The sequence below is a fragment of the Cynocephalus volans genome, chromosome 13, assembly GCF_027409185.1.
Source record: "Cynocephalus volans isolate mCynVol1 chromosome 13, mCynVol1.pri, whole genome shotgun sequence".
NCBI lineage: Eukaryota > Metazoa > Chordata > Mammalia > Dermoptera > Cynocephalidae > Cynocephalus > Cynocephalus volans.
In genome coordinates, this window is record NC_084472.1 from 100,964,170 (window position 1) to 101,108,348 (window position 144,179).

The 144,179-nt window shown below is 42.1% G+C and overlaps 2 pseudogenes; one reads left to right on the forward strand and one right to left on the reverse strand.

Moving 5' to 3' along the window:
* The first annotated feature begins 4,711 nt into the window (after positions 1 to 4,711).
* LOC134361741 (C-myc promoter-binding protein-like) lies at positions 4,712 to 118,890 on the forward strand (annotated as a pseudogene).
* Positions 118,891 to 124,472: 5,582 nt separating this feature from the next.
* On the reverse strand, positions 124,473 to 126,585 carry LOC134362168 (mitogen-activated protein kinase 6-like; annotated as a pseudogene).
* Positions 126,586 to 144,179: the final 17,594 nt, after the last annotated feature.

The following is a 144,179-nucleotide window of genomic DNA, read 5'->3' on the forward strand; positions in this document are numbered from 1 at the left end:
CCACGGAGACCCCAATCCCTCCTGCCTCCAGGTGACTCAGACACCAACCCCACACACATCTTTATCTCGGGTCTCTAATGGTAGTGTCCAAGGGGACTAGGCAGAAGCTGGTCCGAACTAAGGGCACAAAGCCCCTCTTCAGCCCTGGGGCAGCAGGGGGGTCCCAGGGTCCTGAGACCTGGCCTGGGCATGGGGAGGTGAACAAACTGCTACTCAGCCTGGCTGGCTGTCTCTGCTGAGGACAGAGGCACTCTAGGGCAGCTGCTCACCAGGGTCTGGGCGGGAGGCTGCTGACAGGCCGGGCGCTGGATAATGTGGGCTTTCATTCACTCCAGCTGCTCCTCACAGGACTCAGGGGTGCAAAGGGGAGGAAGGAAAAGGGGGGTGTGGAAAGCAGCAGGGCACAGCAGCCCCTGGTCGAAGGCGGTGCTGCTGCCCAGGGCTGGCCTGCCATGAGGGCAGTGTCGGTGAGGAGGTGAGATGGGCTGCGGGACAGTGTGAACTTTTGTTGCAGACTTGCCTAAGTCTGTAATAAGGCTAGTTAAACATTTCCAGTATTTCCAAATACTCTTCATGACTTTTCCCCCCAATGAGCTGCCTGCTAAGAAAGGGTGGACGGACCCAATACCCTCAAATCAGTTCAGATGCAGTTCAGCATTTTTCTCTGCTGCAGAAGAGCCAGGTCATCGCACTTTCTGTGACCTACTGATAAGAGTCCTGAATGGGGACTCAGGAGACCATGGGTCTATTCTCAGCCTTACCACCTTGAACATGACCTCAGAGCAGTTATGTAACTGTTCTGGCCTTCTGTTTCCTCACCTTTCAAGTGGACCTGAGGACAGCTGTCCTACCTACCTCCCAGGGCGGCGGTAAGGATGAAATGAGAACACAGCCATAAACCGTGAGGCCACTAAGTCCTCAAGGCCGGGGGTCGGCAAACTTATATGCAAAGGGTCAGGAAGTAAATATTTTAGGCTTTGTGTATCACCTCAGGTCTCTTTTGCATGTTCTTTTTTTTTTTTTTTTCTGTAACAACACTTGGAAAATGTAAAAATCATTCTCAGCACGTAAGCCACACAAAAACAGACTATAGGCTGGATGTGGTGCATGGGGTGGGCGTTGCCAACCTCTGCTCAAGGCAAACCACAGGTGCAGTCCAGAGAGAGGGTCAGCAGTTGTGATAAATGTAAATCTAAATACATATTAATGAATACATAAAATGTGAATTATGTGTAAATATAAAGAAATATACATATTCATAGTATTTTCTGGCTTGCGGCCCACACTGGTGAAGTTATTTGAGCCCCAGCCTGGATAACTGCATCTCGGTCAGGTGCAGCTAGACTCTTTGTCCAGCTCCTGAACTCTTCCTTGCTTAGGCTCAAGCGTCTGCTCTGAACTGCTCAGTAGTCTTAAAACTAGAGGCCAGCCTTCAGCCTCAACGTCGCTGATCGTCACTCCTGAGAGATTCATTGGGTCCTCATATAAACGAAACCCTGAGCAGACCATCCTGCCTACCCAGCCAGGCTGCCTGGCAGCAGCTCCCTCACTCCCTCCTTCTCAGGGAGAATGGGGTAGAGGGTTTTATTTGGGGGTCACTACTACCCACGTAAGAAGCAATTAATGTTACCTGTGACAATTAGTGCACAGATAATACTTTGTTGACCATGTGTTTGTAAATTGTCATTATTTCTCCCATGATATCCTAATGAGATAAGCGGGCTTTATCACTGTCATTTGCAAAAAGGGGCATTGTGATGAAGAGTATTTAAACAAAGTACTCAAGACAATGAAGTCAACTGCCCTGGTTAGGTGGAGCCGTGGTTTCTGGTTTCTCCTGTCTCCGATGAGGTCCCCTTTTCTCTTCCCCCTTTTCATGGGGCTCTTTCTCCTTTTCATAGCCTCTCTCCTTATTTGAAGATATCGGAAGAGCCACAGGAGGAAACGCTGGATGAGAACAGCAGATAGCAAAGACCATTTATTTCATTCTCTGCTCTTCCAAAATATTTCCAAAAAAAAGGGGGGGGTGTACCTAGAATAGTGAAAGCTGCCACATTTCAGATCTGCTTCTGCAGGAGGCAGCGCTAACGTAATGCATCTTGCTTTTGTTGGCAAGGGTGAAAATACAATGAGATAAACGCAACACTTCAGAATCGAGTCCATGGATAGGGACCACCTCAACTCTTCCCTCAGTGGAGGGAAAGGGGAGAGTAAGAAAGGGTATGAGCTTTTAGAGAGGATGGCTGGTGTTCAGGGCTGAGCTAGGCAGCAGCCTCTGGCTTCGAGTCCTGTCCATCTCCGACAACACCCTACTGTTTCCCAGGTTGTCCGAGCCCTGATGGCCACAGCCCTGCATATCGCATCTCATGTCTGTCATTTCAATTTTTAGATCTCTCACAGCCTTTTCCCACTCCAGATAAGGACCCCTATCATTTCTGATTCAACACGACATTTCCCTCTGGATGAATATTTCAGGTTGTTTGCACGTAAGGCTGAAAGCTCAGGGCTGCTGTTTCAGCACTGCATGGGCAGCTCGGCTCTGCACCGGAAAGCGCCAGCCTTTGCACACGCACCACGCTCACCGCGCCTCACACACGGGCCAAGGAGCTCGTAAACGCCTGGCCCTGGTCACAAGAGGGAAAGCGTAGATGGCTCGGCGTTAGTCCAGCATCCCCGCTGGGCAAAACAACCCAACGTACCCACCAGAAAGACTGTGATCATCTGCGTTATTTTCATTTGTGAAGGGAAATATTTCAGAATTAAAAACCTAGCCAAGAGCAGTGCCTGGCAACTGTTAGGCACACAATAAAGGTTGATTAAGTGAATAAAAACCCCTCGAAGGAGATTTTCGAGGTAAAGCTTCTTAGGAAAGGAATTGGACATGTTAATGAACCTAAAAGACGAATGGCTTATTTGGGAACGTGGCAGGAACATCAATTTCTTAACAAAACTGGAACAGAGAGAGAAGATGGGTGGCCGCGTCTCCCACCCTGGAACTACGGAGATACAGAGATGAGAAAGTCTTACCTTCCAATTTTGGTCTCATTAAATGACATTTATCTGTCATTGTGTTATATTTCAAAACTTTGTTCTTTTACTAGAGTTGGGGTTGACTGATTCCTGATCATGTATGAGAGATGTGTCCTGTTCTCATCACAAAGCCACCATCTGGTGACCCCTGAGACACCTTTCCAATGACCACTAGTCCCGGTCATGGAGTGTGGGTCCTTGTTAGCTGTTGTCCTGACACTGGCCATTCCTGGCCTTGCCCTTAGACTTTGGGGAGGGGCGTGTCCTGCCACCGTGAGGCCGTGGCCCTCGATGCAGGCCCTCCGAGCAAGACAGACTATCAGCGTCACGGGAGCCCTGCACCGGGCAGGGTAAGGTGTGCAGAGCCCCCCTGAGGGATGGCTGATTTTGTGCTTTCTACTTCATACTCTGTTACTCCCACAGGGAAGAGGTACAATTACACTTGGGAGAGAATATAACTTGTCACCATATCTCATGACTCCCACGAATGTCAGGATAAGTTCGAACTTACTGGTGGGGCAATAAGGTCATCCACGACTTGACCACAACCTTCCTTTCAATCCTCATTTTCTGTCACTCTCCCACACACGCCCTTTCTCCTTTTTGTGACTTGGTGAATTCCTACTCATCCTTCAAGACTGAGCTCCCATAGTCCCTGTGAAGCCTTTTCTGACTCTCACAGGCAAAGTTGTTCCTTTTCTCTGATCTCCTGTAAGGCCTTGTGCAAACTTTCATGATGCCACATATAACTCTCCAGGATTTACTTACTTATGTGTTTATCTCCTCCACCAGTCTGTGAGCTCCTGATCTGTAGGGACTGAGACACTTATTGTCACCTGCTGGGACACAGTAGTCTCTAAGAAATGTTTTGAGGATGAATACATGACCTAGAACTAGATCTTGGGGGGCTATGGCAGCCAAGAAAAATGATTCAACGCTATCCTTAGTGATATGTGGGGTATTCAAAATGATCTATTGGGGTACAGGGAAAATATATTAGAACACTTGTTTATTTTTATGTTTGTCAAAAATGAACGATGAAAGTAAGCTTTTCCAATATTTTATATAAACTGATGGTAGCATATGTATTTAATTTATAAATAAATGTGTATAAGAATAATGTGTGCATTAAAAAGCTGTAGGCCACTGTTACTGTTAGTGGGAAGACATTAAAAGATTCTGAACAGGAGAAAAACATGAAAACAAGTGTGTAGGAGAATCAATTGTATAGACTGGAGCGAGGTAGGGCCACTAGCCGATATGCAGAGCTCTAAAGTGGGCCTTCCACAGAGATCAGAGCTGAGACGATTGTAGGGCTGATAGAAATGGAAGAGGGAGAAAGGTCTACTGAAGAACTATTATCATTATTTTCATTATTATCATTTCATCGGCAGAACTGGGTGACATACTGGCTAACTGTAATAAGAAGGGAGAGTCCCAGGGAGACTCTAACATGCAGTCACAAAACAGGAGAGCAAGCTGCTCTCAAGGGCAAGGTAGGACACTTCACCCCAGATTTAGATTTTATAAATAAGACTTTTGAAAAAAGAAGTTTCTCCACTTGTTTGAATGGGCAACAAATAAGAGCCACCCAGCAGGCCTGTTCAGCCCCAGCGGGGGACTTGTCAGTAGACTATTTATAGTCTCAGGTTGTTGCAGCAATATTGGGCAATAGCTATGCATGGCAGGCGGCACGGCCAGCCTGAGCCACTGCCAGGTGAGTTCCTGTTGGCTTAGGAAGCAAGAGAAGGTGGGTTTGTTTGTCAGTTGAGCAACCTGCTGTTGCCCTGCCTATTCCTAACCCTCTCTCTTTAAACATTAACCATTTCTTAAAACATTTTGTGCTTTGTGTCCAAGGCCAAGGGGGCCCCAAGAGAAAGAGGAAGAGAAAAGATGAGGAGGAGGGAGGGGAGTGTTCCCTCCATCAGCAATCTGTTCATTCCACAGACAATTGTCAGGTGTCTACGGTGACCCAGACACCACCCAAGACTCGGGATTCAGAGCTGAGAGAACATGATTCCCACCCTTAGGGACTCACAGTCTAGTAGAAGTGACAGATGTGTGAAGAGAACACAGGGGAAGGGTAAGCCCAGTACTGTCACCCTGCCTTCTGCTAGGCCTCTCTGTTTTCCAGAGAAGGTCTAATGGGGGAGACAGTTTCTCTGATCAGACATCAGAGACCTGAAAGTTTCTAGGGTCTCTGTTTCCAGGGCAGTGGCTCTCAGATTTTAGAGAGCCGAAACTGACCTGGAAGATGTGTTCAAAAGGCAGCTTCCAGCTCAGCAATCTGTGCCGGTGGCTTTGGGTGGGGCTCAGAGCTCAGCCTTGGTCCACCCGGCCCCCCTGAGGGATTTGGAGGGAGGCAGCCCATGGCCACAAGGGGACGCTGCTGTCCCAAAGGGGGCTGGAGAATCCGAGCAGGCAGTCACCTGCGTCCAGAGCTCCCCGCCACCCGGCTGCCATCACTGGAGGAGGGTGGAAGAAAGAGGAAGAAGAAAGGAAAGAGAGCATTAGAGAGGATTAGGGCTGGGAAATGGAAAAAGAGAAAATGTGGGGTGAGCAAAAGAGAAAAGGGATGCCTCTCTAAGGAGGCAAGTGAATATTGCCAGAGGCCCCGGCACTCAGCTGGCTGGTGTCCACGGATTAGCTATGATTTGGGGTCTTTGTGGTAGACTGGATGACTGACCTAGGCAACACATAGCAATGAAGGGAAAGAAAACTTTGCTAGAGCCTTGGGCATCAGCATCACCTGCAGAACCCAGCCTTGTCCCTGTCATGCCCTGTCTTCCTACAGTCCCCCCACTGCAGCCTGTCGCTGATTCTCAAGCAGTGAGACTGGGTGAAGCTGCTGGCGAGGAAACAGGCCGTTTCAGAGCAGGAGCAGCAGCAGCAGCTTGACACCACCTTCAGTGGCTCCCTGGTGCTTGGCAGCCCCGGCCAGCTGCACCTGCCCTCCCGGGCCTCCAGACTAGTCTACTCTGGGTGGCGGTCGGCTGGCTACCCAAGAGGGCTGCAGCGGAGCCACCCCCACCACGACTGAGCTCCGAGGGCCAGCAGCAGCTTCTGCTGTGAGGCCCCGGGTCCTACCCCTCACCCTGATTGTGTCGAGATGGGCTTCTCTCTTCAACTGGACTTAGGCCCACTTCTGAGCCCCCTGGTGTGTTTAGTCTGACCCTAGCACCGTTCGGTTCTTCTTCAGCATCAGGCAGGGTCTCCTGTGTACCCCGGCTCCGTTCCTAAAGTGCACTCCCGCCCCGGCCATGGACGACCCTTCCCTCGTACTTCAAGCACCTGCTATAGTGTTAGCTTCCCTGTGACTTCCTCCTTTCCCTTTTCCCACCTGGAGACCTTATCACATGATGCTGAACTCTTTGTTCAGATGTGCTCCACCCGCTCGAGTACGAGTGCCAGGGATCTAGTCCCCTGGGAGTCACTACAGCATAATGGTTAGGAACTCAGGCCCACCTGAGTCAGGGTCTCAGCACCGCCGCCCATCAACTGTGAGACCTTGGGGTCCTAAATCTCAGTTTCCTTACGTATAAAATGGGCAAACAATCATATTGACTATTCAGGTTAAATGAGCTAATACTTGGCCCCGTGCCTAGAACACTGTAGCCCTCCATAAATGTTTGTTCTCATTATACATATTCATATTTTCACTTTTACTCTAATCCCCATGGATTTAGTATACAGTAGATGCTCAATGCTGTCTATTGAGCTAGCGATTAAGATACATAACTGTACCACTGCGTCTGTCCATTAGTACATTTTAAGGCACGGGCAACTCAGCATATCCCTTCATGCATCAATATTTCACGATGACTCATCTATGCGAGGATTTGTTTGGAGTGAAATTATCTAAACAAGCTCAGGCGGTCTCTTGTCACTCTCTCCTCTCTTGTGTCCGTCGCTTCAGGGTGCTTTCCTCTCTCCTGTTCCCACCCTTGCATCTGCTGTCCTGCTTCTGAAAAAACAAATCAGAAAATGGTTGTTTAAAAGGACCTTAAACTGAGTGTGAGTCCTCTGGAGGGAAGAGCTACAGAATTCTATCAAGTCTATTATAAGTGTTTGAATTCAGCTTCTCGCCTGTTCATTTGCACCTTGTGAAATGAGGTGGGGAGAACTAAATGACTCTGAAGTCCTTTTTAATTGCAATGGTCTATAATCTCCTTTGCCCATCGCTGGACTTTTAGGCTGAGAAAGGTAAAGCAACTTTAGCAGGCAAATATAATTTAATAACTAATTCCGACTCCCTGATAAGGATAATCCCAGAAAGAAAACAGGTGCAGCCTCTCTGCTTGCTGTGTTTGCTGCTTGTCTTTCCTATAGACCTGCTCGGGACTGCTTGCATGGCTGAGCTCCATGTCTAGAAATTTGGTTTATGTCCTTTTGAGTTCAAAAATTCTGAAAAGATAACAAGGGTGGACTGAGCCCAGAAAGAACTAAGCTTTTCTTAGAGATTTTAATCAAATACTAGACGGTTAAATACAAAGAGAAAATTGTAAAAACCTGAACAGAAGTGACTCCTTTTTGTTAAATCTTTGAATTTAAAAACTTATTCTCTCCTGTAACCCAAAACACATAGCCTACAGCTAATTGCCAGAAAACAATGACTCTTGCTGTGACATTGTACACAAATAATTAGAGAAAAATTATTAACTCAGATGGCCATTCTTTACTAGCTTCCTAACCTGATCTTGTTTGAGACTAACAGGAACTGAACTCATGGAGAATGAAGTATGACGCTGGTCAACTCCCACCCAGGAAACTTCTTGACGATTATCTGAAACACTCAAGCATGTCTGTACATCCCTGCCTGGTCACCATGAGTCAATTTTCCACCACAGACCCCTATAAAACCCTTTGGCAAACCAGGGAGAGGTGGAGATGGTCTTCGAGACATGAGTCCACCATTTCCCCAGCTGCCGGCTTCTTGATTAAAGGCCACCTTTCCTTACACCAACTCTTGTCTCTCAGTCATTGCCTATAGAGCATGAACAAGTGGACCTTTGGGGTCTCGGTAACAAAATGTTTTGTAAAAGTAGGTGAAAAATTAATAACAAATTGTTTATTACCCTTCCTTCCCCTCCATGCAAATCTGACTACAAGCTCTTGCCTACCTACGCGCCTGGAGGCTGCAGGTGGGGCAGGTCTGCTCCCCAGCCCCGCCCTGTGCCTGCAACTCCCTGGCAGTGAGGTGGAGCCCCGCCCCCCCAGCAGCTGGGTCCTGGGCAGTTTTTTGTCCTTGCTGTTCCTCTCTCTCTCACCCAGTGTGGCTTCCTTTCGATCCATTCTTCCTCTTGGGCCCATTGTTTCTCATCCTCTTCTAATCTGTGCTCCGTTTGAAAAGTATTTTTTTAAAAAAAAAATCAAATATACTGCCTCTCCCCCCAGAGACTGTACTAGGCACCCACTGGGCCCTGGCCAGTCCCAACCACTCTGGTCCAACGTTAGCTCTGGCTCCTCCGTCCCACCACCCTTGATGGATCACTGATGATTGGTTATGGGCACGGGTTCCTGTCTCAACATCAAATCCAGAGACATGTAAAAGTGCTAAATGAACCAGCCACTCAATGAATGTGCCTTGAGCTTCATCTGTGTGCCATTAAGCACTACAGAAGGTGCATGGGTAGAAAATGCTGTCGACCCAGGGGAAGAAGTGACCAGCTCTGTCCCGGGGGAGTCAGGGAAAACTTTGCAGGTAAAGAAAGGAGAGAATGTAGGGTGTATATTGGAGGCAGCATGACCTATGCAGGCAGTGGGGGGAGCACCCCAGGATCTGGAGCACAGCACGTATGGCTGGAAAGTGACGGGGGATGATGTTGTGAAGGGAGGCAAAGGCATTTAGACTTGATCCTGTTAGCAATAGCATAATCATCGGAAAACTCAGCAAGGAACTGAAAAATAGTACGAGTTTTTGGTCTTCCAATCTGAATCAACCTGTTCAGCCAGCATCCTAGGAGTATTCGAGTAATTACAGGTGAAACGTGAGAAGGGATCAGTAGGAGAAACACCCACAAAGCAAGCAGTGGTGCACTCCTGACCTGCAGAAGCTGCTGTAGAAAGTAGGAATATAATTATCCCAAATCTGCAGCTTACAGGAACCAACTAGCATAACCCTCCAGCAACCTAACTTCTTTTACTGCACTCCTAGAAGGCAATCAGCTCAGCTTCCTACAATTTCTTTATGTTACAGTGAGAAATGATAAATAATAGGATTTCTGCAAAAGTGCTTTGTAACACAGAGAATGCTCTACAAAGGGGTTGAAAATTATCATTGAGTGTTCCAACCAGGATGCACGCCTACTCAGATACCCTCCTGGGAGGAAGTCATTCCCTTCAACTTAACTTTCAGGCAGAAACACAGGCAAGTGAGAAAGGATGGGTGCAGCCAATCAGAGCAGCCAAATCAAATTTGGTGACAATATTACTGTCGTTGTTCAGGGATTTAATAACCTTAAGGCCGTGAAGATAAAGCATGTTTTTCGGCATGTTTTGGGGGGAAATATCGGGTTAATTAAACTGGTTAACAACAGCAGGGCTTTGCAGAGCCTTTAATACACCAATGATTGCTGTGAATTCAAAGAATGTGTTTGTATACAGCATTTCTCAACGTGACTCACAAATCCCCTTCTATTTCCTGGTCCACACTGCCGAGAGGACCTCCAAGAAATGTTAGAGTGCACTCTCTGTCCTGTATTTCAAGAGGAAGATGCCAGTTTCCGGGGGCATCTGGAGGTAACCTATAAGGCAGGAATTAGTAGAAACAGCAGCACCAGGAGCTCCCGCCATGCAAGGCCATTGCCTGCCCTCCCTGCCCTCTCCTCCGCTGCTAGGCCTACCCCGTGGCCTTGGGTCTGACCTGAGGGGCCTCCCTGGGGCTCTCACCTAGGACCTGCCCTGCTTCCCATCTGCCCCATCCCATGTGACCAACTCTTTGTTAGCAGCCCTGACTAGTAGCCTCATCCCTACCTCCTGATTGTTCCCTTGGCTTGACATCTTTAAATCCTGGCCTGGAGCTTATTATAAGAACTCAGCACAAAGAGCCCAAGGCTACGTAGTCAATATTCTCTCATGCTTGTAACACTGGCTTATGAAATATCACTTTCTTTCCTCAATTTTTTTTGGGGGGAGGGTTCTTTCCGGACCCTATTTGCCCTATGACCGACCTCTCGTCATTGGCAAACATTTTCATGAACATTATGTGTGCTGTCTAGGGTTCAAGTGGTTTTCACTCTTTGTAATGCTTTCAGAGTCACCTGCACCAAGTGCTTCTCACAGGTGGTCACGTTGCGGAAAGCAGCGTTGAACGGGAGCACTTTCCCCTTTTTATGAGAAGAACTATATTTTCCTGGTCTGGCCCTTTGGGGTTTTGGTTCCTGGGCCTCTGACCCTCTAGAGTTACCCCTGAGTCCTCCTTGTAAAGCAAAAAGACAGGTGATTTCTGAAACCATATGATAACTTTTAAAAGTTAAATCTCCAAACTTTCCTTGGACTAAGAAACCGTCCTCCAACATCAAGCTTTACCTTGATCACTATTAGTTTTGTTCAAGTTAAATATGTCTTTCTGGTTTTCCCTCCCTTCACTAAAATTCTTAGTTACTATTAGAAGCCTCATTTTACTCAAAATAATACAATTTCTTCCATGCTGGTATCCATTTGCCTGGCTCCTGGGGCTCTCATGCTTCAGGCCTATATTTCCAGCTGCTTTTGGAAAAAAAATCTCTCTGGAGGCCCTATAAGCTTGTCAAATTCAGCCTGCGCCTGTCCAGAAGTAGAGCACATTTTCCTCCTTCAACCTGCCTCTTCCATGGCTGTCCTTAACTTAATCAAGACACACGGTAGCCTTTCTACAGTTGAACAAGCTCAGGTCCTCCCAGTCTTCGTGTTGTCTTCTTTTTTCCTCATTCCATCAGTCTAATCCGATCTAGGTTAAAGTTTGTCTATTCTGTATCAGTAATTCCTCTAGCATGAATCTCTCTCTCTCTCTCTCCTTTTTTTTTTTTTTTTAAGCAAGCAACACTTTATTAAAAGGAGACATAAATAGAGGGGGTAGCTGCAGAAAAGCTCCAAGAGGAGCTGTTCAGGGTCCTTTACAGGGAAAGGGGCTAAGGGTGCCGGCCAGCGTAGCATTCTGCACCTCTGGAGGTGGTCCATCCTGTTCTTCTGGTCGTGTCAGAGGCACCTGCATGAATCTCTTTCTCTTCCTCCCTTCTGCCATCACCAGCTCTTTTCCTCTCTTTTCTGGACTGTTGGATAACCTCTTTGGTGGTCTTCCTTTGTCCTCCTCTAAATCCTTCTCCTTAGCAGCAAGAAAGACTTCAGCAGTGAATACTCCCCACCCCACCCATAGCCCATTCTAGCACCAGGTCCTCACCAGCAGGGCAAGGTGCAACTGCAGCCGGATCATCCCTTCCAGAGAAGGGCTACGGGTCACTGTGGACCTGGACCAAGTAACTCCAACTGCTCCTTCAGCTGCTCGGCCTAAATCATAGGGGCTTCCTACAAAGGACCTACAACCATGTTCCCATGGCTCTGGGAATTCCTATAGGTTCTAACTCTGGCCTAGTTTCCTTCATACCAAGGTCTTCTTCTCTGCCTGTCCTCTGAAGAGTAATGGCCCAGTTGAACTCTCTGTTGTGTTTTGGAGGTTGCTTCTTGGCTCCCCCTAGGTATCATGCTCTACTAACCACAGGCAAGCCCCAGACAGCCCAGGTGACTAGGACACTGCAAGCCAGCCCAGGTCCAGCACTGTGGCCTTCCACTGGTTGAGCAGTGGGTCCAGGTGGGACTTCCAGTGCCAACACTAAAATCTATGAGGTTTGCGAAGTGAAGTTTGCCAGCAACCTCTTGGAGTCCATAACAAATATTTCTAGTTTTTTCATTCATTGAGTCATCCAACAAATATTTATAGAGAAATTGCCAAATGCCAGATATATTCCGTGGTGTTGGGGTTACAGCAGAGAAGATGTCAGACAAGGCCCTTGCTCTGGGAATCTGTATTCTAGCACAGGAAGGAAAGAGACAACATACTTGTTAACTCCTACATAGCATTAATAATTGTAGATGGTTTTAAATGTCTGAAGACAATTAGCCATACAATATGTAAGTGACTGAAAGTGAAGGGCTATTTTAAACAAAATGCTCAAGGGATTGGCCTCTGAGAACACCACATTTAAACAAAGATCTGAATGACAAGAAGAAGCCAGTATGCCAATTTTGGTGGCCAAGGTGTGCCAGGTAGAGACCAGCAAAACCCAAAGGTGGGAATGAACTTGCATGTACTTGAAGAGCAGAAAGCAGACCGGTGTGGCTGGGCTTGGTGAGAAAAGAGGTGAATGAGAGGAAATTGGGTCAAACAGGAAGACAGACCAGTCTGCGTCAGGCTTTGGTAAGTCTGCATAAGATACTTGCATTTCCCTGTGAGAGCAACAGGAAGCCATGCTCTGCACACCCAGAAAAGAGCCACACTGGAGGCCACGGTGAATGAAGGCCTGTCTTCAATCCTGCTGATTGTAGGGGGGGGGCAGGGGGGGGGAACCTCTGCCCTGAGGGAGTGAGGATGCCACGTTTCTCAGATGTCCACAGCCTGGGGCTGATTTCTTGATGGGATGCCTGGCTCCTGGGGCTAGGGAGGAGTTCAAAGAAGAAGGAGACTAAATGGATCCAGGAGGGAATGAGCAGAGACCTGATGTTCTTTAAGTAAGTGATCCTAGAGAGGAGTGGGTTAGAGGGGTAGATAGGTAGAGGGCTGCAGGATTCAGGGAACTAAGACAATGCTATTGCAGCCTCAAGACAGAGGCAGGGTTGTGGGTTGCAACAACAGAATTGTCCTGAAGAAGCAAAAATACTCAATGCATTGGACTGAATGTCTGTGTCCCCCAAAATTCATATGCTGAAACCCGAACCCCCAGTGTAATGGTATTTGGAGGAGGGGCCTTTGGGAGGTCATTAGAGCATGAGGGTGGAGCTCTCATGAATGGAATTAGTGTCCCTATAAGAAGAGGCCAGAGAGCTGTCTCACTCTTTCCACCCTGTGAGGATACAAAGAGAAGTCCACGGTCTGCAGCCTGGACGGGGGCACTCACCCAAACCTGACCACGCTGGACTTCCAGTCTCCAGAGCTGTGAGAAATAAATTTCTATTGGTTACAAGTTACCCAGGCTGTGGTACTGTGTTATAACAGCCTGAATGGACTAAGACATCCACATTAATCCCTAGCAATCCCTGGACATTCCATACTATTCATTCTCAGCTCTGCTCTCCTGAGACTTTTACACAAGTCTGTAAAAATAAACGTAAGAATGACACCCTGATATTTATGCAGGGTGGGTCCAGAAGAGCCCAACATGCTAATAGTATAATTCCCAGCCCCAGGCAGAATGGCCTCCTTGACCTTTGTAACGGCCTAATAAGCAGATCTCCCTTGAGAAGGGCTTTCTCCTTTCACGATTGTTCTCTTTCTTGCTTGGTCGTTTTACCTTTGCTAATATGCAATGATGAAAAAGAAAAAAACAACTTTACCAAATAGAAGGTACTTTGAAAGTGCTAAGACTGCTCAGTTCTCTGACAGGCCTGGCTGCCTTGGCCCACACTGAGGCTTTAGAATAAAATTAGGACTGGATGAAGGATGAATGGGTCCAGTCTGTCTCCCCAGAACTCTGCAGTGTGGATGGGGCCAGAGTCATCACTCGCTTGCTTCATAAGCACGAATAGAGTGTCTTTCATTCAAAGATCCCAGGACACTTTACAGCTGCTAAAATGATCCTAAGCAAATATTTGTAGCCACACAGTACAGGTGGGCATATGGAGGCACCAAGAAGATTGGCCCAAATCCCAAGAGTCAAGCATGCAAGCAGAACCAGAATCCAGGACCTGAGCCAGTTCAGAGCTCTGTCTGCAGGATTGGGTATGGCAAAAAACTGGTGGGGATTCATGACTGAGAAGAGTCATGATCCAGCAAGTGTGGGGTCCACAGTACCAGCTGGTGGTGTGCCAGCCACTTCCTGGACCAGTGCCTCTCAGGCACATGGGCAAGGTGGCTTGGCGACCTGCAGCCCTGGGTGGTTAGGGAGCTTTAATAATGAAAGGCCTTTGATTAGACTGACAGTGTCTGTTAGACTGAGCATATGCAGCTGAGTGTTTTCTGTGTTCCTGACAAATTCACTTTACAGCTTCAATTAAGCTCATTTCCTACATGCTAGGGCCAAAAAGGCAAACAGACAAAACGATCCTATGATCCTGTTGCCAAGATAAGGGTGCATGCAATACGGTCTCCCTGCCGCAGGCTGCTGGCTGGGGTCTGGAGGGTGGGGGCAAAGTCAAGATTAAAGAGTAAGCTTTGATGTGGCCCTTCAGGATGGAGGCTGTCCCCTTCTTTTTGCTGCTGACCTTAAAATAAACACACCTCTAACACAACGTAGAGCTGTGATTAGGACACTGGGTCAACCTTTTCGATAGACAAGGCAGGGAGGACTTGGGAGGAAGGAAAGGAAAAAGAGAAAATAAAAATGCATCCAAGACTCACGAGGGGCTGCTGCCCCATGTGGTCCTTGTAGGCTGGCCTGTCCCAGGGTGTCTCCCAAGGGTCAGAGCTAAACAGAGGCCTCCCCAGATGCCAGGAACTCAGCACAGCTGCAGGGCTCACAGGAAGCCTCCGACACGGCCTTGGGGAGGTCAGGGGACATTTTGACAATACAGAACAGTAGTTACAAATTCAAGTTCCCACTCCTCCACTGACTAGCTTTGGGGTCTTGAGAAAACCACATCATCTCTTGCCTCATTTTTCTGGGCACAAATAGTAAGTACGTGACAGGGTGGGCAGGAGGAGGTTGATAAAGTAAAGCACTTAAAATGCGGCCTGGTCTGTACTCAGAGCTCAATAAATGTCAATCGTTATTATGGTTATCTAGCAAACCCACAGTACCCAGAACTTATTAGATTTCTGGCCTCTCTTTAATTCAGGTCCAACTCACTCTTGGGTCCAATTTAACTTGGGAGTTACGTCTCAGGCTTATTTGCCAAATTAAAGGACTTTGGCCAAAAGACCACCTTTGTTGCAGGTGAGGAAGGAAACCAGGCTGTGCTGAGCAGTCCCCTCGTCACTGACACTTTTCTCAGCCTCAGTCACGACCGGCCCTGGGTAAAACCGAGAGGCCAAGTTTGCTTACGTTGAGCACCCCTGTCTAGCACCCCTCCATCCCAGGCCCACCCAGGGTCTGTGACCCTGGAAACCCCAAGAGCAGGGGCGTTGGCACAGCCTCCCCGCATCAGTCAGTGGATGGAGGATTTGCCCACCAAGGGAGCAAGCAGGGGCCAGGGGCCGGCTCAGCTGGTGAGGAGGAGCCAGGCAGACAATCAGTGGCAGGGGTGGGCCTCAGTGCCACACTTCCTCTGCACTGGTCCCGGGCAGTGGAAAAGCATCTCCTACACTGTAAAGGCCTCCCCACCCATGTCAAAGGACAGCATTATGTGACTGATCCTACTTTCCATTCCAAAGCCAGTTGTCTAATATCTACACAGCAGCCAAGAGAACAAAGAAAGCCAAAGAGATCTGGGTTTGCCGCCGCCTCTGTGGCTGACACGTGTGTGACCTTAGACAAGTTCCAGTGCCTCTCAGAGCCCAGCTTCCCCCCCCTGTGAGGTCCCCAGAGAGCAGGGTCTCTGAAGGGACTGAAAGTGATAAGGCAAACCAAGTGCCCATAGCAGACAGAGAGACAACCCAGGTTTTTTCCCTTCTCTCTGATAAAGACATAGGGTACAATTTTTACACAGAAATGTAACTTCATAAAACTAGAAAACAGGACTGTGGCCTGAGGGAAGCCTTCAGTAGTAAATTATTTTCATAGCATTTTGACTCTCCTCAAAGACTGGGCAGAGGGAATATCTGTTTCAGTGTGGTTCTGCCTTTAGCAGCAGCAGCTTGCAAAAAGTGGGGCTGGGAAATGTTTTCGATGTGCAGAGCTTTTTTTGTTGACCTAGGTCCTGTCTCTATGGGCTCCAGCCGGTGGGAGCCTCCAGGTGTGGGCTGAAAGGCACAAGGGCTTTGGCCAGGAAGCCAAGGGCTCCCGGAGACTCAGCGCCGGCTCTGTGTGTCGGCTGGAATGCTTCCCACGTGATCAGTGAGCAGCAGAAAAGCCACCCACGGGCCAGAGAATGTGGGGGTGTCCAGGAACCGTCAAGTCCCCTTGACATGGCCAGCGCTCCTGATGGCTTCTCATGTGTCCCCTTGCCAGACTGGACTAGCAGCTGTTGAGACACTGTTTTCGAATCTCCTACGCCCTGGCAGCCAGTCGCCAGCATCTGTCAGACGTGGGAGTGAGAGTCTGTGGAGGTGCTTGGATTTATGACTCCACAATCAATTCGGTGGGTACCTCTCTGTGCCTGACCTTTTCTCCTCCTGCTTCAGTTGTACGAACATCACCACCTCATGGACAGACCTACTCACTACAGGGTAACATTGATTTTTGATTTTTTTTTCCCCAGTCACTATTCTCCAGGAAAATGAACCTTCCTCCTGACATCCACTTCAACCCGGTAGGACTGTAGGGATACAGAGGTGAGAATAGCTCAGGAAAACATCCACAGGGGGTGGGAGCAGACTAGAACCACAGTATCAGACGCCATGTGTAGCATAGACATAGACGGTGGACATGTGTATGCTATTTATACATATGAAATACGAATGGCATATGAGGTATACACAGTTGTCCCTCAGCATACATGGGGGATTGGTTCCAGGACTCCCCACGGATCCCAAAATCCATGGATGATCAAGTCCCTGATATAAAATGGCCTAGTATTTGCATATAACCTATGCACATCCTCCTACATACTTTGAATCATCTCTAGGTTATTTATAATACCTCGTACAATGCCTGCACATCACTTCATTTCTGTGGATTCAACGTCCTACTTGGCATGCAACAAATTCAAGTTTTGATTTTTAGAACTTTGTGGAATTTTTTTTTTTCCAAATATTTTCCATCCATGGTTGATTGAACCCATGGATATGGAGAGCTGACCGTGTGTGTGTTTGTGTGCATGTGTGCATGAGCTCTAGCTAATCCGCATTCACCATATCTATTGGTATTTTAAACATATGAATATATTACATAGTATATATATTAAATATATAAATATGTGTTTAATTAAGCTTGTAATACACACACACACACACACACACACACACACACACACACACACACACACACACACACACACACACACACTACATAGTTATTCCCAGGCAGCCTTGACGTCTAACCTGAATGCCCCTTTCTGCCTGTCACATACTTCTCAGGCCACAGACTTTACACTTTCTTCTCCATCCTGATGTATATTTTAATTTGATTTCATCAGAGATAAAAATGACTCAGCCTCTGGCCCACAGGAAGCATATCGGTAAAACGGGCTACTGTTGGGCATTAATAACACACACAGGACGCCTAGCCCAGTCCTGGCATAGGCAGGAGTTTAATATATGGTGAGGGCAGTGGTGGCGGCCAATGGGTGACAAGGCTGGGCTTGCTCTTGCAGAGCTGTGGTCTTAGAGAGTACACCGTGCCCAAGGTCGATCCCACTCAGGAACACGCCACAGTCCTTGCCCCCTGGAAGCCACATGGTTCACAGTCCTGACCTCAGTTAGTTGGATGCGTGAGCTAATCAGAGCCTGGTAATGTATTCCGCTGCGGATGGTGGTTTGGCATTGGAAAGAAGATGGGGAGGCAAAGGCGTATTTGCAGCCTGGTTATTGGACAAAGAATGGAGTGAAACTGGAGTTCATGGGGCCTCTCAGCATTGCTGAGTGTCCAAACAGGATTCGCCCCCTTGCACAAGTCCCCTGTACACCTTAAGTAGCGATTTCATCATGCTAATGAGAACAATCACGGGCACTTCCACCTCACTCACTCTACCCTGAGTCTGCACCAGGGACCCTGAAAGGAGGTCAGAAGCCACTCCACCCTTCTAAGAACTTTCATTCATTGCTCAGTTCTCTCTGTTTGGTTAGCAGCTGAGACGTTACCAGGCCAAACAGCTTATGCAATCTGCTAACCAGCCCAGAGTAACACGCAACAGTACAGTGTGGTAGAGAAAACGCCCACACCCAGAGACCAAATGTGCAGGTTCTTGTCTCTCCCTGACATTCTCGGGCCTCGTGGACTTGTCTAAGGCTGTGACTTGATCATGACTCAGTTTCCTCACCTGTCCAGTGAGGAGGTTGATCTCAATGAACCTTTCATTCCCTTTCCCGGTTAACATTCTCTGATCCTCAATTTAAAAACTATAAAAAGGCTGAAGTAACTGATGATGATAATCCTGCTAGAGATGTTAGAACGACACAGAGAATCCCAGACAGCAGAAAATCAAGAAAGCATTTGTGTTTGATTCAGAAATTCAGATTTACCATCCTATGTGTCATATCTAAATACTGATTGTTTTGCAGAGAACAGGGTGGGTCTTGAGATATTAACAATTAATGTTAACAGCAGTTTGCATTCTGTGACCACTAGTGGTGGTCAGCCAAGGGAGGACAGACTAAGTCCCTGAGAGATTAGAGAGAGTCATTCGCTGGCTTGGCAGTGAGCTGTCGAGGGCCTGAATTCAGCCCTAACTCTAGAGGATGCTGCGGAGTAGCTCTTCTCTAATTTAGTGTACGTTCCACTCATGGGCTATCGTTCAGTGGCTGTGGGGTGGGACCCAAGACTCTGCATTTCTAACATGTTCCTAGGAGAAATCAGATATAGGTGTGCGGGAAGACAGGTGTCCTACAGCGTTTCCTGCGGGGTGTTGACTGAGGGGTCCAGATTTTAAATGCAATTGCAGTTTAGAGGAGAGGGACAACCACAGATGCCAGAGAGGGAGTCACAGCTTTCAGAAGAGGAAGGAGAGACCAGTCTGAGAGTAGAATGTTGCTGTGGTTAAGACCTTTGTGGATGATTGAGAATAAGCTGTTACAGGAAAAGGAAGGAGAACGAAAGGGTTTTATAGATGTCAGGAGCTGAGCGTTATGATGACTGCGGAGCTATTAAAATGCAGCCATGGCTCTGCCATATGGAGACCTTCGTCTCAGGGCTCTGGCTTTTCTGTCCTCTGAATTGAGGTTTGCCTTTGACTTAATGGAACAATTTTCTCCTGGTGCCACAATAGTCATTTCATCCCAAGATGGACTGTAATGTGAACTGGTCTTTTTCCATTTCACGTCCCAAACCGCAGCACAATTAGTTTCTAAATAAATGTCAATGGCTTCTGTGGGAGGCTCTGAATGCAAGGCTGGGACGTCAGTGGCCAGCCACAGAGAAAGTCTGTGTTGCTTGTTCCCTAAAAGGATTCAGCCGTTCTGATCATACCCACCAAGAACAGACGCCCTGCGTTTCCTGAGAGCTAACAGTGCTGATGAGTGCTCATCGGACAGTGCTGATGCAAAGTAGTCTAAAAGACAAAAAGAAGACAGAGTTTGTTTTAAACATCGCTACATGTTTAAAGGTAGACACAGATCACCCCTGCCCCAAAACAGATGTGCATGCTTCTGTGCACACATGATCTTTCTGTCCTAATGGACTCCGATCATATGTAACGTGAGGACAGATGTCATGTGTTGAATTGTGTCCCCCCAGAATTCATATGTTAAATTTCTAACCCCCAGAACCTCACAATGTGGTCTTGTTTGGAAATAGGGTCATGGCTGCTGTAAGCAGTTAAGATGAGGTTTTAACTTACTGGAAATGATGCCCTTAATCTAACGTGACCGGTGTCCTTATAAAGAGAGGACATTTGGACACAGAGACAGACATGCCCACAAGAAGAAAAAGAAGACAGAGGTCAGGGTGACGCATCTACAAGCCAGGAATGACAAAGATTGCCAGCAGCCACCAGAAGCCAGGAGAGGGGCCTGGAACAGATTCAGCCTCACAGAGCACAGAAGAAACCAACCCTGCCGACACCCTGATTTCGGACCTCTGACCTCCAAAACTGTGAGACAATAAATTTCTGTTGTTTAAGCCACCCAGTCTGTGGTATTCTGTTATGGCAGCGCTAGCCAACAAGACAACAGATGGGTAATAAAATCAGGTACCAATAAAATTAAGTCATTATGTATATGGTCTTGGGAAAAGTCTTTGAACCTGTGTAAAATGAAGAAATAGGAGCAACTGGTTAGTGAAATCCCTTACAGGCAAAGCATTCTGAGATTCTATGAAATTCTAGTGTATTGGTCAATTTAATGCCATTTTGTGGATAACGCCTGGAAAGTGGGGGCTGACAAACAGCAGCTGTACCCAGAAGGGGCAGCAGGAGACAGGGCTCAGTGTAGTAGCAACAAAACCAGAGTACCACATAACCAGCAGAACCTCAGCCCCGTGGGAACCTCACTACTAAACAGAGACTGGACGGTGCCTGGGCCAGCAGGGGACAAGCTGGGCATGGCCACGGGCTCCTCCTCCTGCACCAGGGAGGGAAAGCCCGGCAGCAGGCCAGTGTGGGAGCAGCGCTTCCGGAGTCAGACTAGGAGGCCCAGCCTGAGTGTCTGTCCTCCCGGGTTGGCAGTAAGCAAAGGGCTCGTAGGACCACCTGACAAACCAGGTAGGCGATCTCGTGGCTGTTCGGAACATTTGTCGAAGGAAACCCTGGCTGTATGGGAACCCAGAGCCACTGTAACTTGAGTGTGAAAGGAAATGTGACTTCACACTGTAGTCACTGGCAGGCGGCACATGGGCATTCAGGTTCCACGCTCACCTCTGAGCTGGACAGAGCAGGGGCCATGTCGTGCCTGTCCGTGACTGTCCGCCCTCGTCAGTGCCTCGCACACCAGAAAAGCTGAACGTGTTGCACGAAAGAAGGACACTGAAGTAGGAATTTGTTCTAGGCATAGAGAAAACTATTAGCCAACTTAGTGATTAGGGCCACGTTACTCTTCAAGAGTCGACTTTAATCAGCTATTTGTTTGAATTACTTTGTTGTCATTATTACATCGGTTATGTGACTTGGTGCTTCCTGGTGAAGAACAACACGTGTGATTACAAAGGTCAACTTACAGCTCAAGTGTCTGAATGGAGGAACGGAGGCAAACTCTCCCATGTCAGCGACATCCGTCAGCAAATACCAACCAGGTCTCAGATACACGCAAGGCACTGTGCTAGACACTTGCAGTCAAGGTGCATGGGCACAAGGAAAGTGGCCAATGATTACTCTTCAGAATAGTACAGTAAGTAGAGCCCTGTGACCCCCGAACTGTCCTTGATTTTCTGTTTTTGTACGCAGGCTTTTTCCTCTTCCAGGAATGCCCTGACTTACAGAATATCTCTCATCCTTCAAGACCTGTCTCTCAAATTACCTTATCTACCCCCTTCCCCCAGATCTGATGGATGGAAACATCCCTTCCCCTGTTTACCCGCAACTCACTTCAAGGCTCGCATAGAACTTCTGTTCTATCTTGTATTCTAGCTAATGGCTTTTTGTCTTATCTCTTTCACTAAAGTGTATGAGCCCCAACATAGGAGGTTGAATAGTTTCCCGCAAAATTCATGTCTACCTGGAACCTCAAAATAGGCGACCTTATTTGGAAACAGGATCTTTGCAGATGTAATTAAAGATCTCAAGTTGAAATAATAGTGGATATAGGGTGGGCCCTAAATCCAATGACTGATGTTTTTATAAGAGAAAGAAAAGAGAAATTTGGACACAGAGGGACACAGAGAAAAGACTGCTTGAAGACAGAGGCAGCGATTAAAGCTAAGTGACCACAAGCCAAGGAACACCAGGGACCACCAGAAGCTGTAGTAACGAGAGGTGAGGAAGAAGCCTCCTCTAGAGCTTTGGCAGGAGAATGGTCCTGCTGACACCTCGATTTCAGGCGTCTGGCCTGCAGAACTGTGACCAAATAGATTTCCAATGTTTTAAGCCACCCAGTGTGGTAATTTATTAACAAATACAGTTGAATATAATCTATGACTTACCTTGATAGCTCCTCGAAGTTGCCCATAAGCATTTGTGAAATTGAAAGTACTACTTTTCTACATTGCAAGTCATTCATCTCAGCTTTTCTTTAACCATTATAGCTAAAGAAGCATTTGCTAAAAAAAAAAAAAAAAGCATATAGCACCATACAAAGATAAATTATATTAATTAGTTATGCTTTCCCTAACTTGTGCCCTGGGAGGTATGCATGACTTCTGGAAGCAAAGGAACCAAGCAACATGCCTTGACTCTGGGTGTGAGCCATGGTCTTGCTGATACAAACATCTAAATGAAGCCCCTGACTGCCGGGAGGGAGCCCCATACTCACAGTGGGAGGAGACCTATGGAAGAATCTAGATCCCCTCTCTGTATCCCTGAGTAACAGAGAGAATCTGAAGTTTCTAGATCTCTAGTTGGCCCCTTGAAGGGCATTAGGACAAGATGTGGTTTCACCAAATGCTGCACAAGACACACCCAAGAATTTGGAGTCAAGGATAACTTTATGTCCAGGTAGAATAGACTTGGTCATAATTTGGGGGTACCTGCCTGAGAGATCTCCCCAGTGGGCACAGGAGTTGGAAGGTGAGGGTTGGATCTTCAATTCTTTGGGTTAAGCTCTCCATTCCACCTGTATTTCATGCCTAACCATCTTTGGGACATCTGCTCAGAGAGCCCTCAATTTTCTAGGTGTTCTTGATTTATCAAATAATACTTGTCATAGCTAACATACATTGAGCACCTACCCCCTGCCAGGAATTGTACATATTAAGCACCTTACATACATTAGATCACCAAAGCAGACCTACAAAATATGTATTTAAATCTCCATTTTACAGATGAGAAAACTTGAGCATGGAGCGGTGAAATAACTCACTCAAGGTCATGCAACTAGTCAGTTATGTTGGTCTCAAGCCTAGTCATTCTGCCTCCAAGGCCTCGGCTGCTAGCCCAAGCTAATATTGCTTTTCCAGGGGTCTCTCTGACTTACTGAAGGCATGAGTGATCAGGGGGGTCTTCACCACAGGAGGAAGAAGGAAAGTGCAAGGGAAGAAGTGGAAGGCTGCCTCCAAAGACCAGCTTCATGATTTCTTTCACATCTGCCCTGCCCTGGGATACATGAGGTTTGTTTAAAGCAGAGTCATTTAGGAACTTAGTGGTAGCTGGATGCTTTAGCTCAGTGAGCCCCTAGGCACCTGCTAGCCCTGTTTCCTGCACTGAGAACACATTGCACATCCCCTTAGGTTTTTTTGTGTCGGAACCGGAATGTGACTCAGGGCAAACTCTGCACTACTTCACTTTGCCGAGCCTCTCCCAGGTGTCCTGGCCGACCAACATGAGGAAGCTTTGCATCTAGGAATTAAATCTGCAGCTGGAGAGGCAGACGAAACTCCCGTGGTGGGCACATGGGGAGGCCACACTCATCCTCTTGAGCCTCCTGCTTCTGTCTTTGTGCTCATTCTGACTTAAACTTCTGCCCTTGTTGTCCAGCTCTTCCCACTCATGAATATTTGTGTGATGGATGCAATGTTATTTTTCCATTATTGTCACAAACCGGGGGCAAATCACTATCTCAGCTGATACTGCTCATAAATTATTACATCAGCTGCTCTACAATTCCATAGTCACGCCTTTCCCCAGGTCCCTCAAGAATAACAAGCAAGAAAAGCCTGGCAAGATTTCCACATTTCCATCCAGAATCTGCCAGCACAGGGCCATTCCTTCGACTTCTTGCCTCAGTGGCATTTCCTGGAGTTGCAAGTTATTTAATACTTACATGGTGACATCTGATCTTTATTTCTATTGTCCCCCGATGGCCACTGGAGCTCTCTCATTCAAACATAAGTTGTGGGAAGCCAAAGAGAAGGCAGTTACCCTGCAGGGCACCACACAGCTGTGCTTCTTAGTATTTACCCAAATGCTTCCAAGAATAAAAGCAATTGTCTCAGCTATTTTGAGAAAGCAAACTCCATTGTAACCTCCTATGATGCTGAGTGCTGGGGTCCTATAAAGTGTTCTAGAATGGCATTGAGACACTCCTTTCCCAGCCTGGGCATCCCAGTACGGGGTTGTGCACTCAGCGGTGTGGATCACTGGTGGTTTTACTGGCAGGGCTGAGGTGGTGTTCCCAGGGTGGACGCAGGTACAATGGGCAATGCCATTTAGGAAGCAGCCCTGGTCCTTCCAGCAGGACAGGAACACGTGTTGCTTCCATGTGAACTGGACTCTTTAGGTGGATCTGGGCCTGTTGTGCACTGCCACCTTGTCCTTGATCTGGAGGGCAGCAGTTTGCTCCATCATGGGCATTACTGGATCTTTGGTGGCACTCGTTTAAAAATCCTGTGCTTTGGAGTTGGAAGGGAGAGCAGAAATATTCTACCCCTTACAGAGGAAGTATCTCAGAGGCCTGGCTGTGTAGCAACAGATCGGTATCGAGGCGTAGAATGTACCTGGCTTCATCTCCTCCTGACCTCTTATAGCAGAGAAATTTAGGAAAAAAGAAGAAACTGATGGAAGAACCAGGCCTCCTGTACCAAGTTCCTGATACCTCTTGTGTGTCTATTGTTTGGGGGGAAAAAAAGAATTGGTAAAACCGAAACAAAACAGAAAACCAGGGATGAAGAAAAAAGGCAGCCAGGCCCAGTGAGTAGGTCAATGATTCCAAAGCCCACCCTGCCCGTGTTATCCTGGGGCAGGCAGGGGGCACCGGGCTGCAGGAGTGGACGGAAGGGTGATGAGGCCACGACACTCTGGCTCTGGCTCCAGCAAATGCCAGGCGTGCTGAGTCGGCGGGTGCCCTGCTCCTCCAGGGGCACTCTCACGAGCAGCCGGTCTCTCTGGGTGGTACGATCTATGCCAACGGATGATGTCAGGCCCCGAGAGTTGTTAAGAGACCATGACGTCAAGCTGTTAGTGGCCACGTCCCCACGTTCAATCCAGTTAAGAGCTCTTCTCATCCATGGAAACTCAGGAGCGCCCACGGGAGCGGTTCTCAGGGCCTGACTCACAGGCAAGCGGGGCTCTGCAAGGACTGCCCGGGTGGTCACGCACTGATTTCCCACGGGACAGTGAGAATAGCTCATCCTCCTGCTCCATCAAAACCTTCTGTACTCCTGTCCCAGCCCCGCCGACAAGCATAGCCCCACGACCTTCTACCCCACCCCGCCATCTCTCTTCTTCCCTTTATAGCAAAACGTCTGCAAGGGAGGGGGTGTCCCTGTCTCTATCTTCCCATTCTCTCCCAGCCAGCCTCCTGCCCTCGTGTCCCCTGCGGTGGCACCTTGGTCACCCCTTCTGCTCCCAGCAGCTGTCATCACGGCTGACGCCTCCCTCCTTCTTTCTCGAGAGTTTTTCTTCTCCGGGGTCCCAGGACGCCACATTTTCTCGGATTTCCTCTGACCACATTACTTGCTTGTCTCTCCTGCCCGACCTCTCAGTGTCAGACCCCCAGGACTGAGTCTTCAGATTCTTCCCTTGTCCTCTTTTCCCTTTCGTCCCCTCCTCTTTGCTTTCCCCTTCTGCATTCCCTTTCCCTTCTCTCCTCCCTTTTCTCCCCTCTGCCCCCTCTTCTCCCTTTTCCTCCTTTCTCTTTCCCACTGTCTCCGGGTGAACTCTTGGAGTCTCGTATCACCTACACGATTGTGACTCTCAAACCTGTCTTTCCAGTCCGCATCTCTCCCATAAGGTTCATATTCACATATCCAGCTGCCTATGTGACATCCCTGCCTGGACGTCTGATAGACATCTCAAACTTAGGTGTCCAAAGTGAAACTCTTGGTGCCCCTCCGAAGCCTATTTTTCCCTGGTCCTTCATTTGTGAGGCAAATAGCTCCATCAGCTACCCAGTTGCTCTGGTCCAAAACTTAAGAATCATTTCTCTTTGACACCTTTTTTTCCGTCATACATGTCTTGCATTCAGTCAACCAGTCCTGTTGGTTCTAACTTCAGGATATATCCAGAATCTAACTACATGTCACCACACCCACTGCTATAGCTCTAATGCAAGTCATTGTCATCTCCTCCCTATACCGTAGAAAGGATTCCCATTTCTGGGTTTCCACAGTCTCCCTACTATGATGCATTTTCTACCCAACAGAAAAAATAATCTCTTAAAAGTATAAATCCGTCCTATAACTCCCTTGCATAAATCCTGGTAATGACTTGTAATCACATTACAGAGTAAAATTTAGGCGACTTGGCACATCTGTAAGACCCTGTGTGATGGGAGCCCTGTCCTCTTTGAGTCCCCTCTCTGCTCGTTCGCTGTGCTCAGTCACGCTGGCCTTCGTCTAGCCTTTGGGCGGCCCCGGCTTGCTCCTGTTTCAGTGTCGCTGCCCTTGCTGTGCCTTCTGGCTGGAATGCTTTTCCCCTAGACCTCAACTCTGCACCATTTAAGCACTAGCTTCAGCGTCACCCCCTAAGAGAACCTCCCTAACCACACAGTTTAAGCAGCTCCTAAACCCAGCCATTCTCCACCTCGTGACGACTGTTCCTTCCCGACGTGTCAATTACCACTCTGCACCTGAATTTCTCTCTGGATCGGTTTGCAGTTGATCTTTTTCCTCCCCACACTAGACCATATGACAGCAATCTTTTCTGGCTTGTTCATGGCTATTTCCCTAACTTATACTACTGCCTGCCTCATATCAAATGCTCAGAAATACTTGTGTGGGAAAGTGCTCCCATTATGGCTAGTTCTATACTGAATCTCTGTTTCCAGTATGAAGCAACGTGGTCTCGAGACCTAGTAGCTCAGGAGGATTACCTAGACACATTTTTAATAATTCAGATTCCTGGTCTCTTTCTCAGACTTTATTGGTGTGTCACTCAAAGTGTCCTAATCTTCCCATTCACTCTGATGAAAAGTTTTGAAGTGGTAAAGGTAGGGGACAGGCTAATGGAATTCAAGTTATGTGGTCTTGTGTGTCCTTTGTTCCACCAGAGTAAAAAATTTTGGAAACCACTAGACTGAGGTTGGGAGTGAGGGTAAAGAGTTGACAAGAAGATGAACTCTGGGGCATGGGTCCATCTGGCTATTGAAAACCAAGAGCTGGTTTTACCCACTTCAGTGATTCTGTGAAATACCAGGGCCCCTGTCAGTTCAAGGAATACTGCACCATGCCGTTTAGCTCCAGGATCTAGAACTCTGCTGTCCAATACAGCTGCCACAATTTAAATCCGAATTCATTAAAGTTAAGGTATTTGAATTTGAATTAAATGTATTAAAATGAAATAAAATTAAGAATTTCATTCTTCAGTCTCACTAGCCACATCTCAAGCACTCACTAACCACATTGGCCAGTGTCTATGGTACGGGAGAGTGCACGTCCATCACTGCAGAAGGTTCCATGGGACAGAGCTGGTCTAGCAAATGGGCTCCTGGAACAGTTAGGGCATCAAACTGCTGCTGTTATTGCTTTAAGTGACAGCCTTGTCAGGCAAACGTGGAAATACAGCGCTACCCTGGTTAAGCAATGGGTCTCTTGAGACGTGGGAATTTCAGTCGAGCAGGCGAAGAGCTGATGAAAACAGCTTGTAAAAGCATTTGCCAGCAGACCGGCCCACACACAGAGGACACGCAGGTTTTCAGAGACATACCACTGTTGCCTCAGAGGACCTGGGGGAAAGCACGCCTCTGGGCTAGCAGGGCCACTTCTCTTGGTTTGCTGTTCTTGAACTCCAAATCCAAGGTTGCTCATGGGAATATTGCCAGGATTTGTTAGGTGACTGTTTATTGGGTTTACATTTTATAGCCCCAGTGAGATTATCAGTCACTTTGAGGCAGGGGAAATGACTTATGCTCTTATATTATCTCCTCCTTAGCATTCATATACAGATGGTAAATAAACACGAGCACTTTGTCTAACTTGCATTATAATTAGGTCTGAACGTACCTCTCTTAGTTTGCTCATGAGTATCTCGTGCAGGCAAGGATTATTTCTTTTCCCTTCCCTGCAGCACCTGGTACATAATTGTTTCTATACAAATACTCATGAGATTGAATGGATGGGTGGGTGGGTGGATGGATGGGTGGATGGATGGATGGGTGGATGGATGATGGATGGACTCAGACCCGTACTGACAGATGATCTCATGTTTCAATGGTATCACCATTTCTAGTGATTCACCATTTCTAGTGAATCACTTAGATCATTTCCCATCTTAGAACTATAGAGGAATTCAGCATTATTCTCTCTTCTGAATAACGAGGAGACATATCTCTGAAGTCAACAGTGAGTGGATAAATGAGTAAAAATATTTCCAGTGTAATTAGAGCATTCTCATAGGGCTTTATCAGAAAAGCCACTTCCTTTGCCTTCTTTCTTATAGAACATGCAGCTGAGGAAAGAACATACCCAGCTCAAAAATAAAACATGACAATAGAAAGATTTCACAAGAAATTGTGTACATGTTATGTGAAACATTCGGGTTCCTGGAGAATTTTTTATTACTCTTTTAAGAACCCCGTCTTGAATGCTAGTTAAAGCCTGTGGAAATTTCTATGTCATCTTGTCTCTGAGTGACAAGAGGAGGAGGTGGGGACGGCACGTTGCACAGCAGAGAGGCCATGAGATCACAAAACCAGGCATGGGCCAGCTCTTAGCCACATGGCAAGGAGGCAAGTTTGTCAGGGGTGTGTTCATTATCTCGTTGTGGATGCTTCTGCCCACGAGATTGGGACACTGAAGGGAAAGCAAATAATACTTACTCAGGACAACGTGAGCAGACTGTTTTCCCCCTCTAGAATACTTTCTCATGTTAAATTGTCAGTTATGTAACTATTGATTGGATTTTCTTTCTTGTAATTGTTTTCTTTTTTTCTTTCGTTCTTTGTTGTTGTTGTTGTTGTTTTGTGGCTGGCTGGTACAGGGATCAAACCCAGGATCTTAGTGTTATCAGCACCATGTTCTAGCCAGCTGAGCTAAGCAGCCAGCCCTCTTTTCTGATTATAAAAAGAATTCATTATAGAAATATAGAAAGGTGTAAAGAAAGCCAAAAAATGCTTATAATCTTACCACCCTGAGTTAACTGCTGTGTATATTTTAGTGTACTTACTTCTTGTCCTTTTTCTACACATATATGATAAAAATATGCACACATATCTTTTTTGGAATAATTAGAATTATTTTACTCATACTTTGTTGTTACTTGCTTTTTATATTTTACAATATATTATTATGAGTATATCCCCCATGCTCAAGACAAAAAGGTACACATGAAAAACTCCTCCTCTCCGAAACATGTAAGACTTAACTAAAGTATTATTCAGAGAGATATTTATCATTGTAAATGTTTATATTAAGAAAGAAGAAAGACTAAAAATTGAGTCAAACATCTATTTTAAGAAGTTAAAAGAGGATTAGCAAAATTAACAGATAGTTCCAAACAAGAAATTAAAGTCATGAACACTGAAATGTTTATCTTCTAATCAAACACTCTTCCATGAAACTTTGCAGCATGATTTCCAGTGATCGTCATTTCCTTACTGTAGATTTCAAGGTTTTATCTGCTGCTAAAAGATACCCTTTACCTGAAAGATACCCTTTACCTGAAAGATACCCTTTACCATCTTCTGTAGTGCAGTTCTGTAAAAATTCCCTTAGTTTCTTTTTTTAATCTCAAAAGTGTCTTTATTTCATCATTATTTTAAAGTCTATTTTTGTTGGATATAGAATTCTAGGTTGATGGGTATACTAGTCCATTTTCTGTTGCTTATAACAGAATACCTGAAACTGGATCATTTAAAATGAAACAATTTATTTCTTACAGTTTTGGGAGGCTGGGAAGTCCAAGGTCAAGGGGACGCATCTGGTGAGGGCCTTCTTCTGGGGGAGAACTCTCTACAGAGTCTCTAGAGAGTGCAGGGTATCACATAGCGAGTGCTGAGCAAGCACATGCATCAACATTCTCACTTGCTTTCCTTATGAATCCACTAGTCTACACCCATGATAACTCATAAAGTTATTAACCCATTAATAGATTAATCCTTTCATGAGGGCAGAGCCCTTATGATCTAATCACCGAATAAAGGCCCACCTTTCAACACATCAAGCTTCCACACGAGGGCTGTCCTGTTAGCTCAGTTGGAGCACAATGTTAAAACACCAAGGTCAAGGGTTCAGATCCCCATACCGACTAGCCATCAAAAAAAAAAAAAGAAAGAAAAAGAAAACGCTTCCACATTAGCTTTGGAGGGGACAAGTATTCAGACCATAGTAATGGTTTTGTATATTTATTCATTTATTTTATTTCAGCATTTTAAAGTTGTTATTTCCGGACTCCATCCCCAGCCCCGCCGAATTAGCACTGATCAGAGAGGCGCCCAGCCAGAGAAGCCCACGTTCTGCAGAGACCTCGTGCCCTGTGGTGCCAGCACATGACCCAGCAGGTAGGCCTCGCCCATGCCACCTGACTCCATCCCCAGTCCCGCCTAGTGTGTGCTGATCAGAGAGGCGCCCAGCCAGAGAGGCCCAAGATCTGCGGAGACTACATGCCCTGCAGTGCCAGCATGCAACCCAGCAGGTAGGCCTTGCCGCTGCCACCTGACTCCATCCCCAGCCCAGCCAAGTGTGTGCTGACCAGAGAGGCAGCTCTCCCCAGAGAGGCCCAAGACCTGAGGTGACCGTACTCTGAGGCACTAGTGGGCAACTGAACAGACCCTGAGGCAGCCATACCAAATTGGCAGCCCCAGCAGCATCTGAGCCAGACAATATTGTCAAACCAGTGGACCATGAAATCACCTGCCACAATGACTAAACATCAAAGGAAAGATACCAGAAATATGAAAAATCAAGAAAGTACACCACCAAAGGGTAATAACTCTCAAGCTGTAGACCCTATAGAACAAGAAGCCCTTGAAATGTCTGACACGGAATTTCAAGTGATAATTCTAAGGAAACTAAATGAGATACAAGAAAACTCAGCTACACAACATGATGAAATGAGGAAAAGTATACAGGACCTGAAAGAAGAAATGTACAAGGAAATCAATGCCCTGAAAAAGAATGTAGCAGAGCTTGCTGAGCTGAAGAATTCATTCAACCAAATAAAAAACACAGCAGAGAGTTTAATCAGCAGGCTTGCAGAAGCAGAAGAGAGAACTTCTGACTTGATGATGGGCTGTTTGAAATAACACAGGCAGACAAAAAAAAAAAAAGAAAAAAAAATAGAATTAAAAACATTGAAGAAAATCTAAGAGAGATATCAGACAACCTTAAGCGCTCAAATATCCGAGTCAGTTATTTCTGAAGGGAGGGAAAAGGAGATTGCATTGAAAACATATTCAACAAAATAGTGGCAGAAAACTTCCCAGGTATAGGAAAAGACACAGATCTTCAGATTCAGGAGGCTAAAAAATCCCCAAATGTATTCAACCCAAAAAGCTCTTCTCCAAGACATGTTATAGTCAAATTGGCAAAACTCAAAGACAAAGAGAGTATCTTAAAAGCTGCAAGAGAGAAGCCTCAAATCACCTATAAGGGAGCCCCACTCAGACTAACATCAGACTATTCATCACAAACCCTAAAAGCCAGAAAGGAATGGGATAATATATTCAAAATACTAAAAGATAGAGATTGCCAGACAAGAATAATCTACCCCACAAGGCTATCCTTTGAAAATGAAGGGCAAATAGTATATTTCTCAGACAAACAAAAACTGCGGGAGTTCACTACCACATGACCACCCTTCCAAGAAATTCTCAAGGGAGTACTGGGTTTGGTACCTGAAAAATAACTACCACTGCCATAAAAGCTCAAGAAAAATCAAAATCCACTAGTAAAATAAAAATGCCAACAAGGAAGAGAAAAAAAAAGTTTATCTACACCCCAAGGAACCAACAAATACAGAAAACAAACAGTAAATCAGAAAGAAAGGAACAAAAGACACTTAAGACATCCAAACAAAAATCAATAAAATGCTAGGAGTAAATCAACACTTTTCAATAACTCTTAACGTAAAAGGATTAAGTTCCCCAATCAAAAGACACAGACTGGCTGAATGGATTAAAAAGGAGGACCCAACTATATGCTGCCTTCAAGACACCCACCTCACCTATAAAGACGCACATAGACTAAGAGTGAAAGGATGGAAAAAGATTTACCATGCAAACAGAAATGAAAAACACTGGAGTAGCTATTTTTATATCTGATAAAATAGACTTTAAACTAAAAACAATAAAAAGAGACAATGAGGGACACTACATAATGATAAAAGAATTGATCCATCATGAAGCCATAGCAATCATAAATATATATGCACCCAATGTTGGAGCAGCCAGTTTTATAAAGCAAACTCTATTAGACCTAAAGAAGGAAAAAGACACTTATACCATAATAGCAGGGGACCTAAACACCCCACTATCAATATTGGACAGATCATCTAGACAAGGAATCATCAGAGAAACACAAGATCTAAACAGCACTTTAGACCACTTGGACTTAGCAGATATCTACAGAACATTCCATCCAACTACCTCAGAATATTCATTCTTCTCATCAGCACATGGATCATTCTCCACGATAGATCACATGTTATGTCACAAACCAAGTCTCAACAAATTCAAAAAAACTGGAATTATCCCATGTGTTTTTTCAGACCACAATGGATTAAAATTAAAAATCAATAACAAATGAAATTCAGGAAACTATATGAACACATGGAAATTAAATAGCATTCTACTTAATGACATATGGATCCAAGATGAAATCAAACAGGAAATCAAAAAATTTATTGAAACTAATGAAAACAATGATACATCATACCAAAACCTGTGGGATACTGCTAAAGCAGTATTAAGGGGGAAATTTATTGCATTAAATGCTCACCTCAGAAGAATGGAAAGATGGCAAGTGAACAACCTAATATTTCACCTTAAAGAACTAGAAAAACAAGAGCAATCCAAGCCCAAAATTAGCAAATGGAAAGAAATAATTAAAATCAGAGCAGAACTTAATGAAATTGAAACCTGAAAAATGATACACAAGATCAATGAATCAAAAAGTTGGTTTTTTGAAAAGATAAATAAAATTGACAAACCATTAGCATGGCTAACTAAAAAAAGAAGAGAGAAGACCCAAATAGCAAAAATTAGAAATGAAAACAGTGATATTACAACTGATACATCTGAAATACAAGGAATCATTAGAGACTACTATAAACTACTATATGCCAACAAATTTGAAAATCTGGAGGAAATGGGTAAATTTCTGGACACACACAAAAATTACCAAAACTGAGCCAAGACGAAGTAGAAAATCTGAACAGACCAATTACAATAAACGAGATTGAAGCTGTTATCAGAAGCCTCCCAACAAAGAAAAGCCCAGGACCAGATGGATTCACAGCAGAATTCTACCAAACATTCAAAGATGAATTGACACCAATTCTCTACAAACTATTCCAAAGGATTGAAACAGAGGCAATTCTCCCAAACTCATTCTATGAAGCAAACATCACCCTGATACCAAAACCACGTAAAGATACAACTAAAAAAGAAAACTACAGACCAATATCACTGATGAATATAGACACAAAAATCCTCAATAAAATACTAGCTAACAGAATACAGCAACACATATGCAAAATTATACACCATGATCAAGTGGGATTCATCCCAGGGATGCAAGGTTGGTTCAACATACGCAAATCAATAAATGTGATACACCATATCAATACAATCAAACACAAGGACCATATGATCATCTTTATAGATGCTGAAAAAGCATTTGATAAAATTCTACACTCATTCATGATAGAGACTCTCTATAAGTTAGGTACAGATGGAAAGTATCTCAACATAGTTAAAGCCAATTATGATAAACCCACTGCCAGTATCATCTTGAATGGGGAAAAGCTGAAAGCTTTTCCTTTAAGAACGGGAACTAGACAAGGATGCCCACTCTCACCACTCCTATTAAACATAGTGTTGGAAGTACTAGCGAGAGCAATCAGAGAAGAGAAGGAAATAAAAGGCATTCAGATTGGAAAAGATGAAGTCAAACTGTCCCTGTTTGCAGATGATATGATCCTATATATTGAACAGCCTAAAGCCTGTACAAAAAAACTCTTGGAGTTGATCAATGATTTCAGCAAAGTAGCAGGATACAAAATCAACACACAAAAATCAGTAGCATTTCTATTCTCCAATAGTGAACATGCAGAAAGAGAAATCAAGAAAGCTTGCCCATTTACAATAGTCACCAAAAAAATAAAATACTTAGGAATAGAGCTAGTCAAAGATGTTAAAAATCTCTATAATGAGAACTACAAACCACAGCTGAGAGAAATTAAAGAGGACACAAGAAGGTGGAATGATATGCAATGCTCTTGGATTGGAAGAATCAACATTGTGAAAATGTCCCTGCAACCCAAAGTGATATACAAATTCAATGCAATCCCCACCAAAATTCCAATGACATTTTTCTCAGAAATGGAAAAAACTATCCAGACATTTATATGGAATAACAAAAGACCACGCATAGCTAAAGCAATTCTTACCAAAAAAATTAAAGCTGGAAGAATAACACTACCTGACTTTAAACTATACTGCAAAACTATAATAACCAAAACAGTATGGTACTGGCATAAAAACAGACACACTGATCAATGGAATAGAATAGAGGATCTAGATATCAAACCACACACCTACAGCCATCTGATCTTTGACAAAGGCACCAAGCCTATACACTGCGGATGAGACTGCCTCTTCAGCAAATGGTGCTGGGATAAAACTGGATATCCTTATGCAGGAAAATGAAACTAGACCCATACCTCTCACCATATACTAAAATCAACTCAAAATAGATTAAAGAATTAAATATACACCCTGAAACAATAAAATCTCTGAAAGGAAACATAGAAGAAACATTTCAGGAAATAGGACTGGGCACAGACTTCATGAATACGACCCCAAAAGCATGGACAACCAAAGAAAAAATAAACAAATGGGATTATATCAAACTAAAAAGCTTCTGCACAGCAAAAGAAACAATTAACAGAGTTAAAAGACAACCAACTGAGTGGGAGAAAATATTTGCAAAATATACATCTGACAAAAGATTAATATCCAGAATATACATGCAACTGAAACAACTTTACAACAAAAAAACAAGTAACCAAGTTAAAAAATGGGCAAAAGAGCTAAATAGGCATTTCTTGAAGGAAGATATACGAATGGCCAACAGACACTTGAAGAAATGCTCAACCTCACTCAGCATTCGGGAAATGCAAATCAAAACCACACTGAGATACCATCTCACTCCAGTTAGGATGGCTAATATCCAAAAGACTGTGAATGATAAATGCTGGCGAGGTTGCAGAGAAAAAGGAACTCTCATACATTGTTGGTGGGACTGCAAAATGGTGCAGCCTCTATGGAAAATGGTATGGAGATTCCTCAAACAACTGCACATAGATCTACCATATGACCCAGCTATCCCACTGCTGGGAATATACCCAGAGGAATGGAAATCATCAAGTCGAAGGTATACCTGTTCCCCAATGTTCATCGCAGCACTCTTTACAATAGCCAAGAGTTGGAACCAGCCCAAATGTCCATCATCAGATGAGTGGATACAGAAAATGTGGTACATCTACACAATGGAATACTACTCAGCTATAAAAACGAATGAAATACTGCCATTTGCAACAACATGGATGGACCTTGAGAGAATTATATTAAGTGAAACAAGTCAGGCACAGAAAGAGAAATACCACATGTTCTCACTTATTTGTGGGAGCTAAAAATAAATAAATTAATACACAAATAACCTGGCAGGGGGTGGGGGAGGGAAGAAGACACAGCAATTACAATTCCTTGCAGTTGATATGACAAGCAAACAGGAAGGACATTGTTGGGAGGGAGGTTTTAGTAATGGGCCGCAATAATCAACCACATTGTATACTGACAAAATAAAATAAAATTTAAAAATATATATAAATAAATAAAGTTGTTATTTCCTTGTCTTCTGGCCTCCATTATTTCTAATAAGAAGTCAGAAATTATTGTTTAACCCTTGTTTCACTATTCTTTGACTGATTTGTGTATTTTCTGTTCATTGGTTTTCAGCAATTTGACTTTGATGTGCCCCGAGGTGGTTCTAGTTACGTTTATCCCACTTGGAGTTCACTGAGTTTCTTAAGTCTAAAAGTTTGTGTTTTTTATTAACTTTCGGGAAGTTTGGGACCATTATTCTTTTAAATAATTTTTTTCCCCACTCTCATCTCTTCTCCTTTTAGAACTCCTATTGCATGTAAGTTAGACCATTTAATATTGTCCTGTAGGTCTCTGAGGCTTTGATCACTTTTCTCCAATTGTTTCTGTATATGAGATTGAATAACTTTTATTGATCTGTCTTCAAGTTTACTGACTTTTCTTCCTGCTATCTTTTAATAAGTCTATTCACTGAATTTTTCATTTTAGTACACTTCGGTTTTAAATTTTCCATTTTTTTCCAGTAGTTTCCATTTCTCTAGTGAGATTACACAGTTATTGCTTCAGTAAATACATATCTTTCTTTAATTATTTGAACTTTTTCCTTTAATTGTTTGATATTTATAAGAAGTAATTTAATGTCTTTTGCTGCTAAGTCCAACACCTGGGCCATCTAGGGTTTAATTTGTATTGAGTGCTTTTCCCCTTGATTATCAACTACATTTCCCTGTTTTCTTGAAAGCCTATTGACTTTATTGAATACTGGACATTGTAGAGACACTGGGTTCTCATATCTTCCTCTGAAAAATGTTGATTTTCATTTTAGCAAGCAGTTCGATTATTATTTGATAACCTCAGATGTGCATATGTTTAGTTTTATGTTTGCTTATTACAGAGAAGCAAAAAGCCAAAAGTTTCATAAGTCCTTCTGACTTAGAGAACTCAATCTTTAAACTGTCTCCCAAGACAATCTGATTAGGGCTCAGTTTGATGCTTTTTTTTAAGAGTGGATCTAGAGAAGCTTGTGCTAGAGCGGCTACTTAAATTTTCATGACGTAAAAAAATTAAAAATAAAGTTGTTCATCTACAATAGACATATTTCAAGTGTTCAATAGCCATGTGTATCTATTGGCTACCAAATTGAATTTGTGCAACTGTAGAACATTTCTGTTTCATAGAAAGTTATATTAGCCAGCACTGGTCAACTGGAGAGGCCAGCAACTTTTTCTGTAAAAAGGCCAAATAGCAAATATTTTAGACTTTATGGGCCATACAGTTCTGTCACATCTACTCAACTCTGCCGCTGTGGCATGAATGCAGGCTTAGATAATAAATAAACACACGAGTATGGCTGTGCTCCAATAAAACTTTATTACAAAAACAGGCAACAGCTGAATTCAGACTAAAGGCCATATTTTTAGAGCAGGGGTCAACAAACTATGACCCTCAGACCAAATGTGGCCCACTCTGTGTTTTTTAAAACAACTTTATTGAAATATAATTCACATACCGTAAAATTTACCCACACAGTTAAATGGTTTTTCGTACATTCACAGACTTGTGCAAACATCACTACATCCAACATTCTTGTTTTTGTAAGTAGCGTTTTATAGAAACAGAGCATTACTCATTTGTTTATGTCTTATTGATGGCTGATTTCATGCTGCTTTTGCAGAGTTAACTAGTTGTGACAGAGACTGTATAGCCTTCAAAGTCTAAAATATTTACTGTCTAACTCTTTAAAGAAAATGTTTGCTCTAGAATGTCGTGCCTCCTCTTAAGGCACAAGCTTCTGCTGTTCTAGCTGGATTCCAGGGGTGTTTAGGAGGCGCCGAGATCTCTCCTCTCTGCCAGGGTCAGAACGCTCGTGTCCACGGCGCTTCCTCGTGGCTCATATGACTGATTCTCCTTCAATCCTCCAGCGGCTGCTATTTGCTGAGCCTCGGGTGCGGTTGCCCATTGTGTGCACTGCACAAACGTCAGCCACGGCCGTGCACCGACCCCTGTGCTTCCTCTGCATGGCTCCCTCTTGTCTGATACATTATTCCAATTTTATGCATCTTCCATAATTTTTAAAATATGTTTGTTCAGTCACTAAGAGAAATATTTTAAAATCTCCCACTGCAGTGTCTATTTCTCCTTATAAAGCCCCTTTAATTTTGCTTTATATATTTTGAGACAGTATTTTAGGTACTAATGAGCTTAGAATTGTTATATTTTTCTGTTGAACTGAAACTTGTTACTACACAGAAAGCCTCTTGATGTCTGGAAATGTTTTTGCCTTAATATCTAATGATAGAGTCGCACTGCTTTCTCTCATTTAGATGTGTCCATTGTATCTTTTTCCATACTTTGAGCCTTTTAACCCTTGTGCTTTCAATGTGTTTCTCGTTAAAGAGCATTTAACTAGATACTCTAAATCCATTCTGTTAATCTTTGATTTTTAACTGAGGCGTTTAATCTCTGTTCGTTTAAAAGTAATCACTGAAATCTTTTATTTCTATATCTTATTTAATGGTTTGTAACTATCCTACATCCATTATATCTCTTCTATTTTCTGCCTTTTTTGTGGATTTTTTTCATTATTTTTTATACATTCTTTTGGACTAATTCTTTTTTTCTTTCTACTACTCGAAAAGTTATATGTCTAATTCTCTTCTCCTAGAACTCATCCTAGAATGTTAACAAGCATATTTATCATATTCTAAGTTTAATTAATAGGTTTATCCTCCTTTTTTACATTAGAAGGGCCTTAGAACACTTTAATTCTCTTACCTCTACCAATTTATGTGCTATTGTTGCTGTGTATTTCATTTTCTATTCTTTTACTCACAAAAGGTTATTGTCATTGTTTTTACAGTTAATGTTTTTTAGTTGGCTCGTGAATTTTCCACTTTCTTCTCTCATTATTCCGTCTTTCATCTCAATATCTCTAACTTAGATTACTTCCCCTATTTAAAACAAGCCCTTAGAATTTCCCTAAATCATAGTCTGTTTCTCTTTACTTCAAAATTTCTTTGCTTCACTCTTATTTTTGAAAGTTATCTTCACTGCATATATAGTTGTAGTTTGATGGTTATTTTCTCTCGGTATATTTAGAATATTGTTCCACTATTAACTGGCTTCTATGGTTGCCATTAAGAAGTCAGTTCATTTCATTGTCATCCCTTTGTAAATTGTCTGTTTTGAAGATTCAGTAGCCTATGGTATCGCAGTGTGCATTTCTTTCTTTCTTTTTTTAAATCCTGCTTGGGTTCCTTGGGATTTCTGAATCTGAGGATTGGAATCTCATTAATTCTGAAAATTTCTTTTTATCTCTTTCTCTCTCTGGACTGTGGAATAGATAAACTCCTGGTCTGTCTTCCACTTTTCTAATTCTTTTTTCATCTGTGCTAATCTTCTTCTAAACCACTCATTCAAGTTTATAATAACCCTCGGTTATAATGTTTTTCATTTTTAGAAGTTCTAGTTAGATCTTTTCTCAAGTCTCCTTGATAATTTTTACATTTTTTGTTCTTTACTTATATTTATAGACTCTGTTATGAGATGAATTGTGTGTCCCCCCAGAATTCATATGGTGAAGTCCTAATCCTCAGTAGCTCAGAATGTGACTGTATTTGGAGATAGGGCCTGTAAAGAGGTAACTAAGGTTACGCAAGGTCATTAGTGTGGGCTTTAATCCAATATGGCTGGTCTTCCTATAAGAAAAGGAGATTAGGACACAAACACACACAGAGGAAAGACCATGTGAAGACAGAGAGAGAAAACAGCCATCGAAAAGCCAAGGAGAGAGGTCTCAGAATAAATCAACTCTGCCAAAACATTGATCTTGGACTTCTAGCCTCCAGAACTGTGAGAAAATAAATTTCTGTTGTTTAAAGCCACCCAGTCTGTGGTACTTTGTTATGGTAGCCCCAGAAAACTAATACAGACCCTCTATTTTTTTTCCTTTAAACATAATTGAAAATACTTGTTTTATATCCTTTGGCTGATGATTCAATATCTGAAAGCTTTTGGAAGCTAAATCTTCTGTTTGTTTTTTCAGCTGTATCATGCTTATGGAGTCTGTTATCTTTGTAAGTTTTGTGATCTGTGCTGGTGAGCTCATACGTTTTGAAAGTATTATCTACGGGAATTTTTAAAAACAAATCTGTAAGGATTTGCTTTTCTTCATGCCATGAGTCTAGGGCCACTTCCAACGCAGCAGCATTCTACACTAATTCTTAGCTTTAGTTTTTTGGGGACTACTCAGATAGTGTGAATTGAAGTTGGAAAATTGTACAATGGCCTTCAAGGCAGATATTTTGATCCCCTACCCAAGTAGTAAAGTTGAAGAAAGGCAATTTTCTTTGATGTCTAAAGTAATGGTAGCAGTGGGGGTTATTAGTAGTAACTGTGGGGGAGGGGTAGGCATATATCTAATTCATGCTCACACTAAAGGGATAACCCATTGGATCCCAGTTTTCTGTGTAAAGATCTTCTATTGGATTCTGTACTTTGTAAGGTCCCTTGGCTTTTTCTCCTGTGCCTAGTCACTGAAGATTGATAAATGCCTTCAGGATAAGTCAGATTTACTATTTCAAAGATACTTCTAGAAGGAGAGGTAATTTTTAACCCAGAGCCTCTGTCAGTTCTCCCGGAGGGTCAGGGGGCCTATGCTGGGAAAAGTTTCATGTTGCTTTTATCTCTACCTGCTACCTTCCTGACCAGCAAGATGAACCCCACCTCTTAAGAGAGCTAGATTCAGAAGGGACGCATCTTCTGGAACTCAGTTCTAGATCCCCCAGCAATTTATGTAGAGAAAAGCCCATATCCATACATCGACTGTCCTATGCTTGGGGCTCTCACTCCCACACCGTCGTAGGGAACTTTAGAGACCACATATTCCAACCATCGTCTCTCCAATCACTCTATCTTCATTTCCTACACATGCCTTTGAACCACCTGCCTTGGAAGATATTCTGGTTATAGTCTCCTTTTTCAGAAAGTGCTAGAAATAGAGGTCAAATTCAAAGACACAATATCACCCAGAGCTGTGTGGAGACAGGGCCAGGGTTCTTGCTTCTGCCACATTCCTAAAGGAGACTGCCAACTCTTATTTTAGGAGTGTATTTTATTTCAAAAACCCGAGCCAGGGTATGAACTGGATCTTGGCCTAGAGGCATTTTGAAGCATCATAACATGGGGCAGGTGGCTGAAAAGTGTGTACAGAGTCACCTGGCACTGCCTTTGGCTCCTCTGGATGTGGAGTTGGCTCCAATCTTGCAGCTGCTCTCTGGAAGCCCGCAGCATCCCACAGAGTGTGGAAGAGGCCATAACACTGATGAGTTAGTGGGCCCCCAGCAAAAGTCTGATGGAGAGACACTCTGCTCCATCCAATTATTCTCTGGTTTTATGTAAAGCCTCCCATGTGGCCTGATTAGTTTTTGATTCTCTTTCTTTGGAGCTAGTCTTGTCCAGTAGCCCCACAGAAACGGTGTGATCCAAAGACCAACAGCCTCTCTCAGTCAGGGTCTCTGCAGGCCAAAGCAATTCGCGCAGGTTAGAAACAAAAGAAAGTGCCCAGACAGGGGTTTATGGAGACACCTGTGGCTCTTCCGCATCCGCTGTTGTTGCCAGCCCCTTCAGACAGCCTCAGGTGAGAACATGCACATTTTCAAATTCAAAGTCAGGTCTGCAAAGGGCTGGGAGCCTTCTCCTTTTTGTTTCCAGCCCTGCCCTACCCTCTGCTTTCAACAGGGTAAGTACGGCCCATAAACTCTACTTGCTTAATAATAGGTAGAAGGCATAAAGGCTAGAGAGTGTTTAGGAGATTAATGCTTAGGAAAATGTTTAAGCCAAGAGAATCCTTTTTCTGTTGGTGAAGGTAGTCACTTGGAAATCAAGCTGTAGTTCAATATGAGTTCCACTGGGTCTAAAACACTGTTCATAGATGAACCTCAAGGACCTCATGTTAAGTGAAATAAGCTACACACAGAGACAAATACCACATGATCACACTCATATTTGGAATCTTAAAAAAAAAATGTTGATATCATAGAAGTAGACGGTAGAACAGTGGTTACCAGAGACGGTAGGGGCAGGGAAGATGAGCAGAGGTTGGCAGTGGGTACAAAGTCACAATGAGAGAGGAGGAATAAGTTCTGGTGTTCTGCAGCACAGCAGGGTGACTGTGGCTAACAGTAAGGTATTGAATATCGCACAATAGCTCAAAGAGAGGCTTTGGAATGTTCTCACCACAGAGAAAAGATAAAAGCATGAGGTGATGGATAAGTTAACTACCCTGATTTGATCATTATACAACACATACGTGTATACAAAACATCAAATCGTACCCCTAAATATGGACAATGTGTCAATTAAAAAACAAAAAATAAAAATAAAGTTTCCAAATGCCCTTTAAGAAATTAACTATTGACACATCCAATAACAAATGATGGAATAAAATGCTATCAGTCTCTTTCCCTTCTTGAAACACACAGACAATATCTACAGCCCCAAACCATTCTGAGGAATATTTGGATCTTGATTGAGTGAGAGTACCAATGGTGAGGAATACCAACAATCAGACCAGTGCTTGACGCTCAATAGCTGTTGGCTAAATAAATGAATAAAAAAAGAATTCTCCAGATCTAAAGCAGGATGTTCACATCTCTGAAAGAGAATGAAAGAATTCTATGAAACCCAACCAAGAGTGCTAGACTGGGAACAAATGAGTTTAAACTCCTGGAGAGGACACAGGAAAAAGAAGAACCATTTCCTTCTTGGGTATTCTAAAGCCTGTCATTTCAGAACGGCAGGCAATGCGTGATTGTCACAGGAAGACACCCCTCCCAGAACTGCTCTCTGCAAAAGAGAGAAAAGTCAAACAACTAAAGTCAGTAGGTCTTCACAGCAGAGGGCACAGCACATTTGTGCAGAAAACCTAGACAATAATTATGAATAAATTTGAAAGCTATGCTTCGTAACCTAAGGATATGATTAAAGTAATGCCTAGAGGAAAATTATTAGGCCTAAGCACTTGCATTAATAAATGAAAATAATCAAAATAATGCATTAATTATTCAACTCAAGAAGTCTGAAAAAGAACACAAGGTAATTACAAAAAGCAAAAGGAAGGAATACGTAATAATGAGACTCAAAATGAATGAATTTAAAAAAATAGATACTTGACAGACAAACAAATGAATCCAAGATCTGGTGCTTTTAAATAAAATATATAAACCATTAACAGCTTAAACAAAAAATGAAGGAAAAAAACACAAACATAAAATTAGAAGAAAGAACATTTCCAGTGTTTTTTTATTAATACAGTCAATATAACACCATTATCAAAAGTTGAAAGTCTTATCATGCAGACACAAAACTCACAAAAACAGTAGATGAGTTTTACTAGTAAATCTGATGCAAAAATCTTAAATAAAATATTGACACTTTAGTTGAATTTTTTTGTGACAGACACATATTTTTAACAACAACTTGACCAGAGAGGAGCATGTAGCTCTATTATGAAAGAAAAATAATTAAAATATTTCAACAATACAGAAGGGCATCAGAGAAAATTTGAGTTTTGATGATGATCTTTGGATTAAGCTGAGTGTTAGAACCACCAGGTCAAAGAGAATTAAATCAGAATCAAGAGGCGGACTGCCAATAAATGGGTTTTCCAAGTCACAGAAAATCTGGGGCCAGGAATTGCTCACAAACATTGACTCTGTCTTCTCCAATCAGATGAATGTTTCTTTTTGTGAGTGTGAAAGTTCTGTTTAGGCTGCTATAACAGAACAGTGCAGACTGGGTAATTCATTTGAAAAAGTGATTTATTTGGTGAATGGTTCTGGAGGCTGGGAAGTTCAAGAGCATGGTGCAGGCATAATGTGGGGGAGGGGTGGAAGGGCAAGCAAGGGCGGAGTGGGGGGTGGGGGCAACATCGTCCTTTTCCAACCAACCCACTCCCATGATAACAATCTTAATCCATTCATTAGAGGATGGTGCACCCCATAATCTAATCACGTCTTACTGGTCCCACCTCCCGATACTCTTACACTGGCAATGAAATTTCAATGCGAGTTTTGGAGGAGACATTCAAACCATAGCAGCAAGTGGTTACACAGTGATGATGTGAGCCTGTGAAGGAGTTCTACTTGGAGTCCCAAATTCCAGTAGGCTCTGAAGAGAGCCACAGAGAAGGCCAGACTGTTGAGATGCGAGAGGCATGAGGAGAGGGGAGGGAAGGAGGCAGCGTGCATTCTTTAGAAGAATAAAAATGGAGACTGTGAAAGGGAAATGGAGACGGCAGTGAAGAGAAGGGCTGCGACAGCCTCGGAGTGGGACAGATCAGTGACATTGGTCCTGAAGAAACCCAGGCACAACTGGTGGTTGCTGACAAGCCCCACACCAGTAAAAGATTAGAGCTGAAGTCATTAAAACGTCTCTGTGGAAGCTTAGCTGACTGTCCTCTGCTTAATCCTCTCAGACAGACAGGCCATTCTCACCAGGCCACGGGCAGAGGCTCATGCTGATTCTGGCCTGAAGTGCCACCCGACTCTGGGAATTAGAGCTCATATTACGTGAGGACCAGGAGAAAGCGTGTAGGTTGGTTCAGTTGGTTCGTGAGCTGTGAAAAGCCAGTTTGCTGATGGTATAAGTCTTCCATATATCCCCAGCCAAGCACAAAGTGCTGCGGAAAAAGAAAATCTTCAGGATAGGTATTAAGGTGGTGTTATAAGAGCCAAGAAGAAACAACAGCTGGAACTGTCACCTACAATACTCTCTCCCAGACTGACCAGGCCCCCCAAGGGCTGGCGGAGGAGTGGCTTGAGCACATGACCTCTGCAAGTAGAGATGGAAATTGGCCTTTTAAGGGAACAGGGCCAGAAGCTAGAAACACCCGGAGACACTTGAGCCTGCACCTGTTCTTCCCAGAGGAATTTCCCATCTCAGCTAAGTGAGTCACAGCAAGCTGCCACCCGATTGTCAAATTTCAGAGAAGGGGTTGAAAGTCACTCTGGGTCTGAGACGAGACTTTCAGCTGATAGAGTACATTAAGATCTTTCTCTGAGTAATTTCCTTCCTAACTGGCTGTGAAAAGAAGGGACAGAGGTCAGCTTTTAACGGGGTTGGGACCTCAAAGGCTCTGAGATCAGTTTATTTCTAAGTGTGGGCTCACTGTGACTGAAGGGATTTATTATCCAAATTACATAAACTCTGTGTTTTGGATTTGCCATCAGCAAAGATTTAAAATAGTGCTGCCCATCAGAAATATAATACTCCATACAGTTTAAAAATTTTTAGTAGACACATCTAAAAATGTAAAAGGAAACAGAAGAAACTAATTTTAATAATATATTTTACTTAATCAAAATATCATTCTAACATGCAATTAATATAAAAACATACTAATGAGATGTTTTTACATTATTTTTTTGCATGTTAAGGCTTTAAAATTCAGTACATCTCAATTCAGAGTAGCCCCTTTCGAAGTGCTCAATTGCCACATGTGGCTAGTGGCTACCGTATTAGACAATGCCACATTAAACATGAAGTATTATATCACCTCTGGGAGCTTGACAACATGCACCCTTATTCTATATTCAATGAAGTTGGGAGTGGGGCAGGGAGAGACTTACCTGTTAGGACCCTATAGGAGAGAATGGGGCACTGCACTAGGGTTGAGTGCCCACTACTAGTGCCAAGCAGGTTTTACGTGGCTCCCGCCTCTTCTCAGGTCTGGTTAACTAAGAACTTTGCCAGCTGATATGGTTTGAATATGGTTTTTCTCCACCAAAACTCATGTTATGGCTATGTTTCCAATGTGGTGGTATTGGGAGGTGGTAGCTTTAAGAGGCGATTAGGTCCTTAAGAGGAATTAATGCCTTTCTCATGGGGCTGTGTTCTTGCTCTACCAAGGCTGTGTTAGTTCCTGTGAGGGCAGGTGGTGAAAAAGTGAGCCTGCCTCTTGTGTGTGGTCTCTGCTCACGCCCACTTGCCCTTTTGCTTCTCTGCCGTGGGGAGATGAGGGCCTCACCAGAACCTGACCAGATGTGACTGCCCAGTCTTGGACCTCTCAGCCACCAGAATCATCAGCTAAATGAACCTCTTTTCTTTATAAATTGCCCAATCTCAGGTATTCTGTTAGAGCAACAGAAAACAGAATAAGACACCACCCAACTAAACCAATCAGAACAAATCCCTGACGGCCTGACAAAACAAACCACAGGACCAACTGGGCCAACCCAGACTCACATACCTCCTCTTGCAGTATTTGAAAGGTCTCTGTGCTGCACAGCTTTAGAGGGACAGTATGGGGTAAGGAAAGAATGAAATCTCGGTAGATTTAACTTAAGAGTACATGTGAACACTTCACAAGGACCAGAGCCGATACCAGGACTGGTCAGGCACACCACTCTTGCCACTGAAGGAAGTGTTGCCTGACACCTCCACAGAACTTTTTAAGGCACCTTCGCCATTTAAATGCAGCCAGGCTTCCCTGAGCAGTCTGCAGCAGGAGCACTCGGCCCATCACTGGCTCTGATGCCTGGTCTGTGTGCTTGGCCAGCACCAACCTCCCACTCACCTTCCAGACCCTAATTTCTGGCTCAACACCTCAGCTCTTCATATGCACTTCCAGATCTCTTTGTACGCTCTTATCTGGTTCAATGACCTTGACTTCTTCCTCACCTCAGTAAGCTTTCCTGACTCTTCAGACTCTCAAGTGTGGGTAAGATTTGTCTCTGCCATAAGGACCCTGGGATCCCCTCAAGCCAGGCTGGCCCAGGCCTCCCTTGTCCTGCACTCCCGTTGTCCTAGCAGTAGAGAGCCATTTGGGTTCCATGAGGTCTGGGGTTAATTCTATCCTCCAGGTCCTGTTAGAAGAGCCAAGTGTGGGTCTCACAGTCCTGGCCCCCACCCAGACGTCTCTTCTCATATGATCCTACTCTGTCTCCAGCTCCCTGTGTCCTTTGCTCAGTCTCCCTGAGCTGGTTGCCTTCTTCCATAAGCAAACTGACATGGCAATTTCAGAACATAGAATTTCTATATCTGCAAATTCTCAAAATTCAGTTCCTAAAAACTAGTGATGGCAACTTTCATTATTTCTTTCTTGCAAGAAATATTGATAGTGCACAAGTCCATGTAACATAAGAAATTTTCTTTTGGTTGGAGCTGGATACTATGTCACATCTCTATGTGATGACTTTCTTTGCTACTTATGCCCCCCACCCTGATACCAGCACATTATTGGGGATAAATACTCCCCAGAAGATTTCCAACTATTATTCAAATTCCCTTTCCTCTGTGGTAATTTTCTTGTGTGTCTCATACCAAAAGCTTTACTGCTTTTGAATTCAAAGGGTATACCTGTACTGAGATCTGTAATTCATGAAGTTTTCAGCCTGGAAAATGTGTTTAATTTTTTCATGACCTCTTCTTGAGTGTTACCTTAGTACAGACGGTTTGGCCTCCTGGAAAGGGTTCAAGTTAACAGAGGTGGATAGCTCTGGAACAGAGCTGGGTGTTTGGCCTGTGGAGTGACCTGTACCCTTCGCTCTTTCCAACACATCAGGGGAGAGGCAGCAGGTTCTCTTTGAGGGTTGCTCTGTGACAGTGCTGGCGGCCGGCTTGACATCATGGGAACGTGCCCCACTCCTGTCAGTAGTAGTCACATGCTCAACTTCCTTCTGTGATTTGGAGCGAGTGGCTTTCTCATATTTCACTTAGGTTGTTCACCTGTTAGTGAAACAAGAGAGAGAGGCACATAAAAATGTCACCTGACAGATCTCACCAGAAGCTCTTCAAACATAAACAAAGGCTAACCCTAAAGTAGGAAGCAGGTGCAGAGGCTGAACTGGAACTCTACCCAGTGAGGCAAGGTTTACCAGGCAAGAGAAAGGGCCCTTCAGGCTATGTGCACTGTGTTCTGTGTGTACCACAACCTGGGATATGGTTTGTTGTTGGGACCCATTGGAAGTGATGAACAGAGAGACTAACATGTACACGGGCATGAATGGGGCTGTTCAGATACACCTGTACTTTCCAGGCTGAGTGTTCCATTAGGATTTCCTGAGCATAAACATGAAGGGAACAGTAAAGGGTTCTACTATTGCCTGCATTCCATAAAAAGGCACTGGTTTGGGCTTCAGCTTTTGCTCAGCCCCAACTAAAGAAACATTTTAAAAATGGAACCCCTGAGACATTACTGCATCCACCGAGCATTGATGCTGAAATGTCCCTGCTTGCCAGGAGAGGGAGATTGTGATGCAGCGCCAGAAGCGGGAGCCAGGCGGAGCTGTTGCTGAATAGACTGAACTAGAATGAGACTGGATTTTGTGTGTGTGTCTTCTAACTGGAAACGCACCTCTTTTCTGTGTTTTGGCGTTGATGTGATTTTGTGGTTAGATTTAACTTTGGTGCCATTCGAATGGATGTTATAGCTCCTATTTTTGTAATCCTCAAAGCTTGAACACTTTCCCTACAGCACAAGCATATCCCCCCCCTCTTTCTACTGTTGTACACAAACTGTTCCCTTCTGTCTGGCACTGCGCCAGGCCCCACACAAGGTTAATGAGTAGGTGGGCTTCTTCCCCATTAGTGCTGGCTGCTCAGGGTCCCTTTCCCAGAGCCCTTTGTCTATCAGGGCTGTTTCCAATTCTGCAAGACCAGCATCAGATAGCTAATGCCAGATCTGCTGTGTACTTTTAGCACTTTCCCTCTACCAACTATAGCAAAGGATAAATGGGGTCATCCATGTTTTCTGAACAATTTTTCTTTTCTTGCTGAAAGACAGTGAGTGAGATGCTTTTCCGTCTAGGGCAGGCTCATGGAAATGGTCTATTTCAATGGTGGGAGAGGCTGAGGACAGCGGCACCCTGGGGTCAGCAGTTGTGTTTGACACCTGCAATGCCCCTACTTACTGATTAAAGGTTCTCAGTCTAACATACCCTGGCAGGCTTCCTTTTGCATCAATAAAATATGGGTGAAAATTTCCATTTCCTGTGCTTTGTATGAGAATGGATAAAGACATGCAGGTGAAAGGACACAGCACAGTGACTGGCACAAAGAAGGTGCTTGATCCTTGACTCTTTCCTTTGGTCAAGAATCCTGCTTGCCATCTGGTCACTTTCAAAGACTGTCTTTTTTTTTTTTTTCATCATATTATTTAGTAGCCTGTTCTGATCAGCATGAGATAAGGAAGACTTAGTACAGAAAAATACAGAGTAGAAAAATAGAAAAGAGAGAGCCATCGTTTAGAAACAAGGAACATGATTTAATATAATCAAAATGGATTAAAACTGCTTCCTAACCAGGTGACTGACGGTCCCCTGCCTCTGCCAAGCCCCAGCTGCATTTCTGCCTGTCCACCACTCATCTCCAGACACCAGTGCCACCCCGATAGGGGTGCCTTCCTCCTATCTCAAGAAGATAGATATGTAGATGGTCCAAACCAAGGCTTTACTTCCAAAGGACTAAATTATAATTTTACACGTTCCTTTGAAAAGCCCCAGGATTTTATAAATGATTCCATGAGCATCTACATCCAAAATTTCTCTGCTCTCTGGGACCTGGTTTACTGGTCTCTGGCCTCAAAATTCCAACAACAAGATAGATTTCAGTTCCAGGTTTACTTCAGTCTGCCTTCGTGGCTTCCCAGTTGGTACAAGACATGCTTTCCAGTGGAAACACACTGTCGACTGTGTTTAGGCTGCGGAGCTGTATTCACCCCATTCAGCTACATGCTGGATAAGTAGGCTTTTGTAATTCGGCCTGGGAACTTTGCCATTATGTACAATTTTGAAGCTATGGAATATGAGGCCCAAATTGTAAATGATTGCCTTACCGACTTTCGGAATTTACCTGCTTATAAATTTGGAACAACCGGATCTTTTGTAAATGCCCTGAACTGGAACCGATGATTCAGATAAGAGCACTTCTAAATGGCAGGGTCCGAAGGAAACCTGCGAGAAGGACTGCACCTCGGCAAGACAAGCAGAGACACACTTGTTCTTAGATCGTGAGTCAAGGCCAGAGAGGGAGGTGACTGAGTAACGGTTATTACACTGCAGGCCAGTCACATGGATGAATGCCCATGTTAAAGGAAAAGAAAAGCAAAAATCACAAAAAAAACCCCAAACCCAAACCAAAAAAAACAGCGAGGAAACACTGAGAACTACAGTGCACTGGAGATGCTGTCTGCACTGGAAGCAGGGCTACGGCCGGAACATCAGTCCCCTCGGTGTGAGCGGAGGGAAGACCAGCAATATCAGCAGCATTTTGACATGAGCACCCATGTGGGAAGTCCCCGTGTGTGGCCACTGCAAGCTGGACCAGGAAAGAGCAAGGGAGTCATTCTTAAAAGTCATTGAGAAAGACCATGGAGCACAGGCAACACACGGGGACTTCCACAATGACTTCAGAGGGTGCGAGCTATCTGGAAATGCTAGTTAAACATATTGCAAGTGTTGCTGTGACCACACTTCCAAATGGGCACAGATGAGGAAACATCTTTAAATTAAAAAAAAACAACAACTGTGTGTGTGTGTGTGTGTGTGTGTGTGTGTGTGTGTGGAAACTTAGCTGGCACCTGCCAGACACTAACACTGAGTTGCCCAGCAAATAATTAAAGTAAAAGGTACCTTGGGTCTTTAAAAAGTGTCTGGACACTGACCATCACAGTCCCTGGAGCATGTCTGATCTCTGGCATCCTCTCCCCTGCTCCTGAGCCCTCTTCCCTTTCCCCCCGCTTCTGGCTTCTGACTCCAGGTTTCTGACAGATGCTGGCTCTTGCCTGTGTGCTGTTCTGATTTTATAACTCTCTTTGCTTACACTGGTGTCTGACTCAGTCTCTCAGTATGTCTGCTACCTCAAGCAGGATTTCCTAAAGGATGTTCATGAAATACACTTCTGAGGGTGTTGTGCAAACAAATAATAGGTGTATGCAAATGAATAATAGAATAAAACAGTTCATAGAGAACAGAGGTTCTGCCCATTTTCTCGGCACCCAACCCTGCACCTTGTACATAGAAAATGTCTAATAAATATTTGCTGCACAAATAGATTGCCAACTCTGGTTAAACTTGAAAATAAATTTATTTGATTATGGAACTTTAATTAGCCTTCAATATGTGAAAAAGCATGGAGAATGAACCTTGACCTAAATCTCACATCTTACACAGAAATCAACTCAAAATGGATCATGGATTTAAATGTAAAACTAGAAGTATATGTTATATTTAAACAGGCTTAAATGCAAATGTAAAACTATAAAACTTTGAGAAGAATAAAAGAGAAAATCTTCAGGACCAAGGACTAGGCAAAAAGTTATTAGACACAACACCAAAATACAATCCATAAAAGAAAAAATAAATTGGACTTCATCAAGATGAAAAACTGAAGACCCCAGTCAAGCAAATAAAAAAGCAACCTAGAGCTTGGGAGGAAATATTTGCAAACCACCTATCTGACAAAGGACTAGAATCTAGAGTACATAAAAAACTCAACAGTAAAAAAAAAAGCAACAACCCAGTTATAAAGTGGGCAAAAACATGTGAATAGACATTTCACCAAAGAGGAGACATAGATGAAAAATAAGAACATTAAAAGATATTCAACATCATTAACTATTAGAATTAATTATAATTACATTATATAATTAAAATACAATATATAATACAAATATAATTACATTAATTATAATTATAATGAGATATCACTACACACCTATTAGATCAACTAAAAAAACAGTGATAATGCTGGAGAAGATGCAAGAAACTTCATTTCTCATACATCCCTGGTGAGAATGTAAAATGACTTACTGACTGTTTCTTATAGAACTAAACATGCAAATACCATACAATCACATAAGTGTATTCTTGGGTATGTACCCTGGAAAAATGAAAACTTATATTTATACAAAAACTTGGATACAATGCTCATAGCATCTTTATAATAGCCAAAAGCTGAGGACAACCCAAATGTCCTTCAGTGGTGAAGGGTTAAACTGACTATGGTACATCCACACCATGGAATACTACTCAGCAACATAAAGGAACAAACTGTCAATACATGAACAATCTGGACCAATCTTAAGGTTATTATGCTTAGTGAAAATAGTCAACCTCAAAATGTTACATACATTACATACTCATGCTACATACTCATGGAATCATGAGTATGATTCCATCTACTCATATATAATGTTCTTAAAATGACAAATTTATAAAGATGAAGAGCAGATTAGTGGTTACCAGAGGACAGGGAGTGGGGTATGAATACAAAGTGAGAGTACAAGGGAGTCCCTTTGTGGTGATGGGATAGTTCTGTGTCATGACCGCGGTCATGGTTACACAAATCTACACATGGGATAAAAGTGCATAGCACTATACACACACACACACACATACGCACACGCACACACACACGCACACACACACACAAATGCATGGGAAAAAATGGTGAAACACAATAAGGCTTGTAGTCAAGTTAAGAGCACTGCACCAGTGCTAATTTCCTGGTTGATACTGTACTAGTGCTATATAAAATGTGCTCCGGGGGGAAGTTGGGTGAAAGACACATGGGACTATTTGTACTATTTTTCAACTTTCTGTGAGTCTATAATTATTTCAAAATAGGAAGTTTTTTAAAAAAGAAAAGACGAGGATATCCAAGAAAGGGTTTTAACCATGAAGCCCTTGATCCCTGGAGCACTGGATAGGTTTAGTGCTGAGAAATGCATGTCAAAGAATCTGGTTCAGGCCAACTGTCATTGTCGCCCATCGTTCTGCCATGCCAGCCCCAGACCTGTTAGGCTGCATCGGTGGCCAAACTTGCTCTACAGTCCTCTCTCAAGCACTCTACAGAGTTGGTTTTGTTCAAGAGCCTTTTCTAGAAAGGTTGTGTCTTGGTTCATTTCTATTTCTTGCTGTGGCTCGGCCTGTTCTGTCACGTGTCTACCCCAATGTGTGTCAGTCTGTGACAAGTGCCATGGCTCATCCACAGAATCTGATGGGATGTGACACAGGTGGCAGCTCAGGGTAATGACAGCCAAGAGTCTGGAGGAAACATATTCTTTGGTTGTAATAATTGACTACACTCAGAGGTATTAGGATATGGCCAGAAGCTATGAATGGGTCAAGAAGTAATTGTTTCTGGTGCGACAGACCTGCAATAAGTACACGATGGGTTGATACCGTTATCTCTGTTGACACACAGCCTACACCAATGGTTCTCAAACTTCAGTGTCCATAAGAATCACCCAAAGAAGACCCGTTATTGCTCTAAGTCAGAATCCTGAAAGAGGGACTAAGAATAAGCATTTTAAACAAACTTACCGGGTAATATTGGTACAGGACAATTCTGAAACCACACTTTCTTCTGCAGTATCACTTTTTAAGTCATTTTAGTTGGGAGCCTTGTTACTTGCAATTTATATTATATGAAGTGCTTAAAAAAATAATTTCTACCTACTCACACTAGCATGTATATTTACCAAGTGATTTTTTTCATTCCTCTGCACATCACTCTGAAACATATCAGTGTAGATGTGTGTGTGCTTGGGCACTGAAAAATAGAAGAAAGGCTGGCCAGTTAGCTCAGCTGCTTAGAGCATGGTGCCGATAACACCAAAGTCCAGGGTTTGATCCCTGTACCAGCTAGTGGAAAGAAAGACAGGAGGGAAGGAAAGAAGGAAGGAAGGGAGTGAAGGAGGGAAGGAAAAGTAATAATAATTTCCAAATGTGTTTCTTCTTTTACCAAAGAACAAAACTTGTTGGAACCTCGACAACGTTTGTGATATTTGCAGGACTGTTTTTCAAATCTGAACCTACAACCTAAATTAGAATCACTGTGTCACAAGTAATAAAACAATATATTCTAAAATAATGATGCATATTCAATCCTACCACTCCCACTAAAAATTATTATTAATTTTCATAATGAGAGCAAAGTTTTTTCAACTTGCCAATAAATAACAAATTATTTTAAAATATGTACATATTTTTTGAGATATATATGTGACCTTTGCCTTAAACTTTAAAAATTTCTTCTACGTATGTTTTACAATAAACAAGATAGACACCTCAATAGTACATGAATATTTTAAAACTTTCTCTCTTTCTCTCTTTCTGCTTATCAGTTTTTACGGACTGGATACACAATCAATGTTTGAAGACCACTGATCTAATAGAAATCCATTTGAAAACATCCAGAAGCTAAGTTAACCTACATGGTGACAATGTCAGCCCGAGAGCAAGAGGGGAAGAGAGTCCACAGGTGTGAGGAGTTGGGGGTGGGACAGGCTGGACCTGTTCCCTGACAGCTGTTCACTGACTGTGCTGTGCGAGGGTGATGGAGAAGGGAGGGAAGGTGCCTGCCGTAAGGACAGCTTCATGGTGTCGCCACATGACATTCGGTGCATGGCACTTTCCACTTTGAGGCCTCCTCAGGAGACTTGAACCAAAGGTTTAAATGGCTTTTTCATGCTTTTAGGATAACTGACTTGTGACTGTCTGAGGTTACAGTGAGCTAGGACCGTCATGACGAGGCCTAGCTGCCTCTGGGTTATAGGGCATCACACGTCTTTCCACAGAAAACTCTGGTCCCAACAACCCAAATAGCCAAGAAGAACGGCTCACAAGAGTGTTCACAGGAACAAATCTACTAGCCTATAAATTGCTAATTTAGTGAATATGTATAAATATAAAAATAGGAACTAATAAATATAACAATTTTAGTTTGCTCAACGTCAAAGTAATTTGAGAAGGAAGTGATGCTTCAAAGGTGAATAAGGCCGGATTGGGAGGGCAAAATGCAAAACCATCCGATCAGAATGCGGTTGCACTTTGAGCCTCAGAAATGGGTCAGCAGAAGGGAACCATCCGTGTCTGCCCTAAAAGCAAGTGGGATACAGAAAAGTGCAAGGTGCCTATTGCCCAGTCACCTCACTTGAGTCCCTGGAACTGCGCCAGACGCTTTTCCAGCAACTGGGCCACATAAGAGCCACATCCAGCTACCTACGGGAGTTACCACGGACCTTCCCACTACAGCCCTGGAGACACACAGTCCACCCTCCACATCCGTGGAAGACTGTTTCCAGGAACCCTGCAGGTGCCCAAACCAGCGGATGCTCAACTCCCTTATCAGCCTTCCATATCTATGGATACAAGGGCTACTGCATGGCCTTTCAGAAATGGAGGAGCCCTTTAAGGCAGGCAGAAAGGTGGAAAGATATGGAGGTCAAAGGTGGAGGACAGCATAAGGAACTCTGGGTGTGATATTTTAAGGTGAAAGAACTGAGTTGCCAAGACTCTTAAATCATTAAGTAAGGTTTCAAGAGAAGCGTATAGGGATTTCCAACATGAGGAATCAGGAGTAGAGAAAGATGCTATGAATTATATGAAAGCCTACATGTGCACCTGACGAGTGTATATGAGCAACAAGTTAGGAATCAAGATATTAATAAGCATTTTTTTTTCATAAATACTTTGAAAATAAAATTGTAACTTTAGGTATCACAGCTTTGAAGATTTTGCAGAAACAATGCGCTCCACTAAATGCTTTCAGTTTGACCATCGTATTTATTTGCTGGGGCTGCCAGAGCAAAGGACCACAAGCTGGGAGGCTTAAACAACAGAAATTTAGTTTCTCACAGTTCTGGAAGCTAGCAGTCTGAGATCAAGATGTCAATAGCGTTGCTTCCTTCTGAGGGCTGTGAAGGGAGATCGGTTCACGCTCTCTCCGTGCTCTGACGGCTGCTGCCAGCTTTGGTGCTCCTTGTAGGTGGCAGCCCCCCGCGTCTCCAGCTCGAACACCTGCCTTCATGTCTGAATGTGTCTGCTTGTGTCCAAATTTCCCCCTTTTTTAAGAACACAGAATGTATTGGATTAGGGGCCTACCCTGTATGAGCTCATTTTAACTAATTATATTTGCAATGACCCTATTTCCAAATAAGGTCAGATTCTGAGATATGGGGAGTTAGGACTTCAACACAGGAATTTGAGGGGGACACAATTCAACCCACACCAAGCATAACTTTGTAAAAGTAAAAATCTGCTTTTCTCATTTCTTTTAAAAGAGTGGCTTGGGTAAAGGAGGACTGCAGAGGTCGCAATTCTGTGATGCCGTCGAGGAATCTCATCATCTCCTAACTGCCACGTATGCAGTCGCCATCCTGTGCCCAAACATGGTCCTCCATGGGTAGAAACCGACCAGAAATATTCCGAGGCAAGCATCGGCGACATACTTTGCATTCCTGTACCTGTCCTTCACAAAGCCTCCCCACTGCTGGCTTTTCCTTTCCGTATGTGGCACCCTTTGCTGTTCTAAAGCTACAGATTAGAGATTTCAGACCAGGCAACACTTCCTGGTGTCTGAACCATCTGTGAAATATCTTCCCAAGTGAACAATGAAAGGAAGCACTTTAAAGGTCTTATTTTAATAAGATTTTCATTCTGAACATGCTAAGAGTGGGAATTTTTTTTTATTCTTGCTCTTTACCTCTTCTCATGCTCAATGTGAATAAAGAAGTCGCCTTTTCCTCAGAACACAGTCACTAGAAATGTAACACTTAGGCAGTCGTAAATCCTTACTGTAGCTAATAAACAGAAAGTATTCCAATGCATTTCACAACCTGTGAGGGTGGAAATCTCCCACAACCATCAAGTGTGGCTTTTGATATTCATGTGAAAGAGTTTGAATAACAAGGAAGGCCTTGGTAACAGCCAGCTCAGGCTCCAGGAGAGAGGGGGGTGACTCAGCTTCCATATGTAATTTCCAGAAAGAAATTACAAATAGAAAATGTGAATTGATCTGAAATTTCTGAACCTACAAAAGTCTTCCCAGAAGATTAAAATAACCCAATCTAAATCAAATCCAGAGAGAGAGATTGGTGGAGGATGCTTAAAAAATGTATTTATGTCTGAAACATAATTTATGCCTGAGCCCCTATTTATGTCTAGCTCCGTTTGCTCTCAAATTCCCCAGAATTTGAATCAGCACAAGCTCCTGTATGGTTTCTACAAAGAGGCAGGTTCTGTCACTGCTCTCAAGATAAGTCAACCTATAGAAGGGGCAGAAGGTCACTTGCTCAGTGTGGCATATGAAATCAAAAGGCAATGTGGTGGTCTAAGACTGGCCCGAAAGCACGAATCTTACTTGTTAGGAAGGCTCATCTCGCAAAGACCAGGAGACAGAGATCGCTGCAATCAACCAAGAGGTTTTTTTTTATTCCAGCATGTTGGGGTCGCTCCGTCTTCAGGACAGAAGTGACCCCGAGCTCTTAACACGAGCACTTTTCATACAGTTTGATAGGCAGACTTTGGCAACAGGATGAGTTGTATACAGCTTATTGGTCACCTGAGGTGACTTAAATTCATTGGTGGCTTTCAGTGGGGTGGTATACAGACAAGGAACTGAGGAATTGCCCAACAGCCCATCCCTTGTGTGGTTAGGCCCTTCCCGGAACTGGGTGAACTTTGGGTGGTTTGGGAAGTCCTTATCTTCCCTTACCAGAAAGTCCCACCCGCAGGTGCTTGTAAAACCTTGTGCAAGCTAATTACAGAAGCAGAAAAGCTAGTCAGTTAATATTCAAGGGTGGGGGAAGGGGTTTAGGTCCACAGTGGCAAGTGTTTAATTATCTTCCTTCTTACAATTGAACTTGTTAATGGATAAGACATCCTGCCTCCCCCCCTTTCTAATTGTGATAAAACATATGAAGGAACCCAGGAAATTTCATCTGAAACTATGAGATCCTGGTATAACAAATGTTTTAAATGAACGGCCCATAGAGATCAGCAGCTGCTGGAAGAGCTCCCTCCTCTGCAGAGAACCTGGGCCGAGGAAAATAACTGCTTCCCGTTGTCGCATTGCCTATCACAGGACAAGTGACAAAGGAATGCAGCCACACCTGGAGGACCTTCCTACTTTCATGTCTGTCTGCATTTTAATCTCCCAAGAAAATCACTTACAAGTTGATTTTTGTTTCCTGTTGCCCCTTGAAAGAATTACCCACATTCCACAGGTCCCTCCCCTCCACCTCTCAGTCCTCTGTCATTTCCCCAAAACACAAAGTACAGCATGAAGCTGTTCCCTCATCTGCCAGACCACCGAGGAGGAAGGCAGTCACCCCTAGTCCTTTCCCTGAATTCACATTAACCTAACTCATATTACAGGAGGAAAGACTGGAATCTGCCAGTACCCCTGGGCAGGCTCCTGACACAGACCACTGTCTTCTGTCCCAGTCCCTCAGTATTTTAAGGAAATCGCTTACCAGTCGTTGACTGCCAGGCCATTGTATGTTCCCCCAGACCCATTGAGACCCCTCCCTAGAATCACTTACTCCTTCCCCGCCTCCCTCCCCCCTATGAAGAGGGGTAGAGAAGCTTCTGTTCCCCCATTGGAAGTAGGGTAATCACTGTCCTGTGATTTTCCCCTGTGCATATTACATAAATGTGTTATCCTTTTTTTCTTATTAATCTGTCCTATTAAAACTTATTTTCAGTTGATTCTTCAGTGAACCTTCACAGGCCAGAGGGGAAGTTTACCCCGAGGCCCCTACACATACATAACATGAAATTTACCCAGAAAATTTGAACCATTTTTAAGTGTACAATTCAGTGGCCTTAAGTACATTCAGCAGTATTGGGCAACATCACCACTATCCACTTCCAGAACTTTGTCATCCTCCCAAACAAACTCTCCACTTCCTCTTTAATCTCAAAGACACAGGTGTGCAAACTGCCTTCCTCTGTCCTCTCCGGCTCCACACACTGCTTCAGCCTGGTGGTGCTGTCCTCCGAGGAGCAACGACACTGAGGACAGGCGGTGACCCCTCAAGTGCACAACTATCCTAGCTAAGGTTCCATGACCACAAGGGACCGGGCCCAGGCTGCACTACACAGACATGGAGAACACACTTGGGCCTTCCGCCGGGACTTTTCCAGGAACCTTGCCTCATCCACATGTCCTGCTTGTCGTGTGCTGAGATGAGAGCTCAATTAATTTTAACGATGCCATAAACGAGATTATCGGAAAATGAAATGGACCAGTCTGCTTTCACTCTCAGGGTTTCATGGCCATGGGCATGAGATAAACAAATAGCATTAAGGATGAAAAATGACTCCCTCCTTTTGGTCATCTGTCTGGACTGGGCTTTTCCAATGGCTTGTTTATTTAGAAGGCAGCAGTAAATCTCTGAAATTAGAAGGGATGGCACAAGCAGGGCAGAGCATGGCGGTCCCTGGCTCCGGCTTCCTTGGCCACTTCAGCTTTCCAACCCTAGGCAGTGGGAACAGCTAGCACCGCTCCTGCCCCTGGCGTGAGGAGAGGGCTATGCACAATAAGACTTTCTAAAACCACTCAGGGCTATTTCTAGAGTAAAGAATCAGCTCAGACAAGATGCCAGCTGCCTCTGTGCCACTGCTACTCGGGGATCTTGTCACCATCAGGTACCCAAGACCACCCAATAACATGTATTTCTGTCTTGGGTAGCTCCTCTGCTGTGATAATATTCTAGGCCTTTTTCATTCATCTCTGTGAGATAAGTTAAGTGTCCGGGGATTGTAAGTCATAGTTCACATTCCTGATGGGGAAATTGAGGCTTGGTGCATTAAGTGACTAACTCTAAAATAACCAATTAACTAAACCCACAAACCCTACCTATTGGTCAGTTTATAGGTGCTCCCTTCCCAGGAGGCAGGGTACTGGAAGACTAAAACCCAGGACTGACTATGGTGAGAACCAGCGGAGGCAGTAATCAGGGAGCCCGAGACTATGGAACCAGAAACTGGATGCAATGCTCTAAATATTAGAATTCCAGAATTGGAAACAGCCCGAAGGATTTTTTTAGACCAGTGAACCTCAAATAATTTGTGCTGGTTAAAATACAGATTCCAGGCTCTCCCCTGACCTGTTAATACAGAATTTCTTGGAGAAGGGATCTAGGTTATTCTGGTGCTCTATGAAACAGTGAATACATCGATCAAATCTCCATACAGAAGATGCACCTGAAAGAACCTTGAGACAATCCCCCCTTTGTTCTGGGCTTCACTTCTGTAAATGCAGCCCGAGATGGCATTAGCATTTTCAACAAGGGAATCATGGTGAGGAATCCCTACTGAGCTTGGAGTCAGCTAATATTCTCAGGTCCTTTTCTCATGAAACAGCATGATATTTATTCTTGAATCTGTAAAGGCACAACACTGTGAATCAGGGATGAGATTTGAAAAAGTAGAAGCATAATTTAAGTCTAGTTAGTTTGCTTTGTCCTCCTTTCCCAAATCCATTTTTTGTTGTTAAAATTATTGGTGTTTTCATCTCATCATGTTCGTCAAAGCATAACAGCAGGAACTAGGCCTTGCTCTGCAGCACAGTTCACGTGTCTTTCTCTATCTCCCCCCACTTCCTCCCTCCTTGCTTTCTTGCTTCCTTACTTGCAGCTGGCCGGTATAGGTATTGAACCCTTGACCTTAGTGTTATAAACACCATGCTCTAACCAACTGGCCTAATCAGCCACATTTCAATTCAATTTAACAAATATTTAATAAGGAAATAATTCAGCAAATCATTTCAGTGCTAGGCACTTAATATGTAAATAACTCTAAAACAAAGTAGAATTGACACTTGCCACAAGAGGGGTGCAGTGTTATGCATGCTCAAAGAAGGCAAAGACAGCATCTTGTTAGGGTGGGCTGAGGGCAGAGATGGGCTTTATTGGAAGACATCCCATTTGAGCTAGAGCTTCAAGTACCATCGACATAGATGGGCTAAGGAAGGCATTGCATGTATAGGAAAACTTGTGAGTCAATAATGAATGTAGGAAGTATAGAAAAGTTCAAACTTTCCATCTGAAAGTTCGAGTCTAAATCCATTGAAATAAATTAACAGTAGACAGATTAACAGGAAAAAATGCATACAATTTTTGAAGATGCTTTGCATGGGGGATTGCAGATAATGATTACCCAGTGAGGTTCAGATGCTTATATGCCCTTCTTCATAGGAGAGGGAGAAGATGGGGAATATAGACAATTCTTTTGAGGGATAGTAAATGATTATTAGGGAGAATTAATAAACCCAGAAGACAGAAATTAACTTGTAAGTGATTCTGTTTGGAATCTGAATAAGCCCAAGAGGCAGACATTTTCTTTTGAAAAAGTCCATTCAGGCGTGGTTGTATTCCTCAGTCATTTTTGTAGTAGATAGTGAGATTTCAGGGAAGGAATGGAAGGCAATTATGTTCTCTTTGGTGAATTCAATCTTCAGGTAGAAAAGGGAATATCCAGCATCTAGTGACCTTCCAGGGCCTTTAATTTAAAATAATCAACACACCAGGGTGTTATGTTTTGGAGTGACATTCCCTGGGCTTCTTCAGAATTATATGTGTTGAGTGTAGGGGTGGTCATGAGACAGGACAGGGCTAGGAATATGACCTAAAACAACTCCATTTTCCCAGCAGAAGACATTTTGTTACTTTTCCACTCCACAATCATGAGACCCCCCAGGGCATATGATTTCTCCCTGGCCCTGATGAAAGTGACTAAAAGAGACTGGGTGTAAATAGGCTGATAAAATAAACTGAGATAAGAGGGGAACAGATATTTACTGAGTTTCAAAACCCCTTCCCCAAGGCTTGTTAAAATATAACTGTTAGCTTTGTTTAAAACTTATTATCTTCCCATTCTTTCTTTTCCATAATTGTAAAAATTAAGTTAGAGATTAACCTTAAGCCCCCTTTAGGAGTTACACACAAGCTCCTGGAACTAACCTCTCTCATGACCACTGTAAAAATACCAGAAATCATCAAAGCAAGATGCCTACATCAAACGAGGAACTGCTTGCCTATAAAAATCCTTCCCCAGCTCCCCTTGGAGAGACAGCTTCTCTATTGCTAGCTCCCTTATGTATAAGTCTACCTCTTTTTAATAAAGCGTTTCTTGCCTTAAATTCTGCTGGGTACTTTGTTCATTTCAATGACATTGAGACCAGGGGCCTAATTCAGTAACAATTATAGAACAGTCCATTTCAAGGCTAAAAAAGTAGATTGGGGCTAGTGCATGGAGATCCTTTAAGCTAAAGAATTTGGATTTCATTTTCCAGAAGTGGGGAATCCTTCCTTTTTTTTTTTTTTTTTTTTCTGACCGGTAAGGGGATAGCAACCCTTTGCTCGGTGTCTTCTGCACCATGCTCAGCCAGTGAGCGCACAGACCATCCCTATGTAGGATCCGAACCTGTGGCCTCGGCGCTCCCAGCGCCGCACTCTCCCGAGTGAGCCACAGGGCCGGCCCGGGGAGTCCTTCCTTAAAAGCCCTGGAGCAGAGGAATAGCTATGCAGGACAGACTGAAGCCAGGGGAGATTGGAGTCAAGGGCTTGTGTCAAGAGTAGGAGGTAATAAAATATTTACAATTCCAAAAAGTTGGAAATAATCTGTATTAGTTTCCTGTGGCTGTGGTAACAAATTACCACAAATTTTGTGGCTTAAAACAATATACGTTTACTCTCTTACAGTTCTGGAGATCAGAAGTCCAAAATCAGTTTCACTGAGCCAAAATCAAAATGGCTGTAGAGGAGATTTTGTTTCCTAGTCTTTTCCAGCTCCTAGAGCTGCATTTCTTGCATTCTTTGGCTCTTGGTGCCTTTTGAAACAAGCATTTGCTATTTTTGTAATTAAAATAAAGAGGGAGCAGTAAGTGAGGGCCAGAACTAAGGCAGTGAAGATTAAAAGGGAGGGATTGGTGTGAGATGAATTGCAGAAATCAATTCTCTAGGATTTTCCAACTGGTTGGATATCAGGAACAACAGAGAATTTAAAACTACACCAGGCTTCCAGCTTGGATGACAGAGAATGGTGTGGCTGCTGGCAGACCCTGGGCAGGAGGAGTCAGTTTGGAGAAGACAATAAGGTTTCTTTCAGATGTGCTTGTCCTTTCAAGCAAGCCTACTGCTAGTATTTGGCTTTTATGCTGTGTGACATGAAACTTCTAGAGTTTTCATCTAGGCAGTCACTAGGAGGAATCTCCTTTTACAGAACCAAGACCCTTCAGCAGTTCTGAATTTCCACTTCAAAGGATCCTCTATTTCTGCATCCACAGAGCCCTTGCCTTGCAGCCTGGTTCTAATGAAATGTGGCAATGCCTTTGCTCTGGCCTCTTATCAGCCTTGGCAGTGCTGGGATTCTGTGTGAGGCTGTGAATCAGTTCCCTTGGGAAGATCTGTCACAGTTAGATGGGGGAGGAATGGTTGACAGTGGTCTCCTTGGGACCAGACCAAGGATCTTCCCTACTGCCAGATGAACAGTGTCTATTCTCTGCCCTCCTCCTATCCCCAGACCAGGCTATAACCTCGTGCCCACCTCTTCTGCCACCCTCCATGCCTCCAACCCTCTCACATCAGCACCACAGTGGGAAAGGCAAGGGATCCAGACAAGCCTTTGGAGAGAGACCTAGGAGGGGAGTGACAGCAGAGAGTAAGGGACCTGTATGTGCAAAGAGCACCCATTCCTGGTCTCAATTTAAAACTTCTTCGCAAATAGAACACTAGACTCTAAAACTGGAAAGCAGGCAGCCACATCCTTTAATGGCATTAACTTTGCATTGAGTAACCTGTGAAAGGCCTTTTCCTCTACAGGCCTGCATTGGACTGGATTTTCCACACTTCCTTCTAAGCCCATTGTTCCAGACTCTGCATGGAGCTCCACTAGAGATTAAAAGGTAAACATTTATGGCCTCCTCTCAAAGTGTACTTTGGTTTGCAGGAGTGTAGAAGGCTTAGTACTGGCCTCCAATGATCCCTAGAACTCGTAAATGTTATCTTATTTGGAAAAAGGGTCTTCGCAGATGCAAGTAAGGATTTTGAGTTGAGGAAACTATCCTGAATTATCCAGGTGGGCCCTAAATGCCATCATAAGTGTCCTTATAAGAGAGGGGCAGAAGGAAATTTCACACACACACACACACACACACACACACACACAAGATGGTATGAAGATGGAGTGGGGAAAGATTCTAAGATGCTGGCCTTGAAGATTGGAGTGAGGTGGCCACAAACCAAGGGATGCTGTCAGACAACAGAAGCTGAAAGAGGCAAAGAACAGATTTTCCCTTAGAGCCTCTGGAGAAAGTGTGGTCTTGTCGAAACCTTGATTTCAGCCCAGTAATACTGAGCTCAGACTTCTGGCCTCCAGAATGATGAGACCAGACTTCTGCTGTTTTAAACCACCAAGTTTGTGGTAATCTTTTACACAAGCCATGGGAAGTTGATACTAGGGGAAAGGTCACCTTGGGTTGTGCATCCTAGAGAAGCACTCATATGTCCCTGACAGGTCCCCTTGCCATCCTCTGCATTTTTTCAGCCTGCTCCTGAGACTTCACTAATGAAAGCTTCTTTCCTAGCATGCTGTTGTAGAAAAGCACTGAGAAAAACATCAGAAGACCTGCATGACTTTGAGAAGTCACTCCATTTATCTGGGAAATGGTTTCCCATCTGATAACGGCAGGGACCAAATTGCATCTCTGTCTCTTGGTAGCTAGGATAGTGCCTGGTATATCCACAGTCAGCACTCAATGTCTGCTGGATGAAAAATGAGGGAATTATTATTACACTTCACTACCTACCTCACAGGGTTGTTAGAAATGGAACCCTGTTAAATTAGAAATGGAAAAGTATTTTGAAAGATGTAATGCAATAAACCACAGTTAGGTATTATTAACCAAGATGTGTCTCTCTGAACTGTGTCCCTTGGAATGAGCAAGTTACAGCTGAGACCTGGCTGGCCAGAAGCCAAATCACCTATGAACATCCAGAGAGACATAATGTGCTCAGGGCCAGAACAGAATGAGTACCCGGAGGCTGTTTCTATGATGGTAAGTTGAATTCATTTTTTTTTTTTAACAGTCTGAGCAGCTGTTGAATCTGCATTTGACTCTTCTGAATTGTCCTACTCCCTGTACATGGTGAGGGCCAGGAAGATGAGAAATCAATCAAGCCGACATAACAAAACCCCAGGTAAAAACTCTGGACACTGACGCTTAAGAGATCTTCCTGCTTGGTGAACATATTAATGTACCAGGAGGGTCGGGCACCCCGACTCCACGAACACTGAAGCTCCAGGACTGGGACCCCTCCAGACCTTGCCCTGTGCATCTCTTCATGTAGCTGTTCATTTGTATCCTTTGTAATAAAACAGTAATAAGAAGCATAGTGCTAAGCCAGGTTCTGTGAATCATTCTAGTGAGTTATCAAACTTGAAGAAGCTGTGTTTGGGGAAGCTCTAAATTTGTAGCCAAATCAGACAGAAGTGTGGGTGTCCTGGGGACCCCATGTGTGACTGGCAGCTGAAATAAGGGCAGTCTTGTTAGGATCCTTGCCCTTTAACTTGTGGGATCTGACACTAACTCCAGTTAGTATTGGAGCTGGAGAATTGATGTTGGAACTTAGTGCAGTATCCAATTCCTTGGATTTCTCCATTTGAAAACCAATGGTGAGGAAACAGCCATTGCCTCTGGCTGACCAGACAGGCAGGAATATGGCAGTGTGAGCAGAGCACAGGGAGCCAGGCCTGTGGGTTCTAGCCCCGCTTCTGCCACTCACCTGGAGTCACGCCTTACCCTCCCTCAAAATGAGGCAATTTAGCTACACATCAGAATCACCTGAGAAGCTTTAAAAATGCAAATTCTCCCAGCCCCACTCTTCAGAATGAGAATCTTTGGATGTAGGTCCCAGGGACCAATATAGTCTAAAAGCTCTCCCAAGTGATTCTGATGCAATTAATAGGGAGTTGACTGAATCGGGGTTGTCCCTACCTCCTGATGATAAGAACAGCCTGGGCCTCATTGTCAACCTACTAAATCAGACTCTCCACAGGAGAGACCTGGGAACTGGGATGTTTAACACATGCTCTGGGTGATTCTCAGCATCACAGAAGTTTGTGGAGTAAGCACCAGAGCAGTGGGTCTAAAAGTGTGATCCCAGGACCAGCATCACCAGCATCATCTGGGAACTTGTTAGAAAAGCTAAATCTCAAGCTCCACCCAAGACCTACTCAATCAGGAAGTCTAGGGATGGGGTCCAGGAATCTGAGATTTAACAAGCTCTCCAGGTGATCTTGATGCATGCTCAAGTTTGAAAACCATAGACCTACAGAGCCTCTAAAGGTCCTACCAGCACTGATAATTTCAGTCTAAATCTTGCGTGGGCAATTTTATTCTATATGTCCTGCAGATTCAATAAAAGAGCCTTTCTTGGCAACCACAAAGCTCAGGCTCCCTGGAGGCTCTGATGTGGTCTCATTTTCATTCTAAGGTCAATTCTGAGACCTTTCCTTCATCAAGACTGAATGGGAGACTCAAGCACCCAAGCCAATAGTCAGGATGCAACAAACCCCTTTCCACTATTAATTGCAAAGGAACCAGCTTTCCAGGAAAAAAAAAAAAATCCACCCTCTTCATGGGACCTCCTCACTGCAGAAGCTACTTGGGTACTATTTTCTCCTGTAGACAGGTAAAAATATTTGCAGTCTTGTCTGATTGGGCCATATAGGCTCTTTAAAGCTCATAGATTCATGCCTAATCCCATTTTACCAATTAAGAAATGGAGGGACTCAGAGCTAGCTATAACTTTTCCACAGTAACAGAGACAACTGTCTCTGCACACTTAGTTTGTGAAAAAGCTAGACTCAGACCTTCAGATTCATTTCACTGAGCCACCCTATTTCAGGTGTTCTCAGCAAAGCGTGGAAGTAACAGGTCCCTGGTCTTCCAAACCCTAGGACTTAGCATTCTCAGTGCTGTGAAGTGAATTGTGTCCCCCAAAGTCCAGGTATTACAGACTTAACCTCCACTGTGACAGTGTTAAGAGGGGGGGAAATCCTATTACAGTAACTGAAAGGTGGGGCCTTGAAGAGGCGATTAGACTGTGAAGACCATGCCCTAGTAAATGAATTGATCCATGGATTGTTTAATGGTGGTCATGGGCATGGTTCTGAGGGCTTTAAAGGAGGAGCGAGGAGTTAGCTCTCTCTCTGCTCTGCCGTTTTGCCATGTGACACCCTGCGTGGCTGTAGAGTTACCACCAAGAAAAGACCCTCACCAGATGTGTTCCCTGGACTTTGGACTTCCCAGCCTCTGAAACTGTAAGAAATAAATTCTATTTCTTTATGTATTACCCAGTTTTCAGTTTTTATTTTGTTTTAAGCAACAGAAATGGACTAACACACTCAGTATAGATTTTAGAGCCATCTGTGCACACTCAGGGAATTCAGGGTCTCCAGGAACAGTGTGATCTGGATTCCTACTGGCACAGAGGAGGCAAATACAAGGAATAGGGGAGAAAATGGTTTTTTAGGCTGAGTTAATGCTGCATTAATAACAGCTCCTGCTGCAGAGCCCCCTGCCCCGTGCCAGGTGCATTTTCCTCAAAATAACCCTGTAAGGTGGACATAATTATCCCAATTTTACCCAAGAGGAAATGATGCATAGAAAGGCCAAGTACACTGACCAAGTCCAAACAGTAGACAAGAGTAGAGACAGGATTAAACCCCTCAAATCTGAGTCCTGTGCTCCTCTCGTGAAACCACACTACTTCCTGGCTAACTGGTGGTTATTTCTTTCAGTCTCTAAATCTGTGAATGTTAACCTTGACAGCAAGTAAAATTGTGCAGATCTGTAAAAAATACTAATAGCTGCTGAGCTCCCTTCCACCTCCTTTCAAACAGAACCTCTGGGAGTGGAATCAGGATATTGGCATTTTTTAAAAAAAACTCCCCGGGTAATAATGTTAATGTGCAGGCAGAGACACGAGCCACTCTCCTAAATGTTTAATTTGCCTCAATATAATTTAGCTTGCTAGGAATAGATACTGTTCTTTAAGCTAGTGGTGGTATTTAATTAAGCTTCTCAAACCTGTGATTGAATTAAATGTAGAAGTTAGATAAGAGGGAACATGGGGAAAAGGAGAAGGGAGGGTTGAGGTTTTGTTAAATAGTTTATTTGTAGACATGCATGCAAGATCGTTGCTGGAGATCAGAAATAACAGCTCATCTCAGGAACATGCCTACCCCACCCCTAGGATTTCCTGGGGCACAGTGTTACCTTAGTGTTTGAAAATGTGTGTATGTTTAAAAGGAATTAAAGCAAATTGAAAGTTAATTATTCTGAACAATATTTTACCAAAAAGAAGAATTCTCTTTAAACTTAAGTTTTCTATTTAAAGCATTTTATATCATGTTCCTAGGTTAAACATAGAAGATGACGATCTCATGGTAAGTCCCTGGGTCTTATCCAAAAGGCTTTTTAAGTAATAGCATATTCATTAAGGTCAAATATGGATCTTTAACAAAGGTCTTTCTTTAAGGAAATCAATACCTCTCCCTCTTTAATTAAGGCTTCCTGGTATGAAACATGCTCCCAGAAATTCTAGTCCTTTTGGCCTGATTCTATAAATGCTTATTTCCACAGAGCCTGGGAGCAACCAAGCCTCTGCTTATGAGCACTGAGATTCAAGCAGTGATGAACCCCATTGAGCCTCCGTGTCGTCTACCTCGAGGGCTTCCTCGCCTCCTTCTTCACAGGGACAACACACTGAGGTGACAGCAAGACCCAACCGCTGACTGCATCCCCAGAACACTGCCACCTACTCTTAAACTATTTCAAGGCGAACCAAAAAGAAGTTTATAGATATTCATATTTTTCTCTGTCCAAATATTATTTGTGCCTTATTTACCTAAATGACATTTATTTAGTCTTAAAATTTCACTAATAGAATTTTTTATGATTAGAGTGAATTTTTTTCAATAAAGACCTTCTATACAAATTCTGGAGCTCCTTTTACCTTTCCAGATCAAATGAGAAGTTTCAAAAGCCTACAATTCAGAGAAGAGTACTGAAAAAAAAAAAAAAAAACTTTGAGAAAGACTTATTAGAATTCTTAGCCTGGAAAACACTGGCTTCGGAGTAATCCATTAATTGTATAAAATCGTCCTTCATAGAGTATACAAAGATTACTCTAGAAATGATAACCTGCCATTTTGCACATTCCCTGAAAAAAAGCAAAGGAAGCTTAGTTAAATTGCCACAGAAGGGGTTTAGAGAGATCTATGCAAGGAAGACTTCTTCTACTGAAACAGGTGAAACACCAAGGAGTCTCTTCTTTGAAGCTTTAAGGAGAAAGACAACATACCCCCTGTACTGAGTGGCTGTCATTAGTTATTCTTGAAGGTAGGAGAATTAGCCAAGACCTTTACAGTGACAGAAACAAAAGTAGCTCTTTTTAAAAGGGGGATATCACTGGCTCACATGAATGAAAGTCCAAGGGGTGCCTGCAGGCATTGCCAGATTCGGGGGTTCAACCACTAGAGCCAGGGGCACTCCGTCTCCTTCCATCTCTCACTCTGCTAGGCTTTATTGTCTGGAAGACTTTGTCTTGTGGCAGCAGAACGACTGCAGGCAGCTTCGAGCTTACTCAGCCCTTGAAATGCAATATCCACATCAATAAAGAATTCTGGGTGGCCTTGAGTCTACCCCTGGACCACTCTTATCAGTCAGACTGGGTTGTGTGCCTACCCCCATGGCAGAGACAGTGTGAACCCACAACTGGCAGAACCCACAAATCATTTGGAGTGTGGCCCGGTGGGAAAGAGAGTTTCAAAGGAAAAGAGGTAGGGCGGGCAGAAAAAGTAGCATGTCTACAGCAGAGGGTACATTTGGAAAGAATTCCTCTTGTCTTCTGCAATCACATGCTGACAACTGTGAACAAAAACTTCAACAGAATATACTAATGTCCCAATTCTCAAAGCTGACAACTAAATATATAATTTTTGGCTGAACCTCAAGTTTGGGGTATATTTTTCATTATTTCTGGTTTGGGTTTTTTTTTTTTTTTTTTTTTTTTTTGAGGGGTGAGGAATGGCAAAATCATAAGCCCCCAATGAACTAGTTAAAAAAGGAAACCAGGTATCTTTTCCCAATCTTTGGACCACTAGTAACTAATCTGAGCCTGACTTGCTTTGAGTCCATTGGCCATGACCCTCCACAAGGAATTTCCTACTGGACTTTTCTACTTTTAATACTTCCCTCTACTGTCACCATGTTGCAGGGGCAGATGACTGTCCACTGGGGACCCTGGCCCTCTTTCTCAGAATCTAGACCTCAAACCTTCCCTGGCTCAGGAGGGAAAGAAGTCCAAGACTCCCGTCCTCTGAGGCACCAAGATGACCAACAGCGATTTTGCTCCCAAGACCAAAGACAAACACAATCGTTAACAAAACATTTGCCAAAGTTTGGGTTGTTTGTCTTATCTAAAATCACATGTATCATTCAGGGTTCTGGGAAGACACAAAATTCACCTCAGGTGGTTCAAATGGAAAGATTTTATGAAGAATTATATGCAGATGTGTGTACAGGATTAAGGAAATAAACCAGAGATTGAAGATATCAGGAGACTAGTAATGTTGGAGCCATTACTACCCATAAGGCCAGAGAGACAAGGAAGAAATAGAGTAACCAAAGCTGGGTGAGAGCTGGAAGGTGGAGAAAGAGGCAGGTGCTAAAGTCATGGAAGGACTTACCCTCATATGCATCCGTGTCCTGCCACTGTCTTCCTGGACCAAATCTACCTGGCAGCCAGCCAGCAAGGGGCCCTAACGTTGCGGTCCACAGGGGTCAGTGTCCCAGGGCACAGAGCAGGGCAGAGCAGGGCAGAGAGTGCACTGGGGGAAGGAGAGAGTGGAAGGAGGAATGTAACCAGCACACCGTGTGGGCCACCAGCAGATCCATGCAACTGTGACATCCAAACCTAGTCTCACTCACTTTTAGAATCTTTTCTCCAGCATCAGCAAAGAGAAGACTGAATCCACACCTCTCTCTTGGCAAATGTGTGTGTGTGTGAGAGAGAGAGAGAGACAGACAGTGGTTTTGGACTCTGAAATCAGACTGAGATTGATCTTAGTTCAACAACTCACTAGCTACATGATCTTGATAAATTATTGAATTTTGCCACACTTTAGTTTTCTCATCTATAAAATTAGGATAATAATAGTACCCACCATAAGTGAGTTTTATGCCAATTAGATGAGATAGTCCATGTAAGGTGCTCAACACGGTGCATGGCACAGAGTAAGGGCACAGAAAAGGCCTTCAATCAGGGCCCACTCTTTCTGAGCCATTCTTGAACAAAGAGGCTTTCCTATCTCCCTAGAGTAGGCAATTTTTAGGACCAGTCCACTGGTCCTAAATTCAAATTCAGAGGTGAGACAAATAAGCATATCTCAGCCTGAAAAGACTCGGGCCTGCTAAGAATCTGCAGAACACACATCGCATGTGAAATATCTGCTCTGAGGGCAATGGGGTGACATCAGGGCTCCCTCAAACAAGAGGCAGCTGATGGCTTCACAGCTGCGTCACCAAGGAGCCTATGCCAGTGATTTCCCCAAACAAAGAAAGTATGCTCCACAAATAACAGGAAATTACTAGCAATGATAAAATGATGTTTTTCCCTCACTAATCATTACAGAAATGCATATCAAAATTACAATGAGATGCTACCTCATAGCCATTAGAATGGGCACTATCAAAACAACAGAAGATAACAAGTGTTGGCGAAGATGTAGAGAAATTGGAACCCTTGTGCACTGTCTGGGCGGGTCTAAAATGGTTGCAGCCAGTGTACAAAACAGTGCAGCAGTTCCTCAAACAATCAAAAATAGAATTATCATATAATGCAGCAATTCTGCTTCGGAGTATGTGCCCCCAAAGAATTGAAAACAGGGTCTCAAAGAGATATTTGTACACCCATGTTCATAGCAGCATTATTTACAATAGCTAAAACATGGAAGCAACCTAAGTGACCATTGACAGATGAATGCATAAGCAAAATGTGGTATACACATGCAATAGAATATCATGTAGCCTTGAAAAAAAGGAAATTCTGACATATTCTACAACATGGGTCAACCTTGAGGATGTTATGCTAAGGGAAAGAAACCAGGCACAGAAGGACAAATGATGTAAGATTCCATTTATACGAGGTAGTTAGAGTAGTCAAAATCATCGAGAGAAAAAGTAGAATGGTGGGTGCCGGGGGCTGGGAGAGGGGAGGGTGGGGAGTTTCATTTTATGAGCACAGAGTTTCAGTTTTACAAGATGAAAAGAGTTTGAAGGTGGGTGGTGGTGACGGTTGCACAGCATTATGAATGTCTTTAACACCACTGAACTGTACACTTAAAAATGGTTAAGAAGGTAAATTTTGTTGCACGTATTTTACCACATTAAAAATATTACATTTTTTTTAAAAAGATACTTTTCCAACTTCAACAAAACAAAACATCTTAGTCAGCTCAGGCTGCCATAACAGAACATCACAGGCTGGGTGGCTTAAATAACAGAAATTTATTTTCTCACAGTTCTGAAGACTAGAAGTCTCACTTCAAGGTCTAGCTGGTTTGGTTTCTTGTGAGGACTCTCTTCCTGGCTTGCAGAAGGCCACCTTCTTGCTGTGTGTTCACAGGGCCTTTCCTTGGTGTGCGCATGCAGAGAGAGAGAGAGAAAAAGAACTCTCTCTCTTCCTTTTCTTATAAGACCACCGATTTTTAGGGCCCCACTTTTATGACCTCATTTAACCTTAACCTCCTAAAATATCTATCTTCAAAAACAGTAACATCGAGCTTAGGGCTTCACTTATGAATTTGGGGGCAATACAGTCCATTGCACAAAACATAACTGTAGACCCACAAGTCACCCAATTACCAAAGTTCTTCAGACCACCTCACAATACTCCTGGTCATCAAAACAGCCTCATCAAAAGCCACAAATTCTACCTTATGAGGCAACAGCACCACTTATACGCATGTATCCAACAAAAACATGACCATATCCTCACCAAAAATCATGTGAAAGAATGTTCCTAGCCCCAGACAGAAAACAACCCCAAAATCCATTTAAGGCAGAATGGATAAGCAAACATGTATAGTCACACAACACAATAGCACACAGGGGTGACAGCCAGCAGCAACATGGATAAATCCTACAAACATGGAAAAAGTGACCCACAGTCAAGTCCATACTGTATTATTCTGTCAATGTCAACTTCCTTACTAGGCAAGTCTAGAAGTCAGAACAGTGGTTTCCTCTTGGGAGAGGATGGTCATGACTAGACGGGGACACAGGGGAGGCGGCTCTGGGATTCTCAGAATGTTCTAGTGTTCTATTTCCTGGTCTGGGTGCTGGTTACACAGGTGTGCTCATGTGAAAATTCACTGAGCTCTGAACATTGGTTTATGTGCTTTTCTCTGTGTATGAGACTTCCATAAAATTTGTCTTAACAAAGCATGAGTCTCTAACGGTCTGGCATCTGACTCTGGGCACATGCAGCTTTCCTGGTCCTCCACATGCATCCACCATTGGCCGCCTCTCATGTGCTTTGTGTGGAACCACAGCAAGTGGTCAGGGTGGGAGAAGAACACACGAGAACAGCAGCAAAGCCCGCAGGGAGGGAGAAGCACACGAGAGAGCTGGGACAGAGTGAAGCAGTGGGTGAGCTGCAGGAGCAGAGCTGAAGAAAACTGCGGCGATGAGGGCAAAATTAACAATACAGTGAAAGAACAAAGTTTGAGGGAAAGGATTTCCAAAAGCGAACAATACTCGTATAGACAGTGGAAAAGAGAAGTTAAAATTACTTCTGCAGAATCATTTTAGTACAGTATCTGCACATCATGTGAGTTTAGGAGGGAAAAATCCCGTTCGCAGACAGTAAATGCAAATCAGGCCAGGCTGGCTGGGTGCTCATTTGCATCTGAATCCTGGGAACATTTCCTGTAAGACGAGATGTGCAGAACATTCCGCCATGTCACCCAGCAGCCACTGCTGAGGTCTGTGCTGTCACCAGCGGGCCTGCTCAGTCACATCGACTTTAAAAACCAGGGGAAGTACATATTTATTCCGTGCAGTCAGGCTCTGCAGCACTTTTTGTCTGTACTGACATCACCCTCATCACCTTTTCATGACCAACTACCAGCCACCAGGCACTGTTTTATGCAATTTGCATGCATCGTGTGCAATTCTCACAGCTGTTATTATTTCAATGCTATTAACAAAGAAGCAGAGGCTCAGAGACGCTAAATCACTTACCCCAGGACACACAGCCAGTAAATGAGTGGTTGGTGTTTTCAGGTCTACGTGACTCCTAAGTTATGCTCTTTCACTCTGTTTTACTGTGTCTTAGAATAATTGAAAATTTCTAGAGATTGGTAAGACCAAAATGAGTCTGAAGACAGGAAAATCCAGGAGGAAAGAAATGATTTTTTTAAGGCAAAAAAGCAGCTATAGGAGTAAGGCTCAGAAAATTGTACTCAAAGATCTCCCTGCTCTTGCTGCATGTTAAGGAGGCTGGGAAGGCCTAAGGGGCAGATTCAGTGTGTTTTTTGCAAAGCTTCATAGGTGGGTTACAACTAACGGAGAGAGAGGCTTACAGCAGCCTTCCTAGGAGCCCCCACATATTCAGGAGCCCAAATGACATGTCTTGTAACCATTTCCAAGGACCAAACCTGAGGGTTCCAGCTAGGCCAATAGGCCTAAGGTCCCTGGAGGAACATTCCAGTGACCAGCAGGCAGGGTCTGTGCTGTTTCTCACCCTGCCTGCAATATTCACAAATCACAGAGGCTGTGAATGTAAGCGACGGATGTCTGCTCTGGAGAAGGTGAAAGGTTTGAGGGATGCTTCATAATACTCTGGATCATTAGAGAGAACGAAAGGTCCCTAGACAGCATGGGAGAAGTAATCCAAGAGAGAAGTAAAAAAAAAAAAAAAAAAAAAGTGAGTTCAGCAGGCAGAGATGTAGTTCAATGCTGAAAGTTTGATGAGTAGGATTCATTCCCAAGGGTCCCTCATTTCCAAGGACCCCTCATTCCCAAAAGCCCCTTTCCAAGGGCCTATGAAAGGCACTGACAATGTATTCATATGATCATGTGATTGGCAAAATTGGGGAGGGGTCGTTTTAACTGAAATTAGGTAAGATTGATGACTTTTCATTCCAACTTCTTATCTGTCCTACTTCCTCATTCACTGGGTGGTTCTGGAACGTCCATGAGCATTTGGGGGATCTGGCTAAGGAGAATTTGAGTTGGGGATCCATTTAGTCTGCGGTTAATGGGATTTATTTATATGGCTTTTTTTTTTTTTTTTTTTTTTTTTTATCATTTTCGTGTATAGTCATTCCAGTGTAGAAATGGCTTCCAGGAATAGACTTGCCACTGACTAACCAGCATCGCAACACAAAGATGCAGAGCCAGAGGTCACATCAAGATGCGAATGACTTCTCCAGTGACTCACAGGAAAGGATCTGGAGAGTAGAGAAGAAACAAGCTTTGAAATGTTCGAAGCCACGCCAGTCTAGAAAAATTCTAATCATCACATGAGTAAAATTCAGGCAGAGAAAGGTTTGGTTCTCATCAATGCACAGCCAAATTGAAGCTCTCCCTTGGCAGGAAGATGCTTCATAATGCAACGTATACGACTGTAAACTCACCTTAAACACATTTTTTCTTTTGGTGGGAATTACATGAAATAGAATTTATCAGAATTCCTAAGTTTGTAGAGCCCAAATCTGAAGCAGTTCTAAAAAGAGCTAATACGTCTGTGTGTGAAGCTGGTATCTTTCATTCAACCCACAAATCATAAGAAACAAATTCTCATGATCCGTGTTAGAGGACAGACAAACTACTTCCCTGTTCTCTCCAGAGAAAATGATATTCTAAAATCGTTGCCATATGAAGAAGTGATCAAAGAGTAGGCAGCCAAAAAATTAGGAAAAATGTATTATACAGGTGTGTCAGGAAATTTAAAAATCCAGTATGGTCATTTTTAGGGCTTTTGTAATATTTATAGTATTAGCTTTTTAAATTTTATGATAGTGGGGGGGGTTTTTGCATCCTAAATACATATTCATTTTGCATCTAATTTTAAATTTATATTTTTTATGTTCCTTTTCTTAAAGAACGCTCACAAAATTGAGTAAGTTTCAAGCTCCACACCCCCGGCCCCCCACCTCACTCAGGAGGGTGAATCCGTGAAGAGCAGGAGACAGTGAAGGGGACGTCCCGGACCAGCTTGTGAGGAGAGAGTCACGCGGCTGGTGGCTGACTTGCCCTGAAGGAGCGTGGCGGAGACTGATCAGCGGGTGTGCTCAAGCGCAGAGTGCGACAATGAACAGATGAACCTGAAAACCTGCTGGTACGGTCTCTCCCGGGTTTTGGGAAATGGATGAAGTTTTCTGTTCGAAGCAGCAGGACTTTCTCAGAATCCTTGAAACCAAACCACGTCTGACTTCCCAACAAGGAGAGGGATACCTAAGAAAAGTCGACGGAAAAGAGGACACATTACCAAAACCTATCCCCTAAAATTCTGGAGAAAGTGCAGTTCTAACCCCACGATGCTTTGGGCCCTGCGATGGCTCAAAGGAACTTTTGTTCTCAAAGCTCTGACATTTGTTTCTTCTGCATTTTATCACAGGCAGGCATGCAGTGACCTCCCTAATAGGGTGCTGCCGCCCATTACACCTTGGTTTCCCTGAGAATGAGTGCCTGGAAAAGAATTCAGATTAATTATCTGGCTGCATGATGGCAGGATTAACCTTTAAAGTGTATGCAATGACCATGATTTACATAATCTATTTAACCATTTTTCAATAGAATTAATATTCAGAAGGCAAGTGGGGAGAAATAAATTACGTCTTATAGCTTTCTGTGAACACCAGGCTCAGCTCACAAAAGAATAAAATTAACATTATCTAAGGTATAGAGCGTTTCAGGTGCCCAGAGCAATAAATTAGATTACAGGGATAATAACCCTTCCAGAGTCTTCTTATAATATTAATTCACCCAGAAAGTAAATAAACAGTGCCACACCCAAGGAGCAGGTTTTATCCGTCACTCTCCTCTCAGGATCCAGAGATATCTGGTAAGACCTTATGAGATATTTGACAGGTGTGTGTAATACACATTGAGACCATTTGTTTCAATATCTACCAAGGAAATGTCTAGAAGGAACAGGCTGAGAAGAAGCCACCTAAAATTTTATTTGAATCTGGGTACATTTCTTATCTGATCATTTTCTTCAGTTAGGTTCTGTTATGAGCAGGACATGTGGGGTTTTATTCTGCTTTTTAAAAAGAGAAAGATCAAATGGCTGAGCAAGTGGAGTGAACGGTTCTCTAGTCCCAGGGGAATCTGGTGCCTTAGAGCTGCTGTCTGAGGAATCCAGAAGAGATTTAAAGTGAACTTTCTGAATGTAAAACTTAGTAAAATTTAGGCTGTCCCAAGAGAATATGACTGAAGAGCGAGAATGGGAAAACAGGAACTGTGTCATTTTAAAGACTAGTTTACATAAAGATGTAATTTTCAATTAGATAAAAGTCCTCACTGTGAATTTTGCAAACACAGGGGGAAAAGAGAGTTCCGAAAGAATACAGGAGCTCTACTGCAGTACACGTTGGAAAGAGCAGGGCCTGGGAGTCCAGGGAGCTGGCTTCCAGCACTGACTAACTGGATGGCTCTGAGTAAACTCACATCACTCCTCCAGGAGTCCAGGATCCTCATCTGAAAAACAAGGACCACATGGAACCCAGCTCATAGCACAGTGGCTAAGCGTGGGCTTACGCTCAGTCCGACCTGTGTTTGAGTTTCAGCCCTACTAGCTGCATAACTCTGAACAAGCGATTTAACCTCTTTGGCCTCAGTTTACTCATCTGTAAAATGGAGAGATTAGTAGGACCTACCCCATAGGATTTGGGGAATGATTATACATATATATATAATGTGTGTGTGTGTGTGTATGTGTGTGTGTGTGTGTGTGTGTGTGTGTGTGTGTATAAAGCCCTTGGCACAGTGTCTAGCATTGAGAAAAGGTTTGACAACAGTTGGCTCTTATTAGATATAATATACTCTAAGATCTCTCCAGCTGTATCATTCTATAATTCTCATTTTATGACATAAAGGCAGAAAAACCTACAATTGAAGAATATTGCAATGATGAGTATATAAGCTGTGTCAGTTCATGAAAACATATATACATTATAATATTAAATAGAAGAATGAGGTTGGAAATAGCTGTAGTCAGTGTACACATGCTAAGTAAAAGTGAGGGGTATACTGACAAGCACTGGAAGGAAACCGTCATCATCGACACAGCTGGAATGTTCTCTTATCTTTTTCTCTAAAGTTGTGTGAGAGTTCAGGACAGACCTAATAAGAAACTGAAACTCTGTAAAAATGCTTTTGGTTCTACTCTTTTTCTGTGAAATTGGCCCAGACAAGTAGAGATTGCCATTTAGGGTTACAGTTAGTGCTCGAGGGCCCTTGGAAAACCATCCTGCCAAAATGATGGATCTCGTTGTTTTGTGGCTCATCAGTAGCTCCTCACAAAAAGCTTCTCAAAAGAGAAAGATGGTCCAATCTCTTCTAGTGAAGCTCACTGAACATTTTTTCCCAGAAAATGTTCCTATTAGCTTTTCTCAAACTCAGCCCCAAGCATTTTAAGAAAAGCCCATAAAGGTAGCCTACTCTATAAATTACATGGAAACACTCTTCATCAAACTTTGACTTTCACTTTTTATTTCTTGAATCTTACTGGGGAGAGAGGATTGTGTAACTCTGCTATCATTCAAACAGCACTGAGTAATGATAAATGATATGTAAAATCAGTGACGGGCACAGCTGCCATCTGAATGATACTTTAAATGAAGGCTCCCAGGTTTCTGGCTCCTGAGCCAGTGATCTTTCTCCCCTGCCAGAAGTCCTCCGCGTTGCTCTAATAATTATATGAATAACAACAAGAGCTCAATTACGAAGTGTCTTCTCCATGCCAGGCACTATGCATGCTTGTATCGTTTGATTCTCACAATAGCTCTACTAGTAATAGTGTCCCCATTTTACAGATGAAGACCTGGAGCCTTAGGAAATTTAAGCAACTCATTCAAGGTGACAGTGTTGGTAAACATCAGACGTAGGACTAAAAGTGCCTCTGCTTAGGACAGAGTTGCCGTCTATCTGTTTATTAGGTGATCTCTCAACTTTAACAGTCTTCCCCAAATTACTTGGTGTCTCCTCTCTGTTAGGAATAAGACATCCTACTTTACATGGCTTTAGGAAGAGTTTTCCCCAGAGAGGTGCTTCAATGAGCAGATAGTTGAAGTACCTGTTTTATGCCCAGCCCTGAGCTAAGACAAAGAAGCCTTGTACTTCCAGCCTTGTCATGTTCTACAAAGAACATGATTGAGAAGAGTTAATAGACAGGTGAGGTTTTAAAAAAACTAGAAGCCCATCCTTAAGTAAGAGGCTCCTTAAAATGAATTCTATAGGGCAACAAATTCTTAACGGGAATGCGTGTGTGTGTGCATCTGTGTGGGTGTGTGCGTGTGATTTGTGTCTACATAAGGGAAGTTGGAGAGAAATGTTGCCCATTTATCCCACATAATGCCAACAGAAAAGATGAGCAAAATCAAGGCAAGAGGGGACTATAGCTATTTATTCCCCAAAAGAAAAGTATTTGGAGAGATTCATCGGCATGACATTAGCAATCCTCCAAAACATTTATACATGAATTCTTGATGACAAGAAAAGAACAAATCAATCAGGCACACAGCATTTGAAACTATCGCCTTGTGGGTTCTGTACAAAGTCATCGTCTGGGAATGCTTCCACCGTCTGGGATGAACATACAGCTGGAATCTGCCAAACCAAGGTAACCACACGTGTGCTCCTTAGAGCCAGTGTGCTGGGAACGAAATGGACAAAGCCCATTACAAATCCACATACTCCTTCTTTAAAGAGACAACTCCTTCTCTTCCTGTATACGGATGCAGCAGCCCTCACAGAAGGGCCAGGGCTGGTTTCGTTGTCGGTTTTTTTATTTTTTCTGTTTTCAAGGGTTAATTCTCCTGTTGTCATTCACAGAACAGAACATAATTATCAAACTGGAGGAGACGTCCTTTTGTTCCTCTATGTCAGTAATAGATGTTTTTTTCAGATTAGGGAGGTAGAAAGGAAAATGAATGCACCAATGAAGCACGAGGGAGGAATAAATTTAGTCTCATGCAACCTTCAAGTGAGCTACCCAGCCGTCCAGAGTTGAGTACCTGCCAGGTTCTTCAGAAATATTCTGACCCTAAGATTAGCTCCATTGTTGTCAGAAAAGTGTTCCTTGTCTTTGTAGGGGACCCACTGGTTCTCAGGCTAAAAGTCTTGTCCCCCGTGCCACTGTAGGAGGCAATAGAGTCTGACCATATAAACTCTAGCTCTGAAGATGTGCAGACCTGAATTCAAGCCATCAATTTTGGGGAGATGCTTTCAGATCTATTATGATCCAGGGAGAGAGAACAGAGTTATTAAGTTCAGAACTCCTCATTTGCATGATCTTTGTGGACTGTTGTCAAGGTTTAAGGGAAGAGGCTAGGATTCTCACATTTAAGGGTTCATTAAATATTGGAGTTGCAACATGTGGAACTTACCAAGTTTCTCTAAAATTTTGTTTTTTCTTTTGTAAAATGGAAATATCTTCTGCTTAATACGTGAGAACAATCCACTGAAAGAAGATTTGCTTACATGCAAAGATAGTGTCCCCTAAAGTTTTATCTTAAACCTCCAAGCAGTGCTGGTGGAGAAAATGCTGAAAAAATATCATGGTTGAGTAAATGAGTAAATGAGAGAATGATTACATCACTGGATTAACAGTAATAAAATGTGAAAAATTAATAAAATTCTGTACTATCTGTAAGTGTACTCTTCTGCAAATGTAAAAACCTATACGGTATTATTTTTTTAGCATGGTTCAAAGTTTATAAAGTATCTCAACTACTGATTTGGAGCTTTTTGAGTCATCTGTTTTTTAAATTTTCTTTTATCTCTGGCAAGCCAATGCTGATCCAAGCACGGCTTTTTCCTCTGAGGACTGGGTGACTCATCAGATAGCCTTCGCCTGGGCTCTAATCTAGTATCCTTACTGGTTTCTGTGTAGCTAGAGATATTTTCAGCTGCCATTGTGACTGCTCAGTGGGAGTCTTAGGAAGTCCCTTCCCCCTTTGCCGTGATTCCTCCAGCTCTCCCCGAGCCGCACTTCTAGAAATCAATTACCTCCAGGTAGGCAGCAGGGGCTGGTCTTCAAGGCTAGCTAGTTTCCACCACACAGACCCAGGTCTTCACATTTGTCACTTGCCAGCCTGGCTCAGGCTCCTTGTCACAACCTTAGGGGAGGTGTTAGCCACCAACCAGGTCTGACAATGTCCTGGGCCCTGTGTGAGGCTCTGTGTCCTCATGCTCGGAAGAAACAGATATGAACACTCATAAAAGTGATGTTCATCAAGGGCAGCCCGTCTTAAGGTGGGGCCTTGAGTGGGCTAGAGGGGGCCAGAGTGTTCAGGAAAGATCTTATGGAGATAGTGATCTTGAACTAGGACCCACCCAGCCACGCTGAGAAGGGCAGGGATTCTGAGTGGAGGCAATGACACAGAGAGTAAGTGGACCCAGCAGTGAGAGGACATGTGTGCAGGGAGACCAGGGCTTATGGGAAGGCAAGAAGGGAAATGGAGGCCCCGGGCAGCCCACTCGCTCCCTGTGCCATCAGGCTGCCCCCTCCGTCCGCTCACTCCGTGACCCCCACCTCACTACCGAGGCTTCTCTGTGAGAATGTTGATGAAGAATTCACTCAGCCCATTTCAGCTTCACCGTCCATCAAAGCTAAAATGAGCAAACCAATTGAAGTGGTCTATTTCAGAATCTGGGCAAACTTAGAAAATCTGATGCAGCGCTGCCTGGCAACAAGACTGATGACCTAGAGATAGTCTGAGGTCTAATGTGAGATGAGCTGTGAACTCACCGCTTACCTGTGGCTTGACTTTACCTTCCTGGTCTGAACCTTGGTTTCCTCATCTGTGAGGTGGGGGCTCCCGTGTTCTCTAAGGACTTGTCAAATCCTCCTTGGGGGTTGCTTCTGGACCTGAGGACAGAGGAGTGGAGAAGCACCGGGGAGGGTGATGAGTGCCCCGGGAAGGGCAGGTAAAACGTGTATATGTGGACTCACCGACAGCCACATATGCTGTCTAGAGCCAGGTTGACACTTGGTTTATTCATGCAACAGACACCGAGGTCATGCTGATGAATGACACAGAGCTTCTGCCATCATGGAGCTCACAACCTAGTAACAAAGTCAGACAGACCATTAATGTGAAGCACTGCAAGTGTTGGGTTGGGGTAATGCTGGGGGCTGTGGGAGACAGACGAGGGACATCTACACCAGCCTGGTGTTTTTTGACATTTTTATCCGGGCTCCCTGCAATGTTATCTCTCTCTAGTTCCTGAGTATCTTCACCAGCCAGGCAGATTTGGACACAGTTGATCTTCTATTTCTAGGAGCATTACAATGACATTAGTACATCCAATATGCCTAACCCTCCTGGTTCTGAAACACCCTCGAGGGAGACATGCCCCACCCTCCACTGTGAATCAGGGATCACCTAAGACCTTCTCCTGTGCCACTGTCCTGTAATTCTCTAACATGGTCTAAGCTGGCTGCTTCTGCATGGGCATTTATTGAGCTCACTTCCAGAACACTTTTGCTTGCTCCACACACCTGCCACTTGGCTGTGTTGTACCTTTCACTAGGACTTTAAGTTTTGTTGGGCAAATTGCCTATAACCTATGGCAGATACTAGTATATAGATATAGCAATGACAGGGAGGCAAATTATCAACCACCTGCTTGAATCTAGTCAGGAGAGTTCAAGCCCAAAGACAATGGGAATCTATTGAGTGGTCAGTGGTGTTTAGAGCGGCCATCAACCAGTCAGTCAATTAATGATTATTTTCTGAATTCCCAAAATGCGTCAATCAGCATGTTATATATTGTTGGACACATAAAGACACATAAGGCTTAGACCCTGTCCACTAGAAGTCAACAATCTCAACAGAGAGACTAAGTTATTATGGAATTATAGAGTCATAAAATATTAGAGTTGAAAGTCTCTTTAAAGGTCACCTATCCTAATTTCTGTCCCAATAAACTTTCTCAAAACATGTTACTTTTTTAAAAACAGGGTTAAATCCTGACAACAATTTCATAACAACTAATAGCTACACTATAAGACACTAACAGTAAATATAAGAAAGTTCAATAAGAGACAAGTTAGTAAGGATTAAATTGTCAGAGAAACAGTTATGAAGAGACTCGGGCTGGATCTTGGGGAGCCTGGAGAGGCAGAGAGTGTTTCGGGAGGAAATGCCAGTAGGAGAGAGAGTATTAAGGCAGGAATGGATGGGGCGTGTGCAAAGATGCTGACTGATTGATGCCCAAGATGTCTGCTGGCAAAAGAAGAATATAACGGTGGTCGCCCACCCAACAATGACTTCTGCCTCTTTTATGATGTCAGAATTCTGATTCTGATCTTCGGTTCAATCATCCCCTGCTGACTCATGTATATTATGGTTGGTCTAAGCAATAACAGGTATCCCATTTTCCTTACCAGTGATTGGTGTAGCACGGCCATGTGACTGAATCCTGGCCAATGAGATGTGAAGAAAAGTCTGCTGAGGGTCTTTTGAGAAAAATTTCGTCATTCTATAAAGGAAATGCACAAGATAGGAACAGTCTTTTGTCTTCTCTGACACTGATGTCGAAAGATGCTGCTATGGTTTGAATGTTTGTTGGCTCCAAAATTCATGTTGAAACTTAAGCCCTATTGTAACAATATTAAAAGGGTAGGAAATCTATTTTTGAGAGGTGATGGGGTCATGAGAGCTTTGCCCTCATGAATGGATTAATCCATTCATGGATTAATAGATTAATGTACTTATGGGTTATCATGGGAGAGGACTGATGCCTTTGTAAGTAAAAAGAGGAAGAGAGACCTGGGCTAGGAAGCTCAGTCCCCTCATCATGTGACACCTTAGGACTCTGCACAGAAGAGCCCTCACCAGATATGGCCCTTCAACCTTGGACTTTCCACACTCCAAAACTATAAGAAATAAATTTTGTTTCTTGATAAATTACCCTGTTTCAGGTATTTTGTTATAAGTAAAAGAAAACGAACTGAGACAGATGTGATGCCTGGAGCTGTGGTAGCCCTTTTGTGAACTTGAGGGAAGCTAGCCAAGAAGCGAAGGAGAGTAGAGCAGGATGATAAAAAGAGCCTTGTCATTGATGCTGAGCCACTAACAAGAGCAGCATTGGATTTTCTTTATCTCTAGGCTCGTTATGTGAGGAAAAAAATTCCACCATTTCTATTGTTTGACTTACTTTGAGTTGTTTTCTATTATTTTACTGAAAGCATTCTAACTGACACTGAGGAACTTCAAAGCCAGTCAGAGAAGTCTAATGACACAGAAAAAGGTGGGGATGATTGGAGAGAATGGGAATAAATAGGAGAGGAAGATGGGAGAAGAGAGGCCAGAAACCGCTGGGAGTCAACATTGAGATTAAAGCTTGGGCTCAGGAGTCGAATCGATTTGAGTTCCAATCTTAGCTCTGTTTTTGGTCAAGTTATTAATCACTGTAAACTTAATTCCCTCTTCTGTAAGGCAGAATGAAGAATAGCTGCTGCCTCACTGAGTTGTGAGAACTAAATGTGGTGGTGCGTGAAAAGCACACAGCAGAGTGCCTGACACATGGTGGGTGTCGCGAGGGTTAATTCTCAGTGGGCTCAGCCTGCCCTGTCCCAGGTACTGACCATGCTCTTCTCATATTTTCTCTTCTTTATGTCACAGAATTGTCTAAGGTGTAGGTATTTCAGGATCATGGGCAGGATGAGTTATGATAAAACTGGAATCTGAGGGAGAGGAGTCTGACAGCACCATGCAGGATTGAATGGAATAAAGTAACAGTCATGGTAGGGTCGGCTGCCCTTGGGTTAGGTGGCCCCACCCAGTCCACTTGGCTCTGGGATCTAAGAGGAGCAAACTGAAGCCAAGGGATGTGAGTAGATGAAGCCGGTCTGGTGCACTGCAGGCAGATTTGTCTACACCCTTCGCTACTGCATTGATATTTTCAGCATGTATCATCTTTAAGGGTATTCACTCAGTTCATCTACAAGTTTCCTAAATTTACTGTTCACTATAGAAATCTGTGCTTTTTTTCTTTTTTCCTAAAATGACCCTTCGAGGGTTCGCTATCCAGGAATCTCGTGACCAAGCCCAGGAGCTCCATACTAACTCTTCCTTTGGCAGACAGAGAACTGTCCCACCCCTTCTCAGCCTCTGCTGCTCTGGACTGAGGATCCCAACATTTCCCATCTGTCCAGTCCTCCATTTCTCTGGTTGTTCCATTGGCCCATCCCTAGGCCTTCTCCAGTTCCATTACATCCTTTTCCATGTGCAGGGATGAAAAGTATGCTCAGCAGTCCTCAGGTGAAAGCAAGTGTTTGTTATTTGTTATCAAAGCTCTTCCTGGAGACCCCAGGCTCATGCTGGCCATTCTGGCCACTTCACCCCATATCACCTGATGAGCCAAATGGCAATCTCTTGGATACCTTTTCCTACGTTCCCTCCAGGGAGAGACACCCTCTCCAAGGCTCTCTGATGATGACTTCCAGCCAGACAATAGCAATTCCTCCTTGCTGTGCTGCTGTTCTCTGCCAAAGGTAAGAATCAGTAAGAAGCAAAACCATCTTGCAGCCAAGAGAATTCTAATCCTGGGCTAAGCACGCACATCTCCCAAATGCATGCAGGGCACGGATTCTGACAGACGGATGGCACTGCCCCAGTTGTGGGAGCAGAGCTGGTCACAGTCTGCTGGCTCCATCCTAGAGTGGTGGAGGGAAGCTTTCCATCAATGCCAGCCCCTCTGATGCCACCCTGACAGCACAGCCACAGTGAGCAATTTCCTTCCAACAGCGTGAGCTTAAAGCGACATGGAATGAACTGGATTGTCTCCATCGAAACATCTTCAGCCCAGCTATGGGATCCATCCCTTCTCCTACATTCCCACAGAAGACTTCCCAAGGTTTTGACTAAAAATTCTAACGTAGAATTGACCTTGTTTTCCCTGGAGACATTCCCGTGTGTGCACGTACGCACATTCCTCTAACTTCATTCACACTCTCCATCTTCCTGTTTGTTCTCTGTCCATGTATTTGACTCTCTCTCTGTCTCTCTACCCCTCTCCCTCTCCCTGCCCTGTCCTTCACTCCCTTCCTGCCTCTCTGTCTCTGTCCCCTCCTTCCTCCTCTTTGTCTTCTCTCTCTGTGCCTCTCTCCCCACATCTGTACTAATTCCCTTGATGCTAAAACTGTGCGGACGAGCCAGTGTGGCCACTTCCCCGAAATTGTCACTGATGGCTTGGTGGAGGTGGTGCCGTCTGCTTACTCCCTCTCTCTGTGTCCCAAAGTCCCTGTGTCACCTTGAAGACTTTTACTAATACACTCTCCATAAGCACCAACATAAGAAATAGTTGAAAAATGTCATAAAAACCAAACTGCACCGAAATGAACTCTTCCATGTTCATCAAACTTTGCTGATCCCGCAAATTCTGTTAGGGTGACGTTTCACAGCCAAAGTGTGACCTGATCCTTATCATGACAGGGCAGAGCACCAAAGTGCTTTCTGAGGCATGAAAGATAAAATGGTCAGGGTTTGGGTGGGTCTTTGGGTATTTTTTTACATTTCGATTTTTAAAAAATTGGTGATGGTGTACATTATAGTTTATACACTAATTTATGATTAACCAGAGTATCAGATTCACCCAAACACTCTTTTCTCTCATGGTGCCATATGGCAGAGGGGCACCACAGAAATAGCTGTGCAAATTCTTTTTATTACATATTAGAAGATAATGCAGAAATGTGTGTGCATGCCTCAGAGCATCATATTGGAATATGGCCCAGGGGTGTGTGTAAATGTCAACAGACTCGAATGACATTCATATCTACCCTTGGGGCTCTGAGGGCAACAGCAGTTGCCTCTGACAAATCCAGATGTGAGTCCGCCCTAGTGACCCATGCCTTTTGGTGCCTTTGCCCCAGAAGGAGGCTGCCCACTCCTGTTCTCTTTATCCTCCTGGCCTCTCAGCCTTAGGCGGTGGTGTCAAGTGTGTTGCCCCATCAGCTCCCCCGAGTGTGGACGATGCCTCAGCGACCCCGTCCTGCAAGTGCTTGGAGTGAGAGCACGTTCTGCACCTGTCCCAGGTGTCATAAATCACAGAATCATAAATCTGAAAGGGGCCTCAGAGTGGCCTGCTCCACTCTCTCATTTGACTAATGAGTAGGGTGACCGCTTTGTCCGAACAGTCTCAATCTGTGCTCTTGTCCTGATGTAGTTATTAATGGCTCCCCCTTTTACTCTCACATATGTCCTAATGTTGATGGTAAATGATACGGTCTTCCGATTAATGAGGGAAGCAACTTAGCTGGGCCCAGGAGCGGGTCTCCACAGTTTTTATTTTTTAATAATTATTATACTGTGTTTCTTCTTTCACTTTAGACATATTTCTTGGGAGCCAGACTCCTTAATCAAAATCACCTGGAGAGCCACTTACAGATGCCTTGGCTTGGATAATCTCTCAGCATAGAGTCTGGACATGCATCTTATGACAACGTTCCCAGGAAACCCTGATGTACGTCTCTGATCCAGAACCCCTGCTTAGAGAAAAGGGGTGATTAGGAGAGATTGCTAATCCCCCAAAACCATGTGACAAGATGGACTACTTCGGAGCTAACAAATTTGGCCAACCATTTGCCAGACTCCAACACTTCATCATGAACGACTCCATTTCATTTTTGATGTGCCATGTGACTTTGAAACAAAGCTACAGAGGGAGCTAAAAACCCAAGAGGTGATTTTTTTCCTCATAGGTCAGCTCCAGAAGATGTACAGAAAGGCTTTTTTGACCCGTGAAGGTTTCCTTTCATTTGACTTTCTGCTTCCTATTTACCAAACCATGCAAGCAGACAGAGCTCAAGGAACTAGAAGAGGACAGATTTCCTTCATTCCATAACAGATGGAGCTTGCAGCCTAGCGGTGGCTTTGAGATAAGCCAAAAAGCTATGCTGACCACCAGCAATGTGGAGCTGACAACCAGAAGAGATTTAGTAAAAAACAGAAGTACTTCTGACATTTTGCCGGGAAGTAAAAAAAAACCAGCAGAAATGACTCCATGCCAGAAAGGAGAAAGTGAACCGCAGCTGGAAACCTCGGTGCAGGCAGAACAGTGATTCATCAAGTGCTAAAGGCCATCTGCTCTGCTTGGCTGTGGAGTCTCTGCCAGCAGCACCAGCTACAGATGCTTGAAAGTGGGCTGGGAGCCGGAGCAGGGATGGAGTTTTCCTGTTCGGTGAAGGTGTAAAGATTCATCTTCTGGAAGACGAGGGTCGCGAAAGGGCACACTCATTCCGGGCAACGCTGGCAGGTTTTTGCCCCCTATCTGGAGTGGTTATAGGTCGACTTTCTTTTGTTTGAGTTTTCCTGTTGTGTTTTTGTTTTACAAATTGAGATCCTCTACCTGGACTTACAGTTATGCATGGAGAAAGAACCAAATTTGTTCATCTTTCTTTTCCTTCCAAAACCCCAATTTAAAAAATCTTGGAGAAATTTTTAAAAGATATTAACCCACGTGCAAGGAGAATGAAAATGAAAAAGAGAACAGCAGAAACTAAAATATTTTGTAAATGGGGGGGGTAGGGGACAGAAAGCAGATGGGGATTGATTTAGCTCTGAAGAGAAGGGTGGATTGAGAGGAGTTCGGGGTGTGGGGGGTGGGTGAGAATAAACAGGTGAGTTCTTTGGAAGGAGAAGTTGAACTGGAGATTGGGGCACAAGGCACAGCTGAGGGCAAGGGAAGCTTGGTGCTGCAAACAGGGTGATTCAGGCCCTACACACTGAACCGTGACACCCTCGGTCCTCTGCCTTGGCCCTGCTCCTGGAATGCAACAGGCAGGGGTATACCCCCCTCAACCCTGGGAGGAGAGTAGAGGAGTCTTCTTTGGAGAAGCTAAGTGGCCCCAAGGGAATGATCTCTGCACAATGAAAATTGAGAGGATATCAATGGGGGAAAAAATGCTGCATGCTCCTTGGCACCCCACAAAAGAGGCTACAACTTGACAAACTCTACCCACACACACCAAGCTCATAGTCATCTTTTTAATTCTTCAATTTTTTAAGTATGAGTGGAGAGGCAGGATTAAGTGAGGGTAGAATAAAGACATTTTCAAACACAGAACTCAAAAACTATCTCACATGCATTGTTTCTCAAACTCCTGGAGCCTGTGGTTTGGCAAAATGAATGAGAAATCCAACCAGGAGAAAGATGTGGGATCCAGAAAACAGGAGTTACAATACAAATAATGGTGAAAGAAAGTCCTAGAATGACAACTGTGCATCAAGCCTAGAAAGGAACTAGCAGAGATGGAGCAGAAAGATGGTGAGAGTCATAGGAAAAAACAATGTAAATGAAAGTAATCTGATACATTTCAATGTTTGGAAAAATAATTCCTAGATGTTTGAAAGATGTTGAAGCATCGAGGAAAAAACAGAGATTAATACAAATAAAACTAAATAAACCAAATTACTAGATTACTAATTACAGGAAAAAAATAATGAGGAAAACGTACTGATAGGCAGCTTCTGAGATGGTCCCCAATGAACTCCGGGTCCTGGTTTTCACTCCCTTGTATAACTCCCTCCCATATTCAGTAGAGCTGATCAAACAACTAGAATTTTGCAGAAATGGTTGTGTATGGGTTTTAAGGCTAGGTTATAAAAGACGTTGGGGCTTTCAGCTTTCTCTCTTAGATCAGTTGTTGTGGAGGAAGCCAGCTTTCATAATATGTTGACACTCAAGCAGCCTTAGGAACAAGAGCCAGCCAACAGCCAGCATAACCTGCCAATCATATGAGTGGGTCACTTTGGAATTAGATCCTCTAACCCCAGTCAAGTTTTCAGATAACCTCAGTCTTCAGTCAACACCTTGACTGCAAATTCATGAGAGACCCCTAAGTCAGAACCACCTGCCTAAACCACTCCTGGATTCCTGGCCCACAGAAACTACATAAGATAATGTGCTAAGTTGTTTTGAGGTGCTAAGTTGTGGAGAGAATTTGGAGTAGGAAGGCTTTGGTACCTGCAAGTAGGGTGCAACTATAACAGAAAGTTAAAAATATGGGTGTGGATCTGAACTGAGTATTGGGCAAAAGTTGGAGGGACTTTGAGGAGAGTGTTAGCGAAAGCCTAAAGAATATTAAAACTATTGTTAGTAGAAGCCTGATGGCCTTTGAGGACACTGCAGGAAAAGACCTTTAAAAAAGTGGGGAAGTGTTATTGTAAAATGTAGGAAAGAAGGTCCTTGTTATATAGTTGCAGAAAGTTTAGCAATACTGTTGCCTGTTGTAACATGGAAAATAGAAAAGTACCCAATGAAGTGGGTAATCTAACCCAGGAGATTTCCTGGCAGAATGTTGAATGTACCACATGGTTTCTTTTTGCTGCTTATAATAAAATGTGAGAGTAAAGAGATAGGCCACAGGAAAGACTGTTAAATAAAAAGGATATGGGACTCACTAGTTTGAAATTTTCCAGTATCCCCATACGGCAAATGATCCTAAAATTAAGAAATGGTTCCCAGAGAAAAATCAAATCCAGGGCACTATCAGGAAAACATAATATAAAGATGAAGTTAAGGGTGTGGTTATAACCACACACACACACACACACACACACACACACACACACACACACACACACACACACACAACTCTTAAAAGTTCAGAAATATCTAAGGCTGTGTCTCAGTGTCTCAGGGAACTGTTCAAAGGGAAGGGCTTGTCTCAAAGAGACTTCTGAGTGTAGCTTTTGTCTGATTGCATGAATTCCAATAAGATTCACAGGAGACCCATAAAATTTTTATGAGAATTGTATTGGGAAAAAAAACCTCCAGCTTGGACTGAAAGGAGCAGAAACAGAACAAACTATAAAGAGGACTTGGATCACCAAACTTCTATAGGCAGAAAGCAGGCTGAGAAAATGTCTCCACTGCAAGCACAGACTACCTCTCATGGAAATGGAAAAATGACCCAGAAAGCAGAAATAAATGTTCAGAGAGTGTAGCAAAGACAATGGAGTATTCTTCTCATGCCTTGAGTCTTAATCAGGAAACTGTCAACTGGGTCCTGCTAGATTTAAGAATTGCTATGGACCACTGACTCCTATGTGTCTCCTCTTTTCCCTCTTTTTGATTGGAGGGTTTCTACAAGTTATCATATGCCTGTTCCACCCATGCACCCTTAAGTGTGTGGCTGCAGATAACTTGTCTCTTTGGTTCACACATTTCCAGATTGAGAGGAACTGTATTTGAAGAGCTACTCTTGAGGAAATACTCTTGAGAAGCTTCATCTTCTGGACCTGACTTAGACAATGAGACACTGGACTTCTAGCAGATGCTGTACTGGGATGAGACCTTTAGGGACCTCACTAAGGGGAATGAGTGAATTTTGCATGTGGGAAATACACAAATTACTGGGATTGACTGAACCTGAAATTCAACTGAAACCTCATGAAAGACTCTCAAAACCATAACCATCCAGCTAAACTGTTCTTAGATTTGAGGCCCACAGACTGTGTGAGATAATAAATGGTAATTTTTGGTTCAAGATGCTAAGTTTTGGTGTAATTCATTTGCAGCAATAGATAACTGATACAAAAATAAGTCACAGTATTTGTCTCAGTAGTAAACTTTATTTTTATAATTATGATTATTTAAGATACAATGGTGACATAGATATATTGGGGAAGCACGAGGGCAAAAAGTTGGAGATATAAGAGCTAAATATCCACCTACCTTAGCAGAGTCAATAGACACCATCTAAAACTGATGCACTAAGAAATAGCAGAAAATGCACATTATATAGAAAATACAAAGATAAATACCAGAAGAATTACCTAAATTGTGGAAAAGTCTTCTTGTTGTGTGTGTGAATTTATGTTCTTTTTTAAAAAATTATTTATTTTTTAATTGAAATATATTGGTTGTACACATTTATGGGTCCAGAGTTATAGTTTAAAAAAATTTTTTTAAAAATTTTTGGCAGCTGGCCAGTATGGGGATCTGAACCTTTGACTTAATATTGTAACACTGTACTCTAACCAACTTGGCTTACTGGCCAGCCCCCCAGAGTTATATTTTAATACACGTATACAATGTGTGATGATCAGATCTGGGTAATTAGCATATTCATCATCATGAAACTTTATCATTTCTTTGTGATGAGAACATTTGATTTTCTCTCTTCTAGCCATTTGAGAACATATGATAAATTAGTGTTGTTATAGATGCCTAGCACTACTGTACACTAGAACTTATTTTTCCTATCTAGGTGTAATCTTGTGTCCATTAACCAACTTTCCCCCTTCCTCACCTGCCCAGCCTCTAGTAAGCCCAGCTCTACTCTCTGCTTCTAAAAGTTCAACTTATTTTTTTTAACTCCCACATATGAGTGAGAACATGTGATACTTATCTTTCTGTGTCTGCCTTATTTCACTTAACATAATGTCCTCAAGGATCACCCATGTTGCCACAAAAGACAGGATTTCATTCCTTTTCATGGCTGAGTAGTATTCTACTTTGTATATACACCACATTTCCTTTATCCATTCATCTGTCGATAGAAACCTAGGTTGATTTCACATCCTAGTTATTGTGAATAGTGCTGCAATAAACGTTGGGGAGCAGATATCTCTTTGTTGTGCTAATTTCCTTTCTTTTGGATAAATATCCAACAGTGAAATTGCTGAATCATGTGGTAGTTCTATTTTTAGTTTTTTTTTTTTTTTTTTGAGGAAGCTCCATACTGTTCTCTATGATGGCTGTACTAATTTACATTCCTATGAACACTGTATAAGAGTTCCCTTTTCTCTGCATCCTCACTAGCTATGTTTTTTGTCTTTTTGATAATAGCCATTCTAACTAGAGTGAGATGATATCTCATTGTGGTTTTGATTTAGATTTCTCTGATGATAAGCGATGCTGAGCATTTTTCTTTATATACCTGTTGGCCATTTGTATGTCTTCTTTTAACAAATGTCTATTCATGTCATCTGTGAAAGGACTTGTTTTTAGGTAATAGAACTGGAAGTAAAAGAGGTGGGAAAGAAACTGATGCCCACTCCCAAGGTAAATGTTTTAGTACTGTGTGATTGTTTTAAAAATCAATGAGCACATAATAATTTAATAAAAATAAAATTTTACTTAAAGAAAGACGCACCCTTTATCTGAGAGGCTTTGAATGATATTGGTGGCAGTGTGGGCTGCAGTATACCTATAGGCATGATTTTAAAAAAGAGAGAGAATATTCTCTTGAGAGCTGAGGTGTAACCTGTTTCCAAAGCCAGGGAGTGAGCCCAGGCTGCAGGTCATGAGGATCACACATAGAAAAGGAGCCATCCTTCGACCACAGTCTCGTGCAGTTCCATGGACTTGCCTTTTCACTATAGTCCTAACCACCATCATGCCAATATATCACCCTAAAGGAAGCAAGGAAACTTGTTGATAAGACACTGCTTTTGAAGAACATGCTTAGTAGGATTTCTGAGTTGGGAAAAATGGGTCCAAGCTCCCTTCACCACTCATAAGCCCTGCTATGGTTTGAATGCGGTTTGTCCCCACCCAAACTCATGTTGAAATTGGATCCCCCACGTGGCAGTGCCGGAAGGTGGAGCTTAGTGGGAGCTGTTTGGGTCATGGGGGTGGATCCCTCATGAATGGATCAATGCTCTCCCTGGGGAGTGAGTGAGTTCTGGCTCTTGTGGGAATGGATTAGTTCCGTGAGAGTGGGTCATAAGAAAGAGTCTGGCTTCCTGGGTTTCTCTTTGCACACACCCTCTCCCTTTCCACTTTCCATTAGGAGTGGGAGCAGCCTGAGGCCCTTGCCAGAGGCAGCTGCCCAACCACGGACTTCCCAGCCACCAGAACTGTGAGCCGAATAAACCTCTGTTTTTTATAAATTACCAGCCTCAGGTGTTCTGTTACAGCAATGCAAGACAGACTGAGATGAGCCCTGAGGTCCCACGACAGTTGTCACCCCTCTGCCCTTCTCCTTTTTCTTCCATAAAATCGGAAGGCTTCCCATGGCGCTCTCTCACAGGTGACCTAAGAGTGAGGTCACAAGGAGGGGAGCACCTTCTGATCATCGTGTGCTATGTGAGTAGGGGTTGCCCTGCCCTGCACGGTGGCAACTGCACTTCCGCCTCTTCCCAGGATGGTGACTGCAGAGAGACAGTGCAGCTTGCTGGACCACGAAGAAAAATGGCTCATTATGACCATGACCTGGAAAATCTTAGGAAAAGTTGCGGAGAACAGGGACCCTATCCCTTCCCCAGTCAGATGAGGCGCACATAGGAGGGCTGGGAGAACTTGTAAATGAAGGCATTAGTGCCCAGACTGTCTCGATGTGACAATTTAAGTGCCTCCTCTTTTCTCACTTTCACCACTTTTCCAATTAGCACTGGTGACACAGGCTCGTAGTTTTGCCTGCCTTGTGTTCTTTTGCTATGTTTCCAGGGCAGGTGTGGTTATCATCCTTTGATGATATCCTATCATATACTTACTTATTTACTGACTTCCTTATTTTGGGTGCAACATAGAATGATTAGAGATTGAGAGTAAACTCCATGTTTTCTTGTCTTTGGAAGCTCTTCACTTTAAAGAACTAAATGTCCTGAGACAACATTGCCTTCTGCATGTGTGTCTTCTGTAGGCAGGTAGGGTAGGAAAACATGGACTCTGAAATGTCTCTCCCCAATGATTTCTGTGAGGTTGGGTGGCTCTAAGACTTTCTTGAATTTGTTGGAGATATTGAGATGCCTTCTCCATTCCTGCAGCTAATGTTGGCATTGTTAGCTCACAGCAGATGTCTAATGCTGCCTGCAAAAATACTTTTGGGCAAAACTTGGCAGGAATCATTAACCACCTCATTCCCAAAACAAGGAGAGGATCATTCAAAGACAGCCCACAAATTAGTCCATTTACATATGAGCACAGGGTGTTATTGCTTCCTAAATTTATCCTTGAAATCTTCCTAAAGAGCAAGGAAGTTCATTTATAAGCATGAAAGACCTGCAGTGTGGTCCTCAGTGCTGGAATTCCATTGGCAATTTTGCTCCTCTTATACATGACCTGCATTTTTACAAAATGGAAGCTTTGTGATTTGTAGGAGGAAAATCTCTACCATTATGCCACAGATTGCCAACAGCCATGTGGGAGGGCTGTCTCGTGCTTTCAGGAGAAGTGCAATTCTACAGATTCTCACTCCATCTGTGCATTGCTCCTGATTGTTTTGGAGGTTCTCTGGAAAGCTAATGTAAGGTCGGAGTCCTGAACATTACCATCAGCTATCCTAACCAATGAGACACGGGAAGAAAATTAGCTAACACAGGTACAATTTCTCAGTGGTTAAAGAATAAATAAATAAATAATTATAGACTTAAAGAGGTCATCAAATTACATCAGGAGAGTATTTTTTTCTGCAGTTCTTCCATGTTGTTTCAAAAAAGTATGGCTTACAGAAACTATATTGCAGAGAGTGGTCTAGGGTTTAAAAAAGAGGGAGGATGATGTTGTTTGGAATAAAAACATGTTTTAGTTACTGAGTTATTCATTTATTCAACAAGCGGTTTTAAGAACCCACTGGGTTCTGGGATTCAAAGATAGTTAAGGCATGTAAAATGGTACAGACTCTGCCTCTCTGGCTTACAGGGGAGAGAAATAAAGAGGGAGATGGAAAGGGAAGGAGAGATGGAGAGAAGGACAAAATCAGAGGCTGAGTCGAGACACATCTTTCAGCTCAAACACAGAAGCGGGAGAGAGGTGACGTGGGAGAAGCCGCTGCCTGCCGTACAATGTTGACTGATGCATTCAGTACTTTTAGGCTTTCCTGTTTCCCATTTGTTCAAAACTTTGTAATGGAGCAGACGAATTTATAGCTGTATGGATTCTCTCAAGTTCTGTACACATAGAAGTTTAATACGCCCGTAGGCCCCTTCAGGGGGGTTTGTTCATTCAACAAACACAACGTCACCAATACTGAGCACCGTCAAGGCCGTGTGTGATGTGTACGGAGGATAACTGTAAGAAAAAGCAAACACCATCTCTGATCTTAGAAACTCCCAATATCATTAAAGTATTCAAACATGGACTAGATTGACTGGTGGGATTTTTGTAGGAGAAATTCAAATGCAAAGTAGCATATAATAACATAGTGTTCGTGTTCAAGGGGAACTCCAGGGTTCAACCTGGATCCTAATCCATCCCCACCACTTAACAGCTCTGAGACTTTGGACCACTTACTTCTCTAAGCCTTAGTTTCCTTCTCTGTAAGCCTAGAGCTAATAATATTGACTTCATAGGGTTGTTCTGAGAATTAAATGAGATATTGCATGTTCACTGCTTTCCACAGTGACTAGAACATAGTAAGAACTCAATAAATGGTAGCTTTTGTAATAGTCTTTAAAACTTCTTCCAATTCTGAAATTTGTCTGTAGTATCTTTTAGTCCCTACGGTCTAAGAAGAAATGCTTTGCAAAGAGAAGGCGCAATAGCTCAGAGACACCCAAGTTTTTGAGGAGACCATCGTTGCCACCATGTATCTGGTGTGGACTTAAAAATTATTGTTCACTCTTCAAACCCTGTACAGGAAGCATGAGATTCATAAATGTGTAAAATTCACATTTCCAGGTACTGGTGGCTTATTTTTTTCTTAGTTGATTATAGCAAGGGCATAAATTAACAAGTAATGGGATGTATTTGTTGTAATTGTTTTTGTCTGTCCCTACATGAGCAACTGCACATTGGGATCTCTTAATTTCCTAGTCTATGAACTCTGACTGAAAATGCAACATTTAGTTGGCTCATCCTCCAACGAGTTTTTTTCCTAATAGTATTTTGCTTGAAAAATGATTTCGAATGAGTCACTGTAACTAATATATTTTAGCTGAAAGAAGACCTTTCACAAATAACCTAGAAAACACATAGGCAAGTTCTTTCAATGAGAAATATTTTTGGCAGGACTTTACCCAAAGCAATAAATCCTAGATCACTATTACAAGTGTATACTATTTTCCTTTAAGTTATAAAATTGTATTAGTCCATTTTCTGTTGCTTATAACAGAATACACAAAACTGGGTAATTTATAAGAAAATGAAATTTATTTGTTACATTTTTAGAGTCTGCGAAGTTCATGGTCCAGGAGGTGCATCTGGTGAGGGCCTTCTACTGGGTGGGAATTCTGTACAGGGTCCAGTGGTGACAGAGGCAATCACCTGGCAAGAATGGCAAGAATGCTTGTTAACAGGTTCACTTGCTGTCCTTATAAAGCCACCAGTCCACACCCATGATAGCCCATTAAGCCATTAACCCGCTACTTCATGAATGGATAAATCCATTCACGAGAACAGAGTTCTCAAAGATTCAATTACCTGTTAAAGGCCCCACCTTTCAACACTGCCACACTGGGGATCAATCTTCCATACAAGCTTTGGAGGGGACATTCAACCCACATCAGAAATAAAATTTATTTTTTCCATGGGCTTTCCCAAAAACATATAGTCAAGCATAATCTAGTCATACTAAAGGGATGTTTTTAGATTAACTTTTAAGGTGCTCTTGAGATTTGCATAAATCTTTCTCAGTGATAAATTCCTATTCAGCTATTCTGCTTCCCTCTGTGATATTTGGAGCCATTCGCCCCATCTATTTCTTTTGTCTTTCCAGTCATCTTGACAGAAGGTTAGGTAATAAAATCACAAAGAACTTATTCCACCAAAATTTCCCTGAAACATTGCCATTTTCAAAACAGATTGTTTTACGAGCATATTTTACCCACTTGCGTAAAACAGCAAGACAAATTTTCCTTCAGAAGAAAATAGGTTGCATGCATCTTTAACTTCTGCTTTTCAATTAGACTAAACAATAGCATTCTTCCAAAACACTAGACCAATATTCCAGTGTATTGCTTATTTCATTTTGATCATTTTCTAGTGACTAACATATGGGCTTACATTTGCGTGCATATCCATTCAACATTAGCTGATTCCTATCTGTACCAAGCCCTGTGCTAGTTTTAGAGCGTGCAGAAGAGTTAGGAAGTTCCTGTCTTTGGCCCCAGATAGCTCACAGCTGGTCAGGCAGACAGGAGAGGCCTCAGAATAGGGAATGTCACTTGAGCTGAGCCGTAAAGGAAGAGCCAATGTCTTCTAGGTAGAGGAGAGAGAAAATGATATGCCAAGCAGTGGAACAGCCTCGCCGAAGGTTCAAAGGTACAAAATTGCATGATGGGTTCAGAAAATGAAGAAGTCAGTACACACAACAAGAGGGCAGTTGTCATTCCTTGAACAAAAGTGTGACTTAGCTTGTAAATTAGCAAAAGCATGAATTGCTTATGTACCTTTTGGTTCATTTTGTAATCCTACATTATGGGCCACTTCAGCCCAGGTTTCCTGTCCCTTCGGCCCCTAGTGGCTGGCTCTGATCACCATCCACTTGACTCATGGGTCACCTTCTTCCAAAAATTTCCCCTGCTTATAAAGATAGTTAGTGGTGATTCATCTACTTTTAGGCAGTGAGAGCAGCATCACATTGATGAAGAGCACGCACTCTGAACTCAGTTCTGCCACTTCCTGTGTGATCTCCAGTAACTGACTAGACCTTTTTTTGCCTCAGTTTTCAGGTAACAGGCACCAACTCCATAAGGTCATTGCATAGATTAAATGTGATAAAGTCTATAATAATTTTAGATAAGTGCTTGGCACATAGTAAGTGCTCAGTAAACTTAGCTATCGTGTTTAAATTCCTCATTGTCTGTAAAAATAAGATTATTTTAACAGCTCCCTTTGTTGCTTCATCTACTCTTAGGAAGGCCAGACGCTTCTTGTATCTGCTGCTTTCGGTCCAGCGCAGACCACCCATGTCTTGGTAGTTAACAGACCTCCCGCTTCCTCCACACACTGCCACTATTTCCTTTATTATATCTGGCATCGACTAAAAGCAGATACTACCCTTTTGTTCCAGCTAATCACGTAACATACAGAAAACTCAAATAATACATCTTGAGTCTGTCTTCTTTGACCTCTTTCCATAAGTTCTCCCATGTTTCCTTGGGTTTGTGGCTCCCCCAGCAGGTAGATATTTCTCAATGCATAAAAACACAGCAGCTTCTCCTCCTAGGCTGCTTCCTCTTGCAAGGGCATATTCATCCCATCCCCAGACTAAAATTCCAAGTTTCATCCCATAGGTTGAGGCAGTCAACTCCTGAGATTGTATTTTTATGTTGCAACCACTTAACCCGAGGCTCTGCATATTGGCACATAGATGTCAAAGCTTCACGTCTTGCTTCTGCCGTGCCCATCTTCTCCCGCAATGTTTTCCCATGTGAATTCCTTGAAAAGCCCCCATCCTTACTCCTCTGTAGTTGGAAACTTTATCTCATCCTCCTTTGTATTCAGTTGAAAGTCCCCTCAAATGTACTGGCTATTCTCCAAGTGAACAGGATTTTCCCTCACTTTATGAGATACAACCCATTCCTACTCAAAGGATCACTACCATATCTTAAACTATGCTTCACAAATTGACATTTAAATTTCCACCTTTGCATAGCCAATCTTCTTCTCACCTCTAAAGTCCCAATAGAAAACACTGCCTATGTTTCCAAGTCCTTTATTGCTATAGTATTACGGCAATAACAATCATAACAGGTAACAGTCATTTGCCCCTGCTATATGCCAACTGAAGTAAACACTTCACAAACATCAATTCATGTAATATTAATAAGTCCTTTGAGATAGATGCTATGACTGTTCTCATTTTACAAATAAAGGAACTGGTGCTTGGAGGCTAAGTAATTTGCCTGAGATCATGCAGCTAGAAGTGTCAGAACACAGATTCAAGCTCAGATCTTTCTTAATACAAGACCCATGCTATTAACCATTAGATTCTACTGTCCCACCTAAAGATGCTTCAGAATGCAAATCTGAATCTTTTGTGTGATAAATCATATTATTATCCCCAATTTCACAACATTGCCATGACCTCACAATGTCAACATGTTCTTTCTGTGCCTTGATGTTGGACTTGGCCATATCACCTGCTTTTGGCCACTAGAATATGGACAGACATGACAAGCTTGTAATAGTTTCCTGGGACTGTACTATAGGTTATGTGTGTCCCCCAAATGTTCATGTATTGGAAACTTAATCCCCACCCTAACAGTGTTAAGAGGGTGGGAAATCCCATGATGGTAATTGAAAGGTGGGGCCTTAAGAGGTGTGATTAGACTGTGAGGACTGAACCCTCATGAGTGGATTAATCCATTGATGGGTGGCAATGGTTGTGGTTCTGATGGCTTTAAAAGGAGAGCAAGTGAGGAAGTCAGCTCTCTCTCGCTCAGCCCACTCACCACATGACACCCTGAGTCACTGTAGAGCCACCATCAAGAAGGCCTTCCTGGACTGTGGACTTCCCAGACTCCAAAACTGTAAGAAATAAATGTCATTTTCTTACAAGTTGCCCAGTTCTAGGTATTCTGTTATAAGCAACAGAAACAAACTAATACAGGCTGCCTTAACGAACTACTAGAAACTTGGTAGTTTAAAGCAACAGAAATGTGTTCTCTCACAGTTCTGGAGGCCAGAAGTCCAAAATCAAGCTCTTGCAGAGTTGACTCCTTCCTGCAGGTGCAGAGGGAGGATGTGTTCCACATTTCTCTCCTAGCTTCTGGCAGTTGCCAGCACTCCTTGGTGTTTCTTGGCTGAGCTAGCATATCTCCAATCTCTGCCTTTGTTGTCACATGACATTCTCCCTGGGTGTCTGTGTCTAAATTTCTCTCATCTTATAAAAATAGTAGTCACTGGATTAGGGGCCACCCTAATCCAATATGACTTCACCTCTGAGATAGGAGGTGCTCAGTTTCCCGGGGTTCAGGGTTCAGGCCACTTCCCTAGGTCTCAAACCACTCCCCTAGGACTCAAGCTCCTCCTGCAGGCCCTGAGTTACTGTTGCTTGTTGCACCTCCTTTCGGTACCAACACAGGGAGATTGACAGCACAACAGACAGTAATTTCAGTGGCTGAGCATGCTCCGTAGAGAGGAGTTATCCTTGAATTATCTTCCACTGGGGGTGCTAGAGAGCACTGAACATATTTTAAGTAATTTTAGGTGTATATGTTGGAATTTGACCAATGAACATACTCCAAAGAGACCAACTGTGCATGTGCAAGGCTATGTGACATAAAATGTGACATAACTGGGAACCACCCCTTTAGTTGAATATTCATTAAATGGCATGAATATGCATAGAGCAGCCAACTATAAAGGTAGTATCCAGGGAGAAGGTGGGGCTGTGCTCTGGAGCCAGCCTGCACTTTGTCTGTGAAATGTGTATTTCTTTCTCTTTGCTTTAATCCTATTTTTGCTTTCTACTCCAACTCTGCTCTTGAATTCTTTCTTGTGGCAGAGTCAAGAGCCTAGTAGAGTATAGGGTCAAGGCCTGGCACTGGACCTCCCCGGACCCTCTCTTCTGGTACCAACTTGATCACATCTGCAAAGTCCCCATTTCCAAATTAGGTCACATTCATAGGTAGGAAGTGGGCAGGTATTAGAACTTCAACACATCTTTTGGGGGGCACACAATTCAAACTACCCAGGCTTTAAAAGGCATTTTGTTTTTCTGCTTGGCCCCTTGTACTAGTGCCATCGTCAGGAAAATAGCTCCCCTCAGGGAACTGTTGCCCTTCATCCCGGACCCCAGAACAAACACCCATGGAGCAAGAGCTTCCCCAGGTAGATGGGCCTGCAGCTCAAAGCCCAGCCGCTGGGCTGAGGCCAACCTATCTGAGATGCCTCCATCTGACCCACAGCCATGAGAATACATGATTGTCATTGTAATATACTATGTATCAAGGTGGTTGGTTATGCAGCATTTTTTTGGCAATACCTAATCAGTGCGATAAATTTTCTATACCTTAGAAACAACTAATTGAAAGGTACAATGTGAGGGGAAAACCCATTCACAATAGCAACAAAACCCATAACATACCTGGTTATATTACCCTTCGTTAGATCTTGATCATCTGAACTTAAACTTTATATTGTTCACGGGAGACAGACTATTTTCTAATTAAAAAATAATTTAGGACACCCCTGGAGATTTCTTCTGAAGTAGGAAGTGCTCAGTCTCCCTGGGTTGGGGTGTCAGGCCACTTCCCTGGGTCTCAGGCCACTCCCCTGGGTCTCAGGCCACTCCCCTAGGACTCAAGCCCCTTCTCAGGGTCCTGAGCTGCTGTTGCTTGTAGCCCCTATTTTCGATACCAGCACATGGAGACTGAGAACACATGAGGCAGATTTATGTAATCTCAGTAGCGAAGCATGCTCAGTAGAAAGGAGTTTACCCCTTAAATGTCCTTCCAGTGATGGCACTAGAGAGCACCTACAATATTCTAAGTCTGTTTTGTTGCATGTGATTAAATTTGGCCAATAAGCATGCTCCAAAGAGACCAACTGAGCATGTTCAAGGCGATGTTACATAACAGAAAACCACTGCCTTAGTTGAATATTCATTAGAAAGCATGAATATGTATAGTTAGCCAAGCTATAAAAGTTGAATCCAGGAAGAAGGCAGGGCTGTTGCTCGGTGTCTCTGGAGCCAGCCCACACCTCATCTGTGAGGTGTGTATATCTTGCTTTTTGTGTTACACTTGTCTTTAGCAGGCTGCTCTTCACTCTGGAACCAGTTTGCACTTTGTCCATAAAGTGTATATTTCTCACTTTTGTATTAAACTTGCTGTGGCTCCGCCTCTGGAGCTAAACTGCACTTTCCCTGTGAGTTCTGTATTCCTTATTCCTTACATTACACCTGTTCTCGTTTCCTACTGTGACTCTGCTCTTGAATTTGTTCCTGTGGTGGAATCAAGCACCTGGTAGAGGATGGGGTGCGTTGAGGTTGGCCATCGAGCCTCCCCAGACCCTCTCCTCCAGTAACACTTCATGAAACAAAGTGTACCTGTCTGGATAGTAAAAGGGAATAAAAAGGAGGAAATAAAGTTGGGGACGTAAAACCAATGTCCCTGCCCTCAAGTCGCTCACAGTCAATGAGTTGAGTATAAAGAAATTATGTGACGAATGGGATAAAGAATATCCCATCATGACTATGTCTAGACATTTATTTCTTGCCCCACAGATATTTCTGAAAAAGAAGAGCAGCTGCAGAGGAGCCTAGCATTTCACCAGGAAAAAGAGCAAGCATGCTATAGCTGACAGCCACGCACAAGGGTCCAAGCTTTTCCTTTTGACAGGCCACAGGTCAGGCTTCACATTACGCATCCCAGCTAATGTGACTCTCAATTTTCATCTCTCATCTCATTCAGGCTTTTCCTTTTGTCCTGTGTACCAGTCCTGACTGTACCCAGACATCTCCAAGAAGCATTTTTCATGCTGATAATTAGAGTTGATGTGTTTATGGGGCTCTGTTTTCCCAAAGGACCATCCCATCTGAGGCCAACATTCCTTTGGAAGTTTTGCAAATGAGAAACAGAACCTCAGAGAACAGAACCTCAGAGAATAAAACATTAAGATGATCTTAATACCATCAGTGCCCTTTTTCCTCCATTTACAAGCAGTATCTCTTTGGAAAAATTTGGATGGCAAAAGTCATTTATGATCTGATACAGAACCTTAATCAATCCAAGTATAAATCTCATTCTTGACTTCTTGTTTTCAGTTCTGTTAGATTTGTGGCTTGCTGAAGTTTGGACTGCTTGCCCCATTATAAAAAAGGGTCACACTGTATGATGCTGAAGTCTGAGTCACCTGAGCTATCTTTTCACTGTACCAAGCTCCTGGGTGATCTTGCATGAGTTATTGTTCAACATGAGAATTTCTAATTCAGTAAACAAAAAGCAATCAAAACTTCATCTTTGGCTATCTATTACTCAATTTTAAAACTACATGTACACACTGTAGTCAGTTGCCACATAGTTCTACAAAAACCACCTTAGAATAATTTGTTCTCTTAAATGAGTCATATTTTGTCATGCACAATCTTATTATTTCTCTGGCAGAGAGCTAAGAAATGCACTGTGTACTGCTGTTTATTGCTTGAGAACTTGCTATAGTAGGAGAATAGGTGTATTTATAATACCACTGAAGGATGAATGAATGAATGGAACTGAAGAAGGGCACAGAAGTGAATGCTATGATTTTAGGTCACTCATTAGACCTCTCTAAGCATCAGTTTCTTCATCTGTATAATGAAGATAATAATGTTGCCTGCCCATCTTACAGTAGGATTATGAAAATCAGTTCAAGTTAATGAAGAGGAGCAATGCCTATGATGTCCAGCACTATGACAAATATTTCTGGAAATATAAAGGTAAATGAAAATAACCTCTTGAGTCAATGGTCATTTAATGATAAAATACAAGTGCACTTCAAAAAGCTCATGGAAAAGTAGAATTAAAAGATAATGCAGGCTTTCCATGAATTTTTTGAAGAACCATCATAAAATAATTTACGTAAATGGTTAAACTGAATACAAATACTTGTACACAGGAGTAGTAGTAATGGTTCTGGTAATAAACTCAGAAAGTCACAATTGGAAGAGAACTTAGAGATTCTGCAGTTTAACTCTCTTGTTTTAAACAAACTGAGTCCCAGAGAGATAAATGACTTATTCAAGGATGTACAACTAGTAGAATATCAAATATTTATTGTTAATATACTCTATTTTTTACATCTATTAAAATGTCTAAATTTTATTTATTTATTTATTTATTTTCTGGTTTCAAAATATATTACAAAGCTATAGTAATCAAAACAGTTTGTAGTGGCATAAAAACAGACACATAGACCAATGGAACATAATAGAAAGCCCAGAAATAAACCCACACATATATGGTCAACTACTCTTTGAAAAAGTTGCCAAGAATACACAATGGGGAAAGGATATTCTCTTCAATAAATAGTGTTGGGAAAACTGGATACCCTCATGCAAAAGAATAAAACTGGACTCTTATCTTACACCATATATAAAAATCTACTCAAAATGGATCAAAGACTTGGATCAAACATAAAACGTGAAACTGTAAAATTCCTAGAGAAAATCACAGAAACATATCCCAATTTTTAAGCAGATTCCCGGAAACTCAGATAGTAAGAGCTAGTACAATCAGCTAAAATTTCATTTGAGAAATGTTTCATTTGAGAAACAGGTTTGAGAAAACGTTTAGCTCTGTTTAATACTGTGGATCAGAGGGCAGACTGACAAGTTTAGATTCTGGCTCTGCCATTTACTAGCTAGTGACTTCAGACAAGTTACTTAACCTCTCTTTGTCTCGTTTCTTCATACTTAATATGAAGGCAGTAATAGTGCCAGACTTCACAGGATTGTTCTGACGATTAAAGGAATTAATATGTAAAGTGCTAAAACAGAGTCTAGCACATGATAAGCTCTTGGTATTGTTACCTATTAGCATGATTTAAGTAGAATGAAGCTAAATGAGTCAAACTGTTGGTAAGGGAGGTATCTAAGGAAGAGATGAGTTGGGGAAGACAGAATCCATTGGACCAAAGGGGTGACCCCCAAAGTAATGAATGCAGTGAGTGTTTCTTTCTCCACAAACAAAACCAGAGTTATTACCTTTAGGACATTTCTTCCCTTTCACAAAGATGTCAGCTAACATCCTGAGCATTTCATATACCATGTCTGCGTGCTGGTGCAGAGAATGAGCCTGCAATTCTAGGACGTCAGCAAAGCTCTCTCATCAACTCAGCTCCCAACAGAAGCTTACTCTGGGTTCAATTAAGGTTGCAAATGGTTTCCAGAGAAGAGGTAGCCTCTGTTCTGAGATAAAGGTATAGATCACCCATCATTACCAATTCATTAGCTTCCTCTGTCCTGCTGGACCTGGCCTGAAGGTTGACAGGCAAAGCCTAGGGGCGGGGGTGAGGGCAGTGTTTGGTTCACACTCTGATCACATGTGATCACATGGGGTTTCCTAACTCAGCAGAACAGGACAGCCACTGCTGACCCTGAAGCTAGGTTAGGGTCACCCTGGGATAACTGTCATTTCCCAGCCTCTTTTGGTAGGCAGGGTGAAAGCAAGGTCAAGGAAGAGCAAAGAATGGGCTGTAACCTAATCAATGGCATTGACACAGCTGAAGAAAGAACACGTCCAACAAGCGGTGTGGTCAGCATGGGCAAAGCAGTGTCCACGAGGAAGAGGGTCATGTGCATGCAAGTCTGTGCTGGAGTGGTGGCCGGTCCTGAGCCATGTGTCCCTCTCGTGGAGAGGGAGCATCAGGCTTCACTGGACATTCCAGGCAGTCCTCCAGCTCCCTCTTCTCACCCTGATCACAGCCTCGTCGGGATGTCTTCAGGTGATAATTTGACTTCCCATCTAGATTTCATCACAGGGAGAGAATGTGCTGGAAACAGAATATGTGTCTGATCTCCTGGCTGATTTTATTTGTCATTGTAAATTAATAAAATGCTGTTTTGATTTACAGATTCGATCTGTCTCTTGTGAATTTGGTTAGTATGACTTAGGGCCCGATGAACTGATCTTTCCTCGGTGTGCTGACAAAACCAGTTTTCTCAGTTTTTGAACCTGAAAACTAAGGCGCAGACCCTGGCCTGTGGTGAAATCACCAAGGTAAATTCCCAGACAGTGGCCTTCCTGCCACCCCCTGTCAAACACATTTCTCTCATGGACTTTAATCTTTTCTAACACTCCAGTTCAATGTCCACTCACATGGCTGATTCCATGGTCATCAATTCCAGAAATGAGAAGTTTGTCCCTACCTTGAGCTGCCTAATCAATGTTTTGACACATCTATAGAAGCACCCACTAAAAACATAATTCCAATTAGCATGTGATTTTTAGCACTTTACACATATCTTCTATTCATAACTATCGAGCTATTATTCATCTATAACCCACACTTTTTAAAGTCCTGCCTGACAGTACCAATTAGGTTCTGTGATCATTTAACCCAATGGTGCTTACTGGGTGACCGCATCACACAGGGCAGGCCCTCAACTCCTGCCCCAAGTCCCTGCAGTCTGTCCTGGGGCTCTCTGAGTTGATCTCCTGTGTGCACACAGTGCTCTCTTCTGGCCTCTCTTTTTTAACGTTGGCTGCCTGTAGGGCATTTTCAAGAGGGCCCGGCCTTCGCCGACACCATTGCTCCTGGTGTTGTAGCCATCCGTGGGATTTTTTCTTCCTAGAGCATTGTCTCTGGGAGTCAGCAAAGCTGCTCTTTGGTACATCAAAGAAACAAATGGCATAAAGTTTTCTCAAGTCACCTCTGCACACCTAGAGCCACACATCTGTAGTGTAGGAGTAAATGGCATCCTTTTCCCCAGGCCTGCACCACACAGTGATCTCCAGTCCCAGGGACCCCTGCCTGTGCCCAGAGTCCTACGAAGTTCTGAATGAAGCACTTTCATTTTCAGCGTCAGCTTCTCTCCGAAAAAGGGATCAAGCCTAGGACTTGAGGAACAGACATCTTACTGCCCTCCCCATCTCCTGTGTCTCCCTCTGGTCCAGATCGTGCTCAAAAACCTTCTTCCTCTAAATGATACCATCCACTCATGTGAATAGACAACTGGAGGAAGTCACGGGGTGAAAGTCTCAGTTCAGGCTCAGGGTGGAAAACCCTGTGCTACACAGTCACATGTCCATTCATCACATATCTGTGAACAGATGCCAGATTCTGAGCCAGGCTGTGATAACAGAGAGAATTAGACGCAGTTCCTAGAGGTTCCGAATCATTCATGATGACTCATGAATTCATTCATAATCAACTATGGTATAATGTTATATGCACCGTAATAATGATATGTACGGAATATGCTACAACACAGAGGTTAGACGGTAGTAGACAAGAGCTGAGCAGAGGAAAGGGAATTCCTAAACAAGGCTTGCGAGGAGATAACAGTCAAATGCTCCTGTAAGCGTGAGTTTCTCAGGTAAATGATAAAAGGCATTCCAGGCAGGGGGATGTGTTAACCAAGTGTTAAAGGAAGCGATTTTATTCTATAAATTTGATCATTCTACAAATGTAGTAATTCTATATGTGAGATTTTCTGTAGCAAAATCCCAAGAGGACTCAACATATGAACAGCTGCTTTTGAGTAAAACCTTTTGAAAAAACTGATGTTGCAACAGGACTTGATCCGTTCTCTTTTGGTTGCTGAGACTGAACAATAGCAAAAATAAGAGGAGGACAAGGATAAAGGTGATCGTGAAAGCATTTCAATACCATCTGCCGAGAGTAATTTAGCCAAAGAAATCATGATGGGCATGAATAACGCGAGCAGCCCTTTGACAAGTGGTGCTGTAAATGCAGAAACCGCCACACTCGTGTGTGCACTATGGAACTAACTTTGTTTTCCCTTCATAGCTCAGCCTTAGTGATTAACTAAGATTGTGTCGAAAGCAGACATCCTGTCTCACCCGATACATTTCTCAAAGCAGGCAGCAGCTGTCCCGCAAACTTGAACATCCTGTCTGGCCTAATACATCTCCGAAAGCATCTTGTCTAGCCCGATATGTCCCAATACATTTCTCAAAGCATCCTGTCTCACCTGATACATCCCGATACATCTACATCTCTCAAAGCAGGCAGCAGCTGTCCATCACATTTGAGACACCCTGTATAAATGATGCATGTACCTACATAAACCCTAGCCCTCAGTCGATCAGAGAGGCAGATGCAACTTTACCCTCTGTCTCCCAGTTGATGTCTTCTGAAACAAAAAGCCTTTCCTTTAACTTCTGTCTGGCGGGTGTGATTGGCAACCCTATAGAGGTGAGCACTAGAGACCCACACAGGTCAGGGATTCCCTCAGTGAAGGGGAAACCTGCAGGACTCATTCGTTACCAGTACACCAACCATTGATTTACACTGGACAGGTGACGATAAGTTAACCAATAAGAAAAGTCCACTGTTGGTCAAGGCATACAGAAGATCTAGACTGTTTCCTAATTCTGCTACACCAGTGAGGCTTACCAATTCTAAAAGCTATACGAAAAGTAAGGACAGACCGTGGAAGAGACTCTGATCGTCTCTAGCCTTCTCATTTTCTTGCTCATATTAGGAAGACTCTCAAGATATATTAACCATTCATCACCTTCACTTAATTTAGATACACTACTAGGACATAACCCAGATCTTCTAGTAATACCCTGTTCACTGCTAAAAATGGAGTTGCAGAGAAAGCAAGCACATGGCATCTAAGTGGGAGCCCAGGATTCTAAACCTACTTGTTAATAGATTAAGACGTCTGTCATGAGTTGGAAGGTGCTGCATCCTCTCAAAAGAACAGTGCCACTCCAGGGACTAAGGGAACTGATCTCAGAGAACGAGCCTGGAAAGTTCTGCCTCCTTAGAAGAGTCCCTGTCAAAGTTTGCCTTAATCTGGGAGATCAGAAGCGGCATCTTCCTGCAACATGAGTAAATATAAGTATCTTCCAGAACTATGCAATGGAGGCTCTCATCTCGAGCTGCTCTCACTGTCCACCTTGTGATTGTCTTGTCCTTGATGGGGAAATCATAACAGGCTGGACGGCAGGTACATCTCAGTACCACATGCTGGTTCAGTGGCAATCTTTTCTCACCTTTTCCAAATATTAAAACAAGAGATTTAGGAGTACCTGGAAGATACTTATTAAAGTCAAGCCCATCTACAGAAAATATGCATTTTCTTTCCTTTTCAAGTCAGATAATGACAGTCTTGTACTAAGCATCAGCCTCTCGTTTTGACACACCTTTCATCTCTGTTCAAGGGAATTTTGGCCTAAATAGCAAATCTAAACCACAGGAAAATTCAGGTGCCTGAAGTACTCAGATTCCTGCTGATAGATCAACAAGAGCTACAGTCAAAATGTCAATATTTCCAGTGGCCAGAGCGTTAGTACTTATGGTGTCTTGGATAAGGAAGTCACCAGAGGACAGAAGCTCATTACTACTGGCAGACAGCCAGCTACTTTACAAGGAACTGCAGAGTCCTTAAGATGACAATGGCACCTTCAAAATCCAGATCCTAAAAATCAGTAGCATTTCTTTTCTCCAATAGTGAACATGCAGAACGAGAAATCAAGAAAGCCTGCCCATTTACAATAGCCACCAAAAAAATAAAATACTTAGGAATTGAGTTAACCAAGGATGTGAAAAATCTCTATAATGAGAACTACAAACCACTGCTGAGAGAAATTAGAGAGGATACAAGAAGATGGAAAGATATTCCATGCTCTTGGATTGGAAGAATCAACATAGTGAAAATGTCCATACTACCCAAAGTGATATACAAATTCAATGCAATCCCCATCAAAATTCCAAAGACATTTTTCTCAGAAATGGAAAAAACTATTCAGACATTTATATGGAACAATAAAAGACCACGAATAGCCAAAGCAATGCTCAGCAAAAAAAATAAAGCTGGAGGCATAACACTACCTGACTTTAAGCTATACTACAAAGCTATAATAACCAAAACAGTATGGTACTGGCATAAAAACAGACACACTGACCAATGGAATAGAATAGAGAATCCAGAAATCAACCCACACACTTACTGCCATCTGATCTTTGACAAAGGCACCAAGCCTATTCACTGGGGAAGGGACTGCCTCTTCAGCAAGTGGTGCTGGGATAACTGGATATCGATATGCAGGAGAATGAAACTAGATCCATACCTCTCACCGTATACTAAAATCAACTCAAAATGGATTAAGGATTTAAATATACACCCTGAGACAATAAAACTTCTTAAAGAAAACATAGGGGAAACACTTCAGGAAATAGGACTGGGCACAGACTTCATGAATACGACCCCCAAAGCACGGGCAACCAAAGGAAAAATAAACAAATGGGATTATATCAAACTAAAAAGCTTCTGCACAGCAAAAGAAACAATTAAAAGAGTTAAAAGACAACCAACAGAGTGGGAGAAAATATTTGCAAAATATACATCTGACAAAGGATTAATATCCAGAATATATAAGGAACTCAAACAACTTTACAAGAAGAAAACAAGCAACCCAATTAAAAAATGGGCAAAAGAGCTAAGTAGGCATTTCTCTAAGGAAGATATCCAAATGGCCAACAGACATATGAAAAAATGCTCAACATCACTCAGCATCCGGGAAATGCAAATCAAAACCACATTGAGATACCATCTAACCCCAGTTAGGATGGCTAAAATCCAAAAGACTATGAACGATAAATGCTGGCGAGGCTGCGGAGAAAAAGGAACTCTCATACATTGTTGGTGGGACTGCAAAATGGTGCAGCCTCTATGGAAAATGGTATGGAGGTTCCTTAAACAATTGCAAATAGATCTACCATACGACCCAGCCATCCCACTGTTGGGAATATACCCAGAGGAATGGAAATCATCAAGTCGAAGGTATACCTGTTCCCCAATGTTCATCGCAGCACTCTTTACAATAGCCAAGAGTTGGAACCAGCCCAAATGCCCATCATCAGATGAGTGGATACGGAAAATGTGGTACATCTACACAATGGAATACTACTCAGCTATAAAAACGAATGAAATACTGCCATTTGCAACAACATGGATGGACCTCGAGAGAATTATATTAAGTGAAACAAGTCAGGCACAGAAAGAGAAATACCACATGTTCTCACTTATTGGAGGGAGCTAAAAATTAATATATAAATTCACACACACACATACACACATACACACACAAACCGGGGGGGGGGGGGAAGAAGATATAACAACCACAATTATTTGAAGTTGATACAACAAACAAACAGAAAGGACATTGTTGGGGGGGATGGGGGGAGGGAGAAGGGAGGGAGGTTTTGGTGATGGGGAGCATTAATCAGCTACAATGTATATCGACAAAATAAAATTAAAAAAAAAAAAAAATCCAGATCCTATCACAGTAACATATCTTAGTCTTCATATGGAAGTAACTTGAAAGCTTATTGGAAAATGAAGGCAATTATGCAATAACAGTGGTAGACTTTGTGGATTATCATTCAATCGTTTTTTGGAACCTGGTATGGTATTTTAAACATCTTGACTTGCTTAGTAACTTACCTGGATCGATTCTTCTGAGCGTTATAACAAGTATCCAAAGATTCCTTGCCATTATATATCTGAAGATGGTAATACGTTTCTATACAAATATTCTGGGGCAATAAGAAATTAATCAGGATCTGAGACCACCCTGTACATACTGTGAAATGCCCACACCCACAGGTGTCCAATAGTCTCTTTATTGCAAAAAGATGGTAACTCACTTAACCAGGAACTATTGAAAAGTAAGTTAAAAAGCATGAAAATGAATATGTATGAACCAGTGAGTCAAATTTTAGATACACGAGTAAGTGTCTATATTTTAAAAGACAGCTGAGCTGGTATAGAGAAATACTAATTCTCTCATTTGTGGCTCTGGGAAGAAAAAACACTGGCAGAGATGATTTTGATAAGAGTATAAGATGGCATATGATTGTCTCACACCTAGGCAGAAGTACACATAACTGTGACAGATCCGCAAATACAGAGGTGACGGAATGTCAAAAACCTTTGAGTGGGTGTGTGCATGTGCACTTTTAATATGTATTGTTTAATCGGTGTGTAAAATAATACTTCTATAAAAAAGAATAGAAAAAAACTAGACATAACAATAGCAAACTGCTTTGTACCAAAGAAAGCAGCAACAAAAGACCTAGAGCAAAAAGCATTAGAATGAAAAGAGATTTTGCAGAAACACTATTTTTGTGAGCCATGTCAATGACAGATCAAACAGATGCCCCCCAAATTTAATAATGTATTTGAGCAATACAATTTAAAAGATAATATGTATTCCTGTGTATTTATTTCTAACCTTTCCAAGGCTGAGATCCTGGATGTAGTCCTTCAATAGCTGGTCCCTGTGTCTTTGGGAAGAAATCAATGTATCCTTCATAAAGGATAAGGCACTGGAATCAGAAAGACCGGGTTCACTTCTCGGCTCTTCCATTCACTTCAGAGCATCTCTGTGAGCCTGTTTTCTCATCAGTAAAAGAGCCATCTATAATAATGAATGTAAAGTCCTGAACATGGTGTCTGCTGCAGTGCAGGTGTTCCATGTACATCAGTTCTCATCACCTTCAGCATTATCATTTGTCATCCTTGTTGCCTTCCTCTGCTGATGGACAGTGCTCGGCCTCTCCCCTGACAGTGGAGAGGAGTTGCCTCGAATGCAATTCAGGTCAGGGTTTTCATATGACTACAGTGATTTCTGTAACTAACATATCTGCCTGCTGCAGTACAAATCCACTCTTGAGCCAGTTTTTCTGCAGAGGAGAGAAAAAGGAAAGAAAACAGCAGCATTTTTGAGGCTATGGTGACGATTTTATCACTTCCACTACCTAGTACACAGAGCTATTGAGACGGTCCCCAAGAACATTACTTAAATTCCAGGGCACATCAGCCCACACGCCTGCTGCTGTTCTCACCTGTGGTGTATTGCTTTTCCTGACTGTCTAATTCCACACAGCAATCTGAACTGACTCCCCAGCATCCTGGTTCACAAAGTGTGTCTGTATATGCCTAAATCCCAGTTTGCACAGATTTCAGGTTGTTGCTCACAGCTTCTTGCCACATCTGGCATATGGCTGGTTTTCAGGGAGTCTTGCCCAACTCCATGCTCTGGCATCATCGAACCTAAATATTAACTTAGCAGGGACCACTAAGAGAGCAGGGAAATAAATGTTATTATTTACAGAAAATAAATCTTCTCTTTCTGGGAGATCCATAGAACACTTACCAAATATTAATCATGCAATCAGAAGTGAAGAAAACCTCGATAAATTCCCAAAAGCAGAAATTGGAGAGACCACATTCCCTAATCACTATGCAATAAAACTAAAAGCAGCTTATTTAAACTTTAATCAAAAAAAGACCCCCCAAAATAAAAAAAACAATTATTTGGAATTTAAAAAGAAAAATTTTCTAATAGCCAGTGGACCAAGGAGAAGATTAGTAATACAACAATACATCATCTGGGAAATAATGAATATACATCAAAGCACAAAATGAGGCCAAACAGGATTTAGAAATAAATTCATAATCTTTAATTGTTTAGTTTTTAAAAAGGAAAAAACATACTAAGCTTTAAAGGTAAGATTTTTCAGGGAAAAAAGGGGGTTTCCAAGGAAGGAAATAATGAAATTAAGAGAAGTAATTATATCTTCCTTACAATGAGTGCCTAGTCTGTATATAGTTGTATACATTTACTAATCCCTACAAGATTGCAAACTGGGCATTATTATTCCATTTTACGGATGAGGATACTGAATATCAGAGAGGATGAGGAGCTTGTCTAAGGTTTCATAGATCTTAAGTTGTGAAAGGAATTTGAGCTCAAGTCTGTATGACTTCAAACATTGCTGTATGTCCTCTGTTCTCCATCCGTCCCCTTCAATATGCTCTTTCTACTGTATTGCACTCATAAAAAAATACATTAAAATATACTCAGAAATGGAAAAAACTATTCAGACATTTATATGGAACAATAAAAGACCACGAATAGCCAAAGCAATGCTCAGCAAAAAAAATAAAGCTGGAGGCATAACACTACCTGACTTTAAGCTATACTACAAAGCTATAATAACCAAAACAGTATGGTACTGGCATAAAAACAGACACACTGACCAATGGAATAGAATAGAGAATCCAGAAATCAACCCACACACTTACTTCCATCTGATCTTTGACAAAGGCACCAAGCCTATTCACTGGGGAAGGGACTGCCTCTTCAGCAAGTGGTGCTGGGATAACTGGATATCGATATGCAGGAGAATGAAACTAGATCCATACCTCTCACCGTATACTAAAATCAACTCAAAATGGATTAAGGATTTAAATATACACCCTGAGACAATAAAACTTCTTAAAGAAAACATAGGAGAAACACTTCAGGAAATAGGACTGGGCACAGACTTCATGAATACGACCCCAAAAGCACGGGCAACCAAAGGAAAAATAAACAAATGGGATTATATCAAACTAAAAAGCTTCTGCACAGCAAAAGAAACAATTAAAAGAGTTAAAAGACAACCAACAGAGTGGGAGAAAATATTTGCAAAATATACATCTGACAAAGGATTAATATCCAGAATATATAAGGAACTCAAACAACTTTACAAGAAGAAAACAAGCAACCCAATTAAAAAATGGGCAAAAGAGCTAAGTAGGCATTTCTCTAAGGAAGATATCCAAATGGCCAACAGACATATGAAAAAATGCTCAACATCACTCAGCATCCGGGAAATGCAAATCAAAACCACATTGAGATACCATCTAACCCTAGTTAGGATGGCTAAAATCCAAAAGACTATGAACGATAAATGCTGGCGAGGCTGCGGAGAAAAAGGAACACTCGTACATTGTTGGTGGGACTGCAAAATGGTGCAGCCTCTATGGAAAATGGTATGGAGGTTCCTTAAACAATTGCAAATAGATCTACCATACGACCCAGCCATCCCACTGTTGGGAATATACCCAGAGGAATGGAAATCATCAAGTCGAAGGTATACCTGTTCCCCAATGTTCATCGCAGCACTCTTTACAATAGCCAAGAGTTGGAACCAGCCCAAATGCCCATCATCAGATGAGTGGATACGGAAAATGTGGTACATCTACACAATGGAATACTACTCAGCTATAAAAACGAATGAAATACTGCCATTTGCAACAACATGGATGGACCTTGAGAGAATTATATTAAGTGAAACAAGTCAGGCACAGAAAGAGAAATTCCACATGTTCTCACTTATTGGAGGGAGCTAAAAATTAATATATAAATTCACACACACACATACACACACACACACACAAACCGGGGGGGGGGGAAGAAGATATAACAACCACAATTATTTGAAGTTGATACAACAAGCAAACAGAAAGGACATTGTTGGGGGGGAGGGGGGGAGGGAGAAGGGAGGGAGGTTTTGGTGATGGGGAGCAATAATCAGCTACAATGTATATCGACAAAATAAAATTTAAAAAAATATATATATATATAAACCACATGCTGGGTCAGTGAGAAAAAAATTGTATAATAGATAAACCTCAGAAAAATGTAATGAACAAAAGAGATAGCAATAAATATAATTCTATATTAGATGCAGAAATTCTAAAATAAAAGCTAGTACTATATAAAAGTACATAATAATATTAAGACGATCTCAACAGAATGATTTTATAAAAATATAAAATGACTAGGGCTGAGCCAGTGGCGCACTCGGGAGAGTGCGGCGCTGGGAGCGTGGCGACGCTCCCGCCGTGGGTTCGGATCCTATATGGGAATGGCCGGTGCACTCACTGGCTGAGTGCCGGTCACGAAAAGGACAATAAAAATAAAAATAAAAATAAAATGACTAAAACTGGCACAATAAATTGTCTATCTATTAGGATTAAGTATGGCTACAAGCAACAGAAAATCCAAAATAACCTGTAAAGTCCCACAATACCTGGAAGTATAATCCAGGTATTGTGGGATGCCCAGACTCTGTTATTGTACTGCTTTGCCATTCTCAACATGAGCTTACAGCCTCATGATACAAAATGCCTACTGAGGCTCCAGCCATCAAATTTGTACTTTAGCAAGTAAGAAAAAAGGCACGCACTCTCCTTTTAAGGACAATTTCCAGAAGTTGGACATATCACTTTTGCATTCACTCTGTGGTGGACAGACTATAAAATGGTTCCCAAATGTCCCCACTTCTTGGTATTCATACATTTATGTAATCTCCTCCCACTGAGTGTGGGCAGGACCCGTGAATTGTTTGTAACAAATATAACACACCAAAGGCATTGAGATATGATTCTCATGATTATGTTACATAAGACTATAACCTTGTCCTGTGAGCATATTCTCTTTACTGACGCTCTCCCTTGCTGGCTTTGATGAAGTAGGCTGACATATGAAGAGAACCAAGTGACAAGGAACCAAGGGTAGCTTCTGGCCAACAGCCACAAAGATCTGGGGCCCTCAGTCTGACAGTCGACAAGGAACTGAATCCTGCTGACAATCACATGAGCTTGAAAGTGGATCCTTCTCCAGTCAAGTCTCAGATAAGACCTCAGATCTGACTGCTACCTTGGTGGCAGCTTTATTAGAGATGCTGAAGCAGAGGACTGTTAACCTGGGTCCACACTCTTGACCCACAGAAACAGTGGGATAATAAATATGCTCTGTTTAGTCTGCTATTGTGGTGATACCCAGCAATAGATAACTAACGCACACTCCTTTCGCCAACACTTATTCACTTGGTCACACATAGCTGCAAAGGAATCTGGAAAGTATAGTCTTTATCTTGGTTGGCTGTATCTAGGCTAAAAGTCACAAATTCTACCACCAAGGAGAAAAGGGAGGTGGATATTGGGGCCCAACCAGTGATCTCTACCACAAGTAGATTAAGTGATCAAATAACCAAGAGAAAATGAGAAATGTAATCAGAAGGCTAGATGCAATATAGTATTTCAAGCCATGGTGCCTTAAGTGGTAAATTCTTTCAAACATTAAAGAAGCAAACAAACAAACAAAATCCCTTGTTATTAAAAAAAACTTTTCCAAATTATCTGTTGCTTCTGCCATGGCAAACTGGAATAATCCTTATTAGTAGTAAAACAATTTATAGTATGTATCAAGAGCCATGAATAGTTTCTATCCTTTGACTCAGTAATTCTACTTCCAGAAGTATATCCTAAGGAAAAAAAAAACAAAATACTGAGGAATAAAACTGTGCAATGTACTGGTCATTGCAGAAATATTACTAAGATAAAAAATTTGAAATCACCTAAGTATTCATTAATAGATCAAACAATAAGTAAAGTTATGGTCCATCTTCTCAATGAAAGTATCATGCAGTCATTAAAAATGATAATTATAAAGACTATTTTTATTGTAAAAAGTACAATGTAAAGATGTAACAAAATGAAAGCAGAATCCAGAAAACAATTGTTAAAAAGAATGAATAGAAATACAACAATGACAGAAGGGATTGTTTTGAGAAATGGAATCATTGTTTTTTTCCAAAGTTTTTCTTTCTTTGTTCTGTTTTGTTTTATTTGTTCATTTGTTTTTATTGTAACAGAGTTGACTGCACACATCTGTGGGGTGCAGAGCTGACTATCAATACCTGTGTGCAATATGTGATGCTGAAATTGGGATAATTAGTATATTCAACAATGCACAATATAATCATTTTTCAAGGCCCTTTACCAATCCCTCCCTCACTCCCCGTCCCCTTCCCTTTCCCACTCCAAATTTTTTCTAATTACTTGTGTAACTGAAAATTTTAAAAATAGCAGGCAAAAGTTTAAATAATAAAAACAGCCAAATATATTGGACTTCATTATCAATATATCGAACACTTTAGAGGGATCTTGAAAAAGTTCATGGAAAGATTTGTATTATATTTTAATTCTGTTTTTCCACGAACTTTTTGAAGTTCTGTTATCTAATTTAATCTTCACAGTAATTCTAGGCCGTCACTACCGATATTATCCCCGTTTTACAGTCGAGGAACTAGAGGCACAAGGAAGTGTAAGTTTCTCACCCGGTGCACAGCTAGGACCTGGCACAGACAGAACTTAAATCCATGTATGAGAGCCCAGTATTTAAACCACTGGGCTAAAGAGCAAAGAATAAGTGAAAGAAATGGAAATAGCAAGTAAAATTTCATGAGAGAAATGAGTGGGTAAAGCAATTGCTCAGAAATCCACATTGAAGGGGAGAAATTAATACAGCTCATAAAAGCACAGCAAGAGTCCACGGCCCCCTGGATGCCCTAGGGCTTTTGGAACCTTGTTTTAATGTTTGGACATCTAACATTTCGGGAGCTCACTCCTTTGTGATCAAGCCCTATATCCCTTGAAACAATGAGCTTTGTGCATGAGCTCCTTTTGTGCCTAATGATCCGTAGTGGAAGAGATGACTGGCCTGACCTTTGTCTCCTGGCAACAGTGAGGCCTGTGTGCTCTCCCTAACCATACCAATGGTTATATGACAATCCAACACATGGCCACAAGCACAACAGTGAAGCACTACTGAGTGACAATAATTTCAAAGGTAAGTTGAAAGAAGTAAGTGCTTTAAAAATTCCTCTGACGTGTCATACCACAAAAGTGAAAAACAGACAGCAAGGAGCAAGGAGGTGCTTGTCTCCTATGAATAATGAGTTTTCAAATACGATAATAACTTACTCAGAGTGGCTGACCTCCACATGCAGAAATAAAACTAATTTGCGGAGTCATTAGCATTCAGCTCTGATCTCTCTATCCTTTTTGAAGAATCTTTCCTCCATCTGGAGGTCAATGTTTGTAGGGTCAGGATAACATTCTGCATTTTTAATCAGCTTTACAAATCACACTTCTTGCACAATGTCAGGCTGCCTGTGGTATTTTTATTTCATTTAGGAAGGAAAGTTAAATGTTTATAGCTCAATGCTGAATTTTAAGTTCTTCTGTATTCTCTGTTCAAATAAAATACTTTAGAGTTTGTGTGTGTTCTGTAAACTTGCATTTGGGAGAACATAATGTGTATATGTGTCCATGTGATGATCATAATTTCTCTAATACGGTTCCTCTAGGTTTAATCTCAGCATGTTAATTCAATTTAATTTAGAGTTCTAATCAATTGAAAATTCTAATGAATTCCTAATGAAGACCAAAACTCAATAGAAAAATAGGAAGAAGTTATAATAAACAATTTTCACACAAATGCAAAAGATATAAAAATGTCCTTCCTTGTTCTTGGATCTCAACATCATAAAATATAAGTTCTCCCTAGGTTCAGTTGTAAATATAATGCAATCACAATAAAAGTAGCAAGTTTCAGGAGGTAGGCAGGTGATACCAAAGTTCATACGGAAAGTAAATAATGCAAGAATAGCTAGGAAAACACTGAAAAGGAAGAACTGTGAAAGCACCCAGCCCTCTCAGATAATAGAACATAAAAAGTATGATATTGTGATACAGAGAAAAACAGACCAAAAGAATAGAATGAAAAGTCTAGAACTCAACTGCATATAGAAATCTAGGGAGTATGATAAAAAGGGACATTTCAAATTACTAAAGCAAAGAGATTTTTACATAAATGGTTTTGGGACAACTGGATAGCCACTTGGGAAAAGATGAAATAAGATCCATTCCTCGCACCACCCACACCACACACGTGTGCACATGCACACACCCTGCATGGATCAGAGATCTAAATTTAAGAAATCAAACCTTACAAGTACTAGCAGAAAGCAGGAGTTACTTCTTCCATAATATGGATATAGGGGAAGGCTAACTATGCCTCAAAATCCAGATGAGATAAAAGAAAAGACTGATAAATTTGACTACATTAAAAATTTTGAATGACAAAAGTACACAGTAAGCAGTCAAAAACCAGATGACGAATAGCAAATATTTGCAACATAAATCACAGATGAAGAGTTGATATCGCTAAGGAACTTTTAAAAATTGAGGGGGAGAAAGAAGACCAAAAAACAGGAAGAAGATATAACAAACGATTTTCACACACACGCAAAAGATATAAAAATGTCCCTTAAGCCTATGAAAAGACATTCAGCTTTACTCATAACAGGATAAACAGAAATTAAAACCACACTGACATACTATTTTTCACCTATCAGACAGGCAAAAATTCAAAGTTTAATGATACAGTCTTTTGGATGAAACTGTGGGGATATAGGCTCTCTGTCTCTCTCTCTCATACATTTCTGAAGGAAATACAAAACAGTAAATCAATGGAGGGAAATTTGGCAATTTATAACAAAACTACATATGCATTTATTCACCTTTCAGCCAAAGCAGCAGTCTCTCTTCTATAAATTCACCCTGAAGATACACGTACAACACTATACAAATATAAAAGCATAGGCTATTTTCTACTTGTAGTTGCAAATGTTGGCAATGACCTAAATTTCAAAGCACAGGGAATTGGTTAAATACTGCGGTACACACACACAGTGGAGTACCATGCAGCTGAAGAAAGAATAAGGCAGATCTTCATAAACTGATGCAGAGTGATTTCCAGGGCATTCTGTTAAGTGAAAAACACAAAGCTCAAAAGTGCATTATCTTTTTGTGTAAGAAACAGGGGACAATAAGAAAACTTACATAAATCTGATTTTGTTGCAACACACACACACACACACACAAACGCACACAAAAAAAATGAACCATAAAACCATAAAATTTGTTACCTACAGGTGATAAAAGAAATGGGGTCTGTAGTAGTCCGTTTTGTGTTGCTCTAACAGAAATATCTGAAACTGGGTAATATATAAAGAACAGAGGTGTATCTGGTTTACGATTCTGGGACAGCTGCATCTTGCCCGGGCCTCAGGCTGCTTCTACTCATGGCAGAAAGTGGCAGCAGTTGGTGGGTACAAGCAGATCACATGGCGAGAAGAAGCAAGAGAGAGGAAGCAAGAGAGAGAGAGGAGGTGCCAGGGTCCTATAAACAACTACCTCTCACGGGAACTAACAGAGTGAGAACTCACTCATTAATCCCCCCTCCCCCAGGGAGAGCATTAATCCATTCATGAGGGATCCGCCCCCATGACTCAATCAGTTTCCAACACGGCCACACTGGGGATCAAATTTCCACATGAGTTTTGGAGGGAACAACACATCCGAACTCCATCAGGGTCCACAGGTGAAAGGAAGGAACGAAGTGTCTGTGAGTACATCTTTTTTATAAGTATGGCTTTTGAAAGCATGTCAACAAATTAAAAAGCTAAATCCACAAGGGTGAGAGAAAAACCTAAAATAATGCTAACGGAAACAAATGATACCAAAAGTATTAAACGACAAACGTAACCACACTGAAGAGGAAAAATAAGAACTAACGCAGGGCAGCTTCACACACAGCACTTCAGTTACATACCCTCAGTCTAGGGGGAAAACCACAAACCAGTTTAGAGGCTTTTTTTTTTCTTCTTTTGTTTTTTTTTCTTTTTTGTGTAGTGGTATGTATTAGTCAGGGTTCTCCAGAGAGACAGAATCAATAGGATGTGTTATACATATATGAGAGGGGATTTATTAGGGGAATTAGCTCACATGATTGTGGAGAGAAGTCCCACTGTAGGCTGTTTGCAAACAGGATGCCGGTAGCACAGCTCAGTACAAGTCTCAGTACAAGTCAAAACCAGGGAAGCCGATGGTGTCATGAGTGTAAGAGTCTCGGGCTCTGATGTCCATGGACAGGAGAGATGAGTGTATCCCAGCTCCAGCAGGCAGAAAGTGATTCACCGTTTTTCTCTGTCTTTTGTTCTCCCCAGCGGATTGGATGGTTCCCACCCACACTGAGGGCAGGTCTTTCCACTCGGGCTCTCATGCTAATCTCTGCCAGAAATACCTTCATGGACACACCTAAAAAGATAGTTTTACCAGGTTTCTGGGCATTCCTTAATCTAATCAAGTTGACACCTAGAATTAACTTTCACACGGTCTAAAAATAGAAATTCTTAAACTATTTTAGGTGTATTGTAGGACTGAGCAAAAAGTATATTTGATGATTTTGTTTGGAGCCATGGTTCTCACTGTGGAAGAAGGAAGGTATCAAAATGTAGAGTGGAGATAAGCAAGGAAAAACCCCAAGAGATTTGATTAGGATTGGAGGCATCAGTACAAACTCGTAATTACAAATATATAAACGTATGTATATATTTCTTAGTACTGTCTGCTAAAAGGACCTACAAGCAATCAGCACATCTAGTTGCCAGAAGATGTCAACACTGCTTTGCAGAGGTTCCAATGGGCTATATCTGGAATAACTTAAGCATCAGAGTAAATAAGTGTCCATTTATTTACGGGAATTTAAATAAATGACTCATGAACTATGGTTAGTTGACTTATGAGTCAATACTGATAATAGAGAACTAGAGACAGAGATAGATGATTCATTGATAAATAAATGATAAATAGATGAGAAAGCAGAGCTCATTCATATAGCTCATTCGCCCGGGACAATCTGAGCATCAAAATAAGTAGGAACTGTACTGCGTTATAATCCATCCACTAGAGCAGGAACCATGAGTTCATACGGATGACAGGAGAGAAGGGAGGGAAAGAGGGAGAAACAGTTCATACAGCTCATTCATTTTTTTAAAATAGTGATTTTTAACTGCATCTACTCCCTACCAACTGATAAATGTACAGAAAGTGATGGAATTAAAAACCATTATTTTGCAACCATACAAGAAAGATTTTTATTTTTTATTTTTTATTTTTTTACATTTAACCTAATTTTATTCATGTTTGTCTTGGGATGGGAAATAGGTCATTCAGTAAAAAACACAGTAAAAATCAAATATGTCTTATCATGTACAACTTTTAAACTATAATACTGCTGTCTCTTAATTACTTTCATGCACACAAGTCTAACATTACTTTTAAAAAAAATAGACAAAATTAAGACTTCTAGAAGCATTTTATAAGAAAGTAATTCCCAATTTTTCTTTGTAGATAGATCAAGCACCTCCAAACTATAAATCCCTATACATAGTGAGCACTTTACTTAAAATGAACACTTAAGTAAATTAAGTATATGGACAGCATTAGGATAGGTTGATACTATATATTCAGCTAGGTAGGCGACAAATATAGTGCCAAATTGAGAAAGTATATTTGCAAGTAAATTTTTAAAACTAAGTTAACTTTTATAATTAAATACAGAAAATATATTGATCTGATAAAATAAATAAGATGTGATGTATTAACACCTCACTATGAAGAATGCATACCAGTGCAACTGTAAACAATGTGTGAGTCTTACAAAAGTAGTTTACGGGCCGGCTGTGGCTCACTTGGGAGAATGCGGTGCTGATAACACCAAGGCCACAGGTTCGGATCCCTATATAGGGATGGCCGGTTAGCTCACTTGGGAGAGCGTGGTGCTGACAACACCAAGTCAAGGGTTAAGATCCCCTTACTGGTCATCTTTTTTTAAAAAAAGAGTTTACTACAATAGACTCTGGCTAAATAGAAGTGCAGATTGTAAAGCACTGTGGGTGGCACCTGTTTTGCCACATAATTTTGCTAATTTTGAGGTAGAAGACACACGTGTACCGCATTCAACATTCATTTTCAGTTGCTGCTGGTATCGTGTTTTAAGAAATGTGAACAGTATGAAAAACTTGAAAATACTCATGAATGAAAAACGTTTTAGGAAAAATAGATATTTTCATGCAGTTATATACAGCCTCACTGTGTAAATTCCAAGGCAAGACTTTTGTTTCCTGTAAAACAGGTCAGCATTCTATGAGAGGATGCTTGCTTGTGTTAGTGCATTTCTTGTCTCTTCCAGCACCACATTATTTTGCTCTATTCTGTAGTTGTGGGTGCAAATGACATGCCAGTTAAAATGGAAACTATCTCACATGTTAGAGAAAAGTCTGGATTTTAAAAACCGAGAACTAATAAAATCCTTATTAATTGACACCATCTGATTCAAGTAAAAAATGATTTAAACACTATGGGGGAAAAAAAGACAATACATTCCATGAAGAATACCAAGAGAAATGTCTGCTGAGAGTTTTAGTTCAGATGTTTCAGAAGGCTGCTTTACGAGGAATTCGAGGGGAAGATTTCACAGCAGAAGGTGTTAATGTGGCCTGTGTTGACCAAAGTGGGGACCCGCTGGACTGTGAAACTGCAGGATGCCTATGGGTTCAAGCTGCTTGTTAAACTGTTGTTCAGAAACCCGTCCTCGTTTTCTCTCTCCCCCAGCCTCCCATCCTCTTCTGGCTCAGTTTCCAGCATTTCAGTATCTTCTTTTCCGCTAAAAATGTGTTCAAGTAACTGGTGTAAGTGTTTTCCTTTTCAATGTATTCATCCTTCCTTGTCTCTCAACAAAACCGACAGATGAGAAAGCAGTCCTCCCCACCACTCACACACTGGCTATCCCAAAAAGATCAGTAAAAGGCTTATTCACCAAACTCACCAAAGTCACCGTTTCTGTTTTCTGTGTTTCTCGGCTTCCTGACTTTGACATCCAGCTTTTCAGTTCTAGTTCGGACACCGAGCTATTCAAGTCATTTAATTTATCAACAACACAGTAAGCTCATGCTGTGAACCAAGTCTAATAGTTCCTGCAATAAAGAATCAAAATCAAATCTCTGATTCTTTTCCCTTTCTTTTTCAGCCAGTTGCTATGATGCTTCCTCGAGAGCCATCTGGGCTTTAACCAATCTATTCATTTCACATTTTGACTTGTCTTTCTTATCAGGTTTTTCTTTGTTTTGCTCTAATTACAAAGATCTATAATAAGCTTGAGTTCATAATAATGGTTAACTTCACTCTCTCTCCAAACTAAGTTATCTAAATATGGTGATGACCTCATTTTGTAGTTAGAAGTATGGCTGCACTCCAGATCACAGTATTTGTTTTCATGATGATTTGGGTACTGCCAACAAGGCTCAGTAGAGTAATTGATATCAAAAGCAGGATCCTCCACTTACTTTCCTCGATCACCATCCAACTATTTTCAAGGATCAACTTGTACTTCTTCATCAGTGACATCATACAGAGCTCTTGTGTAAAGCCAAACTTCATCAATAATAAAGTTGTTACTAGAGGCTACTCATGCCTGGAAATTGATGAGCACAGTACCTTGCCCACTTGTAAATGTAGCCATGAGTCTCATCTATAAGCAAAAACATCAACTTCATCTTCATTATGAAAAGGATGACTTGAAATTGGCTCATCCATTGGAAAGGAATATATGCTCACGTAAGGCCAGGAGAGAGCTGCTTCTGCTGTCAACCAATCCTTGGTGCTAAATGTCAAAATTTATTCCAGGAAATCCAGAGCTTCTCGACTAATTCCTGGAAGCAGCTCAGTTAAATATTTGTGTGGCTCAGTCGTGTCATTTCTTATGTAACTGGAATTATGCTGAGAAGCTCCTGATGATCTTTCTCATGTACAACAGGAATAGATTTTAAAATTAGCTGCATCTGTTCAAGTTCACGTGCACATGCAAAAAGGGTTTTACCAGTCAGAATTTCAGCAAAGATGCAGCCTACAGCACACGTGTCAATGCCTTTAGTATAATTATTAGGAGAAAGTAAAAGACGTGAAGATCTGTACCATGTAGTAACCCATCCTTCAGAAAGATGACTCTTATTGGAATAACGAGGATACATGATCAGTGCAAGACCAAAGTTACCTATCTTCAGCACCATGTCTTCAGTATTAATGAAAAGATTAGCTGGTTTGAGATCTCTGTGCAGCGCATTTGCAGAGGAATATACTTGAGCCCACATAGCAGGTGGCACTTGAAAAGCCTGGCATGCTCTTCCAGTAAAGGGCCCTGCTCCAGGACATTAGCCAAGTCTGCCTCCATGTATTCCTGAACAATGTTAACACTGCTCAGTTCAGTAAGAAAGACCACATCATCTGTTAATTGTTTTCCACTGGGACCGAGAATTTCAAACATTTTCACAATGTTATCATGGTCAAGTCTTCTAATAATTTTGATTTCACGTAGAGCATGTTTGACACTCTGGGGATCAGTAAGGACAATTTTCTTGATGGCTACTTTTTTGTCACAGTCACTGTCTACAGCAGAAAGAGCCAAGCCATTGCCTCCACAAGCCAGTGGTTTTAAGTCCACAGACCTAGAGCCCAGATCAAAACCATGAATCTTCATGAGACTGATGTCAGAGGGTTTGGGGGGACCAATAGTCGGCCTCAACCCATCCCATCCTCTTACAAGTTTCTTGACTCCACCACAGGAAAGGATTCAAGAACAGAATCACAGTAGAAAGCGAGAACTTTCTCTTATCACAAGACTTCCAAAATTCTCTGCCATTTTGAAGCCCTTAGTATTGCCTTTTTCTTTCAAATTGTTGAACTTGTGTAAAGAAGGAAGAAAACTGGCATGAAAAGGAAAGATCTTTTCAAAAGGGAGAAGAAAAACAATTATGCTTCCACAGCAAGATGTTTTCTTGATGTTCATTGCATATGCCAATCAGGCCAGTTGAGTCCTCCTTAAATTTAAATCTCAGAAAGTTCTACTCATATTGAGAATTTAAAAGATTGCAGTGAGATAGGAGGTGCTCCGTTTCCCTGGGTTCAAATTTCAGGACATGCCTCTGGGTTTCAAGTCACACCCCAAGGTCTCAGGCCCCTTCCTTTAGGCTCTTCCTAGAGGATAGTTACTGTTGCCAGTTAGACCTATTTTCAGCACCAACCAGAGGCAAATGAGACCATAGGGGCTGACTTATGCAAATCCAGTAGCAGGGCCCGCTCATAGAGAGGGGTTCTATAACCCTGGTAGCAGAGCATGCTCAGTAAAGAGGAGTTTATCCTCTGAATGACGTTCCACTAGAGGTGCTAGAAGGCACAGAATATTCTTGAATATGCCTGGTGCACGTGATAGGATTTGAGCAATGAACATGCTCCAAGAACAGACCATCTCAGCATGTTCAAAACTATGTTACATAACTGGGAACCACCCCCTTCTTTGAATATGCATTAAATAGCAAAACCGTATAAGCCAAAGCTCAGCAGAAGGTGGCGCTGTTGCTCACTCTCCTGGAACCAGCCTGCACTCTGCCTATGAGTGTCTATTTCTTTCTTTTTGTATCAAACTTACTTTCAGCAAGTTGTCATTGCTCACTTTCCTGGGGCCAACCCGCACTTCCCTGGCTGACTGTGTGCTTTCTTTTGTATCAAACTTACTTTCGGAAAAGGCCTGCTCCCTCTCTTGAGCCAGCCTGCACTCTGTAGTGAACTTTAAGTGTGTATTTCTTACTTTTGTGTTAAACTTGGTGTGGGCCCTGCTCAGTCTCTGGAGCCAGGCCGCACTCTCTCTGTGGAACCTGTATTTCTCATTCATTACATTAAACCTGTTCTCACTTGCTACCGTGACTCTGCTCTTGAATTTTTTCCTGGGGTGGAGTTAAGACCCTGGTAAGAGGACGGGGTGGGTTGAGGCAGGTTATCCCCCAGACCCTTCCTCCGACATCATCAGTACTCACTGTTCAAAAGAAGGGCAGCAGCTCCGCAGACATTGAAAGAAAACACTCAAGAAACCAGATTGAAATGACATACTATGCCCTCGGATTTACTATGCTAAATGATTTAACATTGAACAAAAATATGAATAAACAACACACACAACAGGCTTCTGCGAACGTTCTCCTCACAGCACAGAGACATTCAGCGCTGGGCTGGTGCTGGGCAGCATTGTTCTAGATGCTTCTTTCCTGCCTTTGCTGCTGTATATTCTCAGATGGCTTTTGTCAGCGATCAGGTGGCTCCAGCTCACTGCCATCATGATCAAAGCTCCCGTCCACCTTACTCTCCTGGCCACCGAGGGAGTGTGGCCGGGGACAGCCCCAGCGGTGGCTGCAGTTGCACCGAGTAACCCTGACCCTAAAGATTATTTTGGGTAAGAATCATCCATAGGTGCTAAATCTGAGAGGTAAACGAGGGAGTATGATGAGGAGCAGGTTATTTATATGGTCTTAATGTGTCTCCCACAGAGTATTTATTAGTCACAAGGGGAAAATAGCAACAATACAGTGGAGAAACTGGATAATATCTTGACTGCGTGATCAAAATGAATGTGGTTCATGAGGGCAGAGGTGTCTTCTGTGCCTCCAGGTGCAGTACTCTGAGAAGGACGTGACATCAGCTTTGTGGTATTCTGGCGGTCAATGCATACACTAAATCTAATTGTGAAAAAGCATCGGACAAACCCAAACTGAAAAACACTCTAAAAATAATAGGCCCGTTTTCTTCAAAGAAAGATAAAGAAAGGCTGAGAAACAATTCCAGATTAAAGGAGAAGACAGGGACAGCGATTTAACGTCATAACTGATCCTGGACAGTACCCTGAATTGGAGGGAAAGCATGTATCAATCTCACTATTGGAACAATTGGCAAAATCGTCATGTGTATTTGATAAAGTATTTACGTCTGTGTTAAATTTCCAAATCTTATGACTGTACTGTGGTTATATGAAAGAGCACCTCTGTTCTCAGGAAATGCACATGGACGTCTTAAGCTCAGTGGCGGTCACCCTGCTGTAAAGAATACAGTGCACGTTCTGTGTGCACGTGTGGAGAGAGGACACACGAGACAGCAAGATCAAGCGACTGGTGCAGCTGAGCAGAGGGTGCACGGGAACTCTCTGAATTACTCTCTGAACAGATTCGTAGGTATGCATATTCCTGATCCCCCTCAGTCTTCTCATTCTCGCTCATTTTAAACAATTCTCTTAAACGAATAGCAATATTGTATAGGCCGATTCTCACCTTCATCCTTGACTAGATAAATCTCTTCCCTCACCAATACCTTTATATGTTGTTTTACCTTACAGTTTTATTTTTGGAGGGTGGGTAAGAAATGAGAATTGTTCTTTCCAGCTGACAAATGAAAAGCCAAAACCAAAAAGAGAACATCCTCCTGGAGACGACAGAGACTCGGTGGTGGTTTGGAGAAGGGTGTGGGTCCAAGGAGAGAGGGTGTTCGGGGACCTTCGGGAGCAGCCCTGCTTCTGTCATGGGCTCCTACTCCCCGACTGTACTTGGGAGTGCGAGGGACTCCATAGTGGGGGCAGGGCCTGAGCTCAGCCTTTGCTTGTTGTGCTGACCCAGAGACCATCCTCCGTCTTAGGCCACATAATGATAATTATAATGATTTTTTCCCATTATTCTAGACTCATTTCCATTGAGTTAAAAATGCACTTCCTTAATGATTCATTTATCACCTCACTCCTGTATTTAATCATGCCCACCCCTTCCCCCCAACTATTTGAAATTAATTGTTATCTGACAAGGCCCAAACCTTTCATACTCCCGTCTTATTGCATAGCACACCATCGCCTTAAGTTACAGCAATAATTAAACCGTGCTTTAATTAAGTGAGCCCTACCCTCCTCTTAGAACAGTCCACTTAGGCAATTGCCTTCATTTCAATATTACTACTCATGCCTACTGGGGTCAGAGGCATATACATGCAGGCCCAGGGATGAGATTTTGTATTGTCTTTGGAAGTTGATTAGCTACCTTGGCAACATTTGTAATTTCTACAAATCTATAAAATCTGGATCCTTGTTTTCTTCCTCCCAAATCTCTTCTTCTGGGAAAATAAGAAAGTAAGCCCTTCTGCCATTCTCCAACTCAAATGTAATCAGCATACAAATCTCCCGAGCCAGGGAAGAATTGATATTTATAGCTCTTAGCTATTATTCACATCAGAAAATGTGACAGACTGGAGGATACAAGTTCTGAGAGTCTTACACAAAGCACCATATTGTGGAATTCCTCAGATCCCTATCAAGTCACAGAAAATTTGAGGAGTTCAATATAATCCTACTTCATGTCAGTCTTGCAAACGGAAAGTGTTATTTATGTTTTGCAGGCCTTGGTATCCTAAACCAACATGAACAGAGGGCTCTCTTGGTGTGAGCTTCATACCCCTGAAGGTTTGTAGGGTTAAACCCAGGCCACAGGTCAGTCACTGCCTGACGGCTGGTAGATTTGGCCCATCAAATCAGTGCACCAGACACCCAACCCAGTAGCACAGGGTGACCAACCATCCTGGTTTACCTGGGACTGAGGGATTTTCAGGGACATGGGACTTTCAGTGCTAGCACCAGGACAATCCTGGCAAAACCAGGATAGTTGATCACTCTGAAGTCAGGTCTCTAAGGGAAAGAGTCCTTTTCTAATGTACTGTGTCCAAGGAAGCCTAGTAGGTTAGTCTAGGGTTGAACAGTCACCAACAACAAATTACGTTGAATAATCAGGGTCTTCCAATCTTATAGTTGGGCACCAAATAAAGAAAATTTCTTTCTCTGCATTTGGGGAGTGGAGACTCCTCAAGGGGACAGCAGCATCCCTGTTCTCAGTGGCCATCCCATTCTGACTGATAGGCAGGCAGTAACTGGGTAAGATACCCATTCTCAGTACACCAGAGAAAGGTTAGAAAGACTTACAAGAAGGTCAAGAGTGTCTAAGTTTGAGGAAAACAGAACTCCAAACCTAGGATGATGCAGTAGGTCTGAGCAAAAAGCAGATTTAGAATCCAAAAAGGACATACTGAACTTGTGGATCTCAAACTTGATTTTAAAGAATTCTCTGGGGGTACTTATTACATAATAATAGTAATAGCTAGCATTTAGTAAGCCTTACAATGTGCCTGGAATTTATGGATTTATTCATTTAATCCTCTCTATAGGGTAGGTATTAAGGTTTTCATCATTGCCATTTGACAGATGAGGCAAAGAAAAGTTAAGTGATTTCCTCTAAGATCACACACGTATTAAGAGAAGGACCGGGTAGTCTGCAGAGCTTGTGTTCTTAATCATTACATTATATTCTTTCTTATAGGCTATTATTTTCCTTCTGTTAAAATACAGATTTCCAGGCCTACCTTTAAGTTTGGGGTGAGATCCAGGGATCTGTATTTTTAACAATAGCCTTAATGATTCTCATGCAGGCATAAGCAATATCTTAGGGATCAGGGGAGGTCTTCAACCCGACAGGCATACACAGGAGATCCGGGACACTGAGTAGGTTTACAGCAAGTTCTAATTCCGGGCCCCACTGACTGGTCTGCCCACTCTGTCAATGGACTCTTCTACCCTCATCAGGATTGACTTGTAATGGGGCGAGACTGAGGGTGAATGATCTTAACTGGGGCAGACAGGGGCTAGCAACACCTCCTTCCTTCAGTGGGTCAGTGAATTTGCCCAGGAGAAGATGTTATAGGACCTGAGTGCTAAGGTGCATGGCCAAGCATAAACTACTAAACTCCGTGAAGTGACCCTAGGACCGTGACTTTTAACCCTTGGAAATGAGGTAGTTCTCTGAGCTAAACCGTGGTGGTAGCAAGTGTGAACTGTCTGAAACACGATAAAGAAATGTGGCATGCCTTGTTTGATTTTCCGTCAGACACAGAACCAGCCTGAAAGCCACCGGGTTAGATATGTAGTCTGAGCAGTCTCGTCTGGAAAAAAACAGAAAAATGCAAACAGTTCTTTCTTGTCTTCCTGAAAAGATCTGAGGTTCAGAAAAACAGACCGTCTGGCCCTTTCTTTAAACAGAGCTTTCTCACTCCCTGGCTCTTCTCTAGCTTCAGCATTTGCATTTCATGAGTGGCAGATCAGAATCACCGTGTTTTGAACAATTGATCGTGGTCCTCCGGGTGTTTGCAGTGCTGAAGTGCGTTTGTTTGTGTTATGGCTGCGTGTGTGTGAGAGAGAGAGAAGCACAATAGCTTGTGCAAAGACCTGTTTTGCTACAGGTATTGATGTAAGTACAGTTCAAAGCCTGTTTTCTTCCCCAGAAGTAATTACAGTGCACATTTGAGCTTCTCTTTGACGTGCCTGTGTTCTGGAAGCTGAACGTCTCTAGCTAAGGAGAGCAGAGCCTGTTACCTTTCCTCAACCTACTGGCAAGCTAATGCCTTGCAGAATTGATGGAAATCACGTAGGCTTTTGTTTCTTTCTCCTACCCTCATTCGTAGAGATTTTTAGATAATACTGCCACACCAGACAGACTGCTGTTTCTGATCCAAACCCCCCGAGTCTCTGGGCAGAGCGTTCACCTGCCTGCCAGCCGTTTGTAGAGGGTAAGATAATGCAGAAAAATTAGCATTGTATCCATGTTCTTTCTTTTCATAACAGCTCAGCAGCTGGCTCTTTCCACAGAGCTTTCCCCCCCTTTTTTCTTTGTGATTCGTCAAAGAAAAAAGAAACGGAGGAACAATTAGGAACATCATTGTAACGTGTGTGCGGTTGGTGGAACCCTTTTAAGTGACATTCAGAAGCATTGGATCTCCACAATTCCTTGTGCCCAGGCTAGCCTGGCCCAGATTTCTCGTTTCAGTGACATCTATTCTTCAGCTTGGCCATTGTGTTCTGGTCTCTTCTTGAAGGACAATACCTTAGACATAAAACATTTCCCTTCTTTTTTCTGTCTTTATTTTAAGAGCAATTCCCCTATCCTTTTATTCCACCACAGAAAAGAATTTTCATTTTCATCAATGGCTCTGCTGGACTAAGACTAACCATAGGCAGATGTAAGGACAGATCTTAAAGCGAGTGTCCTGGAAACATTTTACTCATTGTAGGTGAGTCTCTGCCTGAAAGTGCTCACTCTGCAGAAACCTGAACTTTCAAACAGATGGCAATATTGAATGCAAAGTTATTCCTTACAAAAAGGAATTCTTCCCTAGATTGATTCCTGCAGATAGTTGCTTACAGATCATTCACTATAATTGAAAGATGGATGGAAATCCACTGGAGAAGAAGAATCAATTTGGAGAGAAATTTAAAGTCAACCTTAACAGGTTTTTGAAGAAGGAAAAATTAAATTCTCTCAGAAATATAAATAAAGCTTTGGAATATAATGAAAGACTATGCTAAATTAGCATTTCATACACAAAAATTTAAGCCTTTTTTGTGTTTTTTTAAAGCAAAATTGTGATAAAATTTGATTAACTTTGAAAATTTGAATCAGAGGTTCATCTGTAAATACAAGAAATAAACTAATGTGACCATCTTATCATTACTTTTCATTGAATACATAAGTCCAAGTTAGCTTGTTATCAGGTGGAAAGAAAGAATACTCCTTTCTCTTTGGAAAAAGGCAGCCATAGAAAAAACCATGCAAAAGTTTCATAATTTTTTCTCTCTCTCTTAAACTCCTTGGCGATCTAATTGGTACAAAATGCTAACTTATTATTCTAATGTGTGTTTTTCTGTCTATGAGGAAAAACACCTTTACATATGTTTTTGGTCATTCAGATTTTCTCCTCTGTGAATAACTCCAAATTATTATTACGGTTGTCTTTTTTATTTGTTATCTATATTATAGTCATCTATGTTATAGATCTGTATTGTAGATGTATGCGATAGTAGAGTAGCATTTGCTACATAATGCTATAGCTATATTGTATAGTATATACAATGCTATCTGCTATGTGTACCATACAGCAATCTATGGTATACAATACAGTAGCTACTAGCCACATGCACTTATTGAGCACCTGAACTTTGGTTAATCATAATTAAAAGGTACTCTAAGTATAAAATAAACACTGGGTTTTGAAAACTTCGTATAATATAAATAAAATGTTATTCATCATTTTATATTAATTATATGTTGAAATGATAATATTTGGGATATATTGGGTTAAATAAAAATATATTATTAAAATTAATTTCACTTTTTTCTCTTTACATGTGGCTTTTAGAAACATTTTAAAGCTACTTTTTAATAATGTTACAAGAGAATTTAAAAATACATATATGACAAGCAAGATGGAAGAATAGGATGCCCTGTATCCTCCTCCCCCTCACAGAGACACCAATTCAACAATACACAGACCAAGTCTCATTGTGAGAAGTCTAGAAAATGGTTAAGAGGCTCCTGTACCACAGGTACACAAAACTGGCCACATTAAAGGCAGTAGAAAAATTTTTTGGCACGCCGTCTCCATAATCCCTTCCCCCAGCTCAGTGCAGTATGATCAGGAGAAAACCTCCAGCTTTGGGCTCCTCCCTGGAGATGGAAAGAGAAGACTGAAATATATTTCTTCAATATATGAAGACTTTTGGGGGGTTGCCCAAGGGACTGGTTTCAGTCTTGCCTAAATCTAAGCATTGACAGGAGAGGTACCAGGAGGCCACAGAGAACAAAGGTGAAGTTTGGGCTAGCACACACTCAATTGACATAGTCCCTTCCTCCAGTACAGAATGAGCAAAAGAAAACCCCCAATTCCTGACTTCTCCTTCGGGGGGTATAGAGTTGGAGTGCACATCCAACATTCCAGTTGTTCTAGAGGCTTCCCAAGGGACTGATTTCTGTCTTATCTGACTTGAAGCTCTGACAGGACATGGCTCACTCTAGAAGCCTATTGATTGCTGAAAACAAAAGAGATCTGAGAGGCTTGTGGAAGATCCAGGGAAACTGCAGTACGGCTGAGGAACACCAGAGGGAGAAAGAGGTTATGAGTTCCTGAAAAAGAAACCAGGAAATTTCTCTGACTGCGAATTCACACACCCAAATACAGAGAAGACAAATCCACAAAAAGGTGTGAGAGGTCCTTAGAATCTTTAGCCAGGACAATTGATGGTCTTTCCCTGTATGAAACCACTCTATAAATACTGAGAGAGGCGGCTGTTACAAAGCACATGAAAAAACAGGGTAATCAAAGGAGCAAAATAAACCTCCAGAAATTGATACTAAAGAAACAGAGATATGAGTTATCTGACAAAGAATTCAAAATAACCACCACAAAGATGCTCAGTGAGCTCAGGAAAATAATGCATAAACAAAATGAGAATATTGACAAAGAGACAAAGAATATACAAAGAATCAAACATAAATTGTGGAGCTGAAGCATGAGTAACTGAATTGAAAATTCACTAGAGAGGTGCAACAGCCGACTTGATCAAGCAGGAGAAAGAATTACAGAACTCAATGACAAGTCATTTGAAATTATCCAGGCACAGGAGGAGGAGGAGGAGGACGAGGAGGAGAAGGAGAAGGAAAAGAAAAAAGAAAAGAAATGCGTGAAAGAAAGTCTAAGGAACTTATGAGACACCAAAATAAGGACCAATATACAAATTATGGGAGTACCAGAAGGTGAAGAAAGAGAGGAAGAGGCAGAAAGCTTATATGAAGAAATACGGAGCAAAATTCCAATCTGGGGAAGAAAATGAACATCCAGATTCCAGAAGCCCAAAGGACTTCAACTAGAATGACCCCAAGGAAGTCCCACCAAGACACATTATAGTCAAATTGTCAAAAATCAAAGACAAAAATAGAATTTTGAAAGCAGCACAAAAACAGTGATTCATCATATACACAGGTGCCCACTTAAGACTATCAGAAAATTTTTTCAGCAAAAGCTTCACAGGCCAAAAGGGAGGGAAATGATATATCCAAAGTGCTGAAAGAAAAAAAACTGCTAACCAAGAATACTATTCTTGCATTATTAATACTAAGAAGGATGACAAAACTGTCCTTCAGAACTGAAGGAGAAATAAAAACCTTTCCAGATAACCAAAGCTGAGAGAGTTTACTATCACTAGATCTGCCTTACAATAAATGTTAAAGGGAGCTGTTCAAGTTGAAATACACTAGACAGTAATATGAAAGCATATGAAAATATAAAGCTCACTGGTACAGGTAAATATATAGGCAAATACAGAATACTGAAGAATACTGTAATACTGTAATGGTGGTATGTAAATAACCTTTAATTCTGGAATAGAAGTTAAAAGACAAAAGTATAAGAAATAACTAACTATAATAACATGTTAATGGATGCATAAAAAAGTGTGGGTGAGGGGAGAAGTAGAAGAGTAATTTTTGCATGCAATTGAAGTTAAATGTTATTAGCTTAAATACATTGTTATAACTATAAGATGTTTTATGTAAGCCCCATGGTAACCACAAAGAAAATGCCTATAGAAAATCCACAAAAGAAAATGAGAAAGGAATTGGGCATGTCATTACAAAAAATCAACAAAATGCAAAGAAGACAGTAAGAGAGGGAAAAATGGGCAAAAAAGATATAAGACAGATAGAAAATAACTAACAAAATGACAACAGTAAGTCCTTCCCTATCAGTAATTACCTTAAGTGTAAAAGGATTAAATTCCTCAGTCAAAACACATAGAATGGCTAAACAGATTTTTTAAAAAAAGATCCAATTGTATGCTGTTTATATAAGACTCACCTTAGATTTAAGGACACAAATAGGCTTAAAATGAAAAAAATATAAAAGATATTCCCTGCAAATGGTAACCAAAGAGAGTAGGGATGGTCATATTTATATCAGACAAAATAGACTTTAAATCAAAAACTGTCATAGGAAACAAAGAAAAATATTGTTTGAACATAAAAGTGTCAATTAACCAGGAAGATATAACAATTAAAAATACATATGCATACATCATCAGAGCACCCAGATATATGAAGTGAACATTGGCAGAACTGATGGGAGAAATAGATAGCAGCCCCCAAATAGTAGGAGTTTTAATGCTCCCCATTTAGTAATGGATAAAACTTTCAGATGAAAGGAATCAGTAAGGAAACAGAAGAAAGGAACAACACTATAGGCCAGATGGACCTGACAGACATATATAGAACATTCTACTCAGAAGCAGCAGAAAACACATTCTTCTTACGTACATATGGAACAATATCCAGGACAGATCACATGTTGAATCATAAAACAAGTCTTAACAATGTTAGGAAGATTGAAATTACACCAAATATAATTTCTGACCTGAGTGGAATGGCACGAGAAACCAATAGTAGAGGAAATGGCACTAGGGAACTGATAATAAAGTAATGGGAAAATTCACAAATATGTGGAAATTAAACAACACACTCTTGAACAACTGATGAGTAAAAGAAGAAATTAACAGGAGAATTAGAAAATATCTGAGACAAATGAAAACAAAAACACAAAAGAAATACCAAGACTTGTGAGATGTAGCAAAATCAGTATTATGGGGGAAGTTTGTAAACACCTACATTAAAAAAGGAAAAAAGATCTCAAATAAACAACTTAACTTTATACCTCAAGGAACTAGAATAATAAGAACAAACTAAGCACAAAGTTAGAGGAAGAAGGAAATAAGATTAGAGCAGAAATAATTGAAATAGAGAAAAGAAAAAAAAGCAATGACACTGAGTGGGTTTTTAAAATAGATCAACAATATTTACAAATCTTTAGCTAGACTAACCAAAAAAAGAACACTCTAATAAATAAAATCAGAAATAAAATAAGAAACATTACAACTATGCCACAGAAATTTTAAAAAGATTATAAAAAGCAACTGTGAACAACTATACACCAATAAACTGAATGATCTAGAAGTAATAAATTCCTAAAAACATACAACTACCAATACTGAGTCATGAAGAAATAGAAAACCTGAATAGACTTATAACTTAGTAAGGAGATTGAGTCAGTAATCTTTCAACAAAGGAAAACCCGGGACTAGACAGCTTCACTATAGAATTCTACCAAACATTTACAGAAAAATCAATGCCAATACTTTTTAAACTCTTCCAATGAAATTGAAAAAGAGTGAACACTAAGGAACTAATTTTATGAGGCCAGCATTACCCTGATACCAAAGCCACACTACAGAAAAAGAAAACTATATTCTCAATGAATATAGATGCAAAGGACCTCAACAAAATACCAACAATCCAAATTCAACAGCACATTAAAAGGATAATACACCATGGCCAAGTGGGATTTATCCTCAGGATGCAAGGATGATTCAACATATGAAAATCAATAAATATGATACACCATATTAACACAACAAAGGATAAAAATCCTATGATCATCTCAACAGTTTGCTTTCATCTTCAGAATACTATTCACTTAAAAATTTGTTACGTGGGTGAATCTCATGTTATGTATTTTTGACCACATTAAAAAAAAATGCATACATGGCTTGCATTAGGTTTCTATTAGAGAGTGCTCCTCTAGATACTAATATTTTGCCTATCTGTAAATATTTTCTCCCAAGTTATGTCTTGCCTTTTTATTTTTTTTATGTTGCCTTTACTTATTTTATGGTGCCTTCAATGCAACAAAAAAGCTTTAAATATTGATGTAGTCAAGTTTAAAGATAGTTTCCTTTAGGCCTTATGCTTTGATAGCCTTCCTTATGTTCATTATTATAAAAATATTCACCCATATATTATTTCAATTGTCTTAAATTTATTTTTTTCTCATGTTTAAAACTTTATTTCATCTGGAATTTTGTATGTGTGAATATTATGAGGTTTGGATAGACTTGTACGTTTTTTGGTATTGAAAGCCGGTTATCACTATACTATTTATTAAATTATGCATCTTTTCCCCACTAATTTGTAAAACCATCCCTATCATAAATCAAATTTCCATGGTGTGCACAGTTGTTTCTGAGCTCTTAATTGTCTTTCATTGATCTATTTGGACTTCCTATCCCCATGCCACACCATTTCAATTGCTATGGCTTTGTAATTACATCTTATCCCTGGTAAGAAGCTCTACGCCTTCCCTCCTTCCCTCTTCATTTTTAGTTGCTATGAGCACTTTGCAACTTCAGGCTTGGCTCCCTTCCAGCCCTACAGAGGGTATGGCACTGAATAGTGACTCTACTCTGGGTCTTTCCCACACAGATGGTACAGTAGCCTCCCCCTTAACCACAGGGGACACTTTGCAAGACCCCTGAAATCATCATTCAGTGGATGCCTGAAACTGCAGATAGTACTGAACCCTATATATACTATGTTTTCCTATGCATACATCCCTATGATAAAGTTTAATTTATAAGTTAAGCACAGTAAGAGATTAACGATAACTAATTATAACCAGCCAATATGCCAGCATCACTACTCTTGTTCTTTGGGGCCATTATTAAGTAAAATAAGAGTTCCTTGAGCACAAGCACTGTGATATCAGGACAGTTGATGTGATGACTAAGTGACTCATGAGAGGGTAGCATCTACAGTGTGGACACGCTGGACAAAGGGAAGATTCATGTCCCAGGTGGGATGGAGGGAGGTGCCATGAGATTTCATCATGCTACTCAGAATGGTGGGCAATTTAAGACTTATGAATTGTTTATTTCTGGAATTCTTCATTTAATATTTTCAGACTGCTGTTGAGTGTGGGTAACAGATAAGGGGGGACTTCTCCTGTGGACAAGGATTTACAAGCCCTAGAACTAAAGTTATGTATATGTAGATCTGGTTCCCAGCTTGAGAGAGAACCTGTTTCTCCTGGCCCCTAGCAGCGGGTCCATCTCAAGCTGAACCCCCAGGCTACTTTTCCGCCTCTGTCCCCTTGCATGAAGCATGTCCTCACCTTCCAGCTGCACAAAGCATTCCTAGGAACAGCTTCCCTTGATAAATGGCACAAGTCCGCAGCTCCCGCCAAGCACAGATTTTCCGCCCCCCCTTGCCGCCACTTACTATCCCTGTCCTTAATGTCTTGGGCTCCCTCAGTTTCTGTTCATGATGATTCCCTTTCCTATTCTTGAGCACAGCTAAATAGTTTTAATACCCTTTTATTATTTTATCTATAATTGCTCGGAAGGGGAAGTTTTCTGCAAGTATTCCATCCACCATTTAAAATGACAGAAATACATTTATTAATATGGGAAGATATGTATGACATACGTTAGGGGGAAATTACCAAACAAAACACATTGATGCTCCCATTTAAAAAACTGTCAAAATATGTGCAATAGGCATGTATATAGAGAGACTGTTCACACGTATTTCGGGCTGATTGGAACAGAGATAGGTGTAGTTTACCCCAGGTAACGTACAAGAAGAAATACGAAAGGAAGGATGAGGAGGAAACAGTTTGAATGAAGAGCATTCAGTCCTTAGGGGACCACAGCAGCCTCACTATTCAGAGCACAGCACGACCTCCGTGCTCCAACCTGGCCAACCAGGAACACGTGGCCAAGTGACAGTTCACCTTTCCATGGCCTCAGGGATCTCTGCTTTACTGTGTTATGCACAGGACACGGTTCCTTTCGGTCTGTACCTCTGCCACTGTCAGCACGGTCACTTCTGCCTTTGTCTCCTCTGTCACTCAGAATCTGCTAACCCGCGCTCCTGCTGCCTCACCGCATCTCTTCGCTGCTTTCTCCCTTCGTATTTCTTCACCTCTGTCCTTCTCTACCACTCACATCTGTCTCCGTCTTTCTCCTCTTCTAGCTCCAAAAGAAGAAACGGAATCACTTGGTTCTTCATTATTCAGTATAGAGCACCCTTTTTGGTCAAAATTCTCAAATCAAATTGTCTCAGAGATCTCTGACATCCTGGTGTCTAATCTATATTTCTCTGCCTTTGGGACAGTCACAGACAATGGGCTCCCTGAGCAACGGCCAGAGTTGTGGAAGCACATGACCCAAAGCATGGAAACTCTTGCACAGAAGCTGCCTACAGCCACCAACACCAGTGGATCCAGTGGGTATGGTGGGCGCTGGAGCACTAGAACTTGCATGAAGGTATTGGGAGTGGGTGGGATTCTAACTTTCTTTTCCTTTTTTTTCACTTGTCTTCTTTCTCTATAATAAGAATAAAAAGATTATTTTCTCATGTAAAATTTTAATGTTTGGCACAGCTAAATATATCTTGTTAATATTTCTTTAAATCTTATCTTAAATGGTGCATTCTACTCAAGTGATATTCTTTGACATAACAACTTGATTAATGGACTTGGAATTAGAGATACTAAGGGATTGTTTTTCTTCGCTACAGTAGAGGGCACAAACATCCCAAAGGTTGTCTTCATTAGCCGTGTGTATGGAAAGTCAGGGCATTTAAACCCCAAAGCATCAACACCCATCTTGTGGCCAATTACCCTCCCTGGAAGGAGCTTACCAAGAGTGGAAATAAGCCAAAGGTTGTCTTCAAAGTCAGATTGTTAAAATGACAATAATGATGGCATATGGTTTGTAGATCTCGAATGACATGGTTATGATGATGTCGATGGCATGTTACGTTTGCATAGTAAATACATATACTATGAAATGGAATTCTACGCATTTCAACTCACTTGATTTCTACAGCAATTCTGTGAAGTAGACAAGACATGAGTTAGTATCCACATTTTACAGCTGAGAAACTGACGTTCAGAGACTAAGTAAAACAGTGAGGTAGAAATTGGATCCAGAAATGCTGAATCTTAGTTCATTACTTTTTCCAGTATTCTTTAAAGTCCAGAATAAAAATGTAGATTATTTCCATTGGGAATCACCATTTTAACCCTCTCCTGTAACTTGAATAATACAACATATACACCCTTGAAATCATAACTGACTCCCCATATAGTAATTAAATTAAATTAAATCCAATAAACATTTGTTTACTTTTTTTAAAAATCCCAGCTGCACCATTTTTGGAAGTGATACCTTGGAGATGTCCAGTCCTAACAGTTTTACATTTTCACCTTATGACACTTGGTTTTGCTTCTTGAACACATCTGGGGCAATGGCTGCCCCTACTTTACCCAGACATGCACCCAAATCTTCACCAGCTGGAGAAGGAAGGAAGGATTCACATAAAACACCTTTAAAATATTAAATTTAAGATACCTACACTTATACCACTGTCAGCAATATTCTAATCCCAAAATTTCCAGGATGCTTAGAATTAAGTCTTCAACTGAGCATAAAACGTGGCATATCAATAAGGTTTTTATTTGTCAATAGCAGAAAATTTTACAACAATGAGATTGGAAAATAGGGGTTTTTTGTTCTGTTTTGTTTACATATGAAGAACTCCTAAGTTGGGCAGGCTGGTCTAGAGAGGTGATAAAAGAAGGCTCTTTATATCATTCTGTTCCCCCTACTGGTCACAAAATAGCGGATGCATCTCCAAGCATCACGTCCACATTCCAAGGGAAAGGCAAAGCCTCATCTGTCCACTCCTTTTGCTTGTTCTTTCAGACAAGGAGAAGCTTTCCTAGAAATCTGAACAGAAGAATTCCCCGTAGGTCTCAAGATCTCATTGGCCAGAACTAGTGAACATGGCAACTTTTCTTTGCAGGTAAGCCCAGGACATAGGGAAATAGGCTTGTCATGACCGAACATGATCAGTCACAATCCATCGCCTGAAGTTGGATTCATGGATGATCCAAACAAAACCTAGGTTTGGTTGTGGTCATGGAGTCTGCTACAGATGCATCAAATATTGTGTGGCGATGCTAATGGATACTCAAGCCCAGAGAAAACAAAGAAATGAAGCCAGGTAGTCTCAAAAGGTGGGGGACAGGAAAACCCAACCTGAGCTCCTAGCCCCACTCTCAAATGGGGGATGAGCAGGTTGGTTTACTTATGCTTGAACTGAGTGAAATGGGAAAAAGATTTTGAAACTTTGATTTGGTCAATAACATTTTTGTCTCTGTCCATGTTTTAAAAATAGATTTTATTGTCTGAGAAAAGCTTTGGCACTCTGTAATCTCACAAGGCCCAGAGGGCTATGAATGGACCTGTTCCAGAAGGGACACATTCTGAGCAGCAACAGAGCTGGCCTGGGATGGTACCGTCAGCTAGAACCATGCTACCAAAAGGCTTGTGATGATTCGAATTACTAAAACGTGGGAGTCATTTTCATTATGCTTATTGACAATTAGCTTTAATGGCAAAGTGAAATAATTAGGCAACAGTAAATCTGGAGCCTATAGCTCATTCATAATAAAAGAAATTCAGTGGTGTGAGGACAAGTGTACCAAGTCTACAGCCCCTTCATATGAACTAGAGTGTTATGGAGAGAAGCTTATGATGAGAAACCAGGGAAAATACAGTCACCGAATTCATTAGCAGAATCAATGTTCCAGGTGGCTTTCAAGCTATTGCTTTACAAATTATCGAAGGTAATTAATAGAAAATGTGCTATAATAATGAATGTTATTTTAGTAACTTCTTTGCCAGCACGCATTTTGAAGACTGACAGTATGTAATACTCCCACTTTTTTTGTTTCTGCTCCTTGGAAGGCATTTCGGCAGTGGCTTGCCTGTACACGACATCGTCACTTGTTGACTTTGTCAAAGTTAACAGAACACTAAAGCTAGGGACGACAATTTTAATCAGTGTCTCTCAATGGAGACACAGCTACAGTCTTGGTCATAATGTGTTCTTGTGATGGGGGACTGACCCCACACTGCCTGACATTTGTCCCCCCTGGTCCCTGGGCACTAAATGCCAGTAACAGCCCTCAATCATTTTAATGACCCCACATACTCCCACATTTCCCAAATATCCCCTGAGGCATGATTAGGCCATAGTCTAAGATCCAGTGAATATCTTAAATTTACAGATTTCCAAAGTAAGATGCTCAGTTACCCAGATCACACAGTCATTGATGGTAGAGGCAGGACTAGAACACAAGACTGGAAGTCTGGGGAATTTCACACAACTACAGGTTTTCTCTGCCACCTAATGCAAAGTTAATAATGTCCTCCCTTGCAAAGAATAGCTATTCAATCAATATATTCTGAATAACCAAGAATCCAATTCAGTTAAAACCAGTGTTATGCATTAGCAGATGGTCATCCATAACAAATGGCATCGTTAATAATAAACAAGGGGAGGCATTTTGCATTTGGGCTCTAGCCTTAGACATTAATTGGAGAGGTCCTGTATTGCCTTTGGGTTCAAAGAGCAAAGGTGTCTTGGATAAGGATATTCAGGTAAGAGCAAATTCATAGTGATTCCATAAACAAGGCAGTTGGGTGCCCAAAGAAGC